A 144,179-nucleotide genomic window follows, 5' to 3' on the forward strand; every position below is an offset into this window, starting at 1 on the left:
AAGCTCCTGGGGCTTCCTGCTCTCACCAAGGTTGTTCTAGGCAGCCCTTTCCCCCCTCCCACCCAGGGATGTGGGAGTCTAGATAAGTAAGCCATAGCTTCTCCCTCCCATATTCTCCTAGCTAAGGTAAGACTGCTTGAATGTAGGGGAAAGGGTTAGCCCACTGCGGAGAGGACCACATGCTGGGGCCCCAGCACAGGGGTCCAGAACAGGTCTCCTGGGGTTCTTCGAGCTGGCAGTGTCATGCCATGTGGGCTGCGGTCATACCCACTGGGGGCAGGTGGGGGTGTTGGCTTGGGACCAACCCCACCCCTTGGGCAGTGGAGCTTGGAAAGTTTGTCAGGGGTAGAGGGAATGGGAGCTGGGCATCCTGAGATATTGTATGACCGCAAATTGATCACTTTATCCCCATGGAGTTGACTAACAGTAGTGCGATGTGCTGGGTAAAATGGCTCAGCGATAACTATTGTTCAAAGTGACTTAACTTTAACACGCTTAGAAACTTAGCACAAGATAACACCCTTTAGCATGTGAATGCTCCCAGTTTAAGTCCTTTAGAATGGTTTAAACGTAACCTGTAACATCACCCTCAGAATCTGGCTACAGATTAGGTTAAGCCATTAGTTTCCAGCCACACTAAACAAGCCCATTGGCAGGGCATTTCCCCTACAAAGACCACCAGGAAAAAGGACTGAGTCAATACTCAAGGGCTGTAGACAGCCCTCTTACAGCTGTTGGTGTGTACAGACAGAAGAGATCACTGCTAGACATGCCTGAAGTCTCTTTTGCAAGCAGTTAATCTGGGTGCAAGGTGTGGGGTCAGAACGAATTTAAAATAAATAGTAAATGTTACAGCAATAGAAAGGATGCAGCTACTCCTCGCTTAACCTTGTAGTTACGTTCTTGAAAAATGTGACTATGTGAAACGATGTTAAGCAAATCCAGTTACGTCACAGTAGTTACCTACTAGCAGCCGGCCGCCGAACAACGTTATAACCAAACATCGCATGACTTTAAATGAGTATGTTCTCTAATAGATCAGGAAAGTAATAACAACATAAAGTTAACTGGGATGACGTTAAGTGAGGAGTACCTGTACCTCACTGAGAGCCACGTGCCTCTTCACATTGTGAAATGAAAGGGCAGTCCCCACAGGCATGGGAAGAGGGTCCTTGTATGGTTGATCTTGAGAATGACTGTGGCAGATTAATTAGCTGTCTGTCTCATGACATCCTGTGAAGGATGGCACAATTTCACAAGGGGAGAAGATGAAAGGGACCTGTTACATGAGTTTTTAGGGTGGACTTTAGAGAGCAAGGGAGTGCAAACAAGCCCAGGCAGTATAACATGTAGGCTTGAGGCCAGTCACCGAAAAGCTCATCACACAATGGAGTAAGTCACAGTATAAAATGGTATCCTAGCAAATGTCCCGCTTAGTGAAGCTGCGCAGTTTGACCCCCCAGATGTTCACGGCATCAACATGGATCGAATTGCTCCAAACCTCTATTTAAGCTAAAGAAGAAACTAAATTAGCAGGTCTTTCAATTGAGAAGATCGGATTCCAACTAGGAGAGAGAACGGGGGAACATTCACATGAACTAGTGCACCCAAGCATTGCCTATATTTAATATTTCAGCTGGAGTATGTAATTCTGTATTTCCATGATAAATAAAATCTTTTTGTATTTATTCTAAAATACATTTTAATGTTCTCTCTTACATATTGGTATAGTGCCTTCTATTAAAGTGCACAGTTTGCTGTGTGAGCACAAGAGTTCAGTTTTCCCCATATTTCAACCCCTTGCCTCTGAGGTGAAATCTGTTTATTTTTAATGAATGAAAATCACTTAAGTTCAAACTATACTTTAAGAATGTGCTTAATTCCAGCCAGGTTCAGCAGAATGTCAAAACCTCTGCTTGAAACATTAGTATATATTTGCAGCTCTGTAAAGTTACTTTCTTTCATTTCCGCAGAATGCAAGCACCTGCTTAAAGTTAATCAGATATTTAAGTTTTCTGCTGAATCATGGACTTAATGAGTCAGTTGGTGAAGGTGTCACTCTTCACATCCCACTCTATGCATCATCAGGGAAGTATCACTGCCAATAAAGAAAAATAAAGCAACCCTAAACTTGTTTCTTTAATAAAACTGTATGACTTGTGGATGAATAAAGGACAAATTTTGCCCTTTATTAAAGCTAACAGTTCCCAATGACTCTAATGAGGATCATGAAAATGCACTGCAAAGCAGATTTTAGCCCAGGGTGAAGATTCAAATGATGAATTTGAGACAAATGTCTAATTTTTAGAAAGATTTCAGTGTTTAAGTTCTGCTGGAAAAGGTCAAGTAATAGATTTGTGGTAATTAATGGTAATTCAGAACAGAGGAAATCCTTATTGCACGCCACACTGTCATGGAGTTTGACACAGCTGGCTGGCTGGTACAATACATCTTAATAGTGCTGGGAACTCACCCTCCAAAAATGATATTAAACCTTGAATACTGCTTTATTTCTGAACAGAATTACTGATGGCTGGAAAACAGCCCTGGCCTTTCACCCTGACATTGGCTTGTTAAGGCTGCGGTAGGAGTTTGCATCACTCCATTTCTTCCTGCTCTAGTTTCAGGCCTTGCCTCACTTTCCACCCCCAAATATTTTCTTCTCTCTTCTTGGATGCCCTCTCTTCCTCCCTGAAGTCCAGCCAAGCATCTGAAATGATGAGGTCCCTTCACCTTCGCCCAGCTGTGCTGTTGCTCTCTTTCATACAGCCCTGCATGCAGGCACTAATCCTCCAATTAATACAGTGCAGGGTTTCTTAAGATTTCTCTTCCCATATGGGTAGGGACCCCCTCTGCCCCCAATCCACCTTTCTCCATTGCACTTTCACAATCAACTGAGAGAGCAGCCCCATCTTTTTGTAGACAATAACATCTTTTCAACCCTTTTACCCAATAACTTTTGCACTTAGGGGCTGCAAAAAAAGAGCCCCACCATCTTCTTCTAATAGAGTGCATCACAGAATATAATGTTCCAATTCTCTAGCAGTCCACAAAGAGAAAAAAAAAGTTAAGAGCTCTCTTGACTATGCACTCCCATCAGAGAACACTGTTTTACTCACTGAACTGTAAAGTCAAAAATGTTTTCATCTTTAATGTCTAACAAGACATGTCATCACAATTTAAAATAAAAACAAGGATAAGCAAGAGCCGCAATAACACTTCTAATCCTCATGAGGCAATTCTCCTCTCTCCAGTAGCTTGGGAGTTGGATTCCTGTCAAACACTGTAGTTTGTCTTTAATAAAAACCAGTACTGCTAGTCCTGATCAAATGTCCAAGAAAAAAAAATGCCCTAGAGCTAGTCATATACTTGATAATTGCATTTTCCTGTGGAACATGTAGGGTTATATCAGAAACCAAAAAAAATCACTAGGAAATGGTCGTTTTGAACATTTTTAAGTATGAATCTGCCAGGAAATCAATTCATGTGTTTCAGATGGAATGTATTGGTTTGTATTCTCAAACAGTGGAAACATTTTCCCATTTCTTTTTCAGCAACTAGAAGAAGGATTTTTGGGGAGGAGGGGATTACACTCCAAACTCTAAGCTCTATTTAATTCACATTGCTTGTCTACACTTCAGGCTCTGGGAATGAACTTCTGCGAAGAAGTTTCCATAAATATTGCACATAAGAGGTAGGAGACCATTATAGCACCTGATCTACAGCCCTTTCCTTATTAAGTGGATAAACACAGGGATGAGAGCTTTGGGCCCCCAGCTCTGAGTGGAAAGAATGATCTGCATAGTTAGTTGGATGTTTTCCTGAAAAGGCCCTAAAAAACACTCAGGAGGGATTTCAAGAATTAGCATAATATAAAGGGTTGGAGTGTTGTTGTAGATGTGGTGGTCCAGGAAATGTACAGGAAGCAAGGATTTCTTGTGATATACTTTATTGGGCCAACTGCGAGGTTGGGAAAGCTTTCAGGCATCAAATCCCTTTCCATATCCAGGATGGATGACACCCTACAAGTCACCACATACAGAAAACCCATGGGTCACCACAGGGATGTCCAGAAGACCAGCAGCCACCCCAGACAGATCAAGAAAGTTGTAACTTAGTCAGGCCCAGAAATCTTCTTTATCTGCTCTAAGAAGAACACTTTTGGCACCCCCTTGAACAGCCTGAAAAACGCCTTTACTTGGCAAAGCCACTCCATCAGAAAAACAGATCACCTCTTTGAATGAGCAACACCAACATCCCACAATTACCTACAGTAATACAAAAAGAAATCTTGCACCAATTACATGCCTCTGGTTGTTACATACCACTACCTATTAAATGGATGATAAAATTACAGCCTGGACGTGGCAAAGAACAGACCTTGAGGGAAACATGCCCAATTCCCCCACTGCTGGCCTTCAAGAAACTCCCTAATCTGGGCCAACTCATCATAATGAGCAAACTCCCCCTGATCAACAGACTCCAGATGGGATTGCAACAAGGTCCAAGCATGCCTGTCCTTTTCAGAGGAGAGAAGGCTCTAGAAAGAGGTGAGGCAACAATTAGGGAAGACACTTGACTGAAAGGGGCCTGGGCTTGAGGCATGTGTAAGCCCATAGGTCTCAATGGCCTAGGCACAGGGCCAAGGCTCAGGAAAAGCCAAAGTCCAGGAATTGCCATCCACAGCCAGCAACTGGCAGGGATGAAGAGCTCATGGGTCTCAACTAGCCTAGGAGCAGGGTGAGGATCTCAGGAGAAGGATTGAAAGCCAGGAGGGCAACAGCTAGAGACCCAAGGGGTCCAGGGTACCAAGAAGAGGGCTGATGTAAGGATGAACAGAGCCAGGAGCCCACAGCCTGTAGGGGTGGTTATGTTTTTATTATGTGCAACATCTGTGGAGCATGGACATGGGTGCTGGGGAGGATGTAGCCTATGTAATTAGCCCTTAATGAGCAGTGACATCTGAGTTCACGAGTGAGTAAACTTCTTTAGGGAGCCTAGGGCAGCCTCCCTTCTTATAAAAGAATAATTACAACAATTAGAATATTTAAAGAATTTTTTTGCAAAAATCTAGTTGATCTAATAAAAGATACCCCCTCTACCACAAGTTCCGATTCCTTCATTACAACAAAGCATGGCAAGCAAGTAGAAGGGGAGATTGCTCAAAAGAAAGCAAAGGTTTGATAGGGGCTGAAGGGGCTCCAGGGGTGTCACAGCCAACCTGGGGAAGGACCCCATTACAGGGACACAACCCTGCCTTAACAGTAAATGTAAAACCTGTCAACACATCTCCAGCATTGTACCAGTGAGCATCTGTCACAACAAAACCATTAGAATCCATGGGTCCTTCACATGTATGCACAGAATGTGGTATATCTCATCCAGTCTACCAGATTCCTGAATGGAAAATACCATATTTTCTCATCTGATTTCCCGCCCAAAACCAGGTGCTAAAAATTGGGGAGCACATAATCTACAAAAAAAAAAAATTAATAAATAAAAAAAAAATAGATCCCAGTGGTCCAGAAATGTGGCAACAAGGCAGCAGTGGCAGTGCCAATTACTGTGGCTTTAGGTACTAAGGTAATTAATGCTGTCACCATGCCCTTGCTGCCAAATTTCTGGACACATGGGGAGCCTCCCCCAGTCAGACTACATGGCTCCATGTGTTGGATTGGGCTGCTGCACAGGGTTGATCCATGGCTAGACCCAGCATGCAGCCCCCACACCTTGTGTTCAACCCAGCATGCAGCCCCAGAGCCAGCACATGGGGTCTGACCTACCACGTGACTCAGGAACCAGTGCACAGGGTTCAACCCAGCACCTGGCTTTGGAGATAATGTGCAGCAGTGGATTTGTTACATGGTTCTGGAGCTGGTGGGACAGGTTGGCTTGGAGGCCCCATCCAGGCACAGGACTGGCAGCGGGGTCTGGAGCAAACTTAACTCCCTAGCAACTGCACTTACCACAAACAACAATCTTTTTTTTCAGTCTGCCTTTAAAAAGCAAGGTGCATGTTATATATGCAGGACCGCTGCACACAAGAAAATCATCATCATCATCGCTATCACTGTTGGCAACCCCTTGCAGTCGTGGATGATTGTTTTACATGATTGCCTTGTCTGTTGGTCCAAAGATGGCTGACGAGGCCCATCTGGGATTGACAGGTTCTACTGGAACTTGGGCATGTGTTTCCATGCAGGGTGGGTGACTGGTTTCTTAGTTAGGTTCACAACATGCTGTTTCTGCCGCTCCCCCTTTTCCGTTGCCTTTCGTCATCATGAGGTTTCAAAGTACTGAGAACCTTGCAGCAGACTCATTTCTCCATTTGGGTTGGACCTGGGAAATAGTCTCCCATGAGTTGATGTTGATGTTGCATTTTTTCAAGTTGGCCTTGCAGACATCCTTGAAGCTCTTCCTCTGCCCTCCTCTTGAGTATACACCTTGACTGAGCTGGGAGAACAAAACTTGCTTCAAGAGTCTGGAGTCAGACATCTGGATGAGATGGCCAGTCCAGCAAAGTTGATGTCTGTTGGTAAAACTAAATGGGAACTACACCCCAGAATGATCTCTCACAGATAAAATACAAAGGACAGGGACGTATGAACACATTTTCCACAACATAGCCACTCCTTCCCTGCCCTCACAATCCTCATGCTCAAAAAGAATTTACAAAACACTTCCAGAAGAAGGGCTGGGGAACACAAGTTCATAAATAGAGACTTCAGATTTTGTGGTCCTGGCATGGCATCAGGCACCATATTGTCGTGCAGCGCAGCAGTCCCCCCCCCCGCTCAACACACATACCTCTGATTAGCCAAGGGGTCCTGGAAGTCCCACTCCCTCCCCAGAGGTTGACAGATGGCCATCTGGCAATCTCCAGGGAGCAATGGGATTTCTGGGGCCCCTTGGCCAATCAGAGGCATGAGGGGGCAAGCTGCATGCCAAAGTGCACCCCACCACAAAAATCTCCTCCCCCTCCCTCCTGTGCTTCAGGATGCCAGGTCTTCCTGCCTCTGTTTGCACCTCCCTTTTTCCCGCTCCCCACTCTCTGCTTATAGGCCATTTTCCCACTTTTTCACGGGGACAAGGCTTTTTCATGAGGGACCTACCAAATTCATGTTTTCTGCAAAAACTATGAAACTTCAGATTTGGTAGGTCCCTGGTCCTAATCCTACTGGACTGTAAAAAGTTCTTGATGCAGACAAAGATTCTCAATGCAGATAGCAGCTTTCTGGCTCACTACAGCCTAACAAATACCACTACTTATCTCCCTGCACATCGCTGGTAATAACCACCCTCTACCTTCTTTAATGGTTGAATCAGTTTGCCTGTTCTTCTGTACTATTTTTTGTCTCATCACACTTCTGATAACATCTTCATTCCCATATCACAGCCCTCCTCTAGCAATCCATGCAGACAGTTTGCATTTGCACAGAATAACCTCTCTGATATTTAGCTAATCCTATATCCGCCTCTTTCTTAGCCCCCAGAGAGGGCACTTGATGCTTGTATGTTTATCGAACGGCTCTCCCAACTATAAAGTTGGTCCAATACAAGCTATCACAAGAAATCTTTGCCTCTCCTACTTTTCCTGGACCACCATGGCTACAATACTTCAACCCTAATAGTAAAATCATATAGGTACCCAGGTGTATTCCTACCTGGACGCAAATTGATACTTAATACCTTACGTGGCACACAGGACCAAAAGTCCTGTATGCCTAATAACAATACACCTAAAACGTAACAAGAAAAAATGTAATGTTGCTAATCAGCTCCTATAACATTCAATAACCCACAGCATAACAATAAAAAGCAGCCCCTAGAGGTTGCAAAAGAAATTCTGGAAGGGAAGCTAGAAAGGTTGCACTCTGTCTTGAAGTGATCCATCTCAAAGCATAAGCCTGCAGGCATAAAACAATCAGTCCATTAAGGACAAAGCTGCCCTGACCCCATTAGAGCATGCTAGAACTACAGAGCATAGTTGAGCCATATAGCTCAGACTATTAGAAAACAGTCGCATTGTTCAAGAGACCATGCTAACAAGACAAATCTCTAAGGGGTAGCTTGGATGATCCTTAGATTTTAAAACGATATCACTGAATGGATACACTACTTTTTTGTATTGGAAAGTAATCTGTGATAGCCTATAGCTTAGTTTGCATATTTACAGCCATTTACAGCAATTTTTATCAGACAAAATATTATACATTTTTAAAAAAAAAACAAACCCTAGTCACTGTATTTGGCTTAGTGCCAAGTCTAAGGAAAAATAGTAATGAGAATTGTGGAAATGGATTTAAAATATATATACATATCAACCTTAGTCTGAATTTGAGCTGTCAACCAACAGACATTTGGACAGCCGCACGTTTGCTCAGATGGGTATCTGTTGTGTACTACCAGTTAAGTCTCAATTTGCTGGGGTAGGTCAGGACAGCAGGTTTAGCATGACTGGTTGAGTCAATTCTGTATGACCAGAGGGAAGAGCCATGTTTCACAGGGAGAAAGAATGCATTTTAGTTGACCACTTTATGTCTCCTGTCCTGGTAGTGAGAAAACTGTTCCATTATTATTAAGCAGAGAAACATTTCTTGGTGATCAGAGTCCTTATTGCATCTGAAGTAAATCTGGGTCTCCCTGAATTACCCGAAGAGACTAATGTACAGGACAGAAATTGTTTCATTAGTTACCTTCTGGATCACAAATCATAGAGCCAAATAGGAGATGGAGAAATATGCTTGCCTTACACCTCGGTTCTGTGGACAAAACAGGTAAGAGTAAGCCAATAAGAGAGTAAGCCAGCTCTAGTAAGCCAATAAAAGCAGTACAAATGCATATTGGTCTACTGAACCTAAACCCTACCTATGGTTCAACAACAATTTTTCAAATCTAGGACAAGGAAGCACCACAACTGAAAGAGACGTAGGGGTCATGATAGACCACAAGATGAAAATGAGCCAGCAATGCAACGCCGCATCCAGCAAAGCAAACAAAACTCTGGCTTGCATCTACCCATGTATCTCAAGCAAGACCGGAGAAGTCATTCTCCCACTTTACTTGTCTTTGGTGAGACCACAGCCGGAATACTGTGTCTAGTTCTGGGCTTCGCTATTCACAAAGGACATGGAGAAGCTTGAGAGAGTCCAATGGAGAGACACAGGAATGACCAGAGGACAAGAGAGCAGGCCTTATGAAGAGATGCTGATAGACACAGGACTCTTCAGCCTGAAAAAAGCATAGGATCAGGGGTGACTTGGTGGCAGCCTATAAGTACATAAGACGTGTGCATCCAGAACTGGGAGAACAACTGTTCACCAGGGCACCCCATGGGAAGACAACGTCCAATGGTCACAAACTCCTGGAATACTGTCTTATCTTGGACAAACTTCCAACTTATGCTAGAAAAAAAATCATTACTGTATGAGTCCCCAGGTCCTGGAATAGACTCCCCACAGAGGTGGTGCAAGCACCTACTCTGGATACCTTTAAGACATGTTCGGATGCTTATCTTGCTGGGATCATTTGACCCCTGCTGACTTCCTACCTCTTGAGCAGGGGGCTGGACTCAATGATTTTGCAAGGTCCCTTCCAGCCCTAGTGTCTATGAAATCTATGAAAGCCTAGCAGCACAGATTGCTCAGAGCAGAAGCTTTTCCAACATTATAATCTGCCAAATCCTATTCAAAATGAAGAGTTTACCTACTTCTTGTAGGCTTATGACACATGCTATACTTGATCATGATAAACCAGTTAATTACGTCTTAAGTTGTGACACGGCCACAGATAAAGGCAATGAATGGCATGATAAAACAAGAAATAATCCACAAAGTTGTTCCATTAAAAAAAAAGGTGTAATAACTTTGTGGCTGGTTCCTATGACGATACTCATTGAACATGCAGACAGGTGGCTGTGGCTGGGACCCAAGGGGGAGCACCATGGGCTTCCGTGGCTGTGAGCCCTGTCAGCTGAGGGGGCTCCCAGCCACAGGAGCCTGCTATTTGCCAGTGCAGGGTAAAGTGGGCACTAAGGCATGATGGGATCTTATGCTTGTTCCCACAACGACGCCTCCTGCCATGCACATGTGGCATTGCAGGAAGCCCGATTGTGTGGATTGTGCATCAAATCCCATTGTGCCTTTACCTTCATGTCTGGCAGAGGCCCCCAAAACCCTAATAGTTTATATCTTTTGGCAAGAAGGGAGAACAAAGTGTTAATATCTATATTTACCTAGAAATTCTTGCAATGAGAAGTCTATCGTTCAATTTGGCAAGGCCTACTTTTCTAATGCTCTCCTCACAGCATCAAGTACATTTCCCAATTCCACAGTGGAAGTAACACTAATCCATGAATTAAAAAATTACAAAGCATGTCAAGCCCTAGCATAGCTACAGCTGGCATGAAGGCTTAATCGATTATTACGTAAATTTTCACAAATAATAAAAAATTGGCTGTGACAGCCAGCACTCAGTTAAAAGTGCCAGCACGTTTTTTCCTGAGCCCTCAGTGTAATGCCTGGACTACATTAAGAATATAAAAAAATAACAATAACGGTACTGAATTTTAACAATTTTTTAAATCAAATTAAATTTTGCGGAGACTTAAATTACACTGTTTATCATCAAGCCTTAAATAACAAGCGTCTCCTTTTAGTATTGTCTCAGGCTATATAAAGCCAGTTAAACTTAAACTGAACAAGAGAAAACTGCATAATACCAAAATTATGAGATATCCAAAAAAAAAATATGCCTATGCCAAATACCATTGGGGTCAATGGTAAAATACAGAAAAGGTCATATTTCACCATCAGCATTATGTTCTTGATACTGAAAGACTACAAGAGCTCAGTCTATTGGCTTGATCAAGAGGTGAAAAGGTGACTTGATCACAGATTATAGTACCTAAGTGGGAAACAAAACTTCAGATCACGAGTTTTTCAATCTAACTAAGATATAGCAGGAAGCTATATTACTGGAAGCTGAAGTTAAGTGACATACAGAAAAAAAAATGGAAAAACAATCCATCACAGGTTTCACTGAAAAAATTCCAACTGGCTCTACAATCCACAAAGACTAAAACAAAGGCACAGCAATCTCACTGAGTGCCCAGGGTGGGGGTGGGGGGAGAGTATGCCAACCAACTGTAGATGGGGGATGGGGAGGCAGAAGTCTTACCTGCAAACTGAAGACAGCTGACATTGCTGCCACTGCTGTAGCAGTGTCATTGCAGTGGCACTGTGGCACAGGCTCCTTGAGAGCCCATTGTGTACACTTCTCCCCTTCAAGATATGCCAGGATGGGCAGGGCCATGCCTGCTCTTGCAAAGACTCCCAGGGAGGGTCCCCATACACAGGGGCTTGCACTTGTAGAGGCACAATGGCAGCGACACAAATCTGTGCCGCTGCTTTGTGCCCTATTGCATTCTCTTGCACATGCACTTGGGCGTGCAGAAAATTGCCCCAGATAGGGGTAGGAGAGGATGGGGCCAGCACTTGTACTGGCCCCAGCAGAATAACCTGGTGTCATGGTGCAGCAGGGGCACAGATCTGGCAGCACAGAGCCTGGCAAGCAGCCAGAGCATTGCTCTGAACAGCCAGCCCTCCATTTGTTCTGGCAGATGCTACTGAGGTGTGCACTGTGCTGCTTTTTTCCAGTTTTTTTTGCTACCAATATTTTGCCACTGTGCTGCATATCTGCAGCAAATATGTCATATAATTTGCAACACAGCACATGCTTTCACATTACCCACATGCAGTTTGTGGTACCACAAACCTCACGCCCCTGCACATGGGGACCTGCCCCCAGGTTGGAGAGCAACATTACACTCATCCCACTTCCCCTCTACCCTCTAGACATGCTGATGGGTGCACGGCTGCTCCTATGGCTGGGTAGGGAAAGGACAGGGCTGCCCCTGACATGGAAAAGACTGGCACGCAAGGCTGGTGCCCTGCTCACCCCACCCTAGTTACATTACTAGACTGAAACCTTCTCTCCTCCATCCCTTTCCCACCATTCATGCTTATGAATGACATAAATAACATAGATTTATGAATAACCGATTTTGCAACATGGCCTAAAAGTCAGCATATTCTATTCCAACAGTCAAAAAACAGCAGCAATATTCAGGGCCTAAAGCTGCCGACTGCAAATAGCAGCCAGCCACTTCCTGTAGGAAAATACCTATGGACTTTTAATTTGAGCACCTTACTTGTCTCAATGGCCAGGATAACTTGGCGGGGGAGGGGGGTGGTTTCTCCTTTCTCCTAGGAAGCAGATCATCTCCTAGCTTGATAGACAAAGAAACACCTCCTATGGTACCTAGAAACCCAACTGGAAGACAGCACAGGTATAATATGCTTCTTGACTGAAACATCCCCAATTATTCAAGCAGCCACATTCTATATTAACTGCAGCTTTGGACTGGTCTTTGGAGCAGTCTCAGACACAGCATTGCAACATGAGGTGACAAGGACATTGTGAACTGTGAAAGGTGCATACTGAGCAGCATAATTTCCCATATTTTTGTCATACATAGACATGGTGAATAGTCAGCTAGAGATCCAGGATCCAGAAAAGTTACAAACAGAACCCCAAGCTGTGAATCTGAATGATAAAAGTGGACAGTCATCTTTCCATCCTACCAGCATTGTCTCTGTGTCCAACAAGGACAGTGCTATCATATAATCATAGCATTAGATGGTAACTCAGAAGTCATGTGGTCCAACAAGAGGAAAGTCAGGGAAACTGTGGGTCCCTTACTGAATGGGGGAAGCAACCTGGTGACAGATGATGAGGAAAAGACTGAAGTGCTCAATGTGTTTTCTACCCCAGTCTTCACAAGCAATGTCAGCTCCCAGACTGCTGCACCAGGCAGCACAGTTTGGGGAGAAGGCGAGGAACCCTCAGTAGTGAAAGAAGAGGTTAGGGACTATTTAGAAAATCTAGGTATGTAAGGTCCGTGGAGCCAGATGCAATGCATCTGAGGGCACTGAGGGAGTTGGCTGATGTGATTGCAGAGCAGCTGGCCATTATCTTTGAAAACTCATGGTGACTGGGGGAGGTTGCAGACAATTGGAAAAGGGAAAATATAGCACCCATCTTTAAGAAAGGGAAGAAGTAGGATCCAGGGAACTACAGACCAGTCAGCTTCACCTCAGTCTCTGGGAAAATCATGGCATGGGTCCTCAAAAAATCCACTTCTAAGGACTTGGAGAAGAAGGTGATTAGGAGCAGTCAGCATGGACTCACCCAGGGCAAGTCATGCCTGACCAGCCTGATTGCCTTCTGTGATGAGATGACTGGTTTCCCCGCATCCACAGGGCCAGTTGACGTAATATACCTGGCCTTAGCAAGGCTTTTGATACGGTTTCTCACAGCATTCTCTCAGGCAAGCTGAGGAAGTACAGGCTGGATGAATGGATAGAAAACTGGCTGAAGCACTGGGCTCAGAATGTAGTAATCAGTGGCTCAATGTCTAGTTGGCAGCTGGTATCAGGTGGAGTGCCCCAGGGGTCTGTGCTGGGGCCTGTTTTGTTCAATGTCTTTATCAATGAACTGGAAGATGGTATAGAGTGCACCCCCAACAAGTTTGCAGATGTCACCCACTTGGGCGAGTAGCTGGAGGACAGAGCTAGGATTCAGACAGACCTTGACAAATTGCAGAACTGAACCAAAAGAAATCTCATGAGTTCTTGGTTGGAATGATGTAGTTGGGGCTGGTCCTACTTTGAGCAGGGGGTTGGACTAGGGTTGACCTCCTGTGGTCCCTTCCAACCCTATTTTTCTATGATTCGATGACTTTACCCTCCTGCATGAATACAGAAACCTCATTCCTAAATAATCCCTGGCCAATGCTCATCTTTCCTCCTCTTGAAAACCTTCAGTTTTCTCTCTACTACCTCTTACTTAAAATATTTACACTTCCATACATTTTATTGGCCCTCCTTCATAAAAATGGAACTTTTAAATTGGTTTTCATTTCCTCTTAGTTGTGCAACAATGTCTTGGAAATGTGGCTCTCCAGTACTAATACTTCTCTTTGTATTAGACAATTCACTCTGTGTCATAATGGGCCACTGCTGAGTACCAGCTTTGTGTGTGAAAATGAAAAGGTGCGCTCTCAAGATCACCTGCATTTTTAATGCACTTTATAAATAATAAAAATATGAGTGTAAATCCTTCTCAATATGTCAACAATAGAAACATGAAACCTATTTCATCCCCTTTTTCATGTTATCTTTTATTTACTAAATTTGCCAGAGGACTCTGTCAAGATGCTTCAATTTAACTGCTTCATTTAGGTTCAGTGACGTCACCAATGGTATATATGTAGCTTTCTATCATCTGTCCTGCCTATAATTTAGTGATAATACCTATTTGTTTCATTTACTTGCATTCATAAGAGAAGTACCCATTTTACTAGAGAGCTTTCCCCCACCAATTTAATGGACATTATCAATATACATCCCTCAAATATAATGTAACACATATTTATACCATCACCGAAATAAACGACCACCAATTAATTATGATAATAATTAATTAATCCTTAAGCAACCTTCAACTACCTTTAAGTATCAGAGAAAAAGACTCCTGTTCATAAACACATTGCACTTCTAAAGGGAAAACCAAGCCAACCAGTGACTTTCTCCTGAATATCCCAGTCCCCTCAGGCCTGTGTCTTCTCATGGAAAATTGACACTTTCCAGTGGAAACATGTTTTTTCCTGATTTTTTAAATTTTATTTTGAGTCAGGGGAAACTAAATTATTTAACTGATGCAAGGTTGGCATTAATGAGCACATTCTTGAGTTGCTTTAGTGATTCATGGGAGTAATAAAGAACCACCATGGACAGCTCCAGTTATGTATTGTTATGTCAAAAATGTAGGTGGTTTGCCAGAGAGGGCGATTCAAGTCAACAGTGGTAAGCACGAAGGCTTCCTCTGCAGTGAGAAATGTAGGACCCTCCCAACCGCAAGCCAGATCACTTATGTTCCAGACATGGAGTCACCTAGATTAAGCCAATGGGAAAAGGTAAGCAGAAGATGTGCCTGAATTTCTGCACCCCTCACAACTCAGGCATCTGACTCAGGACTGTACATTAGGTGTTTCTGTTTCCAACATCTTGGGAACCAAACAGCTGTCCCTATATGAATAAGGATACCTAACTCACTGTGGACACATGACCGAGTCCAACACCTCCTGCTGACTCTTGAATATGGCTAGTGGTGGTGTCAGTGTCTGCTCATTCAGGAAAGAGAAGACCTGGGTTCTAGGCCCTTCACAACCTGAGGGTACTCAAAATTACATCTTCCATCTCCCTAAGAGAGGGCCCTGGTCACAAAGCTATTGGATAATAAAGAAAGGGTAGCTTCCCTGCATCTCTACTGATGAAGATGGCCCACTAGGAAGCAAGCAGGAAAGCTCATGGATTCAGGAGAGCACGCAAGAGGGAATGTGGCTCTAGGGCCCAGTGATGAGGACACTTCCCTGTCTGTTTTCAGGATTATTTAGTATTAGAAAACATTGATTAAACTAACACTGGCATCAGGCCAGGAGTAAGCCTCCTGAGAGACATGCCCTATTAATGGGTCATAGAGGGAGGCTCCTTTTTTGGAGGTACTTAGGGAATCCAGGTGTCTTACTGGTGTTTCAGCAGCTGGAGAAGCACTCATCTGGACTGAGGTCACTCCTGCATCATTGTGGCTCGCATCTATTTCCCCACTCATCTCCCAGCCTGGCCCTACCTACCCATGCATGTAGGTTCAAGCACAGGAAGTCTAGCAGCAATACTCCCACAGTTCCCTGTTCCTGATTTTAAGTATGTCTGCATCCCAATTCCTCTTTCATAAGTATTGCTCACCAGCAGAAACAGACCCAGAAGGGACGACAACATTGAATTTTAGGTAGGTTCTTTGCATAGAGCAGCAGACTTTTGACAGCTATCATTGAGATACAAGGTATGATAGAAAGGAAGATCATGTGGCTCAGGCTGGTTGAATAAGACCTTTAAGGTAGATCCTAAAAACCAGTGTACACATCTCAGTATTGGTATCAACCGGGTATCCTCGAAGTGCCTCAACTTCCTCATTTACAACATGGAGATATTCTAAGAGGAGGGTGGGAGGTTTACTTGACTCCCGTCTGCAACGCACTTTCCAGCATTTCACCAAAGGTCCTTCAGAAGCAATTGCCAGTCACTCTGGATCTGAACATGAATTGAATCAATGACCACAAGAAAGATTTGCCTACCGTCTTTGTGAACCATTCCCCTTGCCATGTGTCATTTACTAAGTTCTAGTACATTTTCTATATGCCTTGAACACTTCCGAAGACCTCCAAAGACCATTTGTCCCACTCTCACTTCCCCCTTCTCATTGAAGTGACTGCATTCCCCTCCTCTGTACAGCTTATCCTTGTCATGGTTTGAGCAGTAAATAAGAAGCAGAAAAAAAAAAATACCCAGTCCTCAGCCTTTGGGTAGGATTAGAAGCCTCAAAAAGGAAGAGGAGAATAAAATGGCCCCAAACTCTCAAATCCAAAGCTGGCTGCTCCTACTTAAAAGGTAATCAAATTTATGATATGAGATTAAAAGATTACAATTCTTACAGTTATTGATGTGAAGGAAAAGAGACTAGGAAACAGAAACTGCAGGGGAGCCAGCGCAGGCAAAAAGGCAAAGATTGAAAGCGAATAAAGGAAAATAGGCCAGGAATAAATTAGCATCTAAATTTCTGCTGAACCTAATCTATTAATAAATAGATAAATCTGTCAAATCTTCACATTTGAATGGAATGCTTCATAAGAGGCTAACGTTCCTATAAGGAAATGAATGCAGGCCATCTGTGGATAATGGCAGTTGGTGCTAGTAAGAGCCCAGCTCAAGAGGAACTGATAGGTCTGTAAAAATTGTGGTTCTATCTATTGCCTTGTGCATGATATTGATGCAGAGTCTAAGGTTTTTATCTGGAATTAGCATACAGGTCACTGTTTTGCCAGATCAGGGGTTTGAAAACTAGGAGAATACATTGTGGAAAAAATAACATACAATCCACCACTTAGTTAAGCTGTTGCAGTCATTCATTATGGTTAAAGCATGTGCCAGTTTCTAGTCTGAAATTGTCTACCAGCAACTTCCATCCATTGGTTCTTATTATTTATCTGCTATACTAAAGAGCCCTTGATTGCCCAAAGTCTGTTTCCTAAATAGGTCCTTATACACTGTGATTAGATCACCCCTTCTAAGGAGTCTTCCTGAAGCAAAGAAAAGTCATCCCAGCAATGCTAATGAGCATGAACATTTTGAAAACAAAAAGGGTTGACAAGGAGTGTTTGGCTAAGATTGCCAATTGGTACTTCCCTTACAATCTTGATTGTGATCTTTTAGCCTTTTTGTAACAGCTGCAGACAGTTTTCCCCTTGTACATCTGTGCAAGGGGCAAACACACTAGCAGTCCCTTTGCTACTTGCTCTCATTAATAAAGGATCAGATTCCCCCAGGGCTTAGTGTCACTCATATGAATGCACCATTGTACCAGATCCAACATCTGGGGTCTTGGGGCTGCAGCGGTGACAATCTGGGCATGCAGAGCCTGGCCAGAAGCTGATGCGTGTCTCTGGCTGGCCAGGCTCCAGTTTCAGGTGATGCATGCTGCAGTCATGTACAATGCCCCCTTTTTTGGGGGGGGGGGGGGGGGGGGGGGGGGGGGGGGGGGGCAGGGAGGGGGTGTTGAAGTGGATTTTTTTTTTTTTTTTTTAGATACTGGGCTTTCCTGGTTTCTAATTTTGGCTCCATACTGCAAATATGCAGTGCAGAGAACCTCTTGATGTGCACTGCATGCATTTTGCAGGCCCTCAAAAGCACATGCATGTTCATCTGAACATGCCCCATGATTTTATTAAATAATGTATTGCTCAACATCAGTGAACTTAGGTTCAGACAACTTAAAAGGTACCCAACTCCCTCTGACATCTAGATATCAATAGGACTGGAGCTCATAAATACCAATGAGGATTTCAACCATAGTTGTTTGGATACAAATGGACAATTTTTTTCACCGGCACTGTTTTTACTCACTCTCCCAAATCTCCAGATCAGTGTCAGACATTTTGTGGTTTTGTTTTACTGAGTCCAATCAGAAAGCATCACCCTATTAATATTGTATAGGGCAGCAGTAGGAGTTTGAGCCAGATGGATGTTCTGCTGAATAATGTAATCTCCTGTAAATGGGCAAACAGTGTAAGAAACACACTGAGGTGTTACATACAGCCTGCAGTAATACATAGCAACCAAACAATGATACACATATTAATGCCAGGCAGCGGTGTACCAAGGAAATGCAAGAGGGCTACAAAATGCATAATTACTATAAACAATTTCAGGAGAGGATTTTTCTATAGTGATGCTTTAGAGCAAAAAGTATTTGGCAACAATAACAAGATCTAACTATGATCTATGTCAGGAGAAGTGAATGTACTTCTACAAGCTATTAATGCAGGTTCCAGTCACTGAAGTCCCAGGAGAAACAATCTCATTTAAAACTTGGCAGTCAATTTAGAATTGTACTCTCCCCTTCCTAGCCTAATGCAACTTAATATGAAATCATTTTATGAAAGCAAGGAAAGCATTTGAAAATAATTAGACGCTGCATAACCATTAATATTTTTCTTTACCACAACAACATAGAAATTTAATATTTCAGGTCTCTAATGAAACCAGTTAGAGGCCTGCATATTTAAATTCTAGGGTTTTTATACAAATGCAGAAATATAGCAGAGCCATGCACTGGTATGGATCACAGGTAACATTCACTTTATGCTAAAATGCTAACACCAGGGCATTCACTTTATGCTAAAATGTTATTATAGTCATAATTTTAATGAGCATGTGTATATATATATATATATATATATATATATATAGTTTTATAGTAAACATCAAGGACCAATTGCATTATAACTGTTATGTAGTTAAGAAGCAACTATGTTGTCATGTTTATGTTATGAAATAATTTACCTAAAATTTCTGCCTTATTTTGTGAGTAAATTATGAAATTATACACAATATACCCATTTCTGAATGTAATGGGAACAAAAGTGTAGTCAGATTATGTTACAGCTGTATGCTGCTTGTGACACCAAAAACCACTGCAACTGGATGTATTTATGACAGCAGATTGCAAACAGGTATAACTTATAGGAAAAGATTTTGTTGTTCTTCATTTGTGTCCCTGTCTGGGCAGCTTCCACTTCTCCATACTCCTGCCTAGGCATATGCGTCGAAGGTCTGTGTGACCTCTCATCATATGCCATGATGCGGATAGAGTTATTTTTGGGAGTATGGATCGTGTTCACAATTTTCTTGGGAGTACGAATAATCATATTATATACACACACACACACACACACACACACACACACACACACACACACACAGAGTGAACTTGATTATTCATACTCCCAAGAAAATCCCCAGAAAGCAGCTTACTTTTAAGGAGTGAGCCACTCATTGAATATATCTGAATTTTACCCAACACAGGAATTGCTATTGGCAATGAGAGCTAGCCCTCTCCAGAGATAGGGAGAGGAGTAAAAAAACAAACAAACCAGAAATGGCCAAAAGGTTTCCAACTCATTCACAGAGTTTTAGGCCAGAAGGTAAGTCTGACCTTGATACCTGGAACAGATCCTCAAAGAATCTATTTTGAATCACCTTGGGGAGAACAAAAGTGATCAGGAATGGCCAGCATAGATTCACAAAGAGCAAGTCATGCCTGACCAGCCTCATTTCCTTGTTTGATAAGGCAACAGATTCTGTGGACGAGAGGGAAAGCAGTGGACCCTTGCTAAAGATAAGGATCTCCCAGCACTGACCCCATGGTCATGAAGCTGGCACTGGGAGATAAGGGTCTGCCAGCTCCCCATTCCCTGACTGCGACAGTGAAGTGGCAGGGCTGGAAAATAAGAATCTCCCAGCCCCCACTGCCCAATTGAAATTTCTGAGCAGGGGGTTGGAGCTCCCTGTTGCCGGGGCAGGGGGACATAGTCCTCGGATGGCCACCCCCACCACAGGCAGCTTCTTGGGGCAGAGAACAATCTCTCACCCCCTGGTGGCCAGCTGACTGGGAGCAGATTTGCTCCTGGTCAAGCATCTATACGAGCACTACTGCACCATCACTAATCATGAGTAAATTTGCTACTTCCAGGGAACTCATGGACCTCCTATGTCTAAAACGAGAGGCGTATAAAGGATGGAAGACAGGAAACACCTCTAAGGAGGAGTATACTGCACAGGTCTGCACCTGCAGGGAGCAAACTAAAAAAGCCAAGGCTGCAACTGAACTCCATCTGGCTACATGAATCAAGGACAATAAAAGGTCCTTCTTCAAATATGTGGGAAGTCAAAAGAAAAACAAAGGCAACATTGGACCCTTGCTAAACCAGTTGGTGCAGCTGACTACCAACACTCAGGAAAAAGTCAATCTGCTTAATGATTACTTTGTGTCAGTTTTTCACCAGCCCTGCCTAACATGATTCAGGATGACCAGGGTGAAGATGAATGTCCACTGTTGGCATGGACCTTGTGAGGAAGCATCTTGAGAGGCTGGACCCCCATAAATCAGCTGGTGTGGATAACTTGTACCCAAGAGTGCTAAAGGAACTGGCAGACATAGCACAGACTGGCGAGGATATTTGAGAACTCATGGTGCTCAGGTGAAGTACCTGAAGATTGGAAAAGGGCTAATGTGGTCCTCATCTCAAAAAAGGGAGGAAAGACGACCCAGGAAACTACAGGCCAATTAGTTTGACCTCAATCTCTGGGAAGATTTTGGAAAAAATTATCAAAGAAACCATCAACAACAGGCTAATGGAAGGCAACATTCTGAGGGAGAGCCAGGACAGACTTGTTGCAGGAGGCCTTGCTTGAATGATCTCATTTCCTTCTATGACCAGGTGATATATCACCTGGACAAAAGGGAAGAGGTTGGTGTCATATATTTGGTCTTTAAAAAAAGCCTTTGATTTGGTGGCTGATGATGTCCTCATGGAAAACTTGGGCAACTGTGGCTTCGACTACTCCACAGTCCAATGGCTTGGGAACTGGCTCCGAGGTCAGACCCAGAGAGTAGTAGTTGATGTAACCAAATCAACATGGCACTCGGTGACAAGTGGTGTCCCCCAAGGCTCCATTCTTGGACCTGTATTGTTAAATGTCTTCATAAATGATTTGGACACTGGTGTCAAAAGTGGACTGGCCAAGTTCACTGCTGACACCAAACTTTGAGGAAGAGTGTCCACACTTGAGGACAGGCTAGCGATCCAGCCCAACCTTGATAGGCTTGCAAGGTGGGTGGATGAAAACCTGATGGCATTCAACATGGAGAACTGCAAGGTGCTCCACCTCAGGAATAAAAACCTTCATCATACTTAAAGGCTTGGCATTGCAACACTTGCTAGCACTATTACTAAGTGAGACTTGGGGGGTCATGATTGACCACAAGATGAATGTGAGACACCAGTGTGATACCACAGCTGGCAAAGTGAACAAAACTCAGGCTTGCATCTACTGATGCATCTGGAGCAAGACCTAGGATATCATCCTCCTGCTGTTCTCAGCCTTGCTGAGGCCACAGCTGGAGTACTGCATCCAATTCTGGGCTCCACAATTTACGAAGGACATGGAGAAGCTTGAAAGAGGCCAGAGGAGAGCCACGCACATGATCAGAGGGTGAGAGCACAGGCCTTATGAAAAGAGGCTGTGAGCTATGGGATCCTTCACCCTGGAGAAGTGCAGGGTCAGGGGTGACTTGGTGGCAGCCTATAAATACATAAGGGGTGTGCATCAGGATCTGCAGGAAAACCTGGATCTGCAGGATGATGAGGTCCAAAGGTCACAAACTCCTGCAAAACAGTTTTAGGCTGGACATGAGGAAAAACTTATTTACTGTCCAAGCCCCCAAGGCCTGGAACAGACTCCCTCCAGAAGTGGTGCAAGCACCTACTTTGGACACTTTCAAGAAACAGTTGGATTGTTTATCCTTTGACCCTTCAGCAGGGGGCTGGACCTGATGATCTTCTGAGGTCCCTTCCAGCCCCAATGTCTATGAAATCTATGAAATTTACTCACCGTTAGCAAATTAGTATGCAGTAATCATGTGCATGTGAAGATGCACATGCTTACTGCACAGTAAGCTATGCTACTTCATAGTAAAGCATCTTGTGTAGATGTGCCCAGTGAGTACCTTTGCATGATCAGGTCTCTAGTAGAAGGAGGTGAAATGCCGATATTGTTAAGCATGATATTGTGAATGCAATCCTTTATTAGCAGTGGGTAAACTTTAAGATGTTCAAAAGTGGATAACTGCTCCCACAATTATCAAATCCTTATACAAATTACTGTGACCTACCTCTGAACCATGAATGAGAATGACCTTGAAAACTCATCCTTGAATAGGATCATATATAAACCATTAAGAGAAGTGGCCTTTGATTAGCTCATTTATTTTTTAATCATCAGGTCATTGGCCCCAAACCAAGTGACCGACATGTCCATCTCCCATGTCACCCATAGTACACCACTAATTACTGCGTTGCAGGTAAGATTCCAAGGGTCAACCCTATTTAAAAAGTCCCCTACCTATCAATCCTCTGCTGAACTGAGGTTATGTTATCACGATGGACCAAGCTAGAGGGCTCTGTGCTAAAAGGCCAGTGGCAGAGAAAGCATATAAACATTTTGTCTCTCTCATCTGTAGGAGTTTGTGCTCCATTCAATTAGACAAGTGTCCGCAGACAGGCAAAAAGGAGCTAGGCATCTGGTTTGGAGGGAGAGGTTAGTTTGTTTTATTTAATTGAATCAAGATATGATATAATCTTGGGTAATTAGGCTCATGCTCATGGTCACAGATGCACAACAATCCAGTACTGCTGGACTAAAGATAAGCATCCATACATCATTCAACAAAAACCCTCAGGGAGCATCTGGCACATTAACTTTCTCTGCATTTACCAATAATATGGGACTAATCATACCAGAGACAGTCTGCTAAATTGTTTTAAATACTTCTTCTGCTAGTGACAGCACCTGTATATTATCTGGGCTGAACTGGCATTTCTCCCCTAGATTTTTGGAGTAGATAGGAAAATAGTTCTGGCTGGATGCAAAGAGAAAGAGAGCTACAGCTGCCCATTACAGAATCATAAAAATGGAAAGGACCTCCAGCATTATCCAATGCATTCCCCTTCACTTGAAATGGGGTCAAGTATATCTGGGCCAGTCTCAAGAAAGATTTATCTAACCAAATTTTTAAAAACCACCAAAAATGTAGATGCCACAACCTCCCTAGCTGTAATTTTCCTTAGAGTAACTTGTTTAACTAACCTTAGAGGGAGCTTTCCCTAACAGTAAACTTGCTTTCTGCTGCAAAATAAAATTATGCTTTTTTGTCTTACTGCCAGTGGACTGTGACCTTATGCCCTTCTTATAACAAACTTTTACCTAGAGGAAGATTGTTATCACTGCCCCTCCCCCCCACCTAAGTTTTTTAACCCCCTGGACCTAACCTTTTACCCAGTTGCTTTCGAGTGAATTCATCAGACCCTTCTGACTTGAATACAGTAGTTCACATCTTCGCCAATACTAAAACTGGGACCTCCAGTGTTCAATGTGTAAGCTTGTGCAGCTTGCGCTAATGAGGAAGCCTATGGCAGATTTGCACAATATATGAATTAGGCGCTCAGGGAGACATACAGCATGCTCCGGCCAGCGGGTTACTCAACCACTGAACAAAACACTCATCCTGAGCATTAGTGGTACACAGCAGTTCCAGTGGACTATGTAGCTCCAATTTATATGCAAGCCATTATTTTTTCTGACAACAAGGACTGCACTGGGTACGTCTGGAGCAAAAAGCACAAGGCAGTATAGCTTAACCTAAGGAGTCAGATACGATAGCTGGGGGGCTGTAAAAGTCTCATGTCTTCTTTAACTATGCATTGACGGGATACATAACACATACTGCCCTACATGTTACACTAAATATCATTATTACTTAATGCTCTGCCAGTGGTCACAAATGTTTCAGCATGCTTAAAATCAATATTTAGATCAAAATCAATGAAAGGCATTAAAAAAGAAAAAACAAACAAAAAAAGCTTTTCCCATTTCCTCTTGATGGACATTAACATTGCTTTCAAAGTCATTCATTTTTATTAATATCATGCCAGTGCCAACTTTTCAACCCTTTTTAAAACAGTGTCTTACCAATCTAATTCAGGTGCGGTGTGAAGCATACAGAGGGATAGATTCATATAGCATGCTATTCCACTATAAAATATTTTCCACAAGCATTTTTAAACCTGCAGGTAGTACTTATGAGATAATGAGGAATCTTGGCATTGAATAGCATCTAATCCAAAGGACATTTCTGTTCTGTCATAATAACATAACTTCAAAGGATATTTCATCTTTATTTGGTGTTTGTGAATAAATACCCCAATAATACTTGGCATTTTGTGTTTCCCTAAAGCTCACAATATATATTTTTAGAGATGAAAGCAGCAATTGAATGTAGAACAGAGCTGCTTCTTCTCATGAACTGAAGTTTTTCCTCTATTGTAGTCCAAGCCTTTGGGCTAGAACTGCCTTTTAATTCTGTTTGTACAGTACCAAGCACAATGGTTTCCTGGACCATGACTAGGACTCCCAAGCAGTATGGTAAGAGCATATGTTACTAAAGATCACAAATATGAAGAATGCTTTCTTTTCGAGACAATGAGCACAACTTCAAAAGTTCTGACTAATCTCACTGGGATTTTTCACTTGCAGCAGAACAAAGGTTACCAAATACTCAGTGCTTTTTGAAAATCCTCCCCTAAATGGTTTGAGATGTTTGAAACAATGCACATCAAACTGAAGTTTAAACAGAGACTATGAAAGACAAAGATATAGGACCCTGTTTAAAGCTGAAGGAAGGATGCCTCAATTATAATAGCACAGTGTGTACAAATTAACCATATAACTTGAGTGTCCAGATGGGCATAAGAGGCTCATTATCTACTTGCAGAAAAGTGAAAATAAATGAGCTTTAATTGTACAATATCCAAGCTGAGTTTGTCAAAGATGCCTAGGGGACTTGTACAACCAAATGTTAGCCATAGTATACTCACATTTAATTATGACAAAATTCTTATAATAATAGGTTACTTAGCTAACTACATTAAAATTGTATTTTATCTTTGTAAGCATTCAAAGCAGAATTCTGTTTCCCTTTGTGCACCTAAATGGCAATTTTTGGACTATGTAAGGGGGCAGTTATGGTACCTACATGCAAGTTGCAACAAGCGTGCACAAGCGACTGACAATGCACAGTAGGCCATGCACCAACTAAATGGTACACAGCTCTGTGTGTACCCTTCTAAAGGTATAAGTACATGTACATTTTTTAAAAAAGTGGCCAGCCCAAAATCTAGGGCTAATGGGTGGACATCAGAAGAGGAGGAGGAAAAGGAGACAGCCTTGCCATGTTTTAGCCCCAGTCACTGAATGATTGGAGAACTCACCCAGGATGCCAGTCCAAGGGTGTAGACCCCTCTTACTCTCAAGACACTGCAACATGCATCACTGACTTCCCAGCCCAGTGCTCTAACCACCAGGCCACAGGTCAGGCGTAGGGTGTTCTGGGTAGAGCATTGTGCTGGGAAGTGTCTAACCACTCAGCTATTGGGTGTAAAATATAGGAGGATCCTCCTCTTCACCCAGTCTCAGGTGCATGCATACATAGCTACATACATACTGGGCCAAGTGGCTGGCTTCCATGTCCACAGTAAAAAAGCAAGTATCAGAAATAGTGAGGTACACAGCTAGAAAACATCCATTAAGCCAAACAGAAGCAAACAGAATTGAACCCAAAGCAGAAACAGAACCCAAAGCAGCTCCTGATTGGCACAGCACTATCTTTGAGGAAGCATTTTGTAGTTACAGAAGTATTACAGGTTGAGTGAAAAAATGGACGAAAAAATAAAACAAGCAAGTTTTCTGGGGCATTTTACTAAAAGTTCAGATGTATGGAGAGAAATCCGATTCTTCCTGAAGTCACTTGGGGTTTTACCAGTGACTAAGAAAGCCAGGTTTTAATGTATAGTCAGTGTACTTATTAGCTCTTATGCTTCCCTGACGCATCTATAATTATAGAGCATAACAGGGTAATATAAGGACTGAACAAATTATACAATACTCACACAACAATATATTATTCAAATTACACCCTCTCTTAAAAGTCCTTTACTGCCATGAATCAAAGTGGCTAGTCTCTGGGTATGTCTACATGGCAAAATATATGCCATGTAGTAGCTCAAGCTACCTTTAAAAGTTAGCTGTTAGTGCAGCTATGTTAATGCAGTGCTCCACCTGAGCTGATATACCCTCTTCCTCACCAACACAGTTATATCTGCTTCTGATACCCTGGAGTTAGCTTGTGTGTCTTTACACAGTCTAGACATACTCATCGGAGAATGAATGAGTCTACATACTCTGCTAGCTAAATAACACTTAAATATACTCATTCCTATTGAGAAGAAATGAAGGGAATACATTCATCAAGAACTTTTTAAGATATAATTTTCCAAATTAATGTTACGAGGCTTCTCAGAAGTTGGTAGCCTCTCAGCTACCGAACACTCACCTGCCAAGTCAAATACTGTCATTGTAATTCCAACATGCCCAAACCAGTTGGAAAACCAGTTCTGCAGGAAGTAAAGGGAAGACAGTGGTCACAAAACTGGGCTTAAAATGCTGGGCAGTCAAAAACGTAACTCTAGATGTGCCATGCTGATTGTATAAGGCTTGGCTTTCACTCATGACTAAAACGTAGTGGAACAAGGCAATTGTACAATGCTACCAAACCAATCCTATGCTGTAAAGCATGTTCTTCCATCCTTAGCAATGAGTGGGTGCATGCTTTGTTGAACTGGGGTATTGGTTGGCGAATTATATCCTCATAAGCAGCTGGTATGTATGACTGTAAAACACTCACTAAGCATTTATTTGAAAAATATTCTTCAAGTTCATTGCATACATGATTTCACAGACATTATTCAAAGAGATACATAGATTCTGAGACCAGAAGACACCATTATAATCCAGTAGGTCTCCTGCACAGCACTGCCCAGAGACCCTTTGGCACCAAACCCATAAGCACTCTTTGAGCTACAGCCTGTTTAACAGTGAAGAAGGATTCATCATATCCCTAAGTGTCCCCAACCTTTAACAGCTCTTATTATGTGGATGCATGACAGGGTACGGTTGGCCTTCTTGACTGCCTCCCCACACTGCCGGCCCATGTTCATCGTGGAGTCAATGACGACTCCAAGATCCTTTTCCATCTCCGTGCTGGCAAGAGGGGAGTTCCCCAACCTGTAAGTGTGGTGCCGGTTCTTCCTCCCCATGTGCAACACCTTGCACTTATCAGTGTTAAACCCCATCCTATTCTCATCCGCCCACCGTTGCAACCTGTCAAGGTCAGCTTGTAGCCTATTGCACCCTTCTAGTGCACCCACATCCCCCCACATCTTAGTGTCATCAGCAAACTTGAACAGGGTGCTTTCTACCCCCTCATCCAAGTCACTGATGAAGATGTTGAACAGTGCGGGCCCGAGGACCGAGCCCTGCGGAACCCCACTGCCCATGTCCTTCCAGGTCGAGAAAAACCCATTCACTACCACCCTCTGGGTGCGGCCCTCCAACCAGTTGGCGACCCATTTGACCGTGTGGGCATCGACACCACAGTCTCCCAGCTTTTTGATGAGGACAGGGTGAGAGACAGTGTCGAAAGCCTTCCGGAAGTCCAGAAAGACTACATCCACAGCAACCGCTGCGTCTAATGATTTGGTGACCTGATCGTAAAAGGCCACCAGGTTGGTCTGACAAGACCTGCCACTGATGAACCCATGTTGGTTGCCCCTGAGCATACATTCCCCCGCAAGGCCCTCCTGGATGTGTGCCAGGAGAATTTTTTCAAAGAGCTTACCCGGGATTGAGGTAAGACTAACTGGCCTGTAATTTCCCGGGTCCTCTTTTTTTCCCCTTTTTGAAGATAGGGACCACATTGGCCCTCTTCCAGTCCTCCGGCACCTCGCCAGAGCACCACGAGTGCTCATAGAGCCGCGCCAGGGGTCCCGCAATGACCTCGGCCAGTTCCTGTAGAACCCTAGGGTGAAGATCGTCCGGACCAGCGGACTTGAACACGTCCAGCCTCTCCAGAAGTACCCTAACTAACTCCTCGCTAACCCCTGGCCCAGGCGTGTCTCTCCCGGGGCCCGAGGGGGGCCCAGCAGGGAGGTGGCTGAACTGGTCCCTACTTAGGAAGACAGAGGCAAAGAAATCATTAAATATGTTAGCTTTATCATCTGGCGTGATGACTAAGTTGCCCATCGTGTCCTGCAGGGGCCCCACATTACCCGGGACCCTCTTTTTACCCCCTATGTATTTGAAGAAGGACTTCTTATTGTCCTTAATCCGGGAAGCTAGTCCTATCTCCATCTCTGCCTTGGCCCTCCTGACTGCCCCCCTACATCCTCGGGAGACTGTAACATAGTCCTTCTTGGTGATGACCCCATCTCTCCATTGGGTGTATGCCTCCCTTTTAGCAAGGAGACATTCCCGGATGCTCTTAGTGAGCCATGGGGGTTTATGTGCCCTCCTGCTCCCTTTGACCCTTGTTGGGATTACCTCCCTTTGGGCATGGAGGATCATCTCCTTAAGGAGCAACCACTCACCTTCGACATCTGATTCCCTTCCCCTCTGGGTCCTCAGCGCTTCCCCAACGATCCTCCTTAGCTTGTTGAAGTCAGCCCTCCTAAAGTCTAGGGCTGTTGCCTTGCTGCAGCCCTTTGCCACCTTACGCTGGATGGTGAATTCCAGCAAGCGATGATCACTGTCTCCCAGGTGGCCCATCACCCGCAGCCCCCTCACCAGGTCATCACCCGTGGCCAGCACCAGGTCCAACAAGGCGTCTCCCCTGGTGGGGCTGTGCACCTCCTGGGTTAGATGGAGGTCCTGCACTCTGGCTAAGAACCGACGTGAGCGATCAGACTTGGCTGACTGCTCCTCCCAGCAGATGTCTGGGAAGTTCAGGTCCCCCATGATGACCACATCCTTAGCCCTCACTGCCTCTGTGAGCTGACCTAAGAATTCCTGGTCGAGCTCTTCTCCCTGGTTGGGAGGTCTATAGTAGACTCCCACCGTTAAGTCTCTCTCCCCTGGACTGCCTTTTACTCTAACCTAAAACTATGTGTTACTTATGGTTTGAATTTGACTAGTTTAGTTTAATCTTCCATGCACAGCATCTTATTAAACTGTTGCTTTGTAGGCTGAAGAGTCCTTGGCACTTAGAAAACTTCTCTGTATGAATAGACTATCATACCATTAATAAGTGACATCTTAACCTTTTTTATATGCTAAACATATTGAGTTTGCTCAGTTTCTCCCAGCAAAATAGTTTTTTCCACACCTCTATAGCATTCTACCGTTCTTTTTCCAGCTAATGTGCATGTAATCCAAAAGCAGAGTTTGCTGAACAGGCCTTTTTTGCTTTCATAAGCGTTTGCAAACTAGCACTGATTTCTGCAGAAGTGCAGGGAAACCTAGGACATGCATCAGAGCCAAGCATCCAATCCACAGAACAGGACTGCCTAATTATCATCAAACCATAATTTCACCCGAACCTCTTCCAATTGGAAATGCTTTGAGATCCAAAAAGAGAGATTCTACATCCACGTACAGAGGAAGACAAAGGGGAAATAAATCAAAGATTACCGGCCAGCTGCTTGATTCTGCAGCAGGCTGCTCTCTGCAGCAAATCTGCGTGTCAGTACTTTCTCTTCTTTCAGACTTCACTGATACTGCAGCAGCCACAGGGAAATTCCTATTTGCATTTCCACTGAGAGCAGAAAATTTCACCTGCTTGTTGTCCTTGAATAGTTTATATTTATATTCCCTACCCCCATACTCAACCCAGACAAGATGGCATCAGCCAACCGCCCCCCCCCCCCCCCCACACACACACAGACAAAACCAGAAATCTACCATATAATAAGGAAGGAAACAATGCAAATAAACCATGGGGGGGAGGGGGGGGAAATAAAGTCCTCCGCTGCACAGATCTCTCTGGAGTGGAAGGTCAGAGGATCTGATTCAAATAAGCACTTTAGACCCGTGCTTAGTTTACTCGCAGGTTAAAAGGGTGTTGTCAGGGGACCTACAGACACGCTTAAAGTTTGGTACATGCTAACATGCTTGTGCCAAATAGAGATTCCCTTACAAAGTATGCATGTGCTTTACTGGTTTCCAGAATCAGGAACTGGAAAGTGCAATTATGCTGCTTTCTCTGGCACATATTTGTGTCTGAATTCATGTGCGTTACGCATCAGTCGCCATCAAAAGTTCACAATTTCCCCTACTTTCCACATCTGAGACTGCATACAAACAGTATGCCCTGGTTTACAAAAGACAGTTACTTCAGAAACCAGCAGTCTTTTTGAGCATAGCCTTTTTCCCCTCCCAAACTTCCCATCACTTCTATGCTCAGTTGAGCTACCTCAGTGGTAGGAACAGTGAGATCCTCAGCATAGACAAGGTGTTAGAAGTTACTCGTGTTTTAAGCGTTATGATCAGGGTGACATGGAGGATCCCAAACTTCACCAACTGTAGGACACACAGAAAGCAACCAAAATGGCTAGGAGGTTGGAAGAGCTTACAGGAAGGAAAAAAGTAAAATATTTCAATAAACTTAGCTTAGGCAACAGAGAAAAGTCCATAGACTTGAAGGACATAAGTGCCAGGGTAGGATGGGAGAACATGGAGAAAGACTGAGGACAGTGATCCTGGCAGCAAATGTCTTAGAAGTGTGTCTCCCAGAAAAAGCCCGAGGAGCTCTAGGATGCAGGAGGAAAGCTTAAACACTGACCATTGTGATCTCAAAAAGCTTTGCGTCATGTTTGGCTTCTCCCTTCATTGTTGCCACCAAACCTTGCCTCCTCTTTCCAGCCACATACTTAACCTGTTTCTAAATTCCTTAAAAAAAAATATATAAAAATATAAAACACTGGTTGTGCTTTCATGTTGCTTACATAAGTTTTCTACCAGCTCCTTTCATGGCAATGGGGCCTTCCATCCTAAGGAACCTAAATACACCTTCGAAGTGATGGGTGGGGTTTTTGAAAGAGCTCACCAATGCCACCCCTGGATCCACTGATGTCAATGCAAGCTTTACCCATGGGCTCAATAGGAGTAAAGTCACGCCAGCACCATGCTCGTCTAAAAATCCCACCATCTGTGCATTAAGCAACGACGCACCTGTTTCTGGGGTGGAAGGTGATGGCCTGCTAGACCTCTGAAGTACAGCATGTTGTGTACCACATTGGAAGGGACAGGTAATTTGGGCTCAGAGAAGCACTCCTCTAAAGCCCTATTCTTACTAGCAGGCCATAGACCCAAATGCTAAAGAGACTGGAGCTAAAGGTCTTCAACAAAAGACTCAGCTGCAGGGAATCAGTTCATCTGCTTTAGTAGATACACTGGTTGAGTCAAAACTGCCAGTCTTTCAATGGCAGGACAGCTCTCAGGTGTTAAATCACCATCAATACTTTTCCCTTGAAGTGAATTAGTATTTCTTTCTTTAACACCTCAAACTCCCACCCCTCATCTGTGTTACTCCAAATCGGAGGAAATTCAAACTGCAAAGAAAGCCAAGGTGCTCTGAAGCCAATCACATTCACAAGTAATCAGAATCTCCCCTGTACCACAGCCTTAAATGCAATTGCTTGTTTTTACCTGTAAGGCTCTCCCTATCTGATCTAGTAACCTCTCAGTGCCACTAATCCCCACCTTTCACTGCACCAGCAAATCAGGTTTTACCACCCACCAGTTAGCTTCTCTCTTCCAACACCTCTGCACTCTCCCACATGCTGCAGAGGAAAAACACCCTCTTTAAATCCAAATAGCCACTGCTGTCTCTTTTTTCCAATCGCATCTTGAGATTAGCCTCTGCTGTGATGCCAGCAAATAGCAGCCTGCTGATCATGACAAATTGCAATTAGCCTGCTTTCCCTTCTTTTTCCAAATGTTTCTACTCTCATCTACATGGATTGAAAAAGGAACGCAGCAATCCATGTGACTAACAAAGCATTGCTAATTCATCATCATATTCATATTCCCATCTCCTACACTTTGTTTTATCCTTTTATTTTGGAAGGGACAGGTGATGTTTCTTAGCTGTGTTTCTCTGGTGCATAGACAATGAGGTTCTGTCTTAATATACATATTTACTATTAATAGCATCTCTCAGCAGAGCAATACAATAGAAAAAGTGAATATACCAGCCAGTAGCCAGCACAGCCATGCTAATCACACTCTATCTTCCAGGTTCGGTTCACTTCAGAGTTTTTTGGGAGACTTTTTAAAGGATTTTTTTTTTTAAACCTGCTCTTTTGCTTGCAGCTGTCGCATCCTATTCCCCTGAGACACCCCCTTCGGAAACCGCGCACCCTACCTGAACAGTCTCCTAGGAATACCAAGTTATCAGAAAGGGGTAGTGGCAGATGAACGGAAAATGCCATCCAAAGATCTTGACAAAAAGAACATTGTACTTTCGCTGGCACGAGTGTATTATGGACAAAAAAGTTGATATTTGGCACTCTCCTGCTGACTCTGATTGGCTGCATTTGACTATGCTGCTGTTTGCTTCACAGCAACTCGTGGGACGCCTCTGGCTAAAACATTGCCTGTAACCTAAATTTCTATTTTATTAACCTTCTTCTTTATCTAATGACAGTCTGTCATGTTCCAGGATGCCAGAACAATGTTTGCCTGATAAGAAGTCTCATGGGAAAACAGGCAGTTCTAGGAGATCAAAGCATGCAAAAAACAGCCAGCTTCAGCTAAAAAGCTGCTTTGTATACCTGACTCCATTAATGTACACTCTCCCCTCTGCTTGTACTGCAGATGTCATTATTTTCCTTTTATTACAAAAGAAACTCCAGAGGAGCCCCCAGGGAAGCCAGCCCTTTTCTTTGTCTTCCTAATTGATACTAATAAGGGGTTCACAGCAGAGGAGGAGGGAAGGTAGACTGAGCCTAAAGTTATTGAACAGCCTCCTGTGGGGGCTCCCTGCATTCATTTGGGTAGCAGGCATATCGTGCAATAATGCTGGGGTATCAGAACTCAGTGATTAATGATCAGTCTGCATTTTATACTTTTAATGTGAATAGGAAGATCTATAGCTTTAATATCAAGGCTCCCCTTGCCATGGTTTTGTTTCCTATATTTCCTCCTTAGCTTTCCTTCCTTATTCTTTTTCAGTTTTCTGCAGAATAGGAATTATTTATGCAGTCTATGCTTTCCCCTCATCTACTACAAACCACCTTCCAATTTTGTGTGTTAGACACCTTCCTGCCAAACAAAATTATGTAGCCAATCAGTTGACTTCCTGAGAAGAGCATTTGGAGAGACAGGTGTGAATTGCAATGAAGATTTCATCCATTTCAATTTTGACTGGCTCCGTTACAGGAACTAGGCCAAATTTTGCTCGCAGCCTCACACGCAGAACACCAGCCCATCTTTCTCTGGGAGCTCTTACACTGTAGATTTCCCCTTGGCTGATTCAGTCAGCACAGGAACTCACCTTTATGCAATAAAGGATTCATCCGTCTGACACCTGTGTATATAAGGCTATTGCCATAGTGACTGAGCACTTTTCACGGCTTAAAATACACCAGTGTTTAATCTCTTTTTAATTTTCTGCCATCCCGTGGCTGCACAGTAATTCCTAGAGACACGACTGGTCTGTGGCATACGGTAGTCGTGGTAGTGGCAAGGTGTCCGCCTGTGGAAGACACTGAAGGGATTTACTTGTCGGTGACTTGCCTCTTTGTCTTTTGCTTTTATAACCTGGTGTCAGGGATGTTATGGGTTTAGCAAACTTAATTGTTTCAGAGGAAAGTCTTTTGTCCATGAATGTCAACCAAGAGTACATTCATCTCCTGTCCACAGTAAACAACATCACCGTGTTTAACATAACACAGCTTTCATCCCAGACATTGATTAATTTTGATCCTTACAACAAATGGCCTTCCATGGTGGCTTAGTGCATGTCCTACCCTTTCAGGGGAGGGAAGGAAGTCCTTTTCATTTATTTTTTTTAATCAACAGATGCTGTACACTGCTGAACAGAGACACTGCCGGCATGCTGCACAGGATCAGTCCTGTGGCACCTGGCACCTGTTATGGTAAGCACTAATGGATCCATGTAACAGGATCACACAGATTGCCTACAATCTCCGCGATGCTACAGCAACCATCATTACCCTGCCTGTTGGACATCACCCTCTATTTCCAAGACAAATGGTTTTTATTCTTAGCACCAAATATTCCCCCAATAATAGGACTTCCTAGTAGGGCTTTAAACAAATTAAATTGAATACTAGATTGTTTTCTCAACCCAGCTACATTTAGTACCATCATCAGGGCCTTAGCATAATAAACATCTCTGTTGATCCATTCCCTCACTAGACTGTATCGATAGATAGATAGATAGATAGAGTCTAGTGAGGGAAGAAATATGTATGTATGTATATATGTGTGTGGATAGATGGATGGATGGATGGATGGGGCATCTCTAAGCATAATCAGATAATAACAGACCTAGTAATCTTGCTAGAAGATACACCAAATGGTGCTAAGAGAAACCAAACGGTATCAGTCCCTTGGAGACATATCAACTAGATTTAACAGCTCATTACTGCAAACAAGAAAAAATATTATGCTTGTAGAATCTGTTCAGAGTTTAATTGTTCAGTGTAATTAATTATTCTGCCAAGGGTAGGTGTCTCTACTACATATTATTTTTATTATTATTATTAAACTATTCATTGAGGTAGCTCATATAGAAAGCTGAACTAATTGTAAACGGATGAATACTAATGTTACTTTGATCAAAATAAAGCTGAGTGACAGAGTGCTGGCACTTTTAGCTGGGACTTAACTCTACTATCCTTCTTTTAATTCATGGGATAAATTAATTCTGAAGCTGAATGGCTAGATGTGTTACAACAGCCTTTATTCAGTAAAGGTATCTGAGGAAAACATACAGAAAAGAGCCCAGGTATATGATTAGAATTAGACTGGGCAGGCCCAGAATTAAGGCCTCCTACTTCCTGGGCATCCGAACAAATTCTAGGTTATTATCTAAAAAGCTGGCTCCCCTCTCCCCACATCTGAGCGTGCATGTCACTATTGGTGCTTTGCTTTGCACTGCCCCTCTGTATTGGTGTTGTGTGAGTTAGGAGTCCTGATCAGGTAGGCACCTGCCCTCTTGATGTTCTGGATCCCAAGATGATGGAAGTACTGAGTGTACAGCCCTGTTTAAATGCTAAGGAGAAGGAGCAGAAGGCTGGACCCTTCCCTGCTCCTGGCATTTTCTTGTGGCTAAATCTCAACACTTTTAGCAGAGCAGCTGGGCACTTTGGATCTCCCTTGGAAGCTGACCAGTTCCCTTCATGGACTGCATGGGAACCCACAGTGGTCTCTGAACTTGACATTTCTATTGTTATTTAGAACTGGTTAGTATGCCTAAGCCCTAGCACTTAATCTAATATCATCAGGACATATATCTCTCCCCAGCATTAAGCCTACCAATACAGGAGTTATGTGTTTTTTCTTGGCTGATGTTAATTGGTGTAGCTCCACTCAGGTCAATGAATCTGTAATGAAGTCAATGAAATCCAACAGAGAGAGCATGGATCTAAGAAACACAACTATATGCGACTTTCGGCAACTCTTAGCCTCTCTCTGCCTCCGTTTTGCCCTACTTAATAACTGGGAAGAATATGTTTCAGCATTAGAGGCAACAAGTAGGAACATAAGGAAAAACATTTTTAAAACACAACATGCCTCCCTGCAGTATCTTTTCCAAGGGAAACGCATAGAGAAAGACAAGTTATAAGATGCAAGCATGAGACATAAGAACAAGCACTGCTACAAAATGGGCTACAGTACCTCTTCATATATCTGGCAATATTTTGACTTGAAAAAATTGACAATAGCCTACACATCCTTGCCACAAACCACACAGACATGCAGTCAGTGGGAATACTAGACAGGCATTCTGTTTTTCATCTTTTAAAAAACAAATAGACATTATCCTATATTCACAATCCACAGGTCAGAAAAAGAGACTGTGAAACACGGAACTAGAGAAACATTGACCACAAGTAGACACTAACCCAAATGTGGAACAATGGAAATTGGATCAGAAAATGTTAGAAAAACCCTCATTCTGGCTTTTGCCTCCACATTGCCTCCTGCAAGAGGTGCTAGAAAATTTGGTCGTCACACCAGACGAAAAAGCTAATCTATTTAACGACTTCTTTGCCTCCATTTTCCTGAGCAGAGACCGGATCGGCCCCTGCACAGGGCCCCCCTCAGGCCCCAGGGGAGGCATACCCAGGCCAAGGGTCAGCGAGGATCTCATCAGGGAACTTCTGTAGGGACTGGGTGTTTAAATCAGCTGGTCCGGATGATCTCCACTCCAGAGTGCTGAGGGAATTAGCTGAGGTCATTGCAGGACCCCTGACACGGTTGTACGAGCACTCGTGGTGCTCTGGTGTGGTGCCAGAGGACTGGAAGAGGGCCAGCGTGGTTCCCAGCTTCAAAAAAGGGGAAGAAGGAGGACCCGGGAAACTATAGGCCAGTTAGTCTTACCTCGATCCTGGGTAAACTTTTTGAGAGAATTATCCTGGCACATATCCACGAGGGGCCAGCGGGGGAGATTACGCTTAGGGGCAACCAACACCGGTTCATTAGCAGCAGATTCTGTCAGACCGACCTGGTGGCCTTCTATGACCAGGTCACCAAATCCTTAGATGCAGGGGTAGTAATAGACATCGTCTTCCTGGACTTTTGGAAGGCCTTCAACAGTCTCTCACCCCATTCTCATTAAAAAACTGGGGGACTGTGGTGTTCACAACTACACAGTCAAATGTGTCGCCAACTGGCTGGAGAGATGCACCCAGAGAGTGGTGGTGGATGGGTCATTTTTGACCTAGAGGGATGTGGGCAGTGGGGTCCCCCAGGGCTCAGTCTACGGGCCCGTACTGTTCAACATCTTCATCAGTGACTTGGACGAGGGGGTAAAAAGCACCCTGTTCAAATTTGCTGATGACACTAAGATGTGGGGGGAGATGGGCACACTAGAAGGGAAGAACAGGCTGCAATCAGACCTAGACAGGTTACAGGGGTGGGCGGATGAGAATAGGATGGAATTCAACACTGACAAGTGCAAGGTGATGCACCTGGGGAGGAAGAACCAGCGCCATACCTACAGGTTGGGGAGCTCCCTTCTCATCAGTAGAGAGGCAGAAAAAGAACTTGGAGTCATCATTGACTCCAAGATGAACATGGGCCGGCAGTGTGGGGATGCAGTCAGGAAGGCCAACCGTACCCTGTCATGCATCCACAGATGCATCTCAGGCAGATCCAAGGAGGTGATCCTCCCCCTCTATGCGGCACTGGTCAGGCGGCAGCTGGAGTACTGCGTCCAGTTATGGGCACCGCACTTCAAGGGGGGTGTGGACAACATGGAGACGGTCCAGAGGAGGGCCACCCGCATGGTAAGGCCCTACAAGGAGAGGCTACGGGACCTGAACCTGTTCAGCCTCCACAAGAGAAGGCTGAGGGGGGATCTAGTGGCCTGTTATAAACTAGTCAGAGGGGACCAGCAGGCATTGGGGGAGTCCCTGTTCCCCCGAGCACTGCCAGGAGTGACTAGGAATAACAGTCACAAGCTGGCAGAGGGTAGATTCAGACTAGACATCAGGAGGCGCTACTTCACGGTCAGGGCGGCTAGGATCTGGAACCAACTTCCAAGAGAAGTGGTGCTGGCTCCTACCCTGGGGGTCTTTAAGACAAGGCTGGACAATCACCTTGCTGGGGTCGTTTGACCCCAGTACTCTTTCCTGCCATGGCAGGGGGTTGGACTTGATGATCTGCTCAGGTCCCTTCTGACCCTACTAACTATGATACTATAAAAAAAAAAAAAAATCAAAAGCCAAACCAACTTTGCATGTATAAATAAATTCGCTTTATGGTCACACACCGAACACAAATTTGTATCAATATCCTTCTTTGAAGCAAGTTAACACCGCCTTCATACGGTGCCTGGGAGGGCCAGCGTGATGCATGCCCTGCAGACTTGCTCAACACTGCATGCCAAATCCTAGAAATGAGGCAACATAGCTGCCTTAAGGTAGCACTGAGCAGTGCCAATAAGCATACCAGAGACAGACCACACAGGAGACACTGAGACACTTGCTCGGCACCTCTCTAAGACAGCTGTCTTGCCTCATTTCTTTGCATGCACAGAGTGAGAGTGTGTGGGCACACTATGCTTTCATCAGAGCCTGCACACATGGCATGCAGGGGGTGGAGATGGTGCAGACATTTCTTAAGAATCCCGAAGGCTCTTTGTCCAGTAGTAGCAAACGCACAAGTTTGAGAGGCTTTGGCAAAATGTAAAGTTATTGAAGATCCATAATGTTTGTCCTTTGTGAGCTACCTCCAACACCAGCAAACCCACAGTCAACACTGGCAAAATGTTTATGCGGACAGATAGCATGGATGAGAGCTGCTGGCTCTTAGAAGAGAGCTCATGAGAGCTCTTCGAAGACTAAGCAACATTCATGTAAAGAAATATCAGCCTCAACAGAAATCTGTTGATGCCCACATGTTCCTAAGAATCAGATTTGTCAAAGTACTTAAGCATGTTGTGTAACAAGCCTGTCCAACTGGCATCCTATGGGTGTGACCCATCAGCAGGGGCTGGGAGCCATGTGCAGCTGGCACCGCATGTAGTGGGGGGAAGGGGAAGCTGGCATGCCACCTGTGGAAGGCACTGGGTCATTTGCATTGGCACAACCCAGACAGTGAAGGGAAACCTGGGGTGGGGGACACCTACACAGTGTGCAGCCCGCAGCCATGCTAGGTGCAGCCCGTGGGTTGCACATGGAACCCAGCTCCCCAAAGCCTGTGTTGTAATATTTTGCTGAATAGAGATGGATGCAAAAACCGATTATAAATAAACACTTGCTTCCAACTCTTCATTGAGTTGGGGCCTGCTCAGAGCTTTCATGATAAAATTGTGCAGTTCAAAGGTGAAGTTAACACAACAATCTTGCTTCCTTTCAGTTCTTCACAGAAGTGCACAGATGCCACAGAACGTGAAGCCTCCCTCTTCCCTTCCTGCAACTTCAATCAAATGCCTTAGGAGTTATTAAATGCTGAGTTTCCCCTACTGCCCTAACTCTAGCCCAAAGTGCGTTAGTGTTTATTTCTTTAGTAAGATATAAGAACAGTAACAGCAGAAGTCCCTTTTTTATGACTAAGCAAGTGAACTGATGATTACAGCTGTTAAAAAAAAAGAGTCAAAATAATAAGGTTAAAAATACACTGTTGCTCAAGAGGTGGTTAGAGATGTGGTAGTCTGAAGTCAGCAGAACATGGGGCAAGGTGGCACCGTAAGCTAGGTACAGACATTATACGTTTACCAGTATAAGTGATAGGAAATCAGTCTATACCCATAGTAGAACAGACATTCAGCATGCAAAAACTAATTTTAAAATGGCAGAACCCCGTCTACGATTTCCCTCCCCACAAAGGGCAAACGTGTTGTTTGCTATGAATCTAAACTACACCACTTACAGAAAACCTCATAACTTCAATTGATTCTGCCTCAGGCTTTTTGAATGTCTGTACCCAGCCTTAGAGTCCAACTGGCTCAGAGAAGCCTACATGACCTGTGTAGGCAACAGTCTCATAGATTTCATACACTTTAGGGCTGGAAGGGACCTGGGAAGATCATCAAATCCAGCCCCGCTCCCAAAGGGCAGGAAGTCAGCTGGGGTCATAGGATCCCAGCAAGATAAGCATCCAATTTACTCTTCAAGGTGTTCAATGTAGGCGCTTAAACCACCTCTGATGGCAGGCTGTTCCAGACCTTGGGGGCTCGGACAGTAAAGAAATTCTTCCTTATGTCCAGCCTGAAACAGTCTCGCAGTAGTTTATGACCGTTCGACTCGTCATCCTTTGGGGCGCTCTCGTGAACAAACATTCCCCCAGATCCTGGTGGTCACCCCTGACAAACTTATAGGTGGCCATCAGATCACCCCTGAGCCTATGCTTTTCCAGGCTAAAGAGTCCCATGGCTCCCAGCCTGTCGTCGTAAGGTCTGCTTTCCTGACCTCTGATCATGCGCGAAGCTCTCGTCTGGACTCTCTCAAGTTTCTCCACATCCTTTTTGAATTGTAGAGCTCAAAACTGGACTCCACCTGCGGCCTCACCAAGGCCGAGTACAGGGGAAGAAGGACATCCTGGGATTTGCTTGAGAAGGATCTATGGATGCAAGCCAGGGTTTTGGTCGCTTAACTAGCCGCAGGATCGCATTGCAGGCTCATGTTCATCTTGTGGTCAATGATGACCCCCAAGTCTCTTTCTTCCGTAGTGCTAGCCAGCATAGCACTGCCGAGCCTATAAGGATGCTGCAGGTTTTTCCTCCCAAGGTGGAGAACCTGGCATTTTTCGGTGTTAAACACCATCAGGTTCTCATCCGCCCATTTGCTGAGCTTGTCCAGGTCAGCCTGGATCACCCGCCTGTCTTCTGGCGTGGATGCTTTGCCCCAAAGTTTGGTGTCATCGGTGAACTTGGCCAGTCCGCTCCTGACTCCAATGTCTGCATCATTAATGAAGATGTTGAACAATATGGGTCCAAGGACAGAGCCCTGGGGGAACCCACTGGTCACAGGACACCATGATGTGTGACTGCCATCGATTACAACCCCCTGGGTCCAACCATGGAGCCAATTTCCCAGCCAGCAGATCGTGGTAGACTCAAGGCCACAATTGGCCAGTTTTGCCAAGAGGTGATCATGGGATACCAAATCGAAGGCTTTTTTGAAGTCAAGATATATGACATCAATCTCTTCTCCCTTGTCCAGGTGATAGGTCACCTGGTCGTAGAAGGAAATGAGATTGGTCAAACAAGACCTACCCACAACAAACCCATGCTGGCTGTCCCTTTGGATGTTGGGGTCGTCCAGTCCATTAAGGATGGCCTCTTTAATAAACTTTTCTAAGATCTTTCCCAGGATAGAAGTCAGGCTGATAGGCCTGTAGTTAGCCAGATACACTTTCCTCCCTTTCTTGAAGATAGGCACCACATTGGCTTTCTTCCAGTCTTTGGGCACTACACCAGAGTGCCAGGAGGTCTCAAAAATCAGTGCCAGGGGCTGGGCTATGATGTTCGCCAGCTCCTTGAGTACCCTGGGGTGCAGCTTGTCAGGGCCGGCTGACTTGAAGGTATCCAGCTTCTCAAGATGTTCCTTCACGAGGTCAGCATTTATGGAGGGCAGGGGATCTCTTTCACCTAGACCTCCCTGTCCCACAGCGGGCATGGGCGTCCCATGGGACTGATGAAAGACTGATACAAAGTACCCATTTAATAGGTTGGCTTTTTCCTGGGCATCAGTTGTCAGTTGCCCCATCTGGTTCAGCAGGAGTTCAGTGTTGCCTTTGCTTTTCCTCCAGCTCCCCACATAGCTGAAAAAGGACTTTTTGTTGTCCTTGATGCTTGAAGCTAGTCGGAGTTCAGTTGCAGCCTTGGCTTTCCTGGTTTGCTCCCTGCAGGACCGGACCAGCGCAGAATAATCCCCCTTGGAGATGAATCCCGTCCTCCATCCTTTGTAAGCCTTTCTTTTTAGCCTTGGGAGATCTGCAAGGTCTCTGGAGAGCCAGGGGGGCTGCTGTGCCCTCTTGCTGCCTTTCCTTTGAGATGGAATAGACTTAGCTTGTGCATTGAGGTTTGCTCCCTTGAGGAGCAACCACCCTTCTTGAACTCCCCTCTCCCTGGAGTCATGGTCCCTTAGGGCCTCACTGACTAGCCTCCTGAGCTTGTCAAAGTCGGCTTTTCTGAAGTCAATGACTTCCGTGTTGCTGACTGACTTGCCAGCTTTACAGGAGATGGTGAAGGTGATCCACTCGTGTTTGCTGTCACACAGTTTCCCATCAATCACTAGGTCGCCAATTCGGTCATCCCCTGTAGCCAGTACCAGGTTGAGCAGCGCTTTGCCTCTCGTTGGCCCATAGCCTTCTTGAGTCAGGTAGAGGTCATCCACACATGAGAGGAAGCTTTGGGACCGCTCAGATTTTGCTGAGTGATCCTCCCATGAGATGTCTGGGTAATTGAAGTCACCCATGACAACCAGGGTCCTGGAGCATGCAGCCTCAGCCAGTTCCCGGGCAAACTCCTGGTCAAGCTCAGGACTTTGGGAGGGAGGTCTGTAGTAGACTCCCACCGTTGTGTCCCCTGTGCCATGTTCCCCATGGATTTTAACCGAGAGGGTCTCCAGTTGTCCACCCTGGTCACCAATATCAGCTTGCAGGGACACGTAGCTTTCCTTAACATAGAGAGCTACACCCCCGCCCCTTTTATCTACATGATCCCTCCTGTACAGGATATAGCCACCTATACCCGTGGTGCAGTCATGGGTGGAGTCCCACCAGGTCTCCGTTATTCCAATGACATCATAATTATTTGCATTGAGCAGGAGGACGAGCTCCTCCTGCTTATTCCCCAAGCTCCTGGCACTTGTGTACAGTCAGGCAAGTGTCCCCTTGGGGGCTCTTGCCTTGCCCACAGATTGTGCCAGGGCTGGGGCAGGGGTGGGCTCCCTTAAGTGCCTTGGCCCACTGGCTTTGCAAGGGTTGCTCAGCGGGCCAGCAGTGGTGATAGTCCCCCTGTCCCCCAGCGGGCTTAATTTAAAGCCCGATGGAGCAGGTCAGCCAGTCTGGCTAAGAAGAGCCTCCTCCCCAGGGGAGAGAGGTGGAGGCCATCTCTTCCCAGCAGCTTGCTGCCTCTGTCACCAAAGAGCAGGCTGTCCCATTTCAAGGTAACAAAATCACTCCCAAAATTTTGATCAGCTGGAATTTTTTATAACTGTCTGAGATGCAAAGCGCTTAAAGGGCATTGAACCTGCCTTGCCTCCACGCCAGAACGAAGGCATGCTGTGGGCAAGCTTCCCTTGTCGGTAGGACTTTGATCTCTGGGATTCTGTCAATCTGCCACTTCTCAGTCAGCCATTAATGAGCAAGAATAATTTAAAATGAAGGCAAGGCCTTTAGCTTTTCTCAGAACCTGTCACCTTCACACACAAGTACTCACTCTAAAAAGAACATCATATGACACACGCTGCACAAGGGAAAGTGATGCAACGGCTAACCATCAGAGGACACTGCTGATTTCCAGACCCCGATGAAAAGAAAGCTAATCAAAAATAGCCTGTGGGCATCCAAGTGGAGGAGATGATATAACAATGGCCTCAGCAACTCGAGCCAGTAAATGTCACCGTTTGCTCAAAAACTATCAATTGTATGTTTCACCAGTCAGTTCCAGGCACTACTGAGAGCGCTACTGTTTACCTGCTCTACTTAATCAACTCCACACTTGCAGTTGTCTACTCTAAGGAAAACGTCAGTGCAGCAGTAATTCAGCAGAGGAACTGGTGATAGGGACCCCATCACAGCAGCAGAAAATAGGTAATTAGGAAAGCTTTTGAAAATCAGCAGACTTGGAATACTGACCATGCAAAAATGAGCGTTTCTATTCTTATCTCTATTTATTTATTTATTTAAATTTCAGGACTTGCCTCCACCATTCAATTAATGGGCAAGTGCGTAGGCAATATGAGTGAGCATTTGGAAATGTGCTTGTCATCTATCCCAGTTTAACACTACTCTTGCAGAATTAGTGCAGCTATTTGGACTGAGAACCTAGCTATTAATTCTAGATTTTTCTTCGTTTTGCAGAATTTTAGGATAAAACACATAATCTGGCTGGTTCATTGACTATGCAGCAACCTGTCTTTCATTATCAATAGATCATTGATCAATGGAGACAAAACACCCCACTTTCCTATTCAATTAGAAGCTTTCAGTTCACACACTTGCACCACACAAGTGATACAAACCTGGATAATAAAATCACTTTTTTTTTTCAGTGCTTACTCGGGCATTTTTTTTTGCATCTATAAATACATACTAAGTATCTGAGCAATCTTTTTTAAGTATTTAGTTTCCTCGGCTTTGTCTGTAACTTAGATTAAACCCAAATGAAGTTGTGTAGCAGGTCCTCCCCAGCTGCCACAGTTTGGTATATTATTGTGGAACTAGCTGTAGGTCATGGTTTCCAAAGTGGCCAATCACATAGAGCTAGATTTTGCCTGCTTCAATTGCAGTCAGTGTGTGGGGAAGCAACAGAACGAAAGAGGGCTTCCTTCCATTTGTGCAGTCCAGAAATGGGCAGGGCAATATTGCAGCCTGTGTGCTCAGAGAGAGAATAAGGCCAAAAGAGCGTAAGGACAAAGTGGGTAGAGGCAGAACTGTGGCTGCACCATCCTATGTACTGGATCACTGAGCAATCCTTGGAGAAGTGAGGTGTGGGAGAGGCATATGCTGTGTCTTCTGCAGCTGTATACAAGTTCATCTTTCCACCTGGAGGTACTCCATGTTTTGTGATGCATGCTGCACCCCATGGTTTGGTGAGCCTTCAAACTGCACTAACTCAAAGCAAAATTAATCTAAGCCACAGCCTTAGGTGCACTCTGGGCTTCCCATGGCCCTGTCCTCCTCTTTCTTACAGTATTACAGGCAAGGCCCCACATCTTCTGTTACCAGAGAGGCAGGGAACGTTCCCACCCAGCAGTATTAGTAGGGGCTCCATTTCTTTTGAAGAGGGAGGGTTGGCACTGGGGTTATTGTGTCTCCAAGGAGTTGACATATATCTGCTTGGGAATTAGGCTTGACCTTGGGCACTTCTGCTACAAGTAGGGTGTGTCTGCACCGCACTACCCTGCACCCTGTAGAGATGAATTACCTCTGAACTTATAACCACATCAGCATGACAGCTGATATACCCTGATTTTCATAATGGTTGATGAGTTGGGTAGAGAACCATTGAAATACTGCTTATGTGATACAAGCTAGCTAATAAAGACCTATCTCAGGCACCTCTACATGGCATTGCATTGTCTGGTACAGACATCCATGAAGTCCCCATGGGTGCAGTGGATTTTAGAGGCACATGGGTCAACCAAAACTTAGAGCTACTGGTTAAGGCTCTCTGCAAACTCAGGCCAGGCATCACCACAGAGCCTATACTCATGTTCTGAAACTTTTCTTCACAACCATAATACCTACAGATTTTAAAACCATGAGCTGAGAAGCTGTGAAGTGCCTCAGGATCTGAGGCCAAAAGTCTGTAGTGCCTGGCCTGTTAGCTGGTTTGTCCCTGCCACAAAGATGCACTGTTTTTGCATAGCTCCACCCTAAATTATTTCTGACGTCTTTGTGTCAAGCAATCATGAACCATGTTTTATAAAAATGCAAAGTATCACTGTAAATTACCTCTGTGTTGAATGACACCATCAATTTGTTTAAAATTATCTTTGCAATAAAACTCCATTAACATTTCAATTAGCTCATATGTTGCAGCATGTAGTTAAATTTATTAACACTACATTAATGATTAAAAATCCCATTTCTCCTTGCCTGCCAATTGATATATGATTCACTGTTAAATGTTTCAATGATGTTAATAAATGATGTTTAAGACACTTTTGAGAGGATAACAGTTTGGGTTGTTATAGTAACAATGCATAATTTGGATTTAATCCCTTTTCTAACAATGTGTGAAGGAGGCAAAGAAAGGTTTCTTATTTGCTCATCAGTGCATGTTATTTACTTCAGTGTTTGACTGTAGAGATTTAGATGCTGTAGACTCTAAGCACTGTCATCCAGGTACAGTCTGAGCTACCAGAGCTACTGTTCTCAGTGGTGGCAGATTACAGAACAAGGAGCAACGGTCTCAGGTTGTAGCAAGGGAAATTTAGGTTAGATATTAGGAAAAACTTTATCACTAGGAGGGTGTTGAAGCACTGGACCAGGTTATCCAGAGAGGTGGTGGAGCCTCCATCCTTGGAGATTTTTAAGGCCTGGCTCGACAAGCCCTGGCTGGGATGGTCTAGTTGGGGCTGGTCCAGCTTTGAGCACAGGGATGGACTAGGTGACCTCCTGAGGTCCCTTCCAGCCCTCATTTTCTATGATTCTGAAACTATGAGTCACCCCTCAGACCTCTGATTTTCTGTTTAAATAGCAATTTGGATGTTTCTTTTGTTGCTTTCAAATTTGGGGGGCTCTAGAAATGACTTGAGGGTTTCTCTGCAAGCAGGCGGACTAGAAACTTTTTTTTTTAAAATACACACAAATATATACATTGTGCATACAATTTTTAAATCGCTCAAAAGCATTTTAGCAACCTTCACAACAGTAAGTCATTTGCCACTGTTGCTCCCCTGCTTTATGTGTGGCAGGTTAGGGTGTTGTCTTGTGATTGTGTCCAGGTTGCCTATAGTTTTGCTAATAGGTTAGACAATGGATTTGTGTACTTTGGATAGGGGTGATCCTGCCTTAGGTAAAGGGATTGGACCAGATGACCTCTGGAGGTTGCTCTGGAGCCGTACTCCTATATGATTCTACGATTCCCCGACATCAGGAGCTGGTGCTTTTCAAAAAGAGCAACTATCAGCAGTTGGTCATATCAGTTTGAGAACATGTATAGATTGTAGCCAACAGGGACTATTCAGGTGAGTGAGTTATGGCTGTTTTTATGTGTTTCCAGGACAGGGTCCACAGTTTTGCATGTACCACCTGAAATCTAGATAGGCACATTTGAAACAAATCTCATCAAACAGTTCTTAATTTAACAGATCATCTATTACAGCAGAGACAAGTGAATAGTTATGTCAATAGCAAAGTCTCATTTAGTATGGCAAAATGAAAAATCATAGTGTTCATTGCCAATGGCAGTGAGTTAAAGTAACAGCAATCCAACAGGATATAGGCAATATGTCATGGTCATCAGTCCAAAAGCACAAAAAATACAGCAGATGTTCAGTCACCAAAGGGGTCAGCATTGGTAGCACAGGAGCATATTTATGGTGGAGAGGAGAAAAGGGCTAATTTTCTGGCCTCTATGAACCATCCCGCAGGATTTGTTGCCAGAGTCCCAGAGGTCCAACTCCAAGATCAGGCACTGCAGCAGCAGGAAGTGCCAATTAGCTAAGGACATCCATAGCTAGCGTGTTGCATGTTCCCTCTGGCAGGGGAAGTATGCCCTAAGCATAACCAGCTCTCCAACATAGGCTTGTTGGGTTGTCAGCAGGAATCATAACCAGCCCTTCAAGCCCAAAACAGAAAATCTTCTATCCACCTGAAGTGACACTAGCAGGCACCTGCCCCCTGAAGTTCAGCCATTAACAGGGCACAGTGACATATTCAACCAATATATTACATATAATAGGATCACAGCTGTTTGCCTGTACCATCAAAATCAAAATCGACAAGATGAGCTTGGGTGGGGTGGAATTAATGACTCTTGCCAGTCCCCTTCATAAGCAAACAACAGGAGAGAGTCATGGGTATAAATGAAAGCTGTTTCTGATCTGGGAGATCTGGAATGGACCAAACCTAGGCACTGTCCTATAGGCTGAAGTAAGTAGGTCTCCTTTTCCCATCAAAATAATTGCTGCCTGAAGTGTCTTGTCCAGTATTACCTCCTGTTTTGTGGAACCCCATGTCTGAGCATCCCAAACCTTTTTACAGCAGAGACAGATAACACAAAATTTAGCTCTCAGCTATGCAGTATCCCAACCTTCTCCCAATATCCCCTAATCTTTTGCCAGGTGTCCCTGACCAATGGTAAATATATATGATGATATATGATATAAAAGATAAGATGACCAATGATATATACAATAGAATCATAGAAAATGAGGGTTGGGAGGGACCTCAGGAGGTCACATCTAGTCCAACCCCTGCTCAAAGCAGGACCAGCCCCAACTAGATCATCCCAGCCAAAGCTTTGTCCAGCCAAGCTTTGAAAACATCCAAGGATGGAGTTTCTACCACCTCTCTGGGTAACCTGTTTCTGTGTTTTACTACCCTTCTAGTGAAAAAAAATTCTTCCTAATATCTAAACTGAACTTCCCTTGCTGCAACTTGAGACCATTGCTCCTTATTCGGTCATCTGCCACCACTGAGAACATTTCCAGCTCCATCCTCTTTTGAACCCCTGGTCAGGTAGTTGAAGGCTGCTATTAAATCCCCTATGTTTTCTCTTCTCTAGATTCAAGAAGCCCAGTTCCCTCAGTCTTTCATCAGAAGTCATGTCCTCCAGTACCCTCACCAATTTGTCCACATCCTTTCTGTAGTGGGGGCCCAAACCTGAACACAGTAGTCCAGATGTGACCTCAACCGTGCAGAATAACAGCAGAATCCTTGACTCTTTTTGAGGCCAAACAATAAAAAGATGCAGATTTTAGAACAAGAAGAAGCCATTTTTGATCATTTGGTCATCTTTAACAATGAGGGTGGCTAACCACTGCAACAACTAATCTGTCTAATCATGTAATGGATTGCCCATCATTTAATCAAGATTGCTCCAGCTCAATCAAAAGATGATGTTCAATGCAGTACTTATGTGGTGAAATTCTCCCATCTGGATTATGTATGAGGTGATAGCACATGATTGTAATAGTTCCTTTTGGCCTGATACTCCACTGCAATATATCTAGTCTACCGCTTGCCTAAGTCAGTGATTCATATCCTGAGCTCAGCAGCATGTAACTGAAAGCACAGACTTTCCAAATCAGATGGATAATACTGCATGCCACATTTTTAATCAAGGCAGACTATTACCAGCACATGGTCCAAAAACAGCTTTTCATTGTGGTCTGGCCCAGAGGCACCCCTAACATTGTCTTGGTTCTTGCCTAGAAATTTATAGCTCAGTCACAGCTAATGGTTGGAGCTGGTAGGAGAGACCAGAGTAGGTGAAAGCAGTACCATAGCAAGGGAGGGACAAGCGGGGCTACTGCCCCAGGCACCGAAGCAAAGGGGTACCAAGAAGTGAGTTGCGAGTTGATATTTTGTTATAAATATTTTGAAAAATTTTGGCTGATGTGGCCGATAATGTCACTGATAAATGCTGCATGCATGCACACACGCAGCAGGTTAGAGAGCAGCATCTGGCTGGTGAGTCTGTTGCGGGGGAGGGGGCATGGGGGAAGGAAGGGGTATGGGGGCGCAGATCAAGGCTCCCTGGTGAGGGAGGAGGGGGGTTGGGACTGAGGCAGGCACTGCCCAGTTGGGGCAGGGCATGGGACAGAGCCACAGGCAGTTTATCCAGGAGGGCATGGGGAGATGGGGGGTTGGCCCCTGCCACTGAGTGCACCCCTGGACAGGCATGGGGGGCATGTGCCCTTTGGGCCTCTCTGCAGGATGAGGGTTGCCTGCCACTGTGGGCTTGCCCTGGGCACCAAAATTCCTTGCCATAATACTGGAGGAAGGAGATCTAGGCTCTCTTCTAGGTTAAACTACATCATGACACCAGGGGCTCTGTCTCATTGCTGAGGATGCAAGCACCACCTACCTGCTCCTACTTCACATGTTAGATGCCCTATTGCATCCCAAGCTGCCACTCTTGAGCCAACTGGTACTAGGGGTGCCCCCAAGGCCCCCTCAACACCTCATTTCTGGGACTGATGGACACAGAATAGAAGTGAGCAGGAGGAGCTTATTTCCTGAGCACCCTGCAGGCTTAATAGTTTCATAGTTTCTAGGGTCAGAAGGGACCTGAGCAGATCATCAAGTCCAACCCCCTGCCATGGCAGGAAAGAGTACTGGGGTCAAATGACCCCAGAAAGGTATACATCTAGCCTCCTCTTAAAGACCCCCAGGGTAGGAGCCAGCACCACTTCTCTTGGAAGTTGGTTCCAGATCCTAGCTGACCTGACTTTGAAGTAGCGCCTCCTGATGTCTAGCCTAAATCTACCCTCTATCAGCTTGTGACTGTTACTCCTGGTCACTTCTGATAGTGCTCAGGGGACAGAGACTCCCCCAATGCCTGCTGGTCCCCTCTGACTAGTTTGTAACAGGCCACTAGATCCCCCCTCAGCCTTCTCTTGTGGAGGCTGAACAGGTTCAGGTCCCGTAGCCTCTCCTCATAGGGTCTGCCCTGCTGCCCCCTGATCATACGAGTGGCCTCCTCTGGACCCTCTCCATGCTGTCCACATCCCTCTTGAAGTGCGGCACCCAGAACTGGACACAGTACTCCAGCTGCCGCCTGACCAGTGCCGCATACAGGGGGAGGATCACCTCCTTGCACGTCCATGTAGCGTCCTAGAGAAAGAAAGGTGTCAGGTTCAATTAGAAAGAAGGCACTTCTCAGAGCAGTGCCCATTCTCAGTGTGCTGGAGCATTTGCTTCATTCACATGTGCTCTTTACTGAGCACCATGACATTCTGTTGATATTTTTACTGGTCTCTAAGCCAGGATCTCCAAAGCAAGCCAGACACTGCCTAACCAGGAGATCTACAACACAAAGGGTACAGAGAAGAAGAACCAAATTCCTGTGCAACAAAGAACTTCTAGAATTAATCCCTGCTGATGAGTCCTGAACTCGTAAAATGCTGAACATCTACTCTCAGGTGCTCAGGAGAGTTGAGTAAAAAATGATTTCCCGTCAAATAGGATGGGATTCAATACTGACAAGTACAGGGTACTGCACTTGGGCAGAAAGAACCAGCAGCATACCTATAGTCTGGGGAACTCCCTTCTCAAAAGCACAGTGGCAGAAAGATATCTTGGAGTCATTATTGATTCTAAAATGAACATGGGCCAACAATGTGAGGACATGGTCAGTAAGGCTAACTGCACCTTGTCAAAAAATCCACAGATGCATCTTGAGCAGGTCCAAGGAGGTGATCCTCCCCCTCTATGTGGCACTGGTCAGGCCACAGCTGGAGTACTGCGTCCAGTTCTGGGCGCCGCACTTCAAGAGGGATGTGGACAGCATGGAGAGGGTCCAGAGGAGGCCACTCATATGATCCGGAGACAGCAGGGCAGGCCCTATGAGGAGAAGCTGAACCTATTCAGCCTTCACAAGAGAAGGCTGAGAAGGGATCTAGTGACCATTACCACTTACCGGGGGGGCCTGAAGGTGAGACCCTGTTCCCTCGAGCATCTCCTGAAGTAACAAGGAATAATGGCCACAAGTTGACTGAGAGTAAGTTCAGGCTAGACATCAGGAGGCACTACTGCACGGTCAGGGCGGCTAGGGTCTGGAACCAACTCCTAAGGGAAGTGGTGCTGGATGCTACCTTAGGGGTCTGTAGAAGGAGGCTAGATAATTACCTACCCGGGGTCATATGAGCTTGAACTTACCAGGGGCCTTATGAGCCCAGTATTCATTCCTGTCCAGGGCAGGGGGTCAGACTTGATGATCTGCTCAGGTCCCTTCCGACCCTACCAGCTATGAACCTATGATTTCCCCCACCCGTGAGAATTTCAGTATTTTGAGAAAATTTCCAGTTCTAAATCAAGGCAAAAAATTAAACTTCTATGAACTGAAAATCACAGATCTCAGACTGGGAGAGGGGGCATCAGTGAAAATGTTTTTGTTCAATTTGGATCGTCTAATTCTTATTTTTTTTAATTATATGTGAAACATAGATACTAAAAGACATTTCATTTTCCCTGTTTTCCCTCAAAATGATACTTTTTCATATTAGAAATATTCACACAAGACACACCAACAATTTTGAAAAAAATCCAAATTTTTTTCCGAAAATGAGAGGTTTACCAGAACACACAATTTCCCACAAACTGTTGCAGTCTCAATGAATTAGTATTTCCTGCATTAAAAAAAAAATCCCACCCAGCTCTACTGGCAATCTTGTTTTCCCAGCAAAGACAACAGGACCTTAAAATTCCTGATACTTCACCAGCTCAGAATGAGTTGCTTGCTTACTGCTGCGCGGTACAGTCTTAGACCCAGGGAATCAGGCCAACGGCTTTATAGCGATGCATTGAAAACAGCAGATTTACTTAAAAATATTCTAGGCTGTCTTTCTTTCAAAGCAGCATGATCTTCCTCACACTTTGTACTGCATGCACACTAGCCTGCTCGGCCCACGTAGCATGTTTCTCTCATACAACTCTGCGGCAGTATGCTGGGCTACTATTAAATATTTACTTTCTGCAGTATAATGCAGCACTTAAATGCTACACTTGCCATTTCTGCCAAACAAACATAAACCACAGCAAGGCGTATACAGTTATACGCTCCAGATGGTGATGAATAAGTAATGTTGCACCCTGGGCCTAATTGCTCTAAGTTCCTAGATACCTGCAAAACATCAATTATGCATTACAAGTTCTGCTTCCTAATTGTTTCTTGCTGGCATTTAAAAGAAAATGTAGCACAACAATATCGCTGTAGTTGCACGGAGTTTCCCTTTGAAGACTCTTTGCTTATGGTTAATAACTGAAGAACATTTTCAATAGTAGGGGATTCAGTTGTACAAAACTGACATTTCAAAAGTTCCCCTAGGAAAAAAAATGAGAGTGATCCCTTATGTAGTGATAAACATTGGGAACTTATATGCAAGATCACAGGTATTGTACATGGCAAATAATGCAGTTAATCGTGGTGTGGTTACTATGCTAAGCTCTTATTAGTCATTTAAAGAAACCCAATACAATAAGCATGGGCTTTTCACCTGATTCATTCCATATTGTCAAAAGCTCAATAGCTACTTACCATAATGGCATGCAGTATCCCAATAAAAACAGTCTGAAAGACAAGACAACAACACTATTAGAGGTCATGCTCAGGATATGAGACAAAGGGAACTTTGGATGGTCTTGTGTCGTAAATTCATTTATTAATCAGGCGTGTGTTCTTCATGCTGTCCAAGTTAGTGGATAGTTAGTGGAGAAGCTTGCCTGGGCAATTATTCTGGGCCAGGCAAGTTCTCCTTTTACTCAGGTATGCCTGAAAAGTCAGACTCTACCCTCTGGAATTTAAATAAAGGTACTTCCTGGTAGATAGCAGAAATCAAGACTCCTATGGAGTGCTAGTCCAAGCTCCCATTGACTTCAATGGGTATTTGATAAAGACCAAAGTGATACATTTAAACCCTGACTTTATACACCTCCCCTAATTGCTCTTTGGACAGCATGAAATCAATTTACTAGTAGGTAATCCCAGTGCAAGAACCACAGAAGCCCAGTGTCCACATTGCAGTGGGCTAAAATGAACATTTGTGTGCTATGATGTCTGGAAACTTCGGTCACTGTAGAATAAAGCATGGCTCTGCATTGATTTCTAGTTCATTAATCAGTAACATTTAAAGTCTTAATTACAATCTCTAAGGGGAAGATTTAAAAAAATGCTCAGGCCTAGCCTGACGCTGCTCTCCAAAGAGCTGACATTAGGCACTTCTAAAAATCCCCCTTAAAAGGATTTGGGAGTTCATTGTGTAAAGTTTTCCTTTTATCAATTAAGGCTATCTAATTAATCACCATCCTGGAATGGCATGGGCCATTGTGTACTATAAAGTGCAGCAGTAATTATACTGGATTGTCCCTATGGATGACTAGCACTTCTGAGTTTGTCGTTTTTAAATTTAATATCAGATGCTCAGAATATTTTTAAATTACTGTTCAGCGCTCTTGAGAGGTGAGTGTTATGTGAAGAGAAGATATAAAGATAAAAGGACATTTTAGAGAGAGTGGCAAAGTCTGTCAACAAAGGTAAGGTGACTGATATACAGCGAGTGCTGCTTCTTATGATGACGAGGGATCCAGATTTTCCCTTTCCCACAAAAAATGGGGAAAAACCCATGGACTTTCCTTTTTAACTGAGAAAAACACAGATTTCTCATTTTAATGGAGAAACACATGGATTTTGCACTTTTGCAAAGAGCGCTTTAGCCTGCAAGGGGCTGGAGGGAGTGGGATGAGGGAGTTCAAGCAGGGGGCACCATATGCATGTAAACACGTACGCATGCACATGGGCACCAGGCAGCCTGGAGAGCAGTTCCCCACAGATAAGTCTGGTGGGGGAGGGATTGAGGCCCCCATAGGGAGGGAGGACTGGGGCTGGAGCTGCTGCTGCCCAGCTCAGGCGGTTCATGGGGCTTCAGGCCTGGGGCCATGCACAGCTGCAGGGCCCTGGTGGGCAGTGGGACAGAGTTGCAGGCAGCTTATCTGGGCGATAGGAGGTCTAGTTCCCCATTGCTGTGTGTACTTCTGGGGAGGGCAGGGGAGGCACGTGACCCCCAGATCTGTGTGCAAAGCAGGGGCAAGTGGAGGCTGCACACTGTGGGCTTTGACTCCACACCTTGCTGCCCTCCTGCCAGAGCTTCTGCAGCCCAGAAGGTGGGACCTAGTGCAGCAGGGCAGAGCGGGGCCAGGTATGGAAGATCCTTGCCACTGCAAGTTCTGTGCCACCCTGGTGAGGTGCCCTCTGCCCACCTGGCAGCAGTGAAGGGCACAACTCCACACCACCACCCTTGCTGCTGCCAGGTGGGCAGGGGTCACCTCACCAGGGCAGTGCAGGGCTGGCAGTGGCAAGGAACTTCCCTGCTCAGTCCCGCTCTGCCCTGCCATGCCTGGTCACACCCACTGGGTTGTACCAGGGGAGGGCAGCAGGATGGGAAACCCAAGCCCACAGTGGGAAGTTCACATCTGCCCCACCATGGGCTCAGCTTCATTCATACTGCCCATTGGGGAGGAGTAGCCAGCCTCTGTGCTCTGCTTTGCCGCAGCATTCACTGCCTCCCATGGGCAGCAGCCGGGGCTCAGGTGCTGGTACAGGGGCAGGGGGCTGTGGACTCGGGGCCCTGGCCTCATAGCTTTTGCAGCTGGATGCCCCCTCTGGCTCTAGGTGGGGGGTGAGGGGGACTAGCGGGGCCAGGGGTCTGTGGGTGGGGAGAACTTGTGTCCTGGTGCATGAAGGGAGCAGGGGGAGCTCTGATTTTCCATGATAAAAAAACTGAAAAGCAAACACCAACTTTTATAGGAATTTGGAATTTATTTTATTATAGTGATTGAGGCACTGGTAGGCTTCCAAATTGCTTTAAAATTGTAAATATATTGATGAAATATCATGTTTAACTGATACTACTGGTGTTCCATTTTAATTGCAGATTTTGGATTTATCATAGAATTTGCAATTTTTAAACAGAGAAACCAGGATCCCTGATGGCAAACACTGTCAAGTGCTTCATCATCTGTTGTGCCTATCTAATCTATCTAACAAAAAGAAATACCTGCCCCAACGAGTTTACAGTCTGCCTACTGTATTGTTCTGTCTGAAAGTCCATCTTTCTTTTGCTCCAAAAAGACATAAAAAAATCATGTTTGACAATGCAGGTTGACCTATAATCAGGTCTTTACAGTTCCAACTTTTGTATTTGCATTATTTTTGTGCATACAATAAAAATACCAAGATAGTTGGGGGGTGAGACGGGTGTTAGTATCTTTACAGCATTTAATCCTTTGGGTCCTTTCCTTAGCTATGCAATTATAGATTTCATAGACAATAGGGCTGGAAGGGACCTCGGAAGATCATCGAGTCCAGCCCCCTGCCTGAGGGGCAGGAAGTCAGCTGCAGTCATAGGATCCCAGCAAGATAAGCATCCAAATTTCTCTTGAAGGCGTTCAATGTAGGTGCTTGAACCACCTCCAGTGGCAGGTATTCCAGACCTTGGGGGCTTGGACAGTGAAGAAATTCTTCCTTATGTCCAATCATAGAATCATTGAAAATTAGGGTTGGAAGGGACCTCAGGAAGTCATCTAGTCCAACCCCCTGCTCAAGGCAGGTCCAGCCCCAACCAGATCATCCCAGCCAAAGCTTTGTCTAGCCGGCTGTTAAAAACCTCCATGGATGGAGCTTCCACCACCTCTCTGGGTAACCTGTTTCAGTGCTTTACTACCCTCCTAGTGAGAAAGCTTTTCCCAATATCTAACCTAAACCTCCCTTGCTTCAACTTGAGACCATTGCTTCTTGTTCTGCCATTATAGATTCATAGATTCATAGATGCTAGGGTCGGAAGGGACCTCAACAGATCATCGAGTCCGACCCCCTGCATAAGCAGGAAAGAGTGCTGGGCCTACATTACCCCAGCTAGATACACATCTAACCTTCGCTTGAAGACCCCCAGGGTAGGGGAGAGCACCACCTCCCTTGGGAGCCCATTCCAGACCTTGGCCACTCGAACTGTGAAGAAGTTCCTCCTAATATCCAATCTAAATCTGCTCTCTTCTAGCTTGTGGCCATTATTTCTTGTAACCCCCGGGGGCGGCCTTGGTGAATAAATATTCACCAATTCCCTTCTGTGCCCCCCTGATGAACTTATAGGCAGCCACCAGGTCGCCTCTCAACCTTCTCTTGCGGAGGCTGAAAAGGTCCAGTTTCTCTAGTCTCTCCTTGTAGGGCTTGGCCTGCAGGCCCTTAACCATACGAGTGGCCCTTCTCTGGACCCTCTCCAGGTTATCCGCATCCTTCGTGAAGTGCGGCGCCCAGAATTGCACGCAGTACTCCAGCTGCGGTCTGACCAGCGCCCGATAGAGGGGAAGTATCACCTCCTTGGACCTATTTGTCATGCATCTGCTGATGCACGATAAAGTGCCATTGGCTTTTCTGATGGTTTCGTCACACTGCCAACTCATGTTCATCTTGGAGTCCACTCGGACTCCAAGATCCCTTTCCACTTCCGTGCCACCCAGCAGGTCATTTCCTAGGCTGTAGGTGTGCTGGACATTTTTCCTCCCTAGATGCAGCACTTTGCATTTCTCCTTGTTGAACTGCATTCTGTTGTTTTCTGCCCACTTGTCTAATCTGTCCAGGTCTGCTTGCAGCTGCTCCCTGCCCTCCGGCGTGTCCACTTCAGCCCATAGCTTAGTGTCATCTGCAAACTTGGACAGAGTACATTTCACTCCCTCATCCAAGTTGCTGATGAAGACATTAAAGAGTATCGGTCCAAGGACCGAGCCCTGCGGGACCCCACTGCCCACACCCCTCCAGGTCGAAACCGACCCATCCACCACGACTCTCTAGGTGTGACCCTCCAGCCAATTCTCCACCCACCGGACTGTGCAGTCATCCAAGTCACAGCCCCTTAACTTGTTCACCAGTATGGGGTGGGATACCGTATCAAAGGCCTTCCTGAAGTCCAAGTATACGACATCCACCCCTCCTCCTGCGTCGAGGCGTTTTGTAACCTGGTCATAAAAAGAGACTAGATTGGTCAGGCACGATCTTCCTGCCACGAACCCATGCTGGTTTCCCCTCAGCATAACTTGCCCTGCCGGGCTCTCACAAATGTCAGCCTTGATAATTTTTTCAAAGACTTTGCCAAGGATGGAGGTGAGACTGACTGGCCTATAGTTGCCCGGGTCCTCCTTCCTCCCCTTCTTGAAAATGGGAACCACATTGGCCCTTTTCCAGTCCTCCGGGACTTGACCCGTGCGCCACGAGCGTTCAAATATTCCTGCCAGTGGCTCTGCAATGATGTCGGCCAGTGCCTTCAGTACCCTCGGATGGAGCTCATCCGGGCCTGCCGACTTAAAGGCATCCAGTTCCTCCAAGTGACCCTGCACCACCTCAGGGTCCACGCATGGAAGTCTGGTGCCTTGCTGCTGCCTCCCTACACTCCCAGGAGAGACTTGTCATGCCTCTCGCTTAGGAACACTGAGGCGAAGAACTCGTTGAGGAGTTCAGCCTTGTCCCCTCTGTCCGTCACCAATTGTTTCTGCCCATTTAGCAGGGGTCCTATTCCTCCCTGGGCCTTCCTTTTACTCCCTATATATCTAAAAAACAATTTCTTATTGTCTTTTACTTGGGTTGCCATCCTCAGCTCCATGGTAGCTTTGGCCTGTCTAACTGCCTCCCTACAAGCACGAGCAGAAGAGGTATATTCCTCTTTGGTGATCTCTCCCTGTTTCCACTTTTTATGTGCTCCCCTTTTGGCCCTTAGTCTGCCCTGGATTTCTCTGGTCAGCCAGGGAAGCCTCCTGGCCCCTTTCCCTCTTTTACCTCTCACGGGGATCGTCTCGCTTTGTGCTCGAAGGATAGTTTCCTTAAGGCACAGCCACCCTTCTTGGGCTCCCATCATTTCAAAAGTACTACTCTGTAGTGCGTCCTTCACTAATCGCCTGAGTTCACTGAAATCAGCTTTCCTAAAGTCCAGCACGTTCACCCTACTAGTTACCTTACCCACTCAACGCCTTATGTTGAATTGTATTTTTAGGTGATCACTGTCCCCCAGATGGCTACCGATCTGTAGGTCCCCTACTATGTCATCCCCCATTGCCAATACCAGATCCAGTAAGGCATTCCCCCTAGTGGGACCATGTACCTCCTGCGTCAGGTGGAGGTCCTGTACACAGGTTAGAAACCTGCGTGGGCGGTGGGACTTTGCTGTCTGTGTCTCCCAACAGATGTCCGGGTAGTTTAGGTCCCCCATGACCACCGCCTCTTTAGCTTTTATGGTCTCCGAGAGTTGCCTCAGGAGCCCCAAAGCTATTTCTTCCCCTTGATGTGGGGGTCTGTAGCAGACCCCTACCACCAAATCCTTTTTTCCTTGCCCCCCATGTAGCCTAACCCACAGTCCTTCTACTTCCTCATCCTTTGATTCTGTCTTGATGAGGGTTGATGTATATTGCTCCTTAACATAGAGCGCAACCCCTCCCCCCTTTTTCCCCACCCTGTCCTTTCTGTACAATCTATAGCCCTCGATATGTACCGCCCAGTCATGGGATGAATCCCACCAGGTTTCCGTCAGCTCCACTAAGTCATAGGCGTTTAGTGCAACCAGGAGCGCTAGTTCATCCTGCTTGTTCCCCATGCTCCTAGCATTAGTATATAGGCACTTGAGCCCTGCGACTGGTGCCTTTGCTGCCCCCCCGCTCCAAGTCCCAAAGGGCTCTTTGTCTCTTACCTTCTCGTTCCTTACCTGTGCCGTATTGCTGTCCATCCCCTGTCTTTCATGTTCCCAAAGCTCTCTTTCTTCAGGCTGGGCTGTCCTTGTTGGTGCCACCTGGTTTGGTGGTCCACAGCTTCCCCCGCCCTCATCTTCCCCTCCCCCCGACGAGCCTAGTTTAAAGCCCACCAGAGGAGATCCGCCAACCACTGTCAGTCACTGTCATCTTTCGAACCCCCTTCAGATAGTTTCATAGTTTCTAGATAGTTGAAGGCTGTTATTAAATCGCCTCTCAGTCTCCTCTTCTCCAGACTAAATAAGCCCAGTTCCCTCAGCCGCTCCTCAAAAGTCATGTGCCCCAGCCAGTAGTGTACCATGGGTCTCCAGTGCCCAGGGGCCAATGCTTGAATTTGCACCCCACTGCAGGATGATCCGAGCAGGGTGCAGAACCCCCCTCTTGCCCAGTTCAAGGTACTTACCTGTAGTTATCAACTTATATTCAAAGAAAAAATTATTTTTCCTAAAATTGAACCTGAAAATGTGGGCTTGACTTATATGCAGGGTTGACTTGTAACAAAATAATATGAGGCATATTTGAACGGCTTCTTGCACTATGGGGCTGGGTTGTTCTGCACTACCACAGTGTATATAAATAATAATACCAACCAGTGATTGTACAAAAAGCAGTACATCCTATATGAATGTTCTTCTTGCAAACTGCCTGCCCACAAAGAGTAAGAAATTGAACTTCACTTCAAAACTTGATTGGTTTTAGCTTGACATTTTACAATATTATAACTATGCAACAAGAGTTGCTTATATTGCTTTGTGCTGTACCTGTGGTGACCTTTAAAGTGCGTTAGGAATGCAAGACCTCATCTTAAATTCCAGTACTTCATATGGGTATTTTCCTCGGTGTAGGAGAAAACAGATACAGGGAAGATTTAAAGGGAAACTGGCAAAGTGAAAAAGCCACCTTTGAAGGGTGAGGAGGGAGTGTATAATACTTCGTGCCCTTCATTGCTGAGGTGAAACGCACACAGGGTGAGATTTTAAAGGAATCAAAGACCTCAACTGAGACAGCATCCTTAGTCTAGGTAACATTTAAGCACATGTGTGAATCAGTGGGACTAAAGCATGTACCTAAAATTCAACATGTATTAAAGTGCTGCCTTTGATAAGCTTGTGCTTAAGTGATTTTCTGACTCAGGACCTAGAGAAGGATCAGGTATCCATTCTGACTGCATTTCAGTGCAAGGCAGGTGCTTAACTCCCTTTAGATTTGTCTACAGTTCTGGATCCAGATTGGGAAGCAAAGCTCATCTCCTACTTTCTCAGAATACAGCACATTGTATTGAGCGTCTCTATCTCCTGGTTTAAGTCATTTTCCTAAGCAGCAGATACCACCAACCTTGGCTCCATGAACAAGAGGAATAAGCAGTCAAACAGACCTGCCTGTAGAATTAGGTTTTCTTGGTGGGAGATTATTAGATTCCAGTCTTAAAAGAGGATTCCCTACTGGTGAACAGCACAGGGAATATTACTGTCCCCACAGCCCAGCCTTTTCATAGTTTCATAGTTTCATAGTAGCTAGAGTCGGAAGGGACCTAGGTAGATCATCTAGTCCGACCCCCTGCCCTAGCAGGAAAGAGCCCCGGGGTCAGATGACCCCGGCAAGGTGCTCATCTAACTTCCTTTTAAAAATCCCCAGGCTAGGAGCCTGCACCACTTCCCCTGGAAGCTGGTTCCAGGCCCTAGCCACCCTGACTGTGAAGTAGCGCCTCCTAATATCTAATCTAAACTTACCCTCCGCCAGTTTGTGACCGTTATTCCTGGTCACTCCTGGCAGCGCACGGGGGAACAGGGACTCCCCCAATACCTGCTGATCCCCCCTGACCAGTTTGTAGCAGGCCACAAGGTCCCCCCTTAGCCGTCTCTTGTGGAGGCTAAACAGGTTCAGGTCCCGTAGCCTATCCTCATAAGGCCTGCCCTGCTGACCCCTGATCATACGAGTGGCCCTCCTCTGAACTCTTTCCATATTGTCCACGTCCCTCTTGAAGTGTGGCGCCCAGAACTGGACGCAGTACTCCAGCTGCGGCCTGACCAGTGCCGCATAGAGGGGGAGGATCACCTCCCTGGACCTGCTCGAGATGCATCTGTGGATGCATGACAGGGTACGATTGGCCTTCTTGACTGCCTCCCCACACTGCCGGCCCATGTTCATCGTGGAGTCAATGACGACTCCAAGATCCTTTTCCATCTCCGTGCTGGCAAGAGGGGAGTTCCCCAACCTGTAAGTGTGGTGCCGGTTCTTCCTCCCCATGTGCAACACCTTGCACTTATCAGTGTTAAACCCCATCCTATTCTCATCCGCCCACCGTTGCAACCTGTCAAGGTCAGCTTGTAGCCTATTGCACCCTTCTAGTGCACCCACATCCCCCCACATCTTAGTATCATCAGCAAACTTGAACAGGGTGCTTTCTACCCCCTCATCCAAGTCACTGATGAAGATGTTGAACAGTGCGGGCCCGAGGACCGAGCCCTGCGAAACCCCACTGCCCACGTCCTTCCAGGTCGAGAAGAACCCATCCACTACCACCCTCTGGGTGCGGCCCTCCAACCAGTTGGCGACCCATTTGACCGTGTGGGCATCGACACCACAGTCTCCCAGCTTTTTGATGAGGACAGGGTGAGAGACAGTGTCGAAAGCCTTCCGGAAGTCCAAAAAGACTACATCCACAGCAACCCCTGCGTCTAATGATTTGGTGACCTGATCGTAAAAGGCCACCAGGTTGGTCTGACAAGACCTGCCACTGATAAACCCATGTTGGTTGCCCCTGAGCATGCATTCCCCCGCAAGGCCCTCCTGGATGTGTGCCAGGATAATTTTTTCAAAGAGCTTACCCGGGATTGAGGTCAGACTAACTGGCCTGTAATTTCCCGGGTCCTCTTTTTTTCCCTTTTTGAAGATAGGGACCACATTGGCCCTCTTCCAGTCCTCCGGCACCTCGCCAGAGCACCACGAGTGCTCATAGAGCCGTGCCAGGGGTCCCGCAATGACCTCGGCCAGTTCCTGTAGAACCCTAGGGTGAAGATCATCCGGACCAGCGGACTTGAACACGTCCAGCCTCTCCAGAAGTACCCTAACTAACTCCTCGCTAACCCTTGGCCCAGGCGTGTCTCTCTCGGGGCCCGAGGGGGGCCCAGCAGGGAGGTGGCTGAACTGGTCCCTACTTAGGAAGACAGAGGCAAAGAAATCGTTAAATATGTTAGCTTTGTCATCTGGCGTGATGACTAAGTTGCCCATCGTGTCCTGCAGGGGCCCCACATTACCCGGGACCCTCTTTTTACCCCCTATGTATTTGAAGAAGGACTTCTTATTGTCCTTAATCCGGGAAGCTAGTCCTATCTCCAACTCTGCCTTGGCCCTCCTGACTGCCCCCCTACATCCTCGGGCGACTATAACATAGTCCTTCTTGGCGATGACCCCATCTCTCCATTGGGTATATGCCTCCCTTTTAGCAAGGAGACATTCCCGATTAAAACACCTGGCGGAGAGTTTTGTATCATCATTACTAACATCATTACTAACATCATTACTAACATCATCACCACCTACACACAGTCATTGTCCAGGTAAGCCTACCAGAGGAATTGTTTTCACCCAGAGTGCCCTGTAGTCTGCATACCCTCATGCACCACATTTCTGGAATTCGGTCCGTAAAAAGTAAGGGAAAGTAAGGAACAGAAAGCTTTGCTCCTCTTATCCTTCTGTGGAGCAACTGCATACAATCTCAGTCTACCTCCCCTCACAAACCCTGCTGAGCAGGAGTGGGCAGAGGGTAGCCATGGCATGTACCACGCTCCCTGAAGGTGAGAACAGAAGACCCTGCCTTTGTATCATTTGATTCAAAGCAAGATCTCATCTTCTGGTGGTAGCCCAGCTCCTTGCAGCACCCAACATAATACCTGGTCCTGGGTTCTTATATGGCGCTGCTAGCCTGACTACAGGATCTGAGCAACTCACAGTCTTTGAAGCATTTACCCTGTGGTAGGGAAGTGTCATTATACTAAGGTAAAGAGTTGAGATGCAGAGGCTAAGGACAGATGTTCAAAAAGCCCCTAGTGGAAGCGGTCTAACTATGGCACTTTATTTAAAGTGCTGTAAGTTAGAGTGAGAATTAACCAAACAGACATTCGCCACCCAGTGGGGAGAGGAGGAGAGGCTCAGTGCCTGCCTGCACTGGCCAAGGCCAGCAGGTGGGGGGCGCTCTTGGATGCTTCACGGGAGGCTGCTGGAGCCAGACCCACCCCCCCGCCAGCTGGCAAAGATCAGCAATGGTCGGGGGGAGGATGAGAGGGGGGGAAAATGGAGCCCCGGTCATGAGGGCCCCCCACCACTTGCTGGCTGGGGTCTTGGGGGGGAGGCTAAGCTGAGCTGAGTCCATGTGGCAGTGGGGCTCCCTTCCTACCCTGCCATGGCCTCTTGACAGCTGCAGCCAGCTGGCTTTTTGCCATGCCAGGAACTGAGGTGGGGCGGGGGGCATGAAGCCTCTCTGCTACATGGGCCCAGCTCAGCCCCAACAAGACCTGAGACTGCAAGGTTCAGGCAGGGGATCTGCATGGCAGACAGGCTCTGTTTTCCCACTCTCCCCCTCCCCACCCCATCCAGCTGCATAGGTAGGAGATGGCCTTTTCTGTCTCCTCTCTGTGAGCAGGGCTGGGCCAGTGCTCACCAAGAGCAGATGAGCAGCAATTGAAGCTAGCAAGCCACCTAGTGAGGGGCCCCTGGGATGGCAGCAGAATGCAACCTACTTTGATGCCTGATGGACGTGGTACAGATGTTCAAGGAAGTGCTGTAACCTAATGCACTTAAGTCTAATGCCACATTCATTAAGGGTTAACTTAGTGATGGATCTGCCATTTTAAAGCACTTTACATACCATGAACATCTGTTCCTATTATTCTGATAGTCAAGCCACAGAATTCCCACTCTTCTGTATTAACCTTCCAAATCTGCCCTTGAAATGTTAATCCTTCTACTGTAATATATATGCACTATACCCTGCATCTCATACTGTATTTTCTTGCATACAATGCACCCTGGAATATATTATGCACCTTGTTTTTGAAAGTCAGAATGAACAAGAAAGATTTTTTCTAGACTTCTAGATGCACAGAGCAGGGACAGAGCCTAATTTTCAGTCGACTCATCCTCCCTTTCCTGCTCAATTATTGCTCAAATCCCAGCTGATACTGAAGACGGGCTTCCCTGGGTTGATCTAAGACTCTGAAAAGAGATAAAGTGTTTCCATATCTGTAAAATAAGAGGTGTCAGACCAAGAGCAGCAGGCAGACAGCAAAACTGCCCTAAGAAAGTTTAGCTTGATTAGTGAAACATCAAGACAAGAAAGACAATCGTTAGAACCTGTGGGGTGAAGAAAAATGAGTCAATAAATCAACTAACTCCCTCAGCTGCCTGACCAATAACACTAGTGTGGCTGCACTGTAGAACAGGAATAAAAGCAGGGTGCTTGTATCTTGGGCACAGAAAATCAGCCTCTTTGCTTAAGACATACTCCACTTGAGAAGGGCTGGTTAATTTAGAGGGGTAAGGTGCATGTTATATGCTAGAAACTTCAGTATGTATTTTTGAAAAAAAAAACCCAAAACAACTCCCAGCTATTCCCTGCTCTACTTTCTCTCTCTGTTGAATTAGACTTGCTAAATAATTGTTGATTCAACAATTAACATATTTGTATGTGGGGTTTGGGGGGGGGGTTGTTTTGTTTTAGGATTACAGTATGGCAGTGAAAATTGAGCCACCCTGCACACTGCAAAAAGACAAAACAGGACTTCAGTTAAACAAGCATAAAAGATTCTTTGGCATAAAAATGTGCGTCTTTCCCTCCTCCCCCAAACTCCTGGTAGGTGGCATCAAAGCAAAGCAAAGTATTCCATTTGTTACCACCTTTGCACCAGCAATAAGAAATGGTGTGGGAGATCAACACATTTAAAAGGCACAGTTTTAAAAAATTAGCTTGGCAAAATAAAAGGACATAGTGATCACAATAATGCAGCAGAAAGATTGATATCTGCTGAATAAATCATACGACTGACTATATGGGCTGGTTCAGAGAAACACCACTTCGTTAGTTTGCTAGTCATTGACAAACTGGAACTTAGAAATGCTCTCTCAGCATTGCCACTGTTTGGGTCCTAAGAATCAACATATTTGTCATTGATCTTGGCATCCAAGTACCAGGCCAGAGACTGATTATATATTTTATTGATGTATTTATTTTGCTGAGCTCAAGAACCCCTGTAACAGGGATTTAGGTCACTGACTAAGGAGTGGGGAATCAGATCTGAAAAAATATAAGCTGTCTTGAACCCCCGTGTATTTTTAGCTGAAGCAAACCTGGGGATGGATTCCTGGGCGTTGCTTTTATGATCTACTTATGTCAGGATGGTTTGCTCATGAATACACAGAGAAGTGTGGTAGAAACATGCCCAGAGTGTTACTGTTCCCAGCTTCTTTTGTTTCCTTTCCCATGTTTTGCACAAGCTGCCCTCTTGTAAACACACACAGAGACCTGCCCATGCACAACCTGTGCATGTTCGAAATGTTGAATTTTTGCTCGTGGTCCTTTGGTTGTGACAAAGGCTTTGTGTGATACTGCAAGGCAGATCCACTGCCTACCCTATGACAAAGAGTGCATCCCTGACTGCTTGTCATGGTTACTAGATGCCTTGATATCTTTGAGTACCATCTTGGCTTTGCCAGAAGCCTTGTATTCAGAGCTCATCCACCAGGAGAATGATACAGTCTGCCTCCTAGTTTCCACTCTGTCTCATGGCGGGGGGTCATATTTTGCACCAGGCCTGTAGCTGCTCGGCGTACATCTCAGTGCACTGGCGTAGCTGGCATGTTGGGGAAGGAAGAGACTGGACTGTAGTCATACTAATCTGTTCAAATGCTCTACAAGCATATGAGGAGAAGAACCAGCTTTATGTGCCTTCTTATTCTCCTCTGCCAGTGCCTTGACCTGGCCTTGTGTTTCTGATGATCAAGTGCTTCTCTGCCACAATCTGTCTAGACCAGTGGTGACCAACCCATATGGCCTGCAGACCATATGGCTGGCACAGGGCTGGTCCACAGGCCAGATCTTGTGCATGGGGCAGGGCTGGGAGCTGAATCCAGCATGTGGGAGCAGTCTGTGAGCCCACACTGGCCCATGGGGCTGGTTTGCAAGCACTACCCTGCACACAGAACAGGTCCATGAGCCTGATCCAGCACATGGGGCTTAATTATCAGGCACACATGGCTACCTATAGATTCAGATATTTGGCCACGCAAAAAGCAGTGCTAATTAACACTACAGCTGCTCCCCTGCTGCCAAATTTCCAGACCCATGGGGAGCCCCGTGGGCCAGATAAGAGAGCTGCATAGGATGGATCTGGCTCACAGGCCTGGTCACCACTGGTTTACACCATCTGCAGGAGCACCACACATCCCAACCATAGGTATTGGCCTTTCCATTTCTCTGCGGTCTTCCTCCTTCATGAAGTCATCTCTGTAAATAATTCTCTCTGTCTGTGTCCCTTTGCTTTTCAGTTCTGGCCTTCAAATACAGAAGTTAGGCAGGTCATCATGGTGCAACCTGAATGCTAAGTATTTCAAATCTAGATCTCTTGCACAGAAAATAAATTTTAGTGCAATTCTAAAGGCACCGGAGTTCTAATTGCAATTCTGACATTGTGGGTCTCTGAATTCCCTAAGGGGGTAGGCTAAGTAAAATCTTTGAAAAAGAAATTCTAGATTTGTACAGAGGTCAAGCAAGTTTTCTTCTTTTTTTTTTTTTTTTTGAAGAGTGGCAGCTATATATGAGTCATTAGAAGTTCAGTCCAAATACTTGTTTAAAAGGTGGGAAAAATCCTTACTTCAGTAACTTTTCAGATCATCAAGGTGCAATCAACAGGCATGAGCAGTGCACAAATACAGTATTTTCTGTAATCACAGATATTAGAGATGGAAGAGGTTTATAAGGACTATCTAATCCACCTCACTGTCACTACAACAGAATAGTTCCCTATACTATAGTCTCAGCTGTCTGTTATGATCTAGCTTTTAAACCTTGCACAGCGTAATAAAGGATGCAACTCAATATGCAAGTGGTTGATTTGGATTTCTTTGGGATTAAAACATAATAATGTTGTGTTTTCTGTAAAAGTGAGTGCGTGCTCATTAATATTTCTTAATATCCATATAGGGCACTGAAGAATATCTGTGCACTGTGCCAGTAAAAATGACACAGGGCTTGTAAGGTAATTCTATTTGTCATACCATAGTTTCATAGGGCTATGTTAATTTAGAGCAGTGCAGATCGTAGTTCTTTGTCTTTGCATCTATTTTCAAGTATCTGTGTAACTAGAGTTAGTAAAACAGGCACATATTTGTGAAGGATGAATGTAAAACTATGGCATGGATTGAGAAAGAAGACTTGGAAGATGTCTGATATTAGCCCATCAGGGTGGCCTGAAAAGTATCTTTCATTTGCATACTGAAAGTGCAGCATGTTAGGCTAAGCATGGCTGTAAGACTCACGAGAAAGGAGAATCTAGAAACTGGGCGAAGCATGTTGGAATGGTTTTGTGGCTATGACATGTGGATGGATGTTCTCGTGGAGCTTTTTAGACTAAATATTAATGACAAGGTTACCTGCGATAACAGAGGAATGAGTTTGATGGCTCAGGTGGTCCCTTCCAGTCCTATTTTCCTATGTACTTTCCTGCTCTTTTCCAAGTTTAATCTCCCAACATTCAAATTTAATCTAATACTTGTCCCATGGATATTTGATGTTACTAGGCACAGAACGAGGAAAACATAATCAGAGCACCAGAGCAGGCTGATGTTTAACTTTTGTTTTCCTTTTTCTTTCTTTGCACAGGCCATTTTCCCATTACCTGTAACTCTTTGAAGTCAAAGATACATGTCTCTATACAAACCAGTAACTTTCTTTGTTGTTGCTAGTCCACTCCTGTCCTATCCCTGAAGATTTCATTTTCTTGTGGTATCTTTGGACGTTTTGCATGCGTAACTCTCCTTGTACCGTAGAAGGGAAACTTCTCAGAGTGTGGCCACCTTGAGAAGGTCAATGAGACCCTCTTGTGCATGCTCAGTGGGGACATGGGATAGAGAAAAAAGAGCTCTTATCTGAGCAACAAGGTGGAGTGTATATGGAGTTGGGCCCAGAGATGAATGCTTTGAGAAGACTATCGGTGAACTTGGGCAGGGCCAAGGAGAGACTACTCTGGACTGTCCTACTGAAAACATGGACTGATCAGGGAGGTGTAAGCAATGGCTCCTGCTAGTAGAGACAGGGGCGCGCATCCTGCTCTGAGCACCAGCCAGGAGGAAGAAGTAACGTGAGCATGTTGGATTCAGCCAGAAGCTCCAGAGAAGTTGGATTCAATCTATTGTAACCAGACTCAAAATATGAGGAGTGCCAGAGCTAGGGAAGCTGGTTAACAGCTCATTAGCTACCAAGAAGCAATATAATGTACGTGTGTGTGTGTGTGTATATATATATATATATGTATATATATATATATATTGTAATCTGGGCTCATGGTAGAGGTGATATCTTTTATTAGACCAGCAAGATTTTTGCCAAAATAATTCTTTAATTGGAAGCTTTCGGGCATAAACACCCATTGGGCAATGGAGAAAAGATGGTAAAAGTTTTCAATATTGACTCCTCTGTGAAATCCTATGAAATATGAACTTCCATTTCAACCCAGGAGAACTTTTACCATCTTGTCTCCAATGCCTGATGAAGGGTGTTTGTGCCCGAAAGCTTCCAATTAAAGAATTTTTTTGGCAAAAAATCTTGCTGGTTTAATACGCCGGAGGGCAGGGAACAGCTGCAAGCAGACCTGGACAGGTTAGACAAGTGGGCAGAAAACAACAGAATGCAGTTCAACAAGGAGAAATGCAAAGTGCTGCATCTAGGGAGGAAAAATGTCCAGCACACCTACAGCCTAGGAAATGACCTGCTGGGTGGCACGGAAGTGGAAAGGGATCTTGGAGTCCTAGTAGACTCCAAGATGAACATGAGTCGGCAGTGTGATGAAACCATCAGAAAAGCCAATGGCACTTTATCGTGCATCAGCAGATGCATGACAAATAAGTCCAAGGAGGTGATACTTCCCCTCTATCGGGCGCTGGTCAGACCGCAGCTGGAGTACTGCGTGCAATTCTGGGCGCCGCACTTCAAGAAAGATGCGGATAACCTGGAGAGGGTCCAGAGAAGGGCCACTCGTATGGTTAAGGGCCTGCAGGCCAAGCCCTATGAGGAGAGATTAGAGAAACTGGACCTTTTCAGCCTCCGCAAGAGAAGGTTGAGAGGCGACCTGGTGGCTGCCTATAAGTTCGTCAGGGGGGCACAGAAGGGAATTGGTGAGTATTTATTCACCAAGGCGCCCCCGGGGGTTACAAGAAATAATGGCCACAAGCTGGAGGAGAGCAGATTTAGATTAGATATTAGGAGGAACTTCTTCACAGTTCGAGTGGCCAAGCTCTGGAACGGGCTCCCAAGGGAGGTGGTGCTCTCCCCTACCCTGGGGGTATTCAAGAGAAGGTTGGATGTGTATCTAGCTGGGGTAATGTAGGCCCAGCACTCTTTCCTGCTTATGCAGGGGGTCGGACTCGATGATCTATTGAGGTCCCTTCCAACCCTAGCATCTATGAATCTATGAATCTATGAGTAAAAGACATCACCTCTACCATGAGCCCAGATTGCTTTTTCCTCTAGACCAGTAAGCTACAACCTGGATACCTATATATTGTAATTAACATTTTTCTTTGTAAGGTTGTCATTTGTAGTTCGTTGTTCATTTATTACTGTATTTATTGCTGTAGTAAAAAAGAGAAATTTGGATTTGTCTTTGTTTATCATTATTCACTGAGGAAAATTTGATGCCAGGTATCCCACATTAGGTGCTGCTGGTGTTTATGTGTCTGTCTGTCTGTAGCGAATCCAGAGTGGTTGGGCATAGGTATTGCATAGCCATTTAATATGCTTAAATAATAGCTCAGATACCATAAGTGTTTGGTGTTTAAATCTGTACAAATTCCCACTGATCTTTTCCCCCACAGGAAATTCCTCCCTCCCTTAAGAAAGTAGAGTTCCCTGTAGCCTGCAAAATGATCTCTTAGATCAGCTGACAGCAACCTCCTACGAGTACCACCAGAGCGCTGAGTTTGCGTAGTGAAAACGTGTGGGAGAGAGCGCTCAGTAGTGGCTCTTCAGCTCTAGACCTTCCTTCCCCTTATAGCCTGCCAGAGCCTGAGCTAACCCATCTGCCAAAAGTGCTGCAAGACCTTCCAATTTGGACATGTGTTCAGCAAGCAAGGCTAAGTTTAGGTATTGTGTAGGGAGTTTTTGTTATATATCTTATCGTCATGTTTTATCTGCCTTTATAAGTCATTTTATCTTACTGTAAGCCACCCTGAGCCTCTGTGGGGAAGGGCAGCATATAACTATAATAAATTAATAAACTGTAAGAGTGGAGCCAAGTGATAGCCCGGACTGGTTTGGTAAGCCCACTCATCCAGAGTTTGACCAGGGTTGTGTTACACAGATTTATCGGTGATTTATCGGGCTTTTTTACAGTGATAATCCTGCTGGCTTTAACAATGCAGCACCAAACAGAGCTTGTTCTGAGACAGCTACCCAAAGTAAGCAGCATGGATCAATACGTGGGATGCTGTGACTGTAAAAGGGGCTTTTTACCCCTTGTTTTTTTTCTCAGAGGAGGAACAAACCCTATTCTGAGATGTATACCAATCTATTTGAATTTAGGCCAAAAAGAAGGTAAGAAATGAATATTGTGTCAGCCTATCCCTCCAGTCAATATTACCTACCAGCTAGCAGCAATGCCATTTTGCTTGACAGTTTGCCTCATTAGTGTGGATGGTTCCTTTATAGTAATAACAGTTGTATAGACTCTTCTGATCAAGCAGCTTTCTGAAAAGTGCTTTTGTTCAATAAATGTAGAAATACAGAAGCCAGGGTAGTCTAGGCTCAGAGGACAGAAACAGGCCATGAAACAGGGGCAAATGTCACTGGCATCCCTACTTTAGCAGATCTGATTTGTTTTCCACATAGCGCAGTATCTTATACCTAACAGGGTGCATCTACATGACATGCTTTACTGCATCTACATATACCATCTACATAAGTGCAGCAATTACTGCACAGGAGATTAATTTCATATGCCAAGTTGTGGGGCAAGGTGGGCATGCTGGAGGGGAGGGACAGAATCCAGCTAGATCTAGACAGGTTACAGAGGTGGGCAGATGAGCATAGGGTGGAATTCAACGCAGACAAGTGCAAGGTGCTGCATCTAGGGAGAAGGAACCAGCAACACACCTATAGGTCAGGGAACACCCTTCTTGTCAACACGGTGCCAGAAAGGGATCTTGGAGTCATTATGGACTCCAGGATGAACATGAGCCACCAATGTGAGGTGGTCAGTAAGGCTAACCGCACCTTGTCGTGCATCTACAGAAGCCCTTCCCCTCTATGCGGCACTGGTCAGGCTGCAATTGGAGTACTGCATCCAGTTCTGGGTGCCTCACTTCAAAAGGGATGTGGCTAGCATTGAGAGGGTCCAGAGGAGGGCCACTCACATGGTCAAGGGGCACCAGAGCAGGTCCTACAAAGAGAGGCTAAAGGGCCTGAACCTAGTCAGCTTCCACAAGAGAAGGCTGAGAGGGGATCTGGTGGCTGCTTACAAACTCAGCAGGGGGGACCAGCAGGAACTGGGGGAGGCTCTGTTCTCCTGAGCACCACCAGGTTTACTAGGAATAATGGCCACAAATTGTTAGAGAGAAGGTTCAGGCTTGATATCAGGAGGCATTACTTTATGGTTAGAGCTGCCAGGTTCTGGAATAGGCTCCCAAGTGAGGTGGTGCTCTCTCCTATCCTGGGGTCTTCCAGAGGAGGCTGGATAGATATTTGGCTGGGGTGATATGATCCTGGCACCCGTTCCTGCCTGGAGCAGGGGGTCAGACTTGATGATCTGTTTAGATCCCTTCTGACCCTAAGTACTATGATACCATGATTTTCTAATACCTGTAGATACAGATACTAGAAATCAGGGCATTAAACTAATGTGCCAAAGTGCACGTGTAGACACTGATTAAGAGCAAATTGCTCCCAGTCAGCCTAGGTAGCAGGCAGCCACAGGGGGTGGGGAGAGCTGTCCTGGCTCAGCAGCATGCTGTTCCCCAGCCACGTGGAGATTGGGTCACATCCTGATCTCCATGTGGTTGGAAAGCAGCTACCTGGCAGCTGGGACAGTTCTCCCCTGCCCCATGGAGATCAGGACCAGCCTCCATGTCCCTTGGGTGCTGCAAGGGGGACAGAGAAGGGGAGAAGAAACTTTGGACTGAACTGTTCCTATTGAGAGAAAATATGCTCCCAATGGGCACACTTTCAGATGCCTGCAGGGCTGGAGTATAATGTACCAGCATTTTCTGCCCTGAAAATTCAGGCACATTAATTGTGTGTGTAGACATACCCACAGTGATCTGCACTGTATGCTTCAGGGGAAAGTAAAGGAAATCCCACAGATGCAGGCTATTTTTTTTCTGAAAGAGGCCTTATCCTAACTCCTAAAATTAGGAGATTGTAGCAAGAAGTTTGATAGTCCTTCAACTTTAATATTACCTGTCTCTCACTCTCTGGTAAAACTGGATATTGTTGTTGTCCACAGCAAATGTCCAATCCTTCCTTAAATCTTTCTGAGATCTTGGCCTTAATGGCGTGATGACAATGAGTTATTCACAGAGTGAAAAAAAGCATTTCCTTCCATCAGCTTTGAATTTGCTACTGTTCAGTTTCATTGAACACATGGAGATCAATATTTCCCAGTCGCAATACTGATCATTATATTATATAGAGGACAAGTGGTAAGTACTGTAAGTCATAGCATTTTTCAGATGAACAATACCAACTTTTTCAGTCTCTTTGTAGAGAAGTCTTTCTATGACCCTAATAATTTTTGTCACCCTTCTTTGAACCCCATCTAGCTCTGCAGCATACTTTTTTGAAATGGGGCAGCCAAGACTTGAAAATAAGTAAGATCTAAAGGAAAGCAAGCCAGAGAGCGTGTGACTCAGTGAAATGAAAACTGCTCTGGAAGGAAGGAGGGTGCCTTCTGTTCTGGCCCCCAGTTGGTGTTTTAGCATATAATAACTAGGGCTGTGCGAAATTTCGCTGCCCATTTTGTTCTGATGCTTTTTCAAGCCATTTCAACTTTGAAACAGCAAAGTTGAAATGGAACAGGCAGGCTCAAAACAGGGTTGAAACAAATAGGGCAGGTTGAAATGTTCGAAAAATTCAAAATGTCTCGAGTTTCAACCGGGAAGCTGGGCTTGCCTTCAATGCCCTCCCTGCAGGGAAAGAGAAAATAAAGTAAGGGGAGGGGGAGGGGAAGGGGGAGGGGCACTCTCATTATTGACATGTGTAGCTGGCCAGTGATTTTCTCGCTTCCCTGAGGTCCCTTCCAATCCCCGTGCTCTGGGGGACGGACAGAAAAACTGCATAAAAGGCAGCATTTTTTGAACTGCCCCTGCTTTTTGCTTTGGGGTCACTTACTGAGATGTCTATTCTAGCAGCTCACCGTCAGACCACTACGGCTACCAGCACTGACTTCCTAAAGGATTCCCTGCATGCTACCCTTAGCAAGACAGATTTCAGAATACCTTTTTCTTGTAGGTGCTTTTATTTTATTATTATATTCATTGATTTATTCTTTTGAATTCTATACTTATATTGGATAGGGTTACTATAGAATCTACTCTATAGAGGAATTTACTATATATATTTGTTCTTATATGTTCATCTTTTGCACCACACCAATGCTACTGAATTTGTATATGGAGACAGATATATTTCTATTGCTTTCATAAATTTCTTGCCTGAACCACATCTACATTTTTGAGTTTACAGACAGATATATTTCTATTGCATTCATAAATCTCTTCACTGCACCATACCTACATTTTTAGTTTATATACAGAGACAGATATACTTCTATCACGTTCATAAATTTCTTCACTGCACTACACCTACACCTAGATTTCTGAATTTATATACAGAGACAGATATATCTCTATCGCATTCATAAATCTCTACTGCACCACACCTACATTTTTCAGTTTATATACAGAGACCAATATATTTCTATCATGTTCATAAATCTCTTCACTGCACCAGAACTACATTTTTGAGTTTATATAGGAACGCAAATACATTTATATATTTCTTGAAGAGGAGGACATGAAACACATTGTTCACTAGGTTGGGGTGTTCTTCACCTTCCCTGCCCTGGGATCTGGGTGTACACAGTGCCTAGCACCATGGAGTCAGTTGAATAGGAAAGTGAGTCTGAACCTTGTTAGACCTGAGCCCCACTTCAGAAAATACCAGCTCTCAGCTTGGAAAAATACTAGAGCAATACTATACTTGCAAAGTACCCGAAGAAAGCACAGCAGGGTAGAACAGGGGAGGTTTAGGATAGATATCAGGAAGCACTTCTTCACGGTCAGGGCGGCTATGATCTGGAACCAACTTCCAAGGGAGGTGGTCCTGGCTCCTACCCTGGGGGTGTTTAAGAGGAGGTTAGATGAACATCTTGCTGGGGTCGTTTGACCCCAGTACTCTTTCCTGCCATGGCAGGGGGTCAGACTAGATGATCTGCTCAGGTCCCTTCCAACCCTAGAAACTATGAAACTATGAAGTGTGGCGAAAAGGCAGGTGGCCACACTGGCCAGCTTTCAGGGAGGGGTGGAAGATGGGGTAGAGGGAGAGCTGGAAGTTCCCCCCCACCAAACTGAGATGCAGCTTCTTTCCTCCAGCTAAAAGGGATGAGGCTGCTACAAGCAGCAAGGAAAGGAGAGCAGTGCCACTGCCTGTGCCTAAGACTGCATCCTCTCCACACATAGCAGCCATAATGCCCTCCACCCCACCATGACGACAACCACAACCAGCAGCACCAGTACCAGCACCAGCACAGCAGCCTACTCCACTCCTATGTCACTTCCCATGATGAGCCTTCCAGCGACAGATGAAGAGCTGGTGCTGTATCTGGATCCCAGTGCCCTAGCAAGGGAAATTCTGGGGAAGAAGTGGGAATCAGCTGAGTTTGTGATTGACACCCCTCTGGTTTCCCTTTGAGCCAGGTCTCCTTCCCCAGAAGGCACTTCAGAGGAGGTTGATGTAGAGGTGGAGGCAAGTGGCTCAGCTGAGTCCGCTCCTCCTCTTGCTGTGCCTCTGCCTACTGAGGAGGAGGAAAGTGCAGCAGCATCTACAGATGCACCTGAACCCCAGAAGTGAGCGAGTAGTGTAGTCTGGGATCACTTTCAGCTGGCAGATGATCCCATATCTGCCTTACACTTTACCTTGGACATCTGAAGCAGCCAGGGTGGAGATCACGCATACATCTCCCTCACAGGGGACTGGTGCAACCAGTCAGGCTGTCAGTGGGCTCTCCTTCAAGGTGAGGTGATGGATGAGTCCCACACAGCAACCAAGATCATGGGGCTCATGAACCACTTGGTGCAGGGGTGGCTTATGGGGCAGGGCGAGCTCACCCACAGGTTCATGATCACTGACAACAGGGCCAATATGGTCAAGGCGGTCTGTTAAGCCAACTTTGCTGGCATCCGCTGTGTGGCACACAAGTTCCACCTCAACATCAGAGACATCTTGGAGGGGGACAGGGATGCCGGTGATGGTACCACGATCAGCAAGCTCATTTCCAAATGCATGAAGGTGGCAGGCTACTTCCACCAGAGCATCAAGGGGGGCAAGATACTGTGGGACAAAAAAAGCAGAGCTGAGCATCCCGCAGCACAAAATCATACAGGATGTGGATACTCAGTGGGACTCCACATACCTGATGCTTGAGAGGTTGGTGGAGCAATGGAAGAGCATCCATGAGATGGTCTTGCTTGGGGAGATTGGGATCAGCGGCCCCCTTAACAGAGCTGAGTGGGATGCCATCCCCCAGATCTTGATGGTCCTCAAGCCCTTCCTCGAAGCCACCAAGACCCTCAGTGCTGGTGATACCCAGAGTGAGGGAACTTCAGAGCCAAATGGAGAGCTTCCAGGGGATCAGTGTTCCCGGCTGGGGCAAGCTGCTGTCACCAAATGTGCAGGCACAGGTGAAGAAGGGCATCAGAAAATGGCTTGATCCCTTGTGGTCCAATATGGTCCATGTGCTGGCCACCATGTATGACCTGAGGGTGAAGGGCAGCATAGTGGAATCGGAATCAGTGGACGGAGGTGCTGGTGAAGAGAGTCAGGTAGGCAGAACAGCAGAGGTGGGGGGACATGGAAGAGGTGGATCCACTGTCCCATGCTAGCATGCCATCCACCAGCCAGTCTCCTCCTCTACCACAGGTGCTGCCAATGTGGGCCAAGGGCATGGCTTCCATGGTGGATGGACACAGTTGCACAATTACCCATGTCACGAGTTTCACCTGTCAACAGCCAGAGATGCAGGGTCCCAGAACCCAGAGTTCCCCAGCACCTACCTCCTTGAGAGCTGGCAGGCTTCATGGCCGCAGCAGGGCCTAGCAGGGTTGCAACTTTCATCCTGCTGCACCTTAACACAAACAGTCACCCATGTCACGAGTTTTGCTTGTCTGCAGCTTAAGGTGCAGTTTCCCCAAACCCCCTGCACCTATCTCAGCAGGGGTAGCAAACCTACAGTTTTGACCCTGCTGTGGCTTAACACGTACAAGTGACAGGAGTTTTGCTTCCAATGATTTGGGGTGCAGTTTCTCCAACCCCACTGCACCTATCTTCTTGAACCTTGGCTGCCTTCATGCCCTTAGTCGGGGCTACCATTCCTGCAAGTTTCATCAAAATCAGGCCAGAAATGACAGTTATAGCCTGTTTCATCCTTCCCCATTATATCCTACGGTCGAAACGTTGAAACAGGCTCAAAACACAAAACTGTTTCGACAAAATGATATGGAACAGCCGTTTTGACTTGAACCAAAAGTTGAAACGTGGAACCGTCGAAACGCTGGTCGAGATGAAATGCTCCGTTTCACACAGCCCTAATAATAACCATTGGATAAAATGGGATAGCTTTAGCCCCATTGCATATTTAGATACCTAAATGCAGAATCCCTAATAAATAACAGATAGGTCTATTATAAAATAATGATAAAAAGATCTCCTCAAAGCCTTGGAGACTAAAAGACAGCGCTCCCATGCCAATGAATGTACCCTGGGAAACAGCTGCTCTAGAAGCACAGGGCTGGATGGATTTTATAGTAAAAGAACAAAATGTATGAGTCACACATGTTCTCCTTGGGCCTCTAGCAGACACTCTGTTACTAACTTTCTCTTTTCCCCAGTTCAGCATCTGGTGCTAGTTAAAAACTGTCTCTGTGGGCAGCAGAAAGAATTTAAACCCACTCCTGAAATACATCTAATACTGGCTTTTTGTTTCTGACTCATTAGAGCTGCCATGTTGCTGATCAACATGGGTTCTACAGATGAGGCCATTACTTGTCACGCATAAGGGAAGGAAATGCATCTCCTTCCTAAGTCATGCACCATTCACAGCTTTGTATCATTTAACAAAGTCATTCTTCCAGATGAAGGATCTATGGGGGACCAGCTATTTCATCTTATGCTCATTCTAGTGCATTCTTGTTTCAGTAGGAAACTCTGGAGCAATGGACACATCATTTTATCAAAGAGCCTAGAAACCCCACTGAAGTACTTAAGGAAACCTTCAAGGTCTGGGACAGACATTGCATAAACTGGTTGGACCCAAATCAATTAAGTCTAATACTCCATTCAACCAGGTTTGTCTCAAACCAGTTTCAGGCATTTTCAAACTGGTTTACGTGCACTGAACATCTGTTCTGTTACAGGTCTAAACCAGTTTCTGATCAGTTAAACTGGTTTATGTGTAATATCTGTCCCTAGCCCAAAAGTGTGTTAAGTTTTTCTGATGCATCCAAAATGTCAAATTCTTGTATTCAAACTTGTTGTCAGATAACAACTAAATCTTGTAATCTTGTACATGTGTGGTACAATGTACAATGTATGGTACTAAGCCTAATGCTTCAAGTTTTTCTTATAGACACACAATAAGGTCCCATGCTGCTTTGCTTTTGTTGGCAATAAGCTATTCACTCAGTTCTATCTGTATAATTGACATGTGGCTTTAGGGAGAAAAGTGTAGGAAAATCCATCTTCCAGTATGGCTGTTCAGGTACCGCAGTGACAGTCGTGGTACAGGAACCCAAGCTGAATACACTGGAATAGAAGGAGATACTCTAAAAGCTATAGACTGTCATGAACTAATCAGAATCTTCATTCTGTTGCCAACTCTTCTGTCACAATGATTAAAAATAGAAAGCTCAAGCCAAGGGGATAGAAAAGATCAGTCAATCACTTTAAAGAAGCCAGTCCTTTGTTGATGTGGGCAGTGCAAAGACATCTGCATGTTAACAAGAGTTAGCTGAGTTTGACAAAATGTCAAGCTACCTTCCTGTATATTGCAACAAAATTTCCCTTCAACAAGCTTATTTCTTACTGGCATTTTGCCTTGAAACTTCACACAAAATATTTTAGGCTGATTGTGATTATTTTTGTTTTTATCCTCCCATCAGCCCATAAAACTCCACAGGAAAACAGAACATGGGCTTTTTTAAGTGTGCTTTTTGCACCACACACAACAACATTGAAGTGAAAAATTTGAAATGACTTGAAATTAAAAGATTTTGCTAAATGGAATTTAGAAACCAATTGGCAAACCATTTCAGACAAAGCTGGTTTAATTAAAAAACCCAATCATGAAACCTATTAACCTATTTTCTTACCAGCTGCAGCATCAGAGGATAGCAAAATCTGTATCTTTTCCTCAGTCTGTCTGCTTTCAAGCAAGTGAAAACTGGTATTCCATACAATAGGGCTTCACCATATAGCTTATACTAATAATCTGTAACAGTAATTAGAAATACCAGGTCATAAATCTTTTCATTTTTACTACTCATGTACTTTATATAAAATAGGGCAGTCCATCCAAAATCTCTTCCAAAGACAACGTTAGCTATACTTCCATCTGAATAGTATGCCAGGAATTACTGGGGAGAGCCTGCAGAAAGGAGCAAACATGCAGGACAGGGAAAGATTGGGCCTATAACTGCCCAGCTGGCGCTTCTTGTAACAAGCACTTAACATCACCCACAAGCTCGCTAAGGTGGAAACTATAATGCTGCATCCATGGATTGGAGTGCAGCACCACTGCTGCATCTTTAGTAGACACCACAGATATCTCAGGTTCTGGGAACTATTTACGTATACACTGTGCAACCCTCCGGTGGTGCTTGGTCTGCTCTAGAAACTCAGTGAAGTGTTCAACAGAGTAGTGAGCACAGGGAGGTTCCTCAAAAGCAGGAACAGGTTCCGCCTCCAGGGTGGGGATGCTCCCTACTGAGGGGGGCACCTGAGCTGAATCAGGGGACGCTACCTCCTGTGGGAGGGCTTCTGTCAACTCATCCTCAGAGGCAGAATCAAAGTCCGACTCTGAGAAGAAGCTGTACACATCAGGCACTGAAAGCTATCAAGTCCCGGGGGGAGCACCTGACCCCCCACCAGGACTCTTGGCATCAGGCCCTGTGGGAGCAACTGTGCCTGAGGGGTCTTGGGGGATGACATCATAGATTCATAGATGCTAGGGTCGGAAGGGACCTCAACAGATCATTGAGTCCGACCCCTGCCTAGGCAGGAAAGAGTGCTAGGGTCAGATGCCCCCAGCCAGATGCCCATCCAGCCTTCTCTTAAAGACCCGCAAGGGTAGGAGAAAGCACCACCTCCCTTGGAAACCCATTCCAAATTTTGGCCACCCTTACCATGAAGAAGTTCTTCCTGATGTCTAGCCTATATCTGCTCTGTCAGTTTGTTACCATTGCTCCTTGTTACTCCAAGAGGTGCCCTGGTGAACAGAGCATCTCCGATCCCCTCCGGCAACCCCCTAATTAATTTGTAGGCGGTCACAAGACCACCTCTCAGCCTTCTCTTGCAGAGGCTGAAGAGGGTCAGGTCCCTCAGTCTTTCCTCGTAGGGCTTATTCTGTAAGCCCCTAACCATATAAGTGGCTTCTTCTGGACCCTCTTGAGTCTATCAACATCCTTCTTAAAGTACGGCACCCAAAACTGGATGCAGTACTCCAACTGCAGTCTGACCAATGCCGCAGAGGGGAAGCATCACCTCCTTGGATCTATTCGTCATGCATCTCCTGATGCATGATAAAGTGTGGTTAGCTTTGCTGATGATTTCATCATACTGATGACTTATGTTCATCTTGGAGTCCACTGTGACTCCAAGATCTCTTTCTGCTTCTGTGCTGCTGAGAAGGTCACTTCCCAGCCAGTAAGCATTCTGGATATTGTTGTGCCATAGGTGCATCACTCTGCACTTATCCTTGTTGTACTGCATCCTACTGCATACTGCCCACTTTTCTAACCTGTCCAGGTCTGCCTGCAATCGTTCCCTACCCTCTGGAGTGTGCACTTCACCCCACAATTTAGTACCATCCGCAAACTTGGACAGAGTACACTTCACACCTACATCCAAGTCACTGATGAAGATATTGAACATTACAGTTCAAGGACCAAACCCTGCAAGACCCCTCTCCCCACATCTTTCCAGGTCAGTACCAACCCATCTACTACCACTCTCTGGGTGACACCACTAAGCCAACTGGCCACCCACTGGACTGTGTAAACATCTATGTCACAGCCTCTTAAATTATTTATGAGAATGGGCTGAGACACTGTAAAATCCAAGAAAATGACATCCACCTCTACTCCTGTGTCTAAGCATTTTGTGACCCTGTCATAAAACACAACCAGATTGGTCAGGCATGATCTACCTGCTACAAATCCATGCTGATTTCCCTGCTGCATTATTTTTTCCTGCTGGACTCCCACAAATATGATCCTTCATAATCTTTTTAAAGACCTTTCCAAGGATGAAGGTGAGACTGATTGGTCTATAATTAGTCGGATTTTCTTTCCTTCCTTCTTTGAACATAAGGACCACATTGGTCCTTTTCCAGTCCTCCAGGACCTGACCCAAGCACCACGAGTGCTCAAACAGCCGTGCGAGTGGTTCTGCTATGACACCAGCCAATTCCTTCAGTACTCTCAGATGCAGCTCATCTGGGCCTGCTGACTTGAACACATCCAGGCCATCCAAGTGACTCTGAACCAATTCAGCGTCGACAGTTAGTGGGCTGGTGTCCCTCTGGTGCCCATCTAATAACCCATTAGGAGACTTTACTTGAGCCCTGTTCAGGAAAACCAAGGCAAAAAACTCATTGAATAGCTTCCCCCCTTTCCATTATACTGGGATAGTCTCCCTCTGTGCTGAAAGGATCGCTTCCTTCAGGAATGACCACCCTTCCTGGACTCCCATCCCACCAATAGTCCTATCCTGCAGTGCATCGTTGACTAGATGCCTAAGAACTCTGAAGTTAGCCTTCCTAAAGTCAAGCACTTCCACCCTACTAGTTATTTTACCCATCCTACACCATAGGGTGAATCAGATTGATTGGTGGTCACTGTCCCCATGGTGACCATAAATCTGAGCTCCCCTGTAGCCTACACCAAGTCCAGTAAGGCATTCCCCCAGTGGGACCGTATACATCCTGTGTTAAGTGAAGGTCCTGCACACAGGTTAAGAAACTACATGAATGGTTGGATTTGGCTGACTGCTCCTCCCAGCAGATGTCAGGGTAGTTTAGGTCCCCCATGACAACCACATCCCTACACTGTATGGCTTCTGAGAGCTGCCTCAAGAACTCCAAGTCTAGCTTTTCCTCTTGGAATGGTGGTCTGTCGCAGACCCCCACCACCAAGTCCCTTTCCCCTTGACCTCATAGATTTCATAGATTTCATAGACATTAGGGCTGGAAGGGACCTCGGGAGATCATCGAGTCCAGCCCCCTGCCCAAAGGGCACGAAGTCAGCTGGGGTCATAGGATCCCAGCAAGATAAGCATCCAATTTGCTCTTGAAGGTGTTCAATGTAGGCGCTTGAACCACCTCTGCTTCCAGACCTTGGGGGCTCGGACAGTAAAGAAGTTCTTCCTTATATCCAGCCTGAAACGGTCTTGCAGTAGTTTGTGACCGTTCGACCTTGTCATCCCTTGGGGCACTCTGGTGAACAGATGTTCCCCCAGATCCTCATGAGCACCCCTGATAAACTTGTAGGTGGCCATCAGATCACCCCTGAGCCTGCGCTTTTCCAGGCTAAAGAGTCCCATAGCTCTCAGCCTGTCATCGTAAGATCTGTTTTCCTGACCTCTGGTCATGCACGTGGCTCTCCTCTGGACTCTCTCAAGCTTCTCCACATCCTTTTTGAATTGTGGAGCCCAAAACTGGATGCAGTACTCCAGCTGCGGCCTCATAAGGCCGAGTACAAGGGGAGAATGACGTCCCGGGATTTGCTCGAGAAGCATCTATGGATGCACGCCAGCATTTTGGTCGCTTTACTAGCTGCAGCATCGCATTGGAGGCTCATGTTCATCTTGTGGTCAATGATGACCCCCAAGTCTTTTTCTTCTGTAGTGCTAACCAACGTAGCACTGCCGAGCCTATAAGGGTGCTGCAGGTTTTTCCTCCCAAGGTGGAGAACCTTGCATTTTTCGGTGTTAAACACCATGAGGTTCTCGTCTGCCCATTTGCTGAGCTTGTCCAGGTCAGCCTGGATCACCCGCCTATCTTCTGGTGTGGATGCTTTGCCCCAAAGTTTGGTGTCATTGGCAAACTTGGCCAGTCCACTCCTGACTCCAATGTCCACATCGTTAATGAAGATGTTGAACAGTATGGGTCCAAGGACAGAGCCTTGAGGGACCCCACTGGTCACAGGGCACCACGATGAGTGCCTGCCATCAATCACAACCCTCTGGGTCCGACCACGAAGCCAATTTCCCAGCCAGCAAATCGTGGTGGAGCCAAAGCCACAACCGGCCAATTTTGGCCAAGAGGTGATCATGGGATACCAGATCAAAAGCTTTTTTGAAGTCAAGATACATGACATCAATCTCTTCTCCCTTGTCCAGGTGATAGGTCACCTGGTCATAGAAGGAAATGAGATTGGTCAAACAAGACCTACCCGCAACAAACCCGTGCTGGCTGTCCCTTAGAATGTTAGCCTGGGCCAGTCCATCAAGGATGGCCTCCTTAATAAACTTTTCTAAGATCTTCCCCAGGATAGAAGTCAGGCTAATGGGCCTGTAGTTAACCGGATCCAGTCTCCTCCCTTTCTTGAAGATCGGCACCACATTGGCCTTCTTCCAGTCTTCGGGCACTACACCAGAGCGCCAGGAGTTTTCAAAGATCTGTGCCAGGGGGTGGGCTATGACGCTCGCCAGCTCCTTGAGTACCCTGGGGTGGAGGTTGTCAGGGCCAGCTCCAACCTCCATGTCTCCTAACCCACAATGCCTCAACTTGCTCCTCCTCTGATCCCATTTTGATTAGGGTAGCTGTATAATATTCATTTACATAGAAAGCCACCCTGCCCCTTTTCCTCCATACTCTGTCTCTTCTGTACAACCTGTAGCCCTCGATGTGTACCACCCGGTCAAGGGTAGGGTCCCACGAGGTTTCCATTAGCCCCACTAAATTGAAGTTATTATCTGTAAGCAGAAGTGTGAGTTCTGCCTGCTTGTTCCCCATGCTCCTACCATTAGTATAGAGGCACTGGAGCCCTCCCAGTCCCTGATCTCTCGGGTGGTGTGCTCTCCTAGGCTGGGCACTCTTGCTCCCGAAGCCACTTGCAGCTCCCAGACAGTCCAACCTCCATATCAACCTCATCAGGCTCAAGGATCTGAGAGGTAGGAGGAGGGCCATCAGACTCCTCCACTACCTCCCCTACTCTCAGTTCACCCCCAACCACTACAGGGTCTGTGGCGGGGATGCCAAGGAGGCAGGCGGGGGGGGGGCTGCTCATTAACCTCAGCTCCCCTCAAAGTGGTGGGGAGATCTTGAGGGGATAACATGGCCTTTTTAGAAGACCCCCTTTTTTCTGGGACTTGTTTTTCCCAGCAGGAGGGGCCAAATCCTCCCGACAGGGGAGGAAAAGGAGGAGCCAGGTCTACCACCACAGAGCTAGCTGACTCTGATGAAACAGGGAGTGACTGGGAGGAATGCCTTTTTCCACCACCCGATGGTGGCTCATCCACCTTTGGTGCGGCAGCTCCATCGGGCACAGTCACAGGAGGCTCCACTGAAGCCAGCTTCTTCAGGCACTGGGTAATCAGTGGGACCTGCTACCACAGCAAAAACATGAGCCATCCCCAGTTGTGAAGTAGACCTCGTACCACTGCCCATCAATCATGAAGGACATGGACTGAGCATGAACAGCTGCCTTTTAAAGGACAAGACATGCTGGAGCACAGGGACCTTGCTGCCAAGCAGCAGTCTACAGACTGGCCCTGTAACCAGGCCATAAGGGTGCAGGCAGTTAGTGAGGTCATTGTCCAAGAAGAAAAATGGAGGCACATTGGAGGCTACCACACAAACAGCCAGTATGTCTAGAGATGTTGTGAGGCAAAACACACCCCTGACTGACACAGCTGTTACCACAACCTCATGCACTAAAGCAGGGGAGCTGAGGAAGATGATGGGGATTGAACTCACCTGGGCAGCATAGAGGATATGCTTGCAGCCTGTGAGCACCCCCATAGCAGCAACACAGACCTCCACTCCAATGGAGGGAGGGGCATGAAGCCGAAGACCAAAGCTCCAGTCCAGGAGGGCTGAAACCCCAGCAGTGAACTGCTGGGAGCTGCCTTCAGCCTTTCCAGCAAAAAAAGGGTTAATCCTGCAAGGACCCAGAAAGGTGGGGGATGGGCAGCCCTCTGCCAACAGGGAACAAAGAAGCTGGAAACTAACTAACTAACTAACAACAGGGGAGAGGAGAAAGGTAAGTAATGTAGCAGGGAAGGGAAGGGAAACCAATAAGCAGCAGAAAGCTTCAGGGAGAGGGAGGGAAAACAAAAAACAACCAGTGGGTGTGGCAGAGGGTGACTTCAGGAGAAAGGGCTGAGAAAACGGGGGGAAAGGCAGGAAAAAGGAATGAAAAGTCGGGAGGGCTACAGTCGGAAAGGGGTCAGAGTGTCTAGGGGAGGGAAAACAAAACACGGGAAGGAGAAAAGCTCACAAAACAAGGAGAAGCTTTCAGAGCTCTAAGCAAACACTCTGGTCAGTGGCCATTTTGAAAGCAAGCAGGAGTTATTTAACATTTTTTCCCATTTGTACCTGTGCAGATCTCACTAACACTTGGTAGGATTCATGAAATCAAGGAAATTCTTAAAACACAAGGCATGCATTAATAGACCTAACTACAGACACAAGCAGGTTTCAATTCAGCCTTGTTTTGTTTCTTGAGAGGCCACATCCTGTATATAGCATGGAGACACCTAGGAGCACAAGTATGTATTGCAGGTAAAGATCTTGGCTTATATCTCACTAAAAAGACATTCTGTAGCGAATTGCTTCCCGCCCAGGAAATTTCCACTATGAGAAAAATTAATCTGGTGTGTCTTCAGCCCACCAGTAATGGGATGTTATAATTTAGACTAAACCTTTCTTTTGGATGCGTAGTTCCCAATACATTACAAAGGCGCAGGGGATTAGTAGAGCAATATAAATCACTGGTTTACCAGCAATCGCTGTATGAATTATCTTTAATTAGCATTAAGGCATCGCAGGAACGATTTAGCAATACGTATTCCATTTAATGAAATTAAATGCCACAGATGGACTGTCACAATGGATTTAATAGCACATGTTAACAGGAAATGTGAGACTAAATTCCCTGCACCATTTTTTTTTAACTCAAGCTCCATTTTTTCCGTAACTTTGCAGATTAAAACATGCGTGTTGGCCAAGAAGCTAAAGCTGATATTTCAATAGCGTCCACTCTTTTTTGGTGTTTTAACTTCACTAGAACTGGATGCCTTGACCTAAGGTATCTCAATATTAGTGGACATTTATGAAATTCCAGCTTTAAAATTCTGGCCAACACACATTTTCAGTATCTCAGACATTTTTTACTTGTGTGGAAATCATCATGCAGTAAAAGTCATGTGGCACCATAATTCACATTGTGCCTCACCCTCAGTTAATGTAAAGCACAGTTTCAGTGATGTTATGCTAATTCACATTATCTGGCCTATAATGTGAATTGTGTAAACTTGATTTTCCCATATTCATATTTTAGCAATCGAAGGAAATGTTTCTTTTTCTGGTGGCTCACTGAAGGAGTCAGCATGTGATATGTCCCTTGGAGCTATCTGAAATTATCTGCCATTTTATAACAAGCAATCCAGTTCCTTAAAAAAGACAGCCTTTTTGGAAATCTTAATCTTCATATATGATCTTGAAAACTACAGTGCACTACTGATGCTTAGTAGCTGCTATGTGCCTCTCTAGTGAGTGACCTCTTTAAAAATATGCAGCAGTATTTATATGGATTTTTTTTTTCAACCTGCAAAGTAACTTTTAAAACAGTAAATTACTAACCTATGGAACAATTCATGGGTAGTAAGTAAATTACTAGAGCCTGTCTCTATTTACTGCTTATTCCAGGAGGGATCATTGTAACAGGAAACTTTAACTATATATATCCATATATATAGCATACAGGATGGAAATAGAACACCGGAGAAAAGTGTGTGTGTGTTTGTGTGTGTGTGTGCACACACATGTGTATATATAGATCTAGCTATAAATAGATAGATCTATATCTATAGTTAGATCTATATATACATGCACATGCACACACACATTTCTCTGGTGTTCTATTTCTATCCTGTATGCAACAATTCTTAGAAATACAGAATGTTTTTTTTGTAGTGTAATTGTGGACAGCAAACCTCTGAAGTGCCATTGACCATAACTAAAACTGGCTGGCAAGCCTCACAGAGCAGATGTTTTTAGTCATAACTAGATTGTACTTATGACATTTGCCTCAGAAAAACAAATAGTACAACCAAAAAATTATGCATGAAACACGCTGTGGAACCAAATCAGTGCATTCGCCATTACTACCTTGGGTAAAACTAAGCCACAAATAACATATAGCCTCATGCATACACGGGCACTGTGGTAGGCTTTGCATATATGATAGTTGCACAAAAGGCTACAAACTTCTTAGCAAGGGATTCCCATGCAAATGTTCTCCATTAGTTGGTGGTAAAAGTAATTGCTCTCATTTTATTGTGTCACTTTGCTAACGGCTAATGTGCTGAGGAAAAGAATTGCCATTTCATACATGTTCAGTACGCCAGATTCATAACCAAGATGCATATGCAAATAATAGTCGATTCTTCCAAACACAACTAGTATTACATAAAAAAGAAGCTAAATTCCTTAAGTACAGACAGTCAAAACACCTGAGGCTGAATTAATTCAGTCTTTGCAGGTTAGTCTAAGCTGGGTTGACTGAATTGATAAGCAAGTGAACAGCCATTCACTTCTGATTCTGGAAATGAAGCCATATGCCTGCAGTGGCCAGGCCAGAAGCCAGGGGGCACTAGAGCACACCTCCCTGGAGCAGACAGATTGGGCCAAGGGTAGCCCACCCACCCCATGAATGTGGAGTGTTGCAGGGGAGGTACAAAGCATCCTGGGATACTAGGGGACTGTGAGTTAACTTAAATCTGGAGGGGATCTGGGACAGAAATTCAATAAATCAATTTAACCTAAGTCAGTTAAGTCTGACACTAAATCCATCTAAGTTTATCAACCAGTTTAGGCCATTTAAAAAGTGGTTTGTGTGCACTGAACTTCTGTTGTGTTACAGTTTCAAAACAGTTTCCTATCACTTATACCAGTTTATGTGTAATTTCTGTCCCTAGCCCCTGTTATTATGATTTCCTAAAAATCCTCTTCCTGACAGTTACTGACCACATTCTGCAAAGCGAATGGAGGTTCTGGGTGCTCAGTATCTTAAAGGAGATTCTCAGCCCCTTGATGGAAGAGACTAGAGATGGCCAAACCATAGCTTGGGAGCTGTTTGTGGCTCCCATACAGCTTAAATGCAGCTCTTGAAGAAACAGGAATAGAGTGCTCTGCACAGAGCACTAGGCTATATGCATTTCGAGGCATGAGCAGATCTAAGATTTTGAATAGGACAGTACAGATGGTATACCTTTTATCTCCAGTTAAAAAGAAACTAGAAGCTTTACATATAAGCTAGGGGCCCAATCCTACATTATTCAGTTTAACATTGAAGAAGAAACAGATGCAACTTCATTGGAATGTGCATTAACTTGCTGTATAATACATTATATATATATAAAAAACAACAAGTGAGGCAAAAAATTAGCAAAATATGTTGTTTCTTCAGTTTGCAGGCATCTTGACAGTGCCTCCAATGCTTCACTGAAAGTTATTTCCATACTTAATTAATGATACCTGAGTTAAGGTTTCCACGCCTGAGTTAATGTTTTTAGCTAGAGTTAAAAACAATCTTCAGAGCCGTGAAATATCTACATTACCTGGAGCAGCTAGCAAACAGCAGAATTGCAGAAGAAACTATAGCCTGATTAGTGGACTATCAAGATCATTAAAAGAGAGAGAGGGTCAACAACACTTATAGAATTAAAAGGTTAGAAGGAATAAGTCATGAAGCCAATTGACTCCCTCACTGCTGCGTGAATAAAGATCTGCTGCCATTGTCATGCAGTCGGTTTTAAATGTTTGGTGGAGCAGGAATCAAAGTGGAGCAGAGGAGGAACTGTGCCACTGCACCACCTAGATCTCCCCTTGTATCAAGAGCTTTGTGTCCTGCTGCTCCTGCTCATGCCAAGAACTGAGTTTGAAGCTAGAAGTGGTAGGAAGTTTGGCCACCCTTGTAGTAGACCCTAGTTTTGGAGCTAACCCTTTTCTGCTCAAACTACAGATATAAAGAGTCTCCAAGTGATTTTCACCCATGTACACTGGGAAAAAAAGACACCTGGAAACCTTTTAAGAGTTTTTCAACCAGTCTAAGGGTAAATCCATTTTGTTTTACAGCACAGTTGTGTGTTATTGTTCATGAGCCCAAATTATTAAAACAGGGCAAGACCATTTAGAGGAATTGAATTCAGCTGGACCTCCTGAAGTATCTAAAATTAAAATATACTAACAACCTCTGTATCCTATTTAAAATATTCAGATAAACTGAGAACATTTCAGAATAACCAAAGGCAATAATTGCAGCAGAAACAGAGGTAAATATCGTTCTCAGCAATCTACCTGCTAGTTAATCTGATAAATATTTCTTTCATTAAGGTTTTTATCCACCTCAGATTAATATCAATAAAGAGTCACTCACTGACTTCATTTAGAAATAGATTGACCCCATAAGCCTTTATCCTTCTGAATGACTATTATTTGACTAGCTTTAAATAAATATCTTACACACGGAGCATATTAGCGTCTATCCAATAGCTAGAGCTGAAAAAATATTCCTGTTCCACATCAGGATTAAACCAAGACTTTCTATTCATAAAATGTAGCCATAGAGAGAACCTCCCTGGAATAGACAATTTTCTAAGACAAGGAGAATAGGGAATTGAACCTAGGTTTCAAGGTATAGTATATGCCCTAATACTGGGACCCTGTAATTCCATTTTGAACCTGCAAACCTTCGTGATGAAGGTTTTCTTTAAAAGATGATGCATTCCTATGAAGAGGTTTGGTTATAACAAATCAGCATTTTCAAATATAAAGCCAACTGGCAAAAAACTTCCCAATCAGCTCAGGCAGCCATAGTTTCCTACTGGGCACGTCTACATGAGCTGTTTAGTGCAGAGTAAACTAATTAACTCCACAGTAAACATTGCATATCTACACATGCAGACATATTAAACTGAAGTAAACTAGTTAACTCCGCAGCAAGGTAGTACTTGTAAATACAAGTAGTATCCTGCTTTGGAGTTTTTTACTGTACAGCAGCACATATAGATGCTGCCCTGGCTGGCTGGGGCATGAGGGTGCTTCAGTGCAGGGGCTGTCTGGTAGCTAACTCCACACTTGAGCACCCTCATGCCCCAGCCAGACCCTCCATAGCACATTGATCTGGGTTACAGCAGCCCTGAGCTGCCAGGCTGACTTCCCAGACCCCCTGCCAGTCAGGGCTACTCTGACCCAGCCCAATGTGCTGCTGTCCCAGGTACATGTGTAAATGTAGCTCCTGGGAGTAATAAACTCAAGCACAATAAGCACCAGAGTTTATTACATCACATTTACATGCACATGTGGATGGACCCATTCAGTCTTAAAGTGCCCCATAAATACAAATGGACTGGGATTTAGCTCCCTTGTGAAATCAGAAAAGAATTATCCCCATTTTACAGATGGAGAAACTGAGACAAAACTATAATTGATGCTCCCAAGGTCAAATAGAAAAGAAATGGAAGGACTGACTATCACATAATACCTTTATACTATAAAACATGATTATTTTATTGTCACTTCTCCCACTGGCCCTCCACCTTTCTCTTGTTTCATCCATCTGTTATGCCTCTAGGGCAGGGGTTGATCTTTCCCCACTTTTGTAAAATGCCTAGTGCAATGTGCTTCTGATCCTTGATAATATCTCCTAGGCATGAATGTAATATAAATAATTGAGAAGAACTGCAATTAGAATCCAGCTTCTCTACTCCCAGGTTTATGCTCTAATCTTTGGACTAAATTACAACAAACTTTTTCATTCATAAAACTTTTCCAATGTAAGAAGCAGGCCTTCTATTCTACACAACACCTTTTCACCACCATATAGATAGATAGATAGATAGATAGATATAGATATAGATATATATAGATATGATAGAAACATACCAGTATGAATCATGCTCTCAGTCATACAGGAGCCTTTAAAAACTAAAATATTTTGGCTTTCCAGTGGGAATCTCATTCTGGAACAAGATAAAAATAAAATCATTATTTTGAGTGACATACGGGAAATGGTAGGTGCTTGCATAACTATATATTGTACTGTAATGCAAGAAGGTCAAATCACAATTCCAAAGGCAGATTTAATTCTGGCATTTCCAAACATACAAGTTTTGGACTTTGTGAGAACTTGCTTAATGTAGTTGTTATATGTATATGAATATCATGTAATCTCTCCATCTGTATCTGACCAGGAACCATATCTGAGTAAAACCAAATAATTTAATAGTGCTGCTATTCAAAACTTGAGTACTGTACTAAACACTGTAGTGACCAGAAATTTAGGGAATGTAAACTGCAATTAGAATTTAACCATGAACCATATTCTCACACCCTAATCTTGTGAGGAGAGCCATGGGACCCTCATGGAAAACAAGTGCTGTATAATACCATATATGTAACAGCTGCAGAGCTCACCTGGCTGCAAGCTGAGTGGGTGAACTGTGCTTAAGAACTCTGCAAGAAGAAGGCAGCAAAAAGTTTGCAGAGGGTGCAATAGCTTTACCAGATAGGAGGGTATGCTATGCACAGTACATGCTTTTTATTGGAGTATTTGAATTGTGACCAAAGCCCTCATTGCAAACAAGGGCTCTGATTGGCTGCTACTGAGCCATAAAAAGCATAAAGGAAAAGAAGAAAAGCTAGGGAGGAGCCAATTCCAGCCCTGGAGAGAGGGGGCAGAGATTCAACCCCTAGCCAGGGGAGGTTGAACTAAAACTTTCCCAGGGAGTAGGCTTCAGGACAAGGGAGAGCCATGAGAAGCTGCTTCCCACTGTGGAACTAGGGACACAGGTTCCAGGGAAAGAGTGGGGACAGGCTGGTAAGCAAAGCTGGTAGGCTTGCTGGAGCTGAGAGAAGCTGCAGGGTCAGAGACCTGCAGAGGGCAACCCCTGTCTACAGATGGATGTGCTGGGAGGGGGAGACAGCCCCAAGAGAGAGTAGGCTGAGATACCCATGATAGTTTGTGTAATGTGAAGGGACACCTAATCACTAGTGTTTGCAGAAAGTACAGTATATTTCCAGAAAGAAACAGAAGGGAATCTATTGCCTGCAGCAGCTGATCAGAGCTTGTTTCACTGTATTACCAGAAAGGATTAAAGGAGCCCATTTTCCCCAGAGCAGCAGAAGCCTCACCTCCACCATCTAGTGCTGGATCATAATTATAGCTGTGTTGCCATTTATTGTTATGGGAAGTAGATTGAGACCAGCAGGAAATCAATTGGGTTATGGAAGGGGGGCACTATTTTAAAGGGTTAAAACAAGGAATTCTGTTATTTAGGTAGTTTAACACAAGTGGGACCACCCAGTGTGCTGGAATTATCCACCTGATGTTTCATTTGTGAATTTATTCTAGACTTACTTCCATTATGAACCATTATTATTATATTTCTTTATTTTTTCCTGTATATAAATTAATTGTGTGTAATAAAGAGTAATGTGTTCATCAGGTTCAGAGCTGATTCCTGGGTGATGAGGGTGAAGGACACACCTCTCCATGGGTCCCCTCAATCAGTAGTCTACCTAAGGGTCTCCCAGGGCTATTGTCACCTAGAGGACCCAAAATCCAGTGCATCACCCAGCCTTAGCGTGCTGGCATATATAAACAAACTTTTAATGCTTTTTGTCTTGAAAAATCATGAAATGTGTGCTAGATGCTGTATTTGTACTAGTAAAAGATCTTTAGAGATCAAATACAGCTCTTACAAAAATCACCACAAAATGCAGCTCCCTGGTTGTTTTTGCCAATTGCCTAGAATTTTGTCCTAAACGCAGTGCCACTGAGAGAACCAGGGTGTACAAATTGAAGAGACAGAACAGAAAATGGAAGGCTCAGGGATAACACTTACTCTATTTACTGTGCAGTTCATCCATAGATCTCACAGTTTTACAAGGGACCACATCAACAAATTGACATTTTGAAAATGAAATTTGGAACTCAAAAATGGGACAAATTCAAGACTCAACTGCATGATACAGCTTGCTGCTCAGGGGACTACTAACAAATTCCTTAGTCACTAAAGAATACTGGAATACACCAGTCATTCTTTATTTCATTGCCTGAAAGACTATAAAACAAAAGGGACTAAAATTCTTTAGCTGCTATCACACTGCAAGTGCAGTATTCAGTGGGCTCTGTGACATTTATACCTTTCTATGCAAAATGTGCAGGGTTTCAGCTAAAATGGACACAGTGGCCATTGAGATCCCTTCCACCTCAATGATTTTATGTGCCTCAAGTCATTTAGAGATGGGATACTGTAAGGGCATGTTCACAATATCTCCACCTTCCATCCAAAAGCTGGCATACTGCACCCACTTGCTCCATATATGATGTCTCCCAAAACCAAGGCAAGGAAGATAACAGAGTATCCTGGGCATGTGCCCAGCAGGGCTGTGAAAAATTTCACTGGCTGTTTCATTTTGACACTGCTTCGACTCATTTTGAGCTCGACACAGTGAAATTGAAATGAAATAAAGGACTTCAAAACAGCCTTGAAACAAAACAAGGCTAGTCAAAACACTTCAAAACTTTTGAAACATTTTGCATTTCAAAGCAGCCAGGTGGGGGGAGACAGGGGAAAACCAGGGCTGAACTCCCAGCAGCTCCACAGCCCCATGTGGCTCAGGCATGTGGGGAGTGCATCCTTGGCTCTCCCCACCTCCCACAGGAGGGATGCAGGAAGCCAATCACAGCACTGGGGAAAGGGAACTGAGCCCTGGGTTAAGTTTCCCTCCCCAGTGCTGTGATCGGGCTGGGGAAGGCAATTCAGGCCAGCAGAGCTGAGTTCCCCTCCCCAGTGCTGCAATCAGACTAGGGAAAGCAACTCAATCCAGCTGAGCTGAGTTCCCTCCCCCAGCTCTATGATCTGGCCAGGGAAGGAAACTGAGGCCCACTGAGCTGAGTTACCCTCCCCAGTGCTATGATTGGGCTGGGGAAGGCAACTCAGCCTAGCTGAGTTGAGTTACCCTCCCCAGTGCTACCGTCAGGTTGGGGAAAGGAATGGAGCCCAGCTGAGCTGAGTTCCCTTCCCCAGCACTATGATCAGGCTGGGGAAAGCAACTCAGCCCACTTGAGCTGAGTTCCCCTCCCCAGTGCTACCGTTGGGCTGGAGAGAGAAACAGAGCCCAGCTGAGCTGAGTTCCCCTCCCTGGTGCTATCTGACTAAACGTCAAAACAGTGTCACTGTTTCAATGGAACAGAACAGCAGTTTTGAAACAAAATTTGAAATGACATGCTATTTCATTGAAACCCTGAAATGCAAATCAAAATGGAACAGTGCCATTTTGCATAGCCCTAGTCCCCAGAACCACTCTTAGGCTCCCTTCCTTTGCTGTGCTTAATGCCATTCACCTAGGGTGACTCTCAAGCATTAATATGGCCTTATTTCTGGCATGCTTTCCATGCAAAGTGGGACTGAGTGGCTAAGGCAGCTTCACAGCAGTGCTCTTGGGCACAGCACAGCGGTATTAGATGCATCCTGGGTGCAGACAGAAGTGCTGCTTCCCACTATAAGTGAGAAGGCTTTGCAGGAAGCATTCTGATTTACAATGACCCCTGAGACCCAAAAGAAGTTCACTGTTGGTTCCAGGAGAAGGGGAATCTAGCTGCTGGCTGTGGCCTGGAGCAGACTTACCCTAGCAATGGCCCCTTCTCCCTGCCAGCCTACCCCTGTATTCAGAATGGGAGGAGGGAAAAGGAGCAGAGGAAGTTTGTTCTAATAGTTCCCCAGCTAGCACTAGTGAGTGGGGTGCATGAATTGCACCCTTTCCACCTCAGGAGTGGGGGGACTCCAACACATCCTCCCCACCTTGTAGCGGGGGCTGAAAAAACCCAAGACTGAACTTCCTCCATTTCCTTTCCCCCACCCATTCTGAAAACAGTGACAGGCTGGGAGGCAGTGCAGACACAAGTTACAGAAGACACTATGTTTTGAAACATCTTTATCTGAACCTTCATACAATGAGAGTTCAGATTTTTGCCTGATTGGCCATTTTTGAACTGGTCTGCTGTCATGCACTTGTGTTTGATCACAGCTATAGACTGCTTTCTGTGGCCAGGTCAGCTGAAAATTGTCACTTCTGTCTGTAACCCTTAAGTTTGGAGGCTGGTTAGAATTTAGGAGTATTGATGTGTAAAAGGAACCTATCCATTATATTTGGGTGTGTAGCATGTAGAGGCAGACTAGGAATTTCATGATAAACGACTTTATGCCATTTGGAGCTCTCTCATTGTAAGTTATGCTCCTGGAATATTGTTATGTGACCTTATGGTCTCTTTACTGGGGGATTAATACAACCAGAGGCCCCAGAATAAGGACATGGGGACTAGCTCAGTAAAGAATAATATGCATCTGTTACTGAAAGAAGGTGCCAAGGTAGCTGCTCTCTAGTTTTACATTCTGCCCCATGTAGGCAGAACACTTATACCTTGAACTTTCTTCTAGGCCAGGGACAAAAGATCAAATCATAGTGAGGTTCAGGGACTGCTGGCAGAAGAGCTGACATGACATAACCATCTGCCAATTTTTAACCCACAGTAAGTGAAAGCTAAACTAGGTCACATTACCTGTATATGAAATAAGGCTATGTTGTCACAAATTAGTTTTTACTTACTACAGATTAAGAGGGGGCAACCAGACAGGTTTTTCACCTTAATCCCCACTTCCTCTACAGTTTGATTGTCTGCCTATACCCTTAGAGGTACTTCCCAAGACCCAAGTCTGCCCTTGGAGGGGATGTCACACCTTGCTAAGATTGTCTATAGATCTCTCTCCCCCTCTTCCTGGATGGATACTTCAAACAACATCAAGGGCTGAAGAAAGTGGTATTGGTGGTGCAGTTTAGACTTGTCCATGGGATGACCTAGTTCAGCAAAGAACCAAATTATGTGCAGAACGTCAGTGGTACAGCACACTTAGAGTTAACCATGGGCTCAAATGCTTTGCCAGACCCTAGCATCTTAAGAATATTTTCCAGTTGAAAGCTGACGCAAAGGTGTGCTGCTGCAGAAGCTGAGATTTGACCACTTATGATCATTAAAGAGCTTGAAATGGCCTCAGAAGAGCAGAGGATTGATCCTAATGTGTCCTGGTCAAATTTCAATGTATGTTTTCTATCTGACATTTTCCTGAAGATACAGGATTCTTCATCTCTTCATCACTGAACATTCATTTAAAGTAGTATAATGGTGAAACGTGGGTGGTGGGGCAAAGGGAAATCAGACTTTCAAGGTCATTTTCATTCTACAGAATTCATGAAGCAAAAGCTCAATTTCATTTTTTAAAATCTTACTTTTAAGCAAATGTTTTAACAATTTCCTTTCTGCACTCCACTTTGCCATTACCCTCTTTTCCTCCCTTCTCCCTCCCTCCCCCATTTTGCCATTGGAAAAGGAGGGTGACGTTAAAAAAGGGAAAGGAAAGAGAAAAGAAAAAAAAACAAAACAAAAAAGGAAAAATGTAAAAAAAACAAGGGAGAGTCAACAAGACAATGGGCACATCTACACATACACTTTAATGCACAGTAGCCTATTTTATGTGCATTAAAGCATCATGTAAAAAAAAAAGTGTGATTACACCAATGCACAGTAAAATAGGCTACTGTGCATTAAGCATCACTTAAAACCATGTGAATTCATTACTGTGCAGTAAGGTAGCCTAATGCACATTTCTTTAGTACCTCACATTGGAGGTACTAAATTTAACATGCATTAGAAAAGGCACTTTAATGTACATGTAGACATGGGCAGCAATTTGCTAAATAACATGGAAAATGTTGAACTAAAATTACACCATTATCTGAGACAGAAGAAAAGACTTTTCAATGAAAAAGTTCGAATGATAGAATTCTTTAAATGTTAGAATTTCTTTTCTGCCTTGAATGATAAGGTAAATGGTGGTCAAATTCAGGCCCAGAAGCTGGCCATGTGCATGGAGGATGAAGTTTTCGCCTCCCATCCTCAAATCTCAGGATCAGAGCATATAGAAAGAGAATATCAGATCAGACTGGAAAAGTAACTGCTAGGGCCCTAGAAATGGGCAAGAAGGGAGGGGCAATCTGGGGAGCTCTGTGGTTTTCTATCTTACCCCGAATGCAGTTACGTTAACAAGATTCTGTGTAGGAAGTGCTAAGGGATTGGAATATGCAAGATATGCAAGGAAAGGCTGAGAGATTTAGGTATGTTCAGAGTAGTGGCCCCTTAGTTGCAGGGCTGACCAGGAGCAAATTTTCTCCCATTTGGCATCTACACATGCATTGCTGTGCAGTAACTACTCCCCAGTAAGTTTACTACTTGCATTTTCAGATAGCAAATTTACTCACAAGTAGTGAAGTTTTACTGCACAGTAAGACATGCATGCATTTAGATGTGCATGCTTACTGCACAGTAAACTGTGCTACAACGCAGTAAAGGGTCTTGTGTAGATACACCCACTGGGTAGCTATGGTATATATTTATCAGAACAGTTCCATCTTCCCTACCTCAGTTCAGTACAACAGTCAGAGCAGAGAGCAGAAAGCTCTTGCCATTTAATGGACACTAAACTCTGCATTTCATGGCTCTTTTGATGGTGCAGTTACATATTAGAAAGGTGTCAGACACCCTGGCTCTGCTTGACAAAGCTGAAGTCCTGGCTTTTATAGGACATTCATAATTAATGTACAGTAACAGCATTCCCTAGACAAAATCCAGTGAGAAGCATGAAGGCAAATTAACAAGCAACCTGGCTGGAACCTTCTGTTTGCTGCCAGTTTAATTCATATTGTTCATTTTGTATCCTACTACTTGTCCCAAGAATGTCCCCCTTTCTAATCCACTGTTCCCCTGCAGGAGTAACATCTTACCACAAATCCATAAGTGTCACGGCTATGATCTGAAAAAATGCCCATCACCAAGACTCTCAGATTCTGAGGGATCTGGGCCAAACTACCAAAGGAAAAATGGGTCCAATATATGATTTCAGAGATATGCTACCTCATTGACTTTGTAGCAGCATGGCTTCAGTCCCATTCACTGCCCTGTTTCCTCATTTAGCAGACATCCACCAGTAGTAGCTACAGGATCTGAAGCTGATACCTAAGAACAGCCACAGGCTCAACCAAAAATAGAGAAGCATTAACAGTCTCCCAGTTCCTCAGAGGACATGGAGCTCCCTGAGAGCCTAACTGGCATTTTTAAAATAGGTAGAGAAGTGTCTCCCTGTTGAGGGGCAATCACATAGGCAAGTTTGGATCAAGCTTAATACAGAGAATCTGTCACAACCCAACTCCAATAGGTGGAATTGGCTGGGAAGTAGCCTACAACAATCCGGGGGTTTTGGCAGATCAGAGACTGAGCATGAGTCAGCAAGGGTGATGCTGTTGCCAGAAGAGCAGTTATGTTAACAAGATTGTGTGTAGGAAGTGCTAAGGGATTGGAATATGCAAGATATGCAAAGAAAGGTTGAGAGATTTAGGTATGTTTAGTATGAAGAAAAGTAAATTTTCAATCCTGCTAAGAGACCTATCTCGATGGCAGTGTTACATGAGCACAGCAGAAGAACATGCAGAGGTGTCAGGTCAGCGGATCTTTCATCTGTGTTCAGAGTAGTGTCTGGAACGTATCTCAGCGGACAAAAGCTGAGTGCACTACACATCTTTCCATTAAGAGACACGGTCATGTGCACTAAACAGTGTGGCTTTGTGTAATGCTGAATACTCATTCATGGGCATCATTGCCCAGTTTCTGGATTCCACCATGGCTCTGAGAAATTTGAGGTCTTTGAAGGCACCTGACTTAGGAGAAGTTTCTAGTGGGCTGGCTGCTAGGTAAACATTTTTCTTCTCCATCATTCTTACAATCCCAAATCCAGTGAGCCTCTCATCCTTGTCTCCTTCCCCTGCCCCCACAGTTGGGTGAATGCATACCATTATCAGTCACTCCAGGCCAAATGCAAAGTATCATTTCCCCATGCTTTGACAAAGAAGTCAAAGGATACCTGCTCCAATGAATGGTGACTGTCAGCATTTTCACAATGTCTGAAACCCATTCTCCTTATGCTTATAAAAGCAGATGAACAATTGCAGAGAGTGCAGAGTTTCTCCACCGACCCAACAGCACACTAGAGTACAGCCCCAACTGAGCCATAGACTATACTGGCATGCTGCATATTGCACAAGAGTGTGATGCAACTTAAAATGCCTCTCCTTGGGTGGAAGACAAGGATGAGCCCCCTCCATGCAGCTGTCCACAATATCAGGGTAGTCCTTGGACACTGCCTATTCCCGAAGCTGAGCTGAGCCTCATAATATCGGAAGGCTGCTGCAAGAGGCTTTTTAGGAAATGAGGTTAACACTGGCAAGCACAACATATAATAAATGGAAAATTACTTGAGGCAGACTTCTGCAGCCAACACTGTAGTTGAGGACACATTGTTCTTGGGATTGAAAAGCCAAAAAAGGGGAAGGGGTCCTATTCCACTGGGGACAGCCATTGGGAATGGTCCCCAACTCATTCTTACTTTTTTTTTTTTATTGGTAGCTCAAAATATCCTGAGATATTATCCACTCTGCTGTATTGCAGGGCCTGTTTAGATAACTGCGCTAGGACTGAGATCAAATATTGCTGCTTTTGCAGCAGATGGATGATAGTAGAGAGGGATCTGCAATATTTGGGACATGGTAGATGGTTCGTGAGATGTTTCACTGTCAATATTTGAAAAGTCTCTGATTACATGACTCCTGTAGTCTCTCTCTCCAGGACTGACCAGCACCCTAACCACTGACCCATCCTGTCAATAAAAATAATAATACTAATATGCCGTCTTTTCAGGTGATGTCTCATGCAACCCAAGATCACGTTTCCTTTTATTTTTGTTTCTTTTCCAACAGATCTGTTAACAATTTACATCTTGCTACAGCAGGGGTTTTCAGCCTTTTGGATCAGTGTACCCCTGGCAGCCAGACATGGAGTGGGGGGAGGGGGTGGCGTGCAGCCGGAGTCAGGGGGGGAGTGACGCGCGCCTGGACACAGAGCGGCGGTGGCTGCCACATGTGAGCTTCCCCTGCCCCCAGTGTCTGGCCAGGCAGGCAGCACCTGCACAGTAGCATGGGATGGTACATGGCGGTGCTCTGTCCCCTCCCACCCACGCATACCCCTAGGGCCTTCTCAAGTACCCCCGCAGGTACGCATACCCCTGGTTGACAACCCCCGGGCTACAGGATCTACCTTCCTGTCCTTTTCATTTTGTTAACTGGTTGAACCTTCACTACTGAGATAACCTTTGCCTTCAGTAATACACAGTACAATCTCATTATAATAAGACCCCAGGGGACCAGGACAAATTAAGGAACAGAGGATGTGCACTATAATTGGGTTAGTCAATTTGTTGCATCACAGAAATGAAAAAAAAAATAGCTCCTGCTAGTGGGAGTGTTAAAAGCAGAGTGCTGTTATAAGCAGGGCTTTATATAATGAGATTGTTTTGTATGTTGGAGGTCCCGCATAGCACTTGGGTATCAGCATGGCTTAAAACTGAAGCAGGACCAGGTGCCTGTAAAAGCATAATAGTGCCTGTGCCTAACAGTGCCTTCAGCAGGAATATGTTGTGATTAAATATGGGCAACGATGAGTGGGGAGAAAGCTTTGATATTTTTATGGCAGTTCATCAGTTTTGCGAGGGACCATGCTAATCTGGGATAAACTGACCTGACACGCACTTCTAGGTACCATCTGCTCATAATAAATCCATTGTACTTCTCAGAGCAATAAGTAACCTCTGCCTCATGTTTCTTAGATCATCCTAGACTGCTTTTAAATTCCTGGTGGGTGGCACCTTGATGATGCTTTTGCCCAAGGAGAACTCAAAAGAAGCGCATCCATCATTACCTCAGAAGAGACAACTAACATTACGGGCTCAGCTACCTCATATCTCAACTGACCCGTAAATGGTTCTTGATCTGCTTCCAATCAGTCACATAAGGTCCATATGGAGATAAGCTGATTACTGCTTAAATTCTTTACCATTTATTCTGACCTGAATGTCCTTCAGCCTAAGACACCTGATAATGGGTATCTCCAGTTCTGGGCACCCAGTTTGACGCACTAAAAAAAACAGCCACTCTGAAAAATATTGGCCTTCATAGACAGACTAAATTCAAGTACAATTTACACTGAAATTACACAAAAACAAAAATGTGTCTAGTTAGCATCTTCTCATCCCTCAGTGATTTCTCAACAACACACCAGAGGGTTAAAAGAAGGGCAGCAGTTAGATTTCAGCTCCATCCTTGCGCTAGTTGTACCCTTATTCTCATTACTTTTAGAGAATTCAGCAATTATTGTATCACGTATGCAAGACATGGGAGGATAATACCACTCCACTTGGTACGGGGTGAGCCTCAGATGGAGTCCTGTATCCATTCCTGGGCACTGCACTGTAACAAGGATGAAGATAATAAAGGGTTTAGAATCCAAGCATTACAACGAAAATTTGGGAGAACTAGGCGTGTCTAACTTGGAAAAAAAAGGAGATTAATAATCATGATAATCATAGTAATTTTCAAATATTTGAAAGGCTGACACGAAGAAGATAAAGAACTATGCCCATGCCACAGGAAACAGGGCAAACAGTTTAAACTTCAGTTAAGCAGATTTGGATCAAATCTGGGAGGAGGGTGATGGAACTTCCTAACCATAAAAAGAGTAGAACAATGGAACAACCATTGAGGAAAGTTATCACCTCCCAATGAGGTTTCCAAAAAAGACTTGGTAGGCAATCTCAGATGATTTCTAAATAGCAAGCCCTGTATTTCTGAAGATGATCAGACTAAATCAGAAGTGTTAAAAATAAGGCCCATGGGCCAGATGTTGCCTGCAGCACTGTTTCATCCAGCCCATGGAGCTCCTGGAAGGGCCAAGGATTCAGGGGTGGGGTATGCCACCAAAATCTGCAGTCTGGAGCATTCTTTGGGGGGGTAAGCAATGGCTGTGCTAATCTCCATGTCACCATTGCCACCACTCACCCCCATGCAAGAAGTGGATCCACATTGGGCCTGCAAGGCACCCCGCAATCTGGATCCAACCTGGGGGGTGGGTGAGTTTGATGCCTCTGGACCAGATGAACCTCAGGTTGCCCTCCAACTTTTTGATGCTAGCACAAAGTCAATGTGTCATAATAAATAGTTTATGTCTTTTTAAAGCTGAGCTTCATAACTTGATGCACGTGGGTGTGGTTATGCCAGAGCATAATCTGTGACTATTGAGACTGAGTGTATTCACAGATGCGCTGTCCATGACGATGCCCAAACTCCAAGCATGTTTACTCTAACACGCCTTATGTAGCAAGGGTAAGTGAAAGCATTCAGTTTCCATGAAACTGGGGGCTTGGATCTACTAAGGTCTGTTCCGACCCTAAACATCCGTGAAATCTATAACTGAGCCCTTGTCCGCTCTGGTGGGATTGCCAAAAAGTTTGTTAACATAGTATCCATTGTGAAGATAGCTCCTGTGTCACAGACACTGATTAGGAACTGGAATGAGACTAAAAATTCATTTCAAATCAGTCACTGAGCAACCAACATATGATAGTTTTTGGTTAGTATCAACCTATGGGGAATTCAGACTTACAGCCTGAAAGGGAAGAGCTGCTGACTCACTCACCTAGCCAGTGCTTCAACAAGCTAGATATTTATTTCATTTTTAAACTGGCTTTCTAATCCCAGATCTGTCTCCTTGACTTTGTACATCCTTCCACAAATCTGTGTTTTTATTTTGCTGGCTCTTTAGTTTTCCTATCAGCTATCCTGTCCTATGTCGTATTTTCTCTCGCCGTGTTTATTGAATTCACGTCCTCATTTAGTCTGTCTTTTCTGTCTTTTTGGATTGCTTTGTGCTCCTGGATACCTTCCAGCTTTGCTGCAGTATTTGTCCTCACAACTTTTTACAGGGTTCATTTTGCAACTGGACCTTTTCTTAAATATGCAGTATATCCTGGGCTTTCTGTCTTAACCTATGACGCTAGTTTCCAATGCACTATTTTTAGAAATGGGTGTGGGAAGCCCCAACAAAAATCTCATTATTTATTAAGAACACAGTGTGATTTAGTTAAGTAAAGACCTTTTGTCTTTTGAGATGCCAGGCTGCAAAACAGCACAGGTCTGCCAATAAGAAACAGAAGAACAGAGCATTTCTATGGGAAACAACTTAGACAAGTATTGCTGAGTTTGCAAACCAACTATTCATTATACGGTTGATCCAACTTTAAGATATTAGAGGAAATCTGAACATTTGACAAGTCTTTGAATACCAGATCAAACACATACCTTATTTACATTTTAATTTTAACCACATATATTAACTATTTTAATACTAATCTGATATTTCCTAGTTTGAGAAGTTCTCAAGTCACTATTTATCTACTTTGTTCTGCAACACACTTTGGGATAGACAAGTATTAATTGATCATCTTTTACATATAGGAAAACTGAGGCTCAGAGAGGTTAAAAGCTGCATTTTCACACATGGCCCCTAAATGATCTAATTCTTGGGCAACCTATCAGAAACATGTTGGGGCTGATGGTTAGAAGTGGTATCTTACATTGTGCTAAGTAGCAGCAGAGAAGGAATTCAAATTAGAGGGCACTTACTGAAAAAAAACAGTTCTAAGTGATACTTCCAAGTTCACCCAGGAAATGTGTGGTAGAACCCAGAATAGGGCTCGGTTTATATTCACTTTTTTGCATAGGCCAGACAATGACTCCTCCTCGTTCATTCAATCAAAAATGGATACACAAATCCATATTAGATCATCCTTCCTGGAAGGATCTGACCTGTGGAAGCTGGATCAGTGCAACACCAGAATGACCCACCATCCATCAATGTTTCCACTCATTCTGCTGTTAAAATGGATAGGCATGGAGCAAGGGGAATAAGGATTGTGATAATGTCTTGGGTTGCACTTGAGACATTATTTTTAACACATGATTTCAAGCTGAGGGAAATAAGCAAACTTCCTTTCCTGTAATGTGAAGTTGGTTTCATGAGTTTCAGTTCAGTCCCTGCCCCATGAACATACCTATTTCCTCAGCTGGAGATGGTGTCTGTCTCAATCATGTCTAATCTTTCTTTTTCTACCACCACCTCTTATTTTGCTTTTTACAGTGCCCAACTGAAGTGTATATGTTTGTATCCTTTGCAACCCTCTTCCCATGCATTTCCATTCCTGTCAGGTTTTACCTTCTCCCATCTCTCATTTCCTCTGTTCCAGCCAGGTTCTTCATTCCTTTCTGCTATTTCTATTTCTCAACTTCTCTTGTCAATCAATTGAAAATGGAGCCAGTACATGCTGCATGATTAGTCTGTGTGCATAATGAACTCCTCTGTCAATAAGCGCACTGTTAATGGAGTACAGTAACTTATTATATGTGTAAATCCTTTTAACGCCAAGGAAAGTGTTAAGAGAGGGATAGGTAAGCGTAACCACTGGGGGATAAAGCAGTTTTAGTCCCTAAATAGACAGATACACAATTCTAGACATGCTGCACTCCTCAATGTCTCACCCACACAAACAAGTATGGACAAAATCCAGATATTATGAGAAAATATATATCTTGGAAAATTTGTTTTCTTTCAGTGATCAGTGTTGACAATGTGTAAGCTTTACCCAGAATAAAAATGAAATATTTTGAAAATAGTGGCACAGTTGAGCAAGTCCTCCTGATATAACAAATACCCAGCATCACCCACTGGTTGCTATATAATGTGACTGCTTGAAAGCTGTTGATCAATGTTCTTCCTCACCCTGTGGAAAACCGGTTTTTTGATTAAATGCCTGTTGTCATGGACGGTGTATGTGTTCCTACAGATCATTCAAGATTTTTCAGATTTTTTTGTTTGTTTGTTTGTTCAGCTTGGTTTTGGACTTTTTTTGGTGTATTTTGCCTCCTACAAAAATCAAAATATTTTATCAGAGGAGGAAAAAAAAATCCTCAGTTCCACTGTAAATGTCCTTCTAAAGAATCAGGAATTCCTTAAACCCAGATAGTATAATAATGAGCCTGACTTTTTCCTGACTCAGTAACTAAGTAAATACTTTTCATGATGTTCCTGCTTGGTGCAGGGGGCTGTACCCAATGATTTTCCGAGGTCCCTTCTGGCCTTACAGTCTATGAATCTATGAAAGTTAATGTAGTTATATATAGTAGGAATTGCGCCATTTTAAAATTTTGTCCTGTACCAATGGCAGTGCATAGAAATGTAAGAGATGTCACATGGAATTAGACAACATCTAGCCCACTATTAGGTGTCTCTCAATGACACCAATTAGCTGCTAAAAGGATACGGGGATAGCGAGGAATGGAGACAGACATTTATGCATGGCCTATCAAGATTAATATCTCCTGCTTCTCTTCCTTTACAGTTCCCAGTATGTAGAGGCCCCAAAAGTGCTAATTTGGAGATGACAGCCCTATGGTTATGTTTAATACCCACTGATGGATTTATCCTGTGTGAGTTTGTCAAACCTTCCTTTGTACCTCTTTTGTTTTTCTTCAAACCTGCTCCCTAAGAATGTCATGGTGCGTCCCCTTATTGTAGTATTATGAGCATTGCTAATTAGCAAATCCCCATTTACTTTCTCTACAGCATTCATTATTTTATAGACCTCTGCCATATCCACCTGAGAAGTCTTTTCTCTAAGCCGAAATGTCCTAGCCTATTCAGTCTCTTGTTGTATGGAAGCCTCATCCATCTTGCCCTTCTCTGTACTTTTCCTACTTCTGCTATATCCTTTTGGATATAGGAGGACAGGACCGCATGCAATATAAGGTGTGGAAGTATCACTGATTTATACAATGACATAATGACATTTCCTGTCTTGTTTTCAATTCCCTTCTTAATCATTCCTAACGTTCTAGGTGCCCGTTTGAATGAACACAAAGCTGATGTTTTCAGAGAACTATCTATAGCAATGCCAAAAACCTGTCTTGAGTAGTAACAGCTAATGTAGAGCCCATCATCTTGTAAGTACAGTTTGAATTATTTGTCCCCACACACATCACTTTGCACCTATTAACATATCACCAGCTCTCAAAGACACAGTGACTCATGTAGAGCTTCTGGGAGTGCAAAAACGGTGTAACATGAATTTGCTCACACTTTAGGCTATCTTTACTTACTGGAAGCAACAATATATAGCCTAGTATAAAGGATATTTTACAAAGAGGAACCTCTGTTAGGTGAATGCCGCTGGTGGTTACACACTTGCTGGCCATACCTTTGCACCTACAGTTTCACAGATTTCATAGACATTAGGGCTGGAAGGGACCTCGGGAGATCATCGAGTCCAGCCCCCTGCCCAAAGGGCACGAAGTCAGCTGGGGTCATAGGATCCCAGCGAGATAAGCATCCAATTTACTCTTGAAGGTGTTCAATGTAGGTGCTTGAACCACCTCCGCTGGCAGACTGTTCCAGACCTTGGGGGCTCGGACAGTAAAGAAATTCTTCCTTATGTCCAGCCTGAAACGGTCTTGCAGGAGTTTGTGACCGTTCGACCTCGTCATCCCTTGGGGCGCTCTGGTGAACAGAGGTTCCCCCAGATCCTGGTGGTCACCCCTGATAAACCTATAGGTGGCCATCAGATCACCCGAGCCTGTACTTTTCCAGGCTAAAGAGTCCCATGGCTCTCAGCCTGTCATCGTAAGATCTGTTTTCCTGACCTCTGATCATGTGCGTGGCTCTCCTCTGGACTCTCTCAAGCTTCTCCACATCCTTTTTGAATTGTGGAGCCCAAAACTGGACGCAGTACTCCACCTGCGGCCTCACCAAGGCCGAGTACAAGGGGAGAATGACGTCTCGGGATTTGCTCGAGAAGAATGTATGCATGCACGCCAGCATTTTGGTCGCTTTACTAGCCGCAGCATCGCATTGCAGGCTCATGTTCATCTTGTGGTCAATGATGAACCCCAAGTCTTTTTCTTCTGTAGTGCTAACCAACGTAGCACTGCCGAGCCTATAAGGGTGCTGCAGGTTTTTCCTCCCAAGGTGGAGAACCTTGCATTTTTCGGTGTTCAACACCATGAGGTTCTCGTCTGCCCATTTGCTGAGCTTGTCCAGGTCAGCCTGGATCACCCGCCTATCTTCTGGTGTGGATGCTTTGCCCCAAAGTTTGGTGTCATCGGTGAACTTGGCCAGTCCACTCCTAACTCCAATGTCCACATCGTTAATGAAGATGTTGAACAGTATGGGTCCAGGACAGAGCCTTGAGGGACCCCACTGGTCACAGGGCACCATGATGAGTGACTGCCATCAATCACAACCCTCTGGGTCCGACCACGAAGCCAATTTCCCAGCCAGCGGATCGTGGTGGAGCCAAGGCCACAACTGGGCAGTTTGGCCAAGAGGTGATCATGGGATACCAGATCAAAAGCTTTTTTGAAGTCAAGATATATGACATCAATCTCTTCTCCCTTGTCCAGGTGATAGGTCACCTGGTCATAGAAGGAAATGAGATTGGTCAAACAAGACCTACCCGCAAGAAACCCATGCTGGCTATCCCTTAGGATGTTAGCCTGGGCCAGTCCCTCAAGGATGGCCTCCTTAATAAACTTTTCTAAGATCTTCCCCAGGATAGAAGTCAGGCTAATGGGCCTGTAGTTAGCCGGATCCACTCTCCTCCCTTTCTTGAAGATCGGTACCACATTGGCCTTCTTCCAGTCTTCTGGCACTACACCAGAGCACCAGGAGTTTTCAAAGATCCTTGCCAGGGGCTGGGCTATGACGCTCGCCAGCTCCTTGAGTACCCTGGGGTGCAGGTTGTCAGGGCCAGCTGACTTGAAGGTATCCAGCTTCTCAAGGTGTTCCTTCACGAGGTCAGCATTGATGGAGGGTAGGGGATCCCCCTCACCCAGATTTCCCTGTCCCATAGCAGGCATGGGCGTCCCGTGTGACTGATGAAAGACTGACGCAAAGTACCTATTTAATAGGTTGGCTTTTTCCTGGGCGTCAGTTGTCAGTTGCCTCATCTGGTTTAGCAGGGGTCCAACATTGCCCTTGCTTTTCCTCCGGCTCCCCACACATCTGAAAAAGGACTTTTTGTTGTCCTTGATGCCTGAAGCTAGTTGGAGTTCAGTTGCAGCCTTGGCTTTCCTGGTTTGCTCCCTGCAGGACCGGACCAGTGCAGAGTAATCCTCCTTGGAGGTGAATCCTGTCGTCCATCCTTTGTAGGCTTTCCTTTTTAGCCACGGTAGGTCCGCTAGGTCTCTGGAGAGCCAGGGGGCCTGCTGTGCCTTCTTGCTGCCTTTCCTCCGTGTTGGAATAGATTTAGCTTGTGCACTGAGGATCGCTTCCTTGAGAAGCAACCACTCTTCTTGAACTCCCATCTCCCTGGGGTCATGGTCCCTGAGGGCCTGACCGACTAGCCTCTTGAGCTTGTCAAAGTCGGCTTTTCTGAAGTCAAGGACTTCTGTGCTGCTGACTGACTTGCCAGCTTTACAGCGGATGGTGAAGGTGATCAGCTCGTGGTCGCTGTCACCCAACTTCCCATCAATCACTAGGTCGCCGATTAGGTCGTCCCCCGTAGCCAGTACCAGGTCAAGCAGCACTTTGCCTCTCGTTGGCCCATAGACTTCTTGAGTCAGGTAGAGGTCATCCATGCATGAGAGAAAGCTTTGCGCCCGCTCAGATTTAGCTGAGTGATCTTCCCATGAGATGTCCGGGTAATTGAAGTCACCCATGACAACCAAGGTACTGGAGCAAGCGGCCTCAGTCAGTTCCCGGGCGAACTCCTGGTCAAGCTCGGGACTTTGAGTGGGAGGTCTGTAGTAGACTCCCACCGTTGTGTCCCCTGTGCTGAATTCCCCACGAATTTTTACCCAGAGGGTCTCTAGCTGTCCATGCCGGTCGCCAACATCAGCTTGCAGGGACATGTAGCTTTCCTTCACATAGAGAGCTACACCCCCGCCCCTTTTGTCAACACGATCCCTCCTGTATAGGGTATAGCCCTCTATACCCGTGGTCCAGTCATGGGTGGAGTCCCACCAGGTCTCCGTTATCCCAATGACATCATATTTCTTTGCGCTGAGCAGGAGGACGAGCTCGTCCTGCTTGTTGCCCAGGCTCCTGGCATTAGTGTACAGGCAGGCAAGTGTGCCCTTGGGGGCTCTTGCCTTGCCCACAGATTGTGCCAGGGCTGTGGCAGGGTTGAGCTCCCTTAAGTGCCCCCTTAAGTGCCTTTGTCCACTGGCTTTGCAAGGGCCATTCAGCGGGCCAGCAGGGGCAGTAGTCCCCCCATCCCCCAGCGGGTTTAGTTTAAAGCCCGGTGGAGCAGGTCAGCCAGCCTGGCTGAAAAGAGCCTCCTCCCCAGGAGAGAGAGGTGGAGGCCATCCCTTCCCAGCAGCTCACTGCCTCTCTCACCAAAGAGCGGACTGTTGTCATGGTAGCCAAAGCCTTCCCGATGACACCAGCATTGCAGCCTTTGGTTAACTACCTGGATCCTCCTCTCCCTCCTCAGACCATAGCCTGAGACTGGGAGGATTGAAGAAAATACCACCTGTGCCCTCAGAGCCTTATGCCCCACTGCCAAATCCCTGTAGCGCCTCATGACCTGGCTGGGGTTGCTCCGAGCCGTGTCATTGGTGCCCACATGAATAAGGAGCATGGGGTAGTGGTCTGTGGGCTGGAGGAGCTGCGGGATTCTCTCTGCAATGTCTCGGATGCGGGCCCCCAGGAAGCAGCAGACTTCCTGGGCTAAGGGGTCGGGGTGGCATATTGCCCCCTCAGTCCCCCACAGGATGGAGTCTCCCACAACAAACACCTTAAGCTTTGTCTTGGGGAGAGCGGGGCCAGTAGCTGCGGTCGAGCCTGGGTTGCCTGCAGGAGCTGGCAACTGCGTGGGCTCTGCTGGGGCTGCAAGAGGTGCGAACCTGTTGCTAAGCTCCGGCGGGGCAGGGGCCTTGGTGCGGCGGGCCTTGGGGCCCTTGACCACCTTGGTCCATGCCCCTGACTGGGCAGAGTGGGAGGTCCCAGAGTCCTCCTTAGTCACGGAGGGAGACAGAGCTGTCCCCTGCGGCTCCCGAAGGAGAAGGGCCTGGCAGTAGGAGTCTATCTCCTGCTCACAGTTCCTGATGGCACGCAGTCTCTGGACTGTGGCCTGGAGCTCCTCCAGCTGGCGCGCCAGAGACCTCAGTAGGGAGCAGACCCCGCAAGGGGAGGTGGCCATGCTCCCGGGCCCCAGAGCCTGAAAAAGGGACAGGCAGCCCCCGCAGGCAAGAGCCAGGGGCTCCGTCTGCATGGAGCCCAGAACCATGGGCTCCGTCTGGGCGGCCGTCTCTGAGGTGCCCGATGGGGGGGCCGCAGAGCCCGAGGGGACCCTCGGGGTGCGGCGCGTGCCCATCCGTGTCATGCCTCTGGTAGGCTGGCTATGGCTGGGGGGGTCGCAGGCAGGGCCTTGTGCCCTCCCGCGCCCTCCCCTGCGCGAACTCTGCGCTAACTCGGGCGCCTGTTTACGCAGCCTGTTCGCGCAGCTGCGGTCGCGGGGCTCCCTGGGGGGCTAGGCCAAGTAGGGGCCTGGGCGGGGGCTTGACCCGGCCGGCACGAGGCAGCGGCCTCCTCCCAGGGAGCGAGGAGTTAACCCCTTCCCACCACGAGCCCGCTTACCTCCGGCTGTGCTGGGGGTCGGCAGGGGGCTCGGCGGCTGGTGAGGGGGTGTCTGGGGGGCTTCGGGGGAGTGGGGGCACAGCGGGCTTCACCCGCGCATCTCTCACCGCTCCAGAGCCTACCTGAGTGTGTTTTTTTTTTTTTTTGAGTTGAGCTTGAGATTACCTGCACAGAACTTAACTTCTGAGTTTCACACATTTTGAGCTCAAATGAGTCAACAGGGCTTTATAAAGGTCAGTTGCATAGGCATAAAACTTGTCTATTGTGCATTTTTTCAATAGAAATTTCAATTTCATAGACCCTTTTGGAGGTCTTGGCTGGAGTATGTCTCAGGCCTGGCAGATGCAACCTTGTATACAATAGCAGTGGCTGACTTTAAACCAACTGTGAGAGGTTAAGGAGCTTCAGATTCCTTGGGGGAAGATTTCTAAATAATTACGTACTTCATTCCTATTCATTCCTGAAGTACATAAAGAAAAGAACGCTTATTTTAGATTTCAGGCTTGGCAAGGCTGAGCACAGCTTTGCTAAGTCCATAGAAGTTGTTCATTTGGAACGGTTTCTTTTGGTTTCCTCTTGTGCTGTTGAAAACAAAAAGGTTTTGTGCTTTCCTTTGTGCTGCACGCATAGTCCTGCCCCTCCTCCTTTCCGCTGAAAACAGCTTTACTCTGCGACAAACTCGTTCCTTTCAGCATGGTTACGTATGGAGTGGTAACCCACCAGTACAATGTCTCTTGTCTAGGAAGAGCTCAGCAACTACCATAGGTGTAGGCCTGCTGGCCTCAAAGGAAGAAGTCCCAGTGTGTATGAGAGTCCTACTACCTGGCTGTGAGCAAATTTACAAAATCCTCAACTCCACTGGTTTCAGCAGGAATTGAGGGACCTCTGCGTCCAGATCAAACCCTAGGAGTCTTGTCTGCACTATCCCTACAGATACATAGCTAGGGGCATGACTGGATTCCCACACCATGCTAGTTGTACCCCCAACTGTTAATGGATTCTGTCGGTTTAACTAAAGTCATTGGGGAAGGTGATGCAACTGTGGCAGCAGAAAAAATCCTTTTGATGGGTTAAACTATGTCTCTACTAGCGATAGCAGCAGCAGCAGCCCCACAACAGACAAGCCCTTAGAGAAGTGAAGAGAGACTCTTTTCTGGTGTTACCGCTGCAGTGGGACATCAAACCGGATGCGATACAAATCCTGTCTTTCTTCAGCTACGCAACTCATGCTAGGTCATAAACAGAGATGTAGCTAGGATTATTGATTACAATTGTTACTGATAGGAAAATAGTACTTCAATCAGAAGCTCAAATGCTATGATAATGAGATCATAGATAAAATGAGAGACCTCACTGGGAAGACAAAAAAGGTAAAAGAAACAGAAAAATGCAGGAGGGGAAGAGGAAGAGTGCTAACATTAGCACACGCATGTAGGAGAGAGTACCATACAACATGGATACTTTGCAGGGGTGGATTCCTTACCCTTACTTGCTAGTAAAGATGAGGGGTTGAGTTAGTCGGGGGTATACTAAGAGACAACAAACAGTAATGTAGGACAACCTCATAGATTTCATAGATGTCAGGGCTGGAATGGACCTCAAAGATCATCAAGTCCAGCTCCCTACTCCAGAGGCAGGAAGTCAGCTAGGGTCAAAGGACCGCAGCAAGATAAGCATCCGAATGTTTCTTGAATGAGTCCAGAGTAGGTTCCTGCACCACCTCTGGAGGGGGTCTATTCCAGGTCTTGGGGGCTCAGACAGTAAAGAACATTTTTCTTATGTCCAGCCTAAAATGGTCTTGTAGGAGTTTATGACCGTTGGTCCTTGTTTTTCCTTGGGGCGCTCTGGTGAATAGACATTCTCCCAGATACTGATGAACACCCCTTGTGTACTTCAGCTGCTTGCTGTGGCTTCTGCATCAAAGGACACCCCTTCACCAGTCAAGCATGTAGGAGTGCCGAGGAGCTTCAGTTTAATGGACAAGCAGCACACTTTATAAGAAAAGCAGCAGCAAACAGCTGAGCAACTTGGCCTTCATGGGGCAACCCACTGCAAATGAGCTGCGTTCTATTATATTCATTTTGGGGCAATGTTTTCAAGTAAAAATTTCCCTTGTTTTTACACTACAGGACTAGAGCATTTGCTTGTCTTTAACTGTAAGAGTGGCCATCATTGTCAATGTTGCACTGGGACCTCACATATGATTGTTCAAAATGTCCTCCATAGGTGTGGGTGTTGGCACTGAGATGAGTTAAAGGACTCTCAGTACTGGAATTATTCAATTACACAATGCCAGGGCAATTTGCATTTTTTTTTTTTACAAATTTGAACTTTGAATCGAGTGTCCCACAAATCACTTAAATGAATAGTTGTGGTAGCAGAGTAGAAAGAACCTATAATATCCCTATACAAGTTTGTGTAGCTCTTCATTTTTTTTCGCTTTGCACAGAAAGGGGCTGGTAAAATGGGGCCTATTTCTCCAGGACTGGTTCTTACAATGTATCTAAAAATTAAACTCATCGAGAACTGCAGCCATTTATATTAAGACAATTAATCTGGGAGCAGTGCTGAGCACGGGGTTTGCAGGGCCTGATTTATCCTATGCCCTAATAACAGTCTTTCCCTGTTTTATTTGTTTTTGCCCTTTCAGGTTGCAAACCCTTGATCAGAGTTATGCTGCTTTGCCACCTGAAGTCATTTATACCCAATATAAAAATCTACATCAGCATGTTTAGGTTCACATCCTGCTCCACCTATTATGCACCTAAGAAGACTGAAATGGGGGTTGTAATCCCATTCTGCCCTATGCAAGTCCCTGCAAGTCTATTGATGCACCTATTTCTGGAACATACTACCATCATAGTCTTAAAACTAGGTCATGCAAAAGCAGGGAATGAGAAGACCAACCTACCTTTTTGTATATGTAGTTTTTCAGGGATGTGAGCAGGATGGAACAGGATTATACTAAAGCACCTACATCTAGTTATGTCCCCTAAAAAATGGGGTGTTATACATCCCATAATCCCAGAATTTACAAAATGTCACCCATTCTGCAATACACTTTTTTTCCTGTGCAACAACTCAATATAATTCAGTGCATTTCAATGGGCAGGACAGCCTATTTCTGTAGTGGAGGCAGAATTTTCATACCAAGGAAGTCTTTATATTCAGTGGCGTTAAAATTCAGGTAATTACATTTTAGCAGCACTTGTAAGTATGTCATATCTTTATTACTTCTAAGCTAAATGTGGATAAAGCTTAGCCCCAGAGCCTGATATTTCAAACACTACTGGAAGACAATGTCCATCATCTTTGATGGACACTTGTAGAATTAAGCACAAATAACCCACTTGAAAAGGCAATTGTGGCTATATACAATCTAGCAAATCTTCAAACATTAATGTATAGTAGGGAGTAGAAATGAATACATAGCTTGTTAGTTTGCCAGAGAATCATTTCTCCCAAAGACACAAATTCAACCACAAAATTATAGCTGGGCAGAGACCAAGAATTTGATTTCCCAAAGGACTCTTGAGTTTTGAAATAGGCTATTTTGACTGGGAGGGACACTTCAAGATTTTGTCATTTTCTGCCCATGAAAATGCTACAAAAATAGTTTGTCTTATTCTAAATGTCTTGATTTTGCCTGCATATACTATTTAAAGTAACATTTTAAAAGAAACCACTGAAATGAAAAAACGTTTTTTAAAAGATACAACCAAAACTGTGTATGTCAAAAAATTCCAGAAGATGGGGCATTGTGACATAGGAGCTCCCTGCCACCACCATTTCATGCTTCCCATTTTTTCTTTCTTGAAAAAAAATGAATATTTCTTTTGGAAGAGGCAGTTTCCTTGAAAATTATGCCAAAGCAAGTACCAATCAGCTCTACTTCAACATCTTTTATGATTCAGTTCAATAGAAATAAAAAGAAATAAGATGGCAGTTATCTTTCATCTACTTGCCTCCTTTATCTGCCCCCAGCCCACCAGGATTCTCCTTTCTACTGTGGATCACCCTTTTACTTTAGCCCCCAGAACTGGCGATATACTTTTGGGAACATCTCAGCTGTGGTATTGTATTCTCTCTGCATTGTTCAGGGAGTTTTCCTAGCTGGAGGCACAGAATGCACTTAGCCCTTGAGTCTGGTGAAGTCCCTCAGGCTAGGGACAGAAGTTACACACAAACCTGTTTAAGTGATCAGAAACTGGTTTAAACCTGCAACAGAATAGAAGCTCAATGCACGTAAACCAGTTTCAAAATGACTGAAACTGGTTTAAGATAAACCTGGTTGAATGTAGTATCAGACTTAACTGATTTGGGTCAAACTGGTTTATGAAACTTCTGTCCCAGACCACAATGTTTGCAGACAGCAATCAAACAAGCAGCCGTAAGAGGCAGGTTGGGCTTCTTGATGGGTTTCAGTATGTATAAATAGCCTGTAAAAAGGGGAGTGAATATATTTAAGCAGAATTGTTGTAGGAGTGACAGCATGGTCTTGTGGACAGGACACTGGACTGGAACTTCAGGTGTTTGTGAAGGATAACGAAGTTTTCCTTTGCAAAGCGCTTTGCCTCCTTTCATGCTGATGATCACCTATCAAAGCTGAGCATTATTAAATAAATTGTTCCCATACAATTGAGCTGCCCCTATTTTTGTCCAGCCTAGTTTGCCCATTCCTAATTATCCTGGCTTGAACTTTAGAAAGCAAACAAACATCTGTGCTGGATGAACGTTAGCCAGATGCCATGCTTGGTGTGACTGAATCACCAGCTTATAGTGCATCATGTATATAAGAGAAGATGGATATTGAAAGCAAGAGAAGCAAAGCCTGAACATATGCTGGTTTCAGTAGGGTGTATCTACAAACTACAGCCTATGAATAAAAGGTCGATGGAAATTTCACCAACAATATAAAATGTGAATTCAGTGGATGCTGTGCAACCTAGATCAGAAATGTATGGAGGGACCAGGGAAAAATGTGGACTGAAAATCACCTGTTCCCTGAAAACAGATATTCTAGACTTAATATAGAGTATTCCTAATCATAGAAAAACTGGCAGGAAGGAGTGAGAATGGTTAACAGCACATGTATAATATCAAAGTAATGTGTAACAGCAGGAGGAACTGGGGGCAGTTTGCAGACCTGTGCTGACTGTTAATTTAGACTGCAGCTCCCAGAAACCTGCAGGGACTTGGGAGCAAGGGGAAAGGAAGAGGATGTTGGAGGTTAGACTAAGGGGGAGAGAGAAAGAGAGCGAACTGTATGCACATGCAACCTGGCCAGCCCTACACAGGGGAGTGCACAGAGGAGCTGGAGATCTTACGGCTTGGACAGCCAGGAGTATGGACTCAATGAGCTGGACTCAGACTTGGGGGCAGCCGCAGACTGCTGTTTGAGCACTCTAGGGACAACTAAAGGCATGTATGGGGACATCTGTGGATGTGTAGGGGAGAAATTAAGGTGCCGAGTGTAAGTTTACCCAGTGCTGATGCTTCTTTACCTTTTACCTGTTCCCTGGCTTGTGACCCTAACCCCTACGATTTTTTAAAATAAAACAGGAAACTCCCGTTGTTTCTTGTGCCAGTTTCTGGGGCTGTGTTGGCACACACACATCTGAACTTCTACTGCTTACAGACCTAAAACTGATAAGCATGGGCTGAGGAGGAACCATAACTGAGGCATCGGGATAATGTGCTGATTTGGTATGCAATCATTCAGTATGTGCCAAAAAAAGGACTGGAACTTGGAAGAGGGGTGCTCAGTTTCCAACCCTGCCACAGACTTGTTCTGTATGTGCGTGTCACTGAGAACTCAGTCCAAAACCCTGTGACATCAACAGAAGTCTTTATGAACATCTATGCTAATCAGCCCTACGTTAAATCGGTACTGCGGAAATTTACAATGGATGTATGGCCAGTAAGTTGCACTAACCTATGTTGGATCCAAACCATTATCAGGGAGAAACCCGCCCCTGCACTTGTGCCTTGATTTAAAAGAAAATCTAGCTGAATGGACTAGGTAAAGCAATAAAGAGACTGGTCCATTTTCTTTCCTGTGGTTTAAGGATGGAATGGAAATCTTTTTTTTAGATCTGGAAAGGTTCCTTAACCATGCAATGTTTTGTTAATAGTAAAATATATATACATGTTTGTGGTGAATCTACAGTTTGTATTTTCATGAAGATACGATGGGAAATTTCTTTTGCATGGCAATTTCTAGATGTACTTGGACCATAAACAGATGGCCTTTTGGTCTCACATTCCAAAAGACTTGAAGACAGTCTTCAGGTCAACATTTGCTTTACTAAGACCTACTGAATAGTACTATTGCTATTATTTTGGCCTACTGGAAATTTCCACTCCATCCTGGCACTACAGAGTTAATTTTTTGATGCAGAAATCTGAACAATATTATTTCTAAAGCTCTTATTTGGTTCAGAAAGTTGCACGCACAATTAATTTTAATGGACACCATTAAGCAAGCAGGGACCCTCATCCATTTCCATGCGTTTGTAGCAAAACAATGGACCCGTATGGCAACCGGGCTATCACCCTAAACAAAAGGTCGTCTGGGTTAAAGCACAGTGCCAGGCTGCAATGCAATACTGGTATGCAAGAGAAGAGGACAACACTTGGGAACAGAAAACTATCTACACATTATTTTGGTAAAAGATTTTTTTTGAGCTTTTGAAAGGCTGTAATTTCCTGTCAGTCAAGACAGTAAAGAGAGCACTATGAGGATACAAATTAGTAAAAACAGCTTATGCCTGCTTTTGCTTGGCATGTACAAAGAGGAGACACAGATATAAAGGACCAAATTCACTCTGGGAGTTGCAGATAACAAGGAAATAAAACACCTTGGTCGCTGATACTGGGTTTCGGATCCACTGTTGAATCTGATGGTATGTTTACAGTGCAGCATAGCACAGGAATACCTGAGCCGGCTTTAAACAAGGTAACTCAAGTTTCAGAAGCAGCCTAGTTAAGGAGCTAATGAGACCACGCTGCTGTACCTATACCACATCTAATAGCTGTGGTCATCTAAAGCTAGCTCGGGTTATCTTCATGCTAAGCTGCAGCCTGCCCCACAAAGCATTATGCACAAGAACTCCACAAAGTTACATGGTCCAAAACTGAATGGACCCTTTTGCCTTCTTACCTTTATCTTTACATGCGCAAAGGTTGCCTCCTGGTTATCAGAGTTACCCTAAGGAGCAAGACAATATTCCTAGGGGTCACACTGTTACTCCATCACCACACGCACAATTTCCATGAGACTGTACAAACATGCCCCACTACACCAGCTCCCAATGCCTATAAATACAATGCTGGAGGAATGAGAGCGACACTTAGCTTTGCTTCCCAAAATTGCCGTATTCATTTCCCTGATTTTAATTAAGAAGAGATAAGGAAAGCTCTATCAGAATAGGATTATACCTGTTAATGTTTGAACAAGAGGTAGTTTGTCCTAAACATATCATAGTAATAAACCGAGAGAGAGAGCATATTAGTCTGAGCTGTGCACATACAGTAACAGCATGGTAATTAAAGTATTTAGAAGGACAGATGGATACAGGAAGCAGGATCTTTATTGTCCCAATATTTCTCCAACCAATAAAGGATTCTATTTGTGACATGCAATTATGTGTGTAAATCAAGGCTGCTATGCCTGCCACATTAATGCTGCATTACAATATTTGCTGCATCAGTGCAGCATTTTTATCACAAATATGTTCCACCTGACACCCCTGTTACGAGTTACTACTACAGGGAAAACCCCGGGAATATAATGGTTCGTGTGGGTAAACCAAGAAAGCCAGGGCAGGTAATTGTGACAGACCTCTCTGCATTACATTTTCTTCCTTTGTTGCATATGAATTGCCATTCACTGTCCAGTTTCCTGTGTCACACAGTGGATATTGAAAGGGTGAGTAACCTGGGTATGACCAAGGTTTTTCCTCCTGCTGTTCCTCTCTCACTTGCAGTCTTCAGCATTTATTCATAGATTAGCCAATAGTCCATCATGAATGATGGAGCATTTCAGGGAGAGCTTACATGCCCCCCACCACTCACCCTTCGGGGCTGGCCATATAAACCAGGGGCAGGCAATTATTTTGGGCGGAGGGCCACTTACCGAGTTCTGGCAATCTGTTGAGGGCCGCATGGGTTGCCCCGCCCCTTGGAAGATGCCCCACCCCCGGTCGCTATCTTGTGACTGGAAGTCCCTCCTCCTAACCCCTGACCTTTGTCACCAGAAGTCCATCCTCTTGCTCCCAGAAGTACTCCTTTCAGTAAGGGGCTGTGCCAACTTGGAACCAGAATAATGCTAAATTATATTCTGAAAAGGAAACATCTACAGTATTCATTAGATTTCAAAAAATATTTTTGTCCTAATTTACGTGTTCATGTACACATTCCTTTGTATAGTGTACATAGGGGTGATCGCACAATAGCTTAAAATGAAGTCTTCCTTTTGTATATTGTGGGATGTGTATAGGTGTGTTGGGGGCTGTGGGTGTTTGGGTATGTGGGGTGAGCGAGCATGTGTGGGGGGGTGTAGATATGTGGGGTGTGGGCGGGTATGGAGTTTGTGGGGGGTCATGTGGGAAGAGGGTGCGTGGGCTGTGGATGTGGGGGTCTGCATGTATGGCAGTGCAAGGGGAGTGTGGGTGCATGTGTATGGTGGGGAGTATATGTGGGACTCATCCTGTGAACACCCCCCCAACACACACTGTGCCCCTTCCTGCACATACACACACATCTACCCCCACCCACTCTGCCCCTGGCTGCACACCCACACCCACTGAACCACTCTGCCCCTGGCTGCATACCCACACTGCATACCCACATACTCTGCCCCTGCCTGCACACATACACTCACCCACTCACTCTGCCCCTGGCTGCACAACCACAACCACAGCCACCCACCCACTCTGCCCCTAGCTGCACAACCACACCCAGCCATCCTCCCTGCCCGTGGCTGCACACCCACATCCACCCACCCACTTTTCCCCTGGCTGCACAACCCCATCCACACACAACATACACTCACACCAGACACAAACACACATTATCAGAAGCTCTTTGCTCCCCACTCTGGCAATGCAGCTGGGCCACATGGTGCCAACAGTGCCCACAGGCAGGGAGTACAATTGCTGGGGCGGGGCTGGACTGCTCAGTCCTGCTAAGGCTCCCCCTGGGTCCTACTGCCCTTGGCAACTATCAGCTTTGACAGGAGCCAGGGCAAGTCAATACAGTATTAAAGCCTAACAGCTCCCTCCTCCTTTTGCTCCCTGCCTGAGGGGGTGGGGCCCACACACCCAATTGCTACCCGCCTTCTCTGGGGCACATGCATAGTTGCCCCCCAGCATTACAGACAGACAGACACACAGACAGAAGTACTAATCCTTTTATTACTTTAGAATTCTTAGACTGTAAGGCCGGAAGGGATTGTAGGGTGAGTAGGGGCACCTTAGCCCCAGCCCTCACCTTTGGGTGTGCCACATTACATCAGAGCAGGGTAGGCCAGGTAAGCTTCTGGAGGTACCTGAACCAGCTGGGGGAGTGACCCTGCAGGGCCAGGCATGCCTCCAGGAACACCTGAGCCAGGAATGGGGGACCCCAATCCCTAAGAGCAGGCAGAGGCAAAAACCAACTGAGGCACCTGATTGGTCCATGCTGGGGCCAGGACTGGAAGGGTCAAAAGGACCAGGGGCCCACCATGAGGGATGCCCATGATAAGCAAAGAAGCTCGGGGTCCTGACTAGCCTGAGAAGGGTCCAGGGCTTATGGAAGCCGAAGGTCCCCATGATTGGGGGCTACACCTAATGGGCGAAGGGGATGGTTGAGCCAACTGCCTGAGATGCCATCTGTGAGGCTTTGGCCATGACATAGGGGTGGAATAGAGCTGCGGATAGCCCCCCCCAATATCGGGGTGTACTATGGGACTCCTCCCGCTGTAATTAATAACCTAATTAATTAACACCAAGGTGTGGCGGGTGAGACAGGTGGGTGCCATGCCCAGAGGCAGGTGGGAAACTAGCTCTGCAGCTAGCCAGGGACTTTCACTTTGCCACAGGCCCCAAGCCTGTTTCAATGATCATAGCATGGATTTTTCCAGATGTGACAGCTAGCTTGGTCAACAGAGTAAAGGAAGCTATCTACATGTTTAAATAAACACAGTTAAGCAAAGCACAAGGCCTAAAAAGATATGTTATAAAGGAAGGCCATACATTAAATAGTCATATACATTACATGATACTTTCTGTTTTGCTTACAACACTCTTCTTAATAATCCCTAACATTTGGTTTTCGTTTCCGACAGCTGCTGAGCACTGAGCTGATGTTTTTAGCAAACTGTCCACAATGACTCCCGGCTGTCTTTCCTGTGTGGTAACAGCTAACGTAGAGCCCATCATCATGTAGATATAGTTCAGTTTATTTTTGCCTAGGTGCATCACTTTCAATTTCCTCTGTCCTGAGCTCTTAGATATGCATACAATACCCTTTTTACCATATTTATATTGCATTCAATTATCCTGTATTTAACCAATTAATCTCATGATTCATGATGCCTACCTGCAACAGCCGGAAAGACATTTTTTTTCCTCCCCTGAATACATAACTTGGCTTCTGGTCTGTTTTATCCACCTTCCTGTGAAGTGTGTTGGCTACAGGTAGAGAGAGTAGACTGGCCTAGGTACACTGGTGCTTGTAAAGGTGATGAGTAACCTCACATGTGCCTGACCATCAGTCCCACTCAAATGTTCAGGGTCAAACCAATCACAGGATTTGCAATCAGGAAGGAATCGTTCCCCTAGGTCATATGTACAAAGACTTTATGAGTCTCTGTGCAAGCGAATCTAATTTACACTACAAATATTTACTGCATCTGTGAATTTGGATTATAAAATAATGAAGACAGTTTCTGCTATTAAGAGAGAAATTACATGGAGCCATCTCTGTTCTTGAAGTTTCCAATCTGAGTAGCTCTTCCAGTCTTTTCCTTTGGTGTAATGAGACTTTTCATCTTTTTGTATTAATATCTGTGAATGGCTCTTTGATTTATGTTATTACCAGTATATAGCTGTTTTGTCCCTTTGCTTTTTGTTGGCTGGAGGCACAAATCTCTTAGAATGATGCCAACTAAAGAATCAGGCAGTCATTTTATGTTCAGTTCAGTGCAGGCTGTTACAAAGGAGATCCGTGCACTACACTCATTCCCAATGACTTTTCTTTTGTCCAATCTTGTTATCTTGGATTTTTTTTAAATAAAGTAAGGGTTCTTCTGGTGCTTTTTGTGCACAGGAAACATTACAAGTAGAAACATATATTCTTTGCACAATCAACAGTATTCACTGACACTTAGTAGGAATCATGGATTTGCAAGGAATATAGATCAGCCTGATCCTGTATGTTTTTATTGTTGTTTCTTCCCTCCTTTCCCACTGTATAATGAACCTTAAATACTTCCTAGCTCCCTTTTATGAAGAGAACTATCTGTCTATATTCCTAACATGAAATCATAGGAAGCTGCCTTTTATTTTACCTGTATGTTTATGGATTGAGATTCACATTCAGTAGGGAGTACCTTCAGAGTAGATGCCATCTAATCAATATATTTAATCATTTAATTTCATCACATTAATAAATCATTAATATAATTAATATTGTTTTGTTCTGGTACATATTTTTCAGAAAAAGACAAATTCTGAACACATTCATTAGGACCAATTCTTTCCAACTACAAGAAACAAATATTAAATAAAGAAAAATGATGGGAGACACAGGAAACTCAGGGAAATTATGATTTAAGCATCTGTGCAGCTAAGCCAGCATGAGATTTTACTTCCTATATTACACTTCAAATCATTTAGTTCATGTTTCTTTACTTCCTCACAGCTCTTCAGCAGGCTGTAGACAGGGGTGGATGTAGAGGGGGTGCAAGCATAGCTGCATCCTCCTTTTGGATTTAAGCACACTATGGGACCCTCTGGGTGCACCTACATAGATACTTAATGCCCAGTGGACTAATTCTACTGCGCATTAGTGCAGCTGGCAAAAAAAACATGTTCATGCGCTAATGTGCATTAGACTAGTCCAATGGGCATTAAGCATCACACAAAAAGTATTCATCTGTGCTAGCTAATTATGGCACATTAAGTTAGGACCTGTTATTACAGGTACTAAACTTAATGCACCATAATTAAGGCAGATCAATGAATGTGTAGATGCACCCTTTGGGAACTTTTTAAAGTCCTTAAAGCCTGTGAAAATCCTCCCCACTTTCCTTTTCCTGCTCGAAAGCATGCACCCTCCCTGCCCCTTACCACCTCCCTTGCCTGCTTTTCCCCACTGTCCCTAGGGCAGGGAACCACCAATGCAGAGGGGCTGAGCTCAGCTGGGGACAGGGACTGTGGCAGCATGCCTGCTCTGGGATCAGGCAGGGTGGAGACAACTATTCTCCAGACACCCTGTTGTGGCTGTCTTCTCCCCAGCTGAGCTCAGCCCCCATGCATCTCTGAAGGCTCTGGAGCTTCCCCACTCTAAACAATGGAGAAAGAGGAGGGGCAGACCATGCCTCTGAGCAGGCAGAGGAAGGGAAGGGGGATTTCACCTGCTTCAAGGGTCTGACCAAAGGTTTGCCCACACTGATAGGTGAGGAAGAGCTGTGAGTAGTGCGTAAAGTCATCCCTGAAGTTTGGGTTGCTTCTCCCACACCCCACCTTTGGGAAATCCTCAATCCAATTGTGACTAGATACTTAGCAGAGGTACAGCTTGGGGGGTGTGCTGCTATTTAATCCTACTGGTGGGATGACTCTGAAATACAAATATGTCTATGTAAAGGTTGTTTTGGTACTAAGTTTATAAGATATAATGGTCTCCCATGCCCAAGGATTTGCTAAATGTGGTGTCTGTCATGGCATCTGCTTTAATTAAAAGAGCTGAGCAGTGGAGCGACCTTACAGTACCCATTGTATAGGTACAGCGTACTACAAGGTGGTAAGAGCACTGGAGTATTCCTTTCAGAGGTGTATGGGTTTGGGCATGCCAGTATTGCTTTCAGGCAGAGGTGGTTCAGATGCAACCCACAGGTTCATGGGGCTCAATGAGGCAGAGACCAGTTTCAAGGTGAGCATACAGCAGCTCAGGACCACAGCTTATTTGCTACACAAAGGAAACTGAGCCCACCTTTCCCCCAGCAGGCACAGCAGAGACATGAGGCAGAGAAGAGGTCCCTGTTATTTTCTGGCCTCATTAAACGATTCCACAGAAGGCATCAGATTTGCTTATACAAGCTACGGGGTCAACTATGGGCCAAATACGGACAATGGAAGGTCACTATATCAGGGGACAGTATTATGGAACCAAATTGTTGTTACAATCTCCTTCTCATACCAGATTATTTTTGCCCTCACTGTCAATAAAAAGCAGAGTCCCTCTCCTCTTATGTAGTTGATGTTTTTAAAAATCAGTTGCAAAATATGCAGCGCATCTAGCACACACAGAGATGCTCTACTGTTCAGTAGACTAATCTGCACACTAAAGCATCACCATCTACACATTTGCACCATTTACTGCACAGTAAATTAGTCTACTATGTAATTAGCTACTACTTGTAAATACAGGAAGTAAACTAACTACACAGTAGATACTACTCAACGGGCACATCTATACATGATGCTCATTGCCATAGCAATGCTCTACCGCGATGTAATATCTGCAGATAAAAACAGTGATGCCACAGCCATATTACTGTAGCAACATGCTCACTCATTATAATGTATTACTATAGCGATGTAGGAGCTAAAAATAACTATGTGCTACCAGCACAGTGCAGTATAGGCTGTTCCTGTGCCATCATTTAATGCTTCCAAAAGGAAGTACTAAATGATGGCACAGTAACAACAGTGCTTTAGGACACGTGTAGACACACCAAGGTAGATGCTGACCAGGACCAAATTCCCAGCCCCCACCTGCTTCCCTGAGGAACTAGTGCCATGCCAAGCAGGGCAGCTTCTGGTGAGCCTCATGTTCCCCTGCCTGGCAGAAGGTTCACTGGCAGGTGTCCCATACCCAGGACAGCTTCCAGTGAATGCCCTACCTTGCAGGGGCCTTGCTAGCAGCTGTGTCCTGATGGACATGGGACCAGGAGTGCTCTGCCAGCTGAAGTAACAGTGGTTTCCCAGCCCAGTGAACATCAGGTCCCCCCCTAAATAGCCCCATGCCCCTTGCCAGCCCCCAAGCTAGCACCTGGGAAAGCCTGGAGCTTCCCCCTGGATGCTTCAGAGGGGCAGAGCAGGCCAGGGGCAGCCATATATCCACTGGAAGAAAATCTGCTCCCAACAGGGAGCACATGTAGATGTGCTCCCAGGCAGGCTTACCGTGTGGTATTTTACTGCTCAGTAAGGCTACTGTGAATGAATAGCACATGTAGACACACCCACTCTGCATTAAACAAATAATGTTACAGGCAATCATATAGCTTCCAAAGCCTAAAAAAGCAAAAGAAGGAGCGACAGAGCCCTAAAGGCATGATAGCTTCTGTTCTCACTGCATGGCATCTGAGAACAGAAATGTGATTCCAAGGACTTCCCTCAAACATCAAGTTCTCACATAGCAGGTGGGAATGTGCATTGCAGAATTCTCTATTTCTGCTTGTTTTTGCCCCAGAGTAGGGCATTCTGGGATAACTGAGGGAGCTACAAAGGACCCCAACAGTGCCAGGAATTTGCAGCATACTAGAAATACCAGGGAGAAGTTTTCAAGGTAATGAACTTTCAGCAGGATTTGTGTGCCTAATTGTTCTTTGTGGCTGCCAAGAATTTGACAGAAGGAGAGATCTGCTTCTCCCTATGATGGCTAACTTTTTCCTCATTTCAACTTCTACCATTCTATATGTATGTGCTTATCAGACTAGTATGCAAGCATCTTTCATGAATGCATTTACATGACTAATATCAGTCAAAGAATCATAAAGCAGTAGGCCTAGAAAGGACCACAAGTGGTCCCATCCTCTGTTCAGGGCAGGCTTACCCCTGCTTAAACCATCCCAGCCAAATGTTTGTGTATCCTACACCAAGAGAGATTCCAGTGATGGAGACTCCACAGTCCCTTTAGGGAAACTATTCCAATGCTTAACCACCCTCACAGCTAGAAAGGTCTTCCTAATGCCAACCAGGACAGATATCCCTTGTTGCAATTTAAGCCTATTCCTTCTTGTTCTTCCCCATGTGTCCACAATGTTACAGTCTATCACCACCCTCATTTATGACAAATCTTTCCGTATTTTAAGACTGTCAAACTCCCACTTAGCTTTCTAATTTTCTTTGTATATCTTGAGTCCTAGATTTCTAACCATGTTTGTTTGCTCTACTCTAGACTCTTTCCAATTTCTCCATGTCTTTCTTGAAGTACAGTATCTAAAACTGGAAACAATACTCAAGGGCTTCACCAGGGCTGGACAGAATGGAAGAATCACCTCTTGTGACATGCTTGCAACTTTCTAATTAATGCATCCTCATGTGATACTGGGGTGCGGGTGGAGGTGGGGGGGGGCCTTCAAAAATACCACATTGTTTGCTCATATTTGTGGCGGAATGCCGGGCTAGTGGTTCCAGCACCGCTTGGGGAGCCACGGGCTTTACAGAGCAGGTGAGCGCACGGCTTGTGGGGCGGGATTGGAGGTAGCTTTATGACCACCTTCGAGGTTCACCGAGTTGGCGCAAGTAGACGACTTAGAGTAAGTTGTTAGTTTTCTATAATAAGTTTTTAGGATGTCTGTTGGTTCACGGGGTTCCGGAGTAAGCCCTTGCGTTCTAACCCGATGGGCTAGGTGCGGCTGCCGACTCCTTAAGTCCCAGAACTGGTCAACAGCTCATTGAGATAGGGTGTTAGTGGTAGAAGTTATTACGGAGTAGATATAAGGTAAAGTCAAAATTTGTTTTATTCAGTCACCTGGCCTCACCCTCTTACCAATAAGAGGGGAGACCGGCTGGAATGAAGTTGCAGTAAATATAAGTACAGAAAGCGTAGATATGCTGTCTAAGCTATGAAGGGAGGCAGTCAAGAGGTGGAGTCTCAGATGTTTCTTCAGTTACATTATGCTGGATACAAAGGGGGTCTGTTGGCCCACAGGGTTTACTAGCAAGCCCTTGCTTTCCACCCCTTGCGGGATGGGTGCGCCTGCTCACTAGTTAGTCCTAGGGCTGGTCAACAGCTCATAAACGGGATGGTGGATACAAAACTGTAACACAGTGAATCATTGTCGATTGTTGGATTTTCGAGGCCTTGGTTTTCGCTGGGATATGCCCAGGCGGAGAGCTGAAGACCGGCTACAGGGTGATCAAGACTGAAGGGTCGTCCAGTCATCGTCTCTACTTCTTGTCTCTATGCCTCTTTATAGATGTTGGTTGGACTGCCTCTGTGACACTAACTATGATATAAGCTAAGCATACAGAGATAGGATAGTTTCTTTTACATAATAGTTACTAGGTAGATTTTCTACATAAGTTTCGTTTCTGCAGGAATGACACTTACAGATAAGAAATGAAACTTACAGAATATGCATGTGCAGCTTAATACAAGTGTGGAAAAGTACAAAGCTTTCATTTTGATTAACAGCCAAAACTACAAGGTCACATAAATGTGAGAGTGCCACACGGCAGTTATACAGAAATAAAATAAAACATTTATAATATTCAGCTTGAAGTCATAACCCCTAGGTCCTTTTCTCTAGTACTATAGTCAGTCCCATCATTCCCAATTTCTATTTGGGCATTTGCTTGTTCTGTCCTAAGTGTGGTACTTTCCACTTGTCCGTATTGAATTTCATCCATTTTTTTTCAGACCGTTTTCCCCATGTATCAAAATTATTCTGAATTCTATTCCTTTCCTTCAAGATGTTGGGTAATGGCTACCCCACCCATCTTGGTATAATTTGCCAATTTACTAAATGTGCATCCTGTCTTCCCATCCCTTAATTAAAATATTGAACAGTATCAGCCCCAGGTCAGATCCCTAGGGAACCCCACTTGATACAGCCTGGTCTGACATTGAGCCATTGATGACTACTGTTTGAGCAACACCTTCCAACCATTTAAGCATTCAGCTTGTAGTACTTTTATGTGGGCTGTATTTCTTTAGCTTTCTTATAAGAATGGCATGTATCACTCATTCTCTCCCTCCTCCTCCTCTCACTGGGGATGTAGTATATTGTTTTTCTCTTGATAAGGAACTGTTTCAACAATTAACTCACTTGATTTGTTGATATCCTCTTGCCAAATGAGGATAATCCAAACTCAAAGCACAGAAAATGAGATCAATAATTACATTTTCTAAGGAGACGCACTAAGAATCCCATCTCTTCTACATCTTATATAGATTTCAGGATAGGATGTAGAATACTGCAGGGCTTCTTTTCCTCTACTACTAAAATTCTTAAAGCTCTTTTTTCTGGAGTCTTTTAAAAAATGCAGGGTATAAAATTAAAACTAAAACCAAAGAGTATAAAATGTGGACAAAATGAATTCCACAGTAAGTGATAAGGCAGTTTGAAATGAAGCAAAGAATAAAAGAGAAAAAAGATTTCCTGAAACAGGCATGAAGATAAAGTAACTCCTGGAAAAGAGGAACTTCCTTTTGATCTCCAGAAGTCAGCATGCCTCTCTCAGTTAGAGGACTAACAAAGGAGTAAATGAGCTGCCCTAATAGTTCTGCTTGTGCACTTGCCGATAGGGCACCTCCCTGGTGTTGAAGCTCTCTGTATTTTGCAGACCAAAGACCAGAATCAACAACCCTTTTGCTAATATTCAATCTTTTCTTCTCCTCTCCCACAGTTCCTTCAGAGTTGTCTCAATTGCCTTCATTCTGTGTGAATTTTTTTCATTGCCCTTATTTTTATTACTTTCCTTTCATGTTCTTTTGCTTCTTTATTGTATCCAGTCTGTTTGCCTATATCCAGCTGGCAGCCCTATTTTTGAAGCTTTTGAGGCAAGAACCGTTGGTTTATGCAGCACTAACTGCAGAGGAGTTGGGGTCTATGACAAGGGGTCCAAGGCACTACTACTATACTGCCTAATTAATAATAAATTACCATGTTCTGGATTGGGATATTTATGTATTTCTTTATTTTACCAAGGAAGGTAATTAACCACTGAATCAGAGAACTAGCCAATTCATCATCACTGGATGACTTAAATCAAGACTGAATATCTTCCTAAAAGGTAGGCTCTAGTCCGGCCATAAGTTATCAGGCTAGACTCTGCTTTCTTGCAAAGTAGGGAAGAAAAATTATTTCTGCTGTAGGATTTTCTGGGCAATGTTATAGCTTGTGTTTGGCACTAGGTGAAACGTAATTATTGTAACATTTCCTTGTGAATTTAAAAGAATAAAGGAAGAATGACAGTTCTTATTTAGAGGACATAAGGGACAAAATTACTTTTGCCTTTTAAGATGGTCTTTACATGGAAAAACAGTTGGTTTATTTACCATGTGGTCAGCTAGCACATGCTACCTCTTAAAACAAAATACCTGTACTTTCACAACATGCTAGTAGGTTGACAAACACCAATACAAGTTAATATAGCCAAATATGAGGTCCTACATCCAGGAGGAAAAGGATGTAGATCATCTTTTTAAGGTGGTGAGCTGTAGACTGAAAAACAGTGACTCTGAAAAAGATTTAGGGCAGGGGTGTCAAACATATGGCCCATAGATCAGACCTGGCATTCAGAGCCGCACTATCCAGCCCCGGGAGTCTGAGCAGATCCATATGGTACATGGCACCCACTCCAACCAGTCTGGCATCTCCGCTACATGCCCCTGGATGGACTGTGCTGCATGTAACACCTGTTCTGGCTGCTCCAGGATCAGCAAGCACTGCATGCAGCATGAGTCCCAGACTGCGTAGAGCAGGAAGAGGAAGGGGACTGTGGGCCCTACCCAGTCCATGGACCAGCACCATGCCCACAGGGTCAGATGAGTTTAACATTCCTGATTTAGAGGAATTAGTGAATGACCAAGTGAACATGTGCTCCTGTTTTAATGCTGTAGCTTAGGAGGCAAGGCAGTCCTTAAGGCCAGGTGCAGACATTACAGTTCTCCTGGAATAAGTGATTGGAAACTGGTCTATACCCAGAACAGAACAGAAATGTGGCACACACAGACTGGTTTAAAAATGATGGAGCCCATTCTAAAATTTGTGTCCCCACCAAAGGGTGAATGTGTGCTCTTTTCACTACCGATCTAAACTACGCCGCTTACAGAAAACCTCGTAACTTTGACTGATTTCACCTCAGGCTTTTTGAATGTCTGTACCCAAACTGAGGGTAAAAACAAAGGGAAGTCAAGTAGAAAGAAAGAGGTAGTTTTATGAAATCATAACTGAAATGCCATATTGATTTATGGCTTCAAGATTGCACAAAGGATATTGACAAACTGGAAAATATTCAGAAAAGAACTAGAGATATGAGGATTAGAGATATGGGGAGAACAAAAGTCTTATGGTGATGATTTAAAGAAGCTTGATCAATTTTGACTGTCAAACAAAGTGAAGAGGTGGTTTGATCAATGTCTATAAGTACCTGCATGAGGTGAACTTTCTGATAGTAGGTAGCCGTTTAATCTACCAGGACACCCCCCACCCCCGCAAACATAATAGGATTGAATCGTGAAAGTTGATGTTAGCCACATTCAGAAAAGAAATAAGAACTTTTTTCTAAGAAAGAGAAGGTTATTAAGTATTGGTTCAGATTACGTAAAAGAAATGGTGGATTTTACATCCCTTTTGAATCTTTAAGTCAAGATTAGATGTCTTTTGAATGATATTGCTTTCTTTAGGTTCTCATAGTTTCATAGTTGGTAAGGTTAGAAGGGACCTAAGCAGATCATCAAATCCAACCCCCTGCCACAGGCAGGAAAGGATGGTGGGGTCAAATGACCCCGGCTAAGTGATTGTCCAGCCTCCTTTTGAAGACCCCCAAGGTAGGAGCGAGCACCACTTCCTTTGGAAGTTGGTTCCGATCCTAGCCGCCCCGACAATGAAGTAGTGTCTCCTGCTGACTAGCCTGAACCTACTCTCAATCAACTTATGAGAGTGGGTGCCATGTACCATTATTCCTTGTTACTCCCAGTAGTGCTCGGGGAACAGGGACTCTCCCATTGCCTGCTGGTCTCCTTTGGCAAGTTTGTAGATGGCCACTAGATCCCCACTCAGCCTTCTCTCATGCAGGCTGAACAGGTTCAGGTCCCGTAGCTTCTCCTTGTAGGGCCTACCGTGCTGCCCCCGATCATGTGAGTGGCCTCCTCTGGACCCTCTCCATGTTGCCCATGTCCCTCCTGAAGTGCGGCGCCCAGAACTGGACGCAGTACTCCAGCTGCGGCCTGACCAGTGCCGCATAGAGGGGGAGGATCACCTCCTTGGACGTGCTCATGATGCATCTGTGGATACATAACAAAGTGCAGTTAGTCTTCCTGACCGCGTCCTCACATTGGCGGCCCATGTTCATCAATGACTCCAAGATCCTTCCTCCCCAGGTGCAGCACCTTGCACTTGTCAGTGTTGAATCCCATCCTCTTCTCATCTGTCCACCTCTGTAACCTGTCCAGATCTATCATGTCCAAACTATCTAAATCTTAGACAATTACAAAAAATCTTAGAGATATATGTGATTCAGTCTGTGCTATCCATCCACACACCTAAAACTCTCTCCATGCTTTCCTTTTCATTACTACAAATGCCTTTTCTCTGACCTTACTAAATGCAGTGTTACACATTCAGAATCACACTTCTAGACACGTTGCTCCTCTGTCTAAATCCACTGCCCTTGATTTCACCTTCAAGACCCTCTGATTCAATTTGGAGAGGTGATCTCTCACCTGCAATTGGCCCACAATGCCAGCTTTTCTACCCACTTTTGCATTTTCAAACAAGCGTCATTGCTTTCTCTCATGCTGCCTCTCACACAAGAGAAGCCTCCCGCCCCAATCCACAACCCCTGTCTCCCCACATGTTGGCAAAGCAGCATCATTCTTTTCCAAATCCATCCTTAAAAGTCATCTTTTACATGATGCCCCCAAAACACAGCCGGTGATAATGAGACAGATGATGCGTGATTATGATCGCCTGCCATGCTGACCAAAACAACTCATTGTTGCTTTATATTTTTCAATGTCTTCTGTCTCATGTTTAGATTAGAAGGTATTTGACTATCTGCTTTGATACAACTTGTAGCACCCTGACATCTTGCTTTTAGGCACTATGATCATATAATAATAACTGAATTATTAATTAATTAATTTATTATTATTATCTCGCTTAAACAGAAGTTATAAGTAGGGATCTACATAAGTCGCGGTGAGACAATCGGTTTTTTGTGGCCCAGTAGACAAAGCCAATTTTATGGGCATTTTGTGGTAACCTGGTGGCCCTGCCTCTCACTGCTGATTAGTGAAGGGTGATTTCACTCAGTCTACCTCCTTACCACTTGTTTTGGGTTGATTTTGCAGGAAATCATAGCCAATGCTAGGTTTCCCTGTGACTGCAGACAAGGCAGTTTTTCACTGTTTCTGCAAAATCCATGAAGATTTCATAGATTTCATAGACATTAGGGCTGGAAGGGACCTCGGGAGATCGAGTCCAGCCCCCTGCCCAAAGGGCACGAAGTCAGCTGGGGTCATAGGATCCCAGCAAGATAAGCATCCAATTTACTCTTGAAGGTGTTCAATGTAGGTGCTTGAACCACCTCCGTTGGCAGACTGTTCCAGACCTTGGGGGCTCGGACAGTAGAGAAATTCTTCCTTATGTCCAGCCTGAAACGGTCTTGCAGATGTTTGTGACAGTCCGACCTCGTCATCCCATGGGGCGCTCTGGTGAACAGATGTTCCCCCAGATCCTGGTGGTCACCCCTGATAAACTTGTAGGTGGCCATCAGATCACCCCTGAGCCTGCGCTTTTCCAGGCTAAAGAGTCCCATGGCTCTCAGCCTGTCATCGTAAGATCTGTTTTCCTGACCTCTGATCATGCGCGTGGCTCTCCTCTGGACTCTCTCAAGCTTCTCCACATCCTTTTTGAATTGTGGAGCCCAAAACTGGACGCAGTACTCCAGCTGCGGCCTCACCAAGGCCGAGTACAAGGGGAGAATGACGTCCCGGGATTTGCTCGAGAAGCATCTATGGATGCACGCCAGCATTTTGGTCACTTTACTAGCCGCAGCATCGCATTGCAGGCTCATGTTCATCTTGTGGTCAATGATGACCCCCAAGTCTTTTTCTTCTGTAGTGCTAACCAACGTAGCACTGCTGAGCCTATAAGGGTGCTGCAGGTTTTTCCTCCCAAGGTGGAGAACCTTGCATTTTTCGGTGTTCAACACCATGAGGTTCTCGTCTGCCCATTTGCTGAGCTTGTCCAGGTCAGCCTGGATCACCCGCCTATCTTCTGGCGTGGATGCTTTGCCCCAAAGTTTGGTGTCATCGGCGAACTTGGCCAGTCCACTCCTGACTCCAATGTCCACATCGTTAATGAAGATGTTGAACAGTATAGGTCCCAGGACAGAGCCTTGAGGGACCCCACTGGTCACAGGGCACCATGATGAGTGACTGCCATCAATCACAACCCTCTGGGTCCGACCACGAAGCCAATTTCCCAGCCAGCGGATCGTGGTGGAGCCAAGGCCACAACTGGGCAGTTTGGCCAAGAGGTGATCATGGGATACCAGATCAAAGGCTTTTTTGAAGTCAAGATATATGACATCAATCTCTTCTCCCTTGTCCAGGTGATAGGTCACCTGGTCATAGAAGGAAATGAGATTGGTCAAACAAGACCTACCCGCAACAAACCCATGCTGGCTATCCCTTAGAATGTTAGCCTGGGCCAGTCCATCAAGGATGGCCTCCTTAATAAACTTTTCTAAGATCTTCCCCAGGATAGAAGTCAGGCTAATGGGCTTGTAGTTAGCCGGATCCACTCTCCTCCCTTTCTTGAAGATCGGCACCACATTGGCCTTCTTCCAGTCTTCAGGCACTGCACCAGAGCGCCAGGAGTTTTCAAAGATCCGTGCCAGGGGCTGGGCTATGACGCTCGCCAGCTCCTTGAGTACCCTGGGGTGCAGGTTGTCAGGGCCAGCTGACTTGAAGGTATCCAGCTTCTCAAGGTGTTCCTTCACGAGGTCAGCATTGATGGAGGGTAGGGGATCCCCCTCACCCAGATTTCCCTGTCCCATAGCAGGCATGGGCGTCCCGTGTGACTGATGAAAGACTGACACAAAGTACCTATTTAATAGGTTGGCTTTTTCCTGGGTGTCAGTTGTCAGTTGCCCCATCTGGTTCAGCAGGGGTCCAACATTGCCCTTGCTTTTCCTCCGGCTCCCCACATATCTGAAAAAGGACTTTTTGTTGTCCTTGATGCCTGAAGCTAGTTGGAGTTCAGTTGCAGCCTTGGCTTTCCTGGTTTGCTCCCTGCAGGACTAGACCAGCGCAGAGTAATCCTCCTTGGAGGTGAATCCCGTCCTCCATCCTTTGTAGGCTTTCCTTTTTAGCCACAGTAGGTTCACTAGGTCTCTGGAGAGCCAGGGGGGCTGCTGTGCCTTCTTGCTGCCTTTCCTCCGTGTTGGAATAGATTTAGCTTGTGCACTGAGGATCGCTTCCTTGAGAAGCAACCACTCTTCTTGAACTCCCATCTCCCTGGGGTCATGGTCCCTGAGGGCCTGACCGACTAGCCTCTTGAGCTTGTCAAAGTCGGCTTTTCTGAAGTCAAGGACTTCTGTGTTGCTGACTGACTTGCCCAGGGTTTAGGTAGGTCCCTAGTTATAACGTAGATGTAGAATTCATCAGGCAAGACTCTTTGGCAGGAAGTTAGTCAACATAATCACTTATTACCTTAAGATGCCTCCTTGCCCCTTGTAAAGAAAGAAATGAGTAGTTGTAAACAATGGAGCCTTAGAAACGATATCTGGAAAGATATTCATTCACACTGAAATGTAAGACCCTCTAGTATAGGTAAACAGTCATTATTCTGAATAAAAGTAGAGACTAATAAGTAATGTAGTGACTAATAATTAATGCGACTCCATGAATAAGAGAAACTTCTTTTAAAATCAGCCAAGTAAATGCCAAGGCAGGCAGTGCATTTGTTTCCACTCTTTAAATATAGGAATGTAAGGAAATGCATCAACCAACTGCAAAAGCAGCAGTGGCCCTAACACTGAGGGATGGCTGGTATTTATTAGCTTTAGGCAAGCAGCTTAGATATGGGATTTATCTCTGCTTGTCCCAAATGAAAACGAAAGTGCGGAAACATTGCAAAGAAACAAGCATATGGAAAGAAAGCTCCGTCTTCCTGATATGAGTGCATAGTATTTCAGCTGTTAAGAGTCACTGCAGTAAATCCAAGCTTGAAATTCTTTCCTTATTGCAAGTGGATGGGGGCTATTTCCCTATATGACTTCACAGCACTGGCCAATTTTCATTTTCTGGGCAGGTCAAGTAATTTTTGGTAAATACTGCAGTACACTAGAGTAGGACTTTGATCCCAAAATATCATTTTGGGAAGTGCTGCCTCTTTCTGTACTATTTTGCTGTACTATTTCCTCCTGTAATGCATCGGCGACTCTGGGTTTAATTGACAGGAAGCACTGGAGTTGCCCACTGCCACCTACAAATAGCATTTATTCCTTGTCAGGCTGGCCTTTAGTTTAAATGAACTTCTGTTCTGTCAGATATTACACTGCACTGAATCCTATAATTAACCAATTCTGTGTTGTTCTCTCCTATATTTTTTCAAAATCAACTGCAATAAAAACTACAGAGAAGAGATTTTACATTTGTACATGGTTAACAGAGACTCCCTAAGTGATAATTCTACAAAAAACCAAATGTGTGCCTAGGAATGGGAAACCAGAAATGAAAGACGCATATATTAAAATGACCAGGGACTCAGCCATGGTAAAAAGGAAACATCACCACTAAAATACTAGGCTCAGAGACTCTGGTGTGCATCACCTGGCCAGGGACTGCAAACAAAACATTCCAACATAAATGGTCCCCAGAAGCCTGGATTGGCAATATTTTTGCTGTGAAGGGGGACACTTTAACAGAGCTTAGCTCTGAGCACAAGCCACTTTCAACCTAATCTGTGCTACCAGAGCCAGAGCTGCAGTTACTGCTCCCCCTTGTAGTACAGCCACCACTTCTCCCTCTCTCCATGCTGGTGAAACCCCCTAGCTGTATAAAAACTGCCCAATCCACCTTCTGCCAAAATGGCACAGAAACCCCCTTTTCACCCACCGTGGGCCAAATGAAATAGGTTTACAGGCCAGGTGCAACCTGCAGCTGTAGGCTGCCAACCCCTGCTCAAGAGGATCTCAGAATAACAACTACTGGCCTTTGTTGAACTGCTTCATTCACCCAAACAGACTGACAACTCCTGTGCCACAAGTTAAATTGCTCAGCTTTAAGGATGACTAAAACCAAGTCATTCTTGGGGACACAAGGCAGTGAAGATCTACATTTGATTTGGAGTATTTGAGTTCAAAGGTTACAGTTGAGGACTCACCTTGTATGCAGTACACACACCCATAGCAGCCTACCCTTACAGGTCCCATAGGTTTGCACCCCCATTCCAATCTCTTCAAGCCAGGTAAAAATCCAATATATCTTGCTGCAAGAAAATGCTCCTAGTGAAACGCAGCTGGAGACTGCCTGCAAAGGACCTCACTGACAATTGCAGAAAAGGGGGAATGAGATATTGGGGCCACAAGAGAGTCCCCCTAGACTGTGCTAGCTACAGAGAGCCTCATGTGCTACAGAGCAGCCCACCAGCAATGTGTGTGTAAGAGGGGGAGTCTGCACAGCATGAACTCTCTTCCATTGAGATCAGTTGGACCTGCACAGTCTACAGACCCAAGAGACTGGCCCAAGGTCACTCCGGGCTTCCGCTAGCCGCTCTGTGGTGGCTTGGGTCTCCTGATGGATGTTCCGCCCCTTCCGGGTTTGTTTATCGTCGAGGTAGCTCTTTCTTCCTGTGTCACCAACTCCGTTCTCTCCTGCCACGTCTTGGTGTTCTTCGGTGGGTGGGGTTGATTGACGGTTCCCTCAGTGACCCAGGTCCGGCCCAACAGTTGCTCACAGGGCTCCACCACCCCTACACCCCAGCCTCACACCACCTTCACTGGGCCGTCTCGCTGTTATCTCATGGTCTTCCTTGTAGATCTCACCCACCTCCCTGCGTACTAACACCTAACATGGGAGGCCGTGCACATGCCAGCGGAACCTCACTCCTTGCACCAGTCCCACAGGGAACTGCCCCACAATGGCCCCTCTCAGGCTTCCCTATGTCCCACATGCCCAGGTGCCCTCACCACACTCAGATGTCCCCAGCTTGGGGTAATTCACCAGCAGCAAAACCAAAATGCAGTGTTCCTCCACCAACCCTCCACCTTTTACACTTCTCTGGACCCTTAACACGGAGAGGGGCTTCTACCCACTATCAGTCACCCTGAGCTTGCACCGATCCTCGCTCGCCCTCCTTGGCCCTGGCGGTGACCCCGCCCTGATTATGACCCCTGTCTGGATTGTCCTGGGCTCTTGCCTCCTGGTGTGCCGTCCTCCATGTCCCACCATCCTGACACTCCACCTGGGTCTTGCTGCACTCCAGAGGGTGCCTCCGATCCTCTTCCCTCTGGGCCACCATTCAGTCCTCCTATGAACAGCGAAGGGACAGTGATGAGATGCTCCTTTCCTCGATGAACTTCACCCCCAGCTCACCGGCCCCCCTGGGATCCTTCCTTGGGGCTCACTCTGCTGACAGCATCCGCTGCAGCTCCGTCTCAGGGCCATCCGCCCCCTCCACAGCAACCACCGCCATTTGTATTTTCACCAGCCGGTGTCTGACTCTGACATCACCAGCCGGCTGCAGCTGTACGTAGAGGCAGCTCACGAGCTGTGCGGGTTCCTCTCCCCGCTCCCTGTGAGCTCTGTTTTGGGTTGCATCCCACATTACCTCGCTTCCCGGGACAGTCACAAAACAAGCCAATATTGTAACCAAGGAAAGAACCCAGGTATTCTGGTTTCCAAACCCATTAAACAGATATTATACCACAGGGCCTCCAAGTGATGCCACGTCAGTATTAGAACGGGCTGCAAAACAGATCCCAACCCACAAAACATTTTTGCAATTTCCATTTTTTCCATCCTTTGGAAAAAACAAACAAAAAACTCAAATATTTATCTGCTAAACAATATTCAAGGAAAACAACTGCCAAGTTTCTATCCCCAACACAATATTTTCCACCTCCTTAAACTTTCTAGTTCAAGTATAGCATAAAAATACGAAGTCATTTTAATATGGAAAAAACATTATATTTCCCCTGAAAGTGTTAGAGGAAGACTTTTAAGGATTTCAGCAATGTTCTCTCAATCATGAGTGAAATTTCATCTAAACAGATACAATATTGTGAAAAGTTTACATTTAATCAAATCTAATTACCTGACAAAACTGTTTCGTTGTATCTTTTCATCCTGCTCTAACTACCCGGGATAAAATTCAGACCCTAACACAGAAAGTAAATGGGAATACCATTAATATCAGTGGTGGCAGGATTTCACTCCTATGCAAACTGAATAACATTAGCAATTGAAATGATCAGGAACACGGAACCCAAGAGGTTTCCTGGGCCTTTAAATCCAGTCCCCCATGTTCATAGACAAATGTTGACCCAAAGACTTTCTAAAATCACCACTTTAGAACCCGATACAGAATTACAAGGCACAAAGCCAGAAATACCTTAGAATGCCATCAAACGTGCTGTAGGTAACTGCAGGAAAAGGCCAGGAAGTCCATTGGTTAATTACATAGGGATTTTTAAAATCAAAGCAACTTAACAAAATTACTATTGGGCCGGTAAACTACACAAGCAAGAAGGAAAGTGTCCAAGTCAGACTACACATGAGGGTTTAAAGATTACTGTTAGACACGTCTAATCAAGTTGGAAAATTGCTGGAACTGTAATTGACTCACTCAGTTTCAACTATTGTTGGAATTACCTCCTCCCCCCGGCCCAGGAGACAGAGACAGATGAGTAGTCAGAGCCTTGAACTCTAAATACTGCTCAGATGGAAAGCTGCAATGCTGCTGTTTTCATTTTCAAAGATTAAAGTGGCTCCCCTTGGAAAAAAAAAAAGCAGCAGCAGCTTGATTTAAAGACACAAGTGCATTTGCAGTAAATCCAAGGAAGATTGTCAAATTGCTCACATTTTGAACTGACAGATATTCAGCTGGAACGTTCACTGGCCTTGCACCTGTAATGGCTAGTTATGTCTTGTGCAAAATGGATGTTAAGCGATACCCATCGTGTATGCAAGAAGTGAATTATGTGGGAAAGCTTTCTAATCATCCATCATGTGCTTTGTCCAGGGGTAAGGAGCACAGCAGGAGAGGAGCAACCAAATTAAAGTGGTAGTCTTTCCCTGGTCCCAAGTATCAATCAATTAATCAATCAATCATATTTTAAATATCTGATTATGACAATGGTATAGATTGCTGAAAACTTGTCCAACATTCTGGCTGGTGAGACCATAAACTCTGCTCTTCAATATGCATTAAGCCACCACAATCTGGCTGGAAAGAGTCATTGTATCTACCTACACTTTTTAAACTGTTTAAGGCTAAATCTTAAGTCAAACCAGGGGAATAACCAATAGCATAATGAAAACAACCTTCCAATCAAGCCCCAAGTGCTGCAGGCGAGGCCATCTCATAATATTATTATTCCTATTTGGTCTGAGCAGTTGACCAGTGTTTGGGCCTTTGCCTAGTTGTTTCCGTTAGAAAACTGATGAGTCAGGTGGTTTTTTATGTTGCGGTCTATCTCATTTAGAAAGAATGCACACAAAGTCACTTTCCCATGAATGTGAAGAGCAGAAGGTAGGTCTGTTGTTCAGAAATCAAAGCTTCCTTCTTCAGTTGCCCTAAGGAGCAATGTCCCCACTCCATTTCAAGCCACACACTTCACTGCTTCTCTTGCTGTCGTGTCTCTCTCTCTCTCTGCTTCTCTGATTGTTTTCATCCTCTCTCACACTCACACCACTCTAAACAACCATTCTCTCTCCAAAGTCCCTGTGTCTACAGTTTGTCCTCAAGGAATCTCCTTGGTCTGCCTGGCCTGGCTACTTCTTAGGCATATAGAATTCACCTGTGGATCAGTGCCATAGGCAGTATCTTCTATTGCTCTAACTACCATCACACAATAGACTATTCAAGTCCTTTTTCATTTAAACTAAGTACATAAGCACTAGGGCTGAACAAATTATTTTCATTTCATGGTTTATTTGTTTAAAAAGTGTTATTTCAGTCATTCTGAAATTATTTAAAATTGACTGAATTCAATTAGGGGGTGCACTGATAGAGACTTTTTGGGCCAATACCGATGGCTGATTTTTAACAAGCCATATTGGCCAACACCAATCCAATTGCTGATATGCATCCAGGCAGCTTGGAGAGCAAAGTCTGGCTAGTAAGTCTGGGGTGAGGGGGAAGGAGCATGGTGGGGGCAGATTGAGGACCCCACGGTAAGGGAGGGAGTGGGACTGGGGCAGCAGCTGGGGCAGGCACTGCACAACCAGAGCAGGACATGGGATGGAGCCATGAGTGGCTTGTGTGGGGGTGAGCGGGGTGGCTCCCACTCCTACATGCAGTGCTGGAGGGCATAGGGGACATATTCTCCTGGACCTGTGCACGGAGCAAGGGTGGGCTGCTGCTGCAGGCTGCGGCCAGGGGCAGCACCAAGCTTTTCCTGGCAGGTAGCTGGGCTGGGGTGCACTTGGGGCAGGAAGTACTGGTGCTGGAAGGAGGGCTATGGGGAGGCTGCAGCCACCCCAAAATTCTCCATAGCTCCCCTCCCAGCACCATTGCCACTCCCCAGCCCAACACTCCCCCCCCGTCTCGGGAAGAGCCCAGAATGGCCCCAGCCCACAGCGGCAGCCTGCCCTCACCCTGCATGCAGATTCAGGGGCACACACCCCACTGTCCCGCCCGGGGTGTGTGTAGCAGCAGGAGCTGCTACCCCTTCCCCATGCCCCCAGATGAGCCGTGGCTCTGTCTTGCGCCCCACCCCGGTTGTGCAGCACCTGACCCACCTCAGCTCCACTCCCTCCCTCACTGCTGGGACCTCGATTTGCCACCCCAGGCCCTCCCTTCACAACACACTTAACAGCCAGATCTGGCAGCTCTCCACACTGCTGGCCTGTGCTCCTGGCTGCCTGTGCCCTGCAGTGTGGCTATGCGCGTGCATGGGGCATTTATTGGCAACATTATCAGCCAAAAAAAGCTGATTGCTGATATTGTTAATTTTCTTTATATCGGTGCTGATCTGATATGGGACCAATGTATCAGTGAACTCCTAAATTCAATAAATAGTTTCAGCTAGAAAAAAAAAATCAGGGCTACGTTCACTCAACAGAGGGAAAAGTCCCTTTATAACATATCCGAGTGGTTAAAGTACTCATTCAAGACATGGGAAACCAGTTTCACTTTCTTTCCCTACCTGAGGGGGTTTGAACCTATGAACAACAGCTTCAGGACAACTGAAATCCCAACCCCTGGGACTCTAATTAGCCTACAAATTTCTATGGTTTTGCTTTTATTATAAATGTCCCATATAGAAAGAAAACATCTTCTTTTCATTCAATTTAAATGTTTCATTTGACCTAAAATGAGATCTTTGTCTGGAGGAGAAAAACTGAAAGTTTTCATTTTGATCAAGATCAAACATTTTGTTACTGTTGTCTGGTAGGGTTTTGTTGTTGTCGAAGTCCATTTTTATGACCAGATCACAAAATGCTCAGATGCAGGAATCAAGGTAGATTTTAAGATTTTAGATTTTAAGAAGGCCTTCGATAAGGTATCTGATCCTATTCTCACAGAGAAAATGAGCAGCTGTGACATAGATAATTACATGGCCAGGTGGGTGGGAAATTGGCTTAGGAGGTCACACCATGAAAGTGGTGGTGGATGGGTCAGTATCAACCTGGAAAGGCATGGTCTTTGGACCTGTGCTGTTCAATGTCTTCATCAGTGACTTGGATGATGGTGTGGAGAGCACCCTGTCCAAATTCACAGATGATACCAAATTATGGAGTAAAATTAACATGCTAGAGGGTAGGGAATGAATCTAGGTGGATCTGGACAGGTTGGAAAAGTGGATGGAACAGAATAGGATGCAAGTCAACAAGGACAAGTTCAAGGTACTTCATCTAGGGAGAATGAATCACCAGCATGCTTACAGGCTATGAGAGGACCTTTTCAGCAGCACAACAGTGGAAAGGGATCTCGGAGTCATTGTTGACACCAAGATGAACATGAGTCATCAATGTGATGAAGCGATCAGTAAAGTTAACCACATTTTATTATGCATTAGCAGGTGCATGACAAACAGGTCCAGGGAGGTGATACTTCCCCTCCACGTGGCCTTGATCAGGCCACAGTTGGAGTACTGCAACCAGTTTTGGGCACCATACTTTGAGAGGGTTCAGAGGAGGGCCACTTGTTTGGTTAGGGGCCTTTAGGCAAAGCCGTATGAGGAGAGACTGAGGGCACTGGATCTCTTCAGCATCCACAAGAGAAAACTGAGAGGTGACCTTGTGGCCACCTACAAATTCATTGTGCGGGGGGGCAGTGTAGCAAGGAATAGGAGATTCTCTGTTTACCAGGGCACCCCTTGGAGTAGCTAGGAACAATGGCCACAAACTGATGGAGAACAGATTTAGGTTAGACATCAGGAAGAACTTCTTTATGGTAAGGGTTGCCAGAATCTGGACTGGGCTTCCAAGGAAGGTTGTTCTCTCCCTTACCTTGGGGGGTCTTTAAGAGGAGGCTGGACATGGCTGGGGTCATCTGACCCCACTGCTTTTTTCTGCCCAGGGCAGGAGGTTGGACTCCCCCCCGCGAGAGTGAGTGCTCTCGGCTTAGACAATGGGCAGGTGCCTCCCCCCCACTGCTGACACTGCCACAGCCACCTGCAGACAGTCCCCACTCAGCCCGCCCTCACCGCTGATGCCCACATTGCCACCTGCAGGGGGTCACCAGGCCCCCCCAGCCTCAGGAGGCATGCATGGAGTTTTCCTATGGCTTCAGGAAAACTCTACTAAACTTCCAGCATAACCATATGTTTTAAAAAACTACAATCTTTCCTCCCTCCTACAATAAAATGTATTATCTTGCATACCACACCCTTACCAAATAAGATGTGTTTTTCAAAGGCAGAATGTAGAAAAAAATGTTTTCCAGGGTCATGGCCTAGAGCTGGTTTGGAGAGTCTGTGCTGCAAAATCTCTTACTCCAGGACAGCAAGAAATCAGGAGAAGAGTCCAGTATTAACTCTTTCTGAGCTGCTTCTTAACTGGCAGGAACTCAGCCAAAAGCATTTGCTCTAAGAATTAGGACTATGAGCAGAATGCAGGAAATTGTCAAAACTCGTCATCAGGATACCATCACAACTGACAGTCTCTGTCATTTTACAGTAGACTACAGACTTCAATAGATGCTTCCATTATTTGAGATAACAAGAAGGCTTGTACAGTTGAGTCTTGATACTGAATAGTACTGAGCCATTGTAGAGGAGTAGAGCTTGCCTGACATGCTGGGAATGCTCAGCCAAAAGCTACTGCCAAATCAGTAGGATATGAAAGAGTTAACATTGGGCTCTGCCTCTAATTGCCTGCTGTCCCAGAGACAGGGGGCAGCCATTCTGTAGCACAGCCTCTCTATGCTTCCATTCCTCCATGCTTTCATTCCAAGGGGAAAAAATCAGTGAGCTTTCCTGCTTAAGACATGCACCCCTATTTAAGAAAGCTAGTTTTGGGAGGAAAGTGCTTGTGATAAGTGAGTAAACCCAGTGGTGCTAAGTCATAGTATGATTTTTTGTTGAACAAGAAGCTGAAGGGAAAGGACATCACCAATATTTCCCAGAAGGACAAAACCAGCCATGAAAAGTTATGTTTTATTTCTAAAATGCATATTACAAACAAAAGGCCTAAACCTGAAAACGCTTTGGCACATAAGCCCACTGACATGGAGATACTTATGTGCTGAAGTATTTTAAGCATGTAAGCCCATGAGTCACTTTGTTCTATGGAAAACTCCTACTGATTGATCTCCTTAAGCGTGTCTACACATGTGATTAATGGGCACAAATACACTCCAGGGCTTATTGCTCTGGAGTTGTTTTACTCCCAGGCACACTCTTTGAATATGTGCCAGGGAGCAAAAAACTCCAGAGCATATTGCTCCAGAGTTCACTTGTGTGCAACACTCAGAGCCTACTTGTAGCAGCCCTGGGCTGGCAGGGGACCCAGAGGGGTCAGCCTGCCAACCCAGGGCTGCTCCAAGCAGGCTTCATAAGCTGCAGAGAGGGTGGCTGATACACAAGGATGCTTCAGCATGGGGGATGCCTGCCCAGCTAGTCCCACACTGAAGCACTCTGCGCCCCAGCCAGGCAGGGCAACGTCTACACATGCACTGCTGCACACAGAAAAAAAACTGCAGCAGAGTAGTATTTGTATTTTACAAGT

Source organism: Crocodylus siamensis, chromosome 1 (assembly GCF_052110815.1).
Source record: "Crocodylus siamensis isolate JL-2025a chromosome 1, ASM5211081v1, whole genome shotgun sequence".
Taxonomy (NCBI): domain Eukaryota; kingdom Metazoa; phylum Chordata; order Crocodylia; family Crocodylidae; genus Crocodylus; species Crocodylus siamensis.